The sequence below is a fragment of the Sparus aurata genome, chromosome 20, assembly GCF_900880675.1.
Source record: "Sparus aurata chromosome 20, fSpaAur1.1, whole genome shotgun sequence".
In the NCBI taxonomy this organism is placed as follows: Eukaryota; Metazoa; Chordata; class Actinopteri; order Spariformes; family Sparidae; genus Sparus; species Sparus aurata.
This window is the reverse complement of record NC_044206.1, coordinates 6,622,435-6,764,534: the sequence shown is the minus strand read 5'-3', so window position 1 is coordinate 6,764,534 and position 142,100 is coordinate 6,622,435. Positions and strand designations below refer to the sequence as shown.

The 142,100-nt window shown below is 41.4% G+C and overlaps 10 protein-coding genes across 24 annotated transcripts; 6 read left to right on the top strand and 4 right to left on the bottom strand.

Annotated features, from left to right (window-relative positions):
• The first annotated feature begins 41,422 nt into the window (after positions 1 to 41,422).
• Positions 41,423 to 42,692, top strand: LOC115570827 (urotensin-2 receptor). Its single transcript, XM_030399586.1, has one exon. The coding sequence runs from the start codon at positions 41,563 to 41,565 to the stop codon at positions 42,646 to 42,648; it is 1,086 nt and encodes a 361-aa protein (XP_030255446.1). The 5' UTR covers positions 41,423 to 41,562; the 3' UTR covers positions 42,649 to 42,692.
• Positions 42,693 to 52,577: 9,885 nt separating this feature from the next.
• Positions 52,578 to 78,184, bottom strand: ogfod3 (2-oxoglutarate and iron dependent oxygenase domain containing 3). Of its 2 annotated transcripts, XM_030399714.1 has the most exons (10): positions 78,092 to 78,184; positions 77,758 to 77,982; positions 75,401 to 75,627; positions 72,050 to 72,125; positions 71,871 to 71,913; positions 69,539 to 69,603; positions 68,827 to 68,883; positions 68,241 to 68,394; positions 63,063 to 63,186; positions 52,578 to 53,491 (listed from the first exon to the last, which is right to left on the bottom strand). In XM_030399714.1, exons 2-10 carry the CDS (start codon positions 77,823 to 77,825, stop codon positions 53,355 to 53,357), a joined length of 951 nt encoding a protein of 316 aa, XP_030255574.1. In that variant the 5' UTR covers positions 77,826 to 77,982; positions 78,092 to 78,184; the 3' UTR covers positions 52,578 to 53,354. The 2 variants fall into 2 exon arrangements, with proteins under 2 accessions (XP_030255574.1, XP_030255575.1); XM_030399715.1 differs by having other exon boundaries at positions 77,930 to 78,115.
• Positions 78,185 to 78,215: 31 nt separating this feature from the next.
• hexd (hexosaminidase d) lies at positions 78,216 to 82,848 on the top strand. Its single transcript, XM_030399712.1, has 12 exons — positions 78,216 to 78,354; positions 78,447 to 78,548; positions 78,658 to 78,773; positions 78,992 to 79,079; positions 79,229 to 79,393; positions 79,482 to 79,665; positions 80,305 to 80,376; positions 80,497 to 80,695; positions 80,993 to 81,154; positions 81,259 to 81,366; positions 82,190 to 82,279; positions 82,389 to 82,848. The coding sequence occupies exons 1-12, from the start codon at positions 78,352 to 78,354 to the stop codon at positions 82,558 to 82,560; spliced, it is 1,461 nt and encodes a 486-aa protein (XP_030255572.1). The 5' UTR covers positions 78,216 to 78,351; the 3' UTR covers positions 82,561 to 82,848.
• Positions 82,849 to 82,961: 113 nt separating this feature from the next.
• cybc1 (cytochrome b-245 chaperone 1) lies at positions 82,962 to 87,197 on the bottom strand. Of its 2 annotated transcripts, none has more exons than XM_030399717.1 (6): positions 86,937 to 87,197; positions 85,328 to 85,415; positions 85,116 to 85,157; positions 84,832 to 84,954; positions 84,586 to 84,730; positions 82,962 to 83,809 (listed from the first exon to the last, which is right to left on the bottom strand). In XM_030399717.1, the coding sequence occupies exons 2-6, from the start codon at positions 85,413 to 85,415 to the stop codon at positions 83,647 to 83,649; spliced, it is 561 nt and encodes a 186-aa protein (XP_030255577.1). In that variant the 5' UTR covers positions 86,937 to 87,197; the 3' UTR covers positions 82,962 to 83,646. The 2 variants fall into 2 exon arrangements, with proteins under 2 accessions (XP_030255577.1, XP_030255576.1); XM_030399716.1 differs by having other exon boundaries at positions 84,832 to 85,002; positions 86,937 to 87,177.
• Positions 87,198 to 87,431: 234 nt separating this feature from the next.
• On the top strand, positions 87,432 to 97,517 carry narf (nuclear prelamin A recognition factor). Its single transcript, XM_030399713.1, has 12 exons — positions 87,432 to 87,811; positions 88,487 to 88,559; positions 88,667 to 88,732; positions 91,142 to 91,270; positions 91,360 to 91,492; positions 92,474 to 92,608; positions 93,893 to 94,011; positions 94,225 to 94,354; positions 94,499 to 94,571; positions 95,051 to 95,188; positions 95,433 to 95,590; positions 95,710 to 97,517. Exons 2-12 carry the CDS (start codon positions 88,503 to 88,505, stop codon positions 95,949 to 95,951), a joined length of 1,380 nt encoding a protein of 459 aa, XP_030255573.1. The 5' UTR covers positions 87,432 to 87,811; positions 88,487 to 88,502; the 3' UTR covers positions 95,952 to 97,517.
• A 922-nt stretch (positions 97,518 to 98,439) lies between these two features.
• LOC115571387 (uncharacterized) lies at positions 98,440 to 100,962 on the top strand. Its single transcript, XM_030400776.1, has 4 exons — positions 98,440 to 98,493; positions 99,808 to 99,909; positions 100,017 to 100,328; positions 100,459 to 100,962. Exons 2-4 carry the CDS (start codon positions 99,834 to 99,836, stop codon positions 100,689 to 100,691), a joined length of 621 nt encoding a protein of 206 aa, XP_030256636.1. The 5' UTR covers positions 98,440 to 98,493; positions 99,808 to 99,833; the 3' UTR covers positions 100,692 to 100,962.
• A 470-nt stretch (positions 100,963 to 101,432) lies between these two features.
• Positions 101,433 to 103,365, top strand: LOC115570769 (uncharacterized). The gene is made up of 4 exons (XM_030399472.1): positions 101,433 to 101,629; positions 102,101 to 102,466; positions 102,574 to 102,698; positions 102,795 to 103,365. Exons 1-4 carry the CDS (start codon positions 101,554 to 101,556, stop codon positions 102,936 to 102,938), a joined length of 711 nt encoding a protein of 236 aa, XP_030255332.1. The 5' UTR covers positions 101,433 to 101,553; the 3' UTR covers positions 102,939 to 103,365.
• A 1,310-nt stretch (positions 103,366 to 104,675) lies between these two features.
• On the top strand, positions 104,676 to 119,887 carry fdxr (ferredoxin reductase). 3 transcript variants are annotated; one of them, XM_030401206.1, is made up of 12 exons: positions 104,680 to 105,172; positions 105,508 to 105,611; positions 108,056 to 108,151; positions 109,754 to 109,876; positions 109,971 to 110,084; positions 110,204 to 110,305; positions 112,582 to 112,689; positions 113,715 to 113,799; positions 117,793 to 117,992; positions 118,094 to 118,265; positions 118,360 to 118,533; positions 119,124 to 119,887. In XM_030401206.1, the coding sequence occupies exons 5-12, from the start codon at positions 109,998 to 110,000 to the stop codon at positions 119,252 to 119,254; spliced, it is 1,059 nt and encodes a 352-aa protein (XP_030257066.1). In that variant the 5' UTR covers positions 104,680 to 105,172; positions 105,508 to 105,611; positions 108,056 to 108,151; positions 109,754 to 109,876; positions 109,971 to 109,997; the 3' UTR covers positions 119,255 to 119,887. The 3 variants fall into 3 exon arrangements, with proteins under 3 accessions (XP_030257065.1, XP_030257064.1, XP_030257066.1); XM_030401204.1 differs by lacking the exon at positions 105,508 to 105,611 and having other exon boundaries at positions 104,678 to 105,172; XM_030401205.1 differs by lacking the exons at positions 105,508 to 105,611; positions 110,204 to 110,305 and having other exon boundaries at positions 104,676 to 105,172.
• A 210-nt stretch (positions 119,888 to 120,097) lies between these two features.
• On the bottom strand, positions 120,098 to 124,695 carry LOC115571519 (39S ribosomal protein L38, mitochondrial-like; the record flags this gene model as incomplete). Its single annotated transcript, XM_030400965.1, has 5 exons — positions 120,098 to 120,432; positions 121,506 to 121,642; positions 121,929 to 122,087; positions 122,733 to 122,778; positions 124,614 to 124,695. Coding segments are annotated over 5 exons (636 nt in total), but the record flags the coding sequence as incomplete, so codon positions are not given.
• A 3,368-nt stretch (positions 124,696 to 128,063) lies between these two features.
• LOC115570797 (glycine-rich cell wall structural protein 1-like) lies at positions 128,064 to 132,974 on the bottom strand. Of its 11 annotated transcripts, none has more exons than XM_030399534.1 (4): positions 132,839 to 132,974; positions 132,562 to 132,627; positions 132,403 to 132,489; positions 128,064 to 129,774 (listed from the first exon to the last, which is right to left on the bottom strand). In XM_030399534.1, exons 1-4 carry the CDS (start codon positions 132,891 to 132,893, stop codon positions 129,068 to 129,070), a joined length of 915 nt encoding a protein of 304 aa, XP_030255394.1. In that variant the 5' UTR covers positions 132,894 to 132,974; the 3' UTR covers positions 128,064 to 129,067. The 11 variants fall into 11 exon arrangements, with proteins under 11 accessions (XP_030255394.1, XP_030255400.1, XP_030255395.1 ...); XM_030399540.1 differs by having other exon boundaries at positions 132,566 to 132,627; XM_030399535.1 differs by having other exon boundaries at positions 132,769 to 132,910.
• Between the last annotated feature and the right edge of the window lie 9,126 nt (positions 132,975 to 142,100).

Here is a 142,100-nt window from a genome sequence, read left to right as displayed (position 1 = left end):
TGGGCATAGGCAGTATAGGCAAATGCTAGGGGCGCCGTCATCCGCGGGGGGCGCTGAAAACAGGGGGAGAAAAAAAATTACAATAATACAATTTTAAAAAATATATATTTTTTATCAGTGCCATTACTACTATTATTTTGAAATATTATATAAGCCCACAGCAATATAACGTCATGGCAAGGATTATTAAATGAGAGGAGAGGCCTTTTTTCTGGGTTCTGGTCTGGCTTGGTGCACTGTACCTGTCCTCTGTAAGGGGAGGGGGGGCCTCGAGAGGCGAGCTGCCTGAATCTGACCGCATCGAGACCCCAAGACCAAGAGAGAGATTAATGATACTGTAGCGGAACCACAAGGTCCAAAAGACTGAAAGTATCCGGCGCCCAGTAAAAGAAACGAAGGAAAGAAGAGGAAGAAAAACATGAAGAAGATACAGGTACAGTAATGTCAATGTGATGAAGTGAATTAAATCAATAGTTTAATGATCGTTGTTGGAGCAGAGTGTTAGCTTGCTAGCCTACTTAGGATTGCAGCATCGTTTATTAATCAATAAGCTGAGTCGACGTGTGTTAATGTTACTCCATTTTAAATTAATCAGGGATGTTTGGAAAGTTAACGTTAGGCCTGTTCAGGTGTTATTTTACAGGTGCCTTTCCTGCTTGTATGTCAGTTAAAATGCTAGTAGTTTTCCATCCCCTTTGTAATAGTGTAGATGTAAGCCTTTGGTTTATTGTGTCACAGTTTATGTTTGTTAAAGTTTACATCAGTGTTAAAGTTCAGTTAAAGTGTATTACTGTTAATACTCCACACCACAGCTTTCCCATATCATTCATAGGTGAAATATATACACTGCACTTGTACTCTGGTTGGACTATATTGCTTTTCAATGACAATAAAGTTGAATGAATCTCATCACATTTTCATTATCAGTCTATGTATAACACACCCATATGTTTTTATTTATTTTTTTATTAAAATGTAACATGCAGTGGTCACATATACTTCTCTTCAGATGCACTTTTAACATATTTCACCACCAGCCCAGTGACACAGCATTAGGTGCTCCTGTCCCTTGACCTCAGCCCAGCAGAGTGACACAGCATCAGGACTAAAGGCTGCACCAACAGACCTGCTGACTGGACATCTCTTCTAACTGACTACGTAAGATGAGAGTTAGTTCACAGAGGACCATTTCAAATAAAAAGCAGTTACACATTTCCCAAAAACAAAGATGGGAGAGTGTCAACATGACTTATTAAAACAGAGTCTTAGTCAATACTGAAAAAATCAAAAGAAGCTGGCTGATGTACTCAAACAGAAATGATAGCTTGCACTGCTTCTGCTGCTAAATGTTTTCTCCAAAAGAATACAGACTTAATAAGGAAGGACTAAAGGACTGGAACAATGCAAGCCACTTGCTGAAGGTTCATGAGGATAGCCGGGAGCACAATACCCACATGGCAACATGGAAGGAGTTGAAGGTCGTTTTGCAAAGTGGCTGACAATAGATAAGAGAGAGATGGCACTCTGAGGCTGAGAGATAATATGTTTGCACAATGCCTTATTTATATTATATTTTTATCACTTGTTTCTTTCCACAGTTTTTATTTGGTGTGATATTTTTGACTTAAAATAAATAAAATCTTGAATATATACATGCAGTTTCTGTGTGAGTGTATGAAAATTGATTGTGAAATTGACTACGATACAAGGGGGTGCCGCCTAAGATTTTGCCTAGGGCACCAAATTACTTAGGGCCGGCATCTTTCAACAAACCAACAGGTAAGTATTGCATTTTACATGGATTGTTTCTATTCTCACTTGACATGTCAATAAGGCCATACAGTAATGCATATGTTGATTTTTTTTGTTCCTCTAAAGAATGCAACGTCTTCCTCCCTCTGGGGGAAGAGGAAAGCTCCTCAATAATGATCAAGAGCTTGCCATTGTAGAAATGGTTGTTGCAAATAATGCAATAAAACTGCATGAAATTCAAACTAGAATTGTGGAGGACCATGAGATATTTGACAATATCGATAGCATCAGCCTCACAACCATTACGCGGACATTGTCCAAACACAGAGTGCGGATGAAGCAGCTCTACACTGTTCCCTTTGAGAGGAACAGTGAGAGCGTCAAGGAGCTACGACGACAATATATCCGGGTATAGTACTGTATATTCAATTCAATGTCCAGTTCTATAAGCTTTGCACTTTGCAAGTAGGTAACCTACACAGTAACAGGTTACAGTACAGTATGGTATACAGTAATGAGATTTACATAAACTTTGTTTCAGAGAGTTATGAAATTGGAGGCCAACCAGGCCCCTCATGAATTCATATACATAGATGAGGCAGGATTCAATCTGGCCAAAAGGCGTCGACGTGGACGAAATGTAATTGGAAAAAGGGCCACAGTTGATGTGCCAGGACAGAGAGGGGCAAACATTACCATGTGTGCAGCAATTGCAAATGCAGGATTACTCCTTCACAGATGTCAGGTTGGACCCTACAATACCGAGCGCCTCCTTGCCTTTCTCAATGATCTCCACCAGCGCCTGGTTCCAGAGCAGGATCAGGAGGGTGGAAACATGAGGACCTTTGTAATCACCTGGGACAATGTGGCTTTCCATCATTAGGAAGCAATAATAACATGGTCTGAAGTCCACCCAAGACTGGTACGTCTCTTCCTTCCACCCTATTCACCTTTCCTCAACCCCATAGAGGAGTTCTTTTCTGCATGGAGGTGGAAGGTTTATGACCATCAGTCACATGACCAGATGTCCCTCCTTGAAGCCATGGATGCTGGCTGCAGGGACATCACAGTTGATGATTGCCAAGGGTGGATCCGACATACCAAGCGGTTTTATCCCAGGTGCATCGCCTTGGATAATATCAGATGCGATGTTGATGAAAACATGTGGCCTAACCCTTTTTTTAGTTCCCCCCCTTTTTATCTGGGCTTTTTGCTGTTGTTTTTTTGTTCAGAATGCTCTTGTGTGTTTCATGGATATTTTGTTCACTGTAAGCAATACTGTAAAACTTTTTCTGTTCTATCATATTGTTCTACTTTACCTCCTGTAGTAAAAAGGAAAAAAAAACTGATATGCTTTTTATTGGAATGCTTTTGAATGTGAACATTACATGTGGACATACAGTTACAGTAGAAATTTAGTGAAAAAACGGTGGATTGCATGTTTTGCATGCAAATACCTGTAAAACTGAAACATAAAAGTCTATGCAGTTTTTGTAATGTCAACAATAGCCAATATTTTGAAACCTGGTGTACTTTGATTGACTGCATGTACCTTGTGAAGTGAAAACAAGTGTTATTCTTGACAGAATAATTTCATTTTGAGTCAGATTTCCAGTGTTTTGGTAAAGTTAGTGTTTGCAGAGAAAGATGTGTTCTATTTTGAAATGAAGAGTTAGTATATATTTAACAAAATGTGTCTTTGAGAAGAAATTATCCATTTGGCCAATTGTGTTTTGTAGGTGTGAGTCTGTGTTAAGAGTTTAGAAAAAGTATCTGAAGTATGGGTAAGCACTTGTTAGCGATTGAAAAAAACTGTAATACGAAAAATTTGCTCTTCAGATGCAATGGCCACAGACATCAATCCAGCGGTCAGAGATTTCTAACAAAGGAGACTCGATCCCAGGTGCGTGAGTGTGTGTGTGCGTGTGTGTGTGTGACTGTGTGTGTCCCTGTGTGACCGTATGTGTCTCTGTGTGACTGTATGTGTCTCTGTGTGACTGTGTGTGTGTGTGACTGTGTGTGTGTGTCTCTGTGTGACTGTGTGTCAGTGCGTTTACATGACACTCAAGAAAACTGAATTACTGTGTTAGTCCGACTATGATCAGATTTTTAAGATGCATGTATACACCTTAGTCTGACTAAAATGGGACCGGATCGGATTTCTCATAGTCGAATTAAAACACCTAGATTATTCAATTGATAGTCGCACGAGTCTTCTTTCCCAGGGCCGTGAGCCGGAAGTAGTAGTCTGATTGTGTAGTATAGTCGAACTATGGCTGTAATCCAACTAAGCTGTGCATGTAAACGTACTGTGTGTCTCTGTGAGTGTGGGTGTCGACCGTGTGTGTGTGTGTGTGTGTGTGTGTGTGTGTGTGTGTGTGAGAGAGCGTGACTGTGGGTGTGTGACTGTGTGTGGGTGTGTGTGTGTGTGTGTGTGTGTGTGTGTGAGAGAGCATGACTGTGTGACTGTGTGGCTGTGTATGTGTGGCTGTGTGTGTGTGTGTGTGTGTGTGAGCGTGACTGTGTGACTGTGTGTCTCTGAGGCTGTGTGCGTGTGTGTGTGTGTGTGTGTGTAAAACTCATTTTTTCTCCCGCATTACCACTGCTGCAAGTGCCAAAGAGATGCTGACACTTGAGCTGCTGAGGTTGCCTGGAGAAGAGGATAAGCAGGAGGATCATGACCTGCATGAACCTCCTGCAAGAACACCACGCAGTGACCAGGCAAATAGTAGTCTAGACAGTATATTTGAGGAAATCGCAGATGAGCAAGCATCAACATCACTGGGCAGAGCTGCAGTAGGTTGTACTGCACAATTAGAGACATATCTTGGAGAGACCACAATTTCTCACAAAGACTTCAATACTGGGTGGTTAACAAAGCACGGTTCCCTACTCTGGCTCAAATGGCAAGAAGATACATTTCAGCACCATGCAGTAGTGTTGACAGTGAAAGGCTGTTCAGCTCAGTGTCACGTATTGTGAATGAAAGCAGAACCAGGCTCACAGCTGTGACGGCCATGCCTCTGGTGCTGTTGGGCTGTTTGTTGATATTCTTTATGTTGCAGATGCCCAGCAGGAGGGGTTCGGGCGTCGTTAGGTGCTGGGAACACCTGGGCCCGGTGTTCCCAGTACTATAAGAACACACCGCACTAGGCTCTGCGAGAGAGAGGGAGGACAAGGGAGAAATCCTGCTCTCTGCTCTCCATGCTCTGTATTGTTTTGTTTTCACATTGATAAATGGGTTTTTTGAGTTAGTTTCAATAAATTATGATTTACTTGCTTTAACTTCTAGTGTTGTCTCCTATGATTTGTCATGGTTTTGAGCCGGCCGTGACAAATTGGGGGCTCGTCGAAGTTTTGGTTAGGTGTTTTCTTTGTGAACATTTAATCACCTGTTCTCTTTTGTGTTGAAGGCCTTGATTGCTGGGGTTTCTCAGGCAGTGTTGCAGGGCTTGAGAGTTAACACCTGGGTGAGTGATTGGCCTTTGTCTCTTTGAACATGCAGAAGAGCATGATGTGAGTTGGATTTGGAGACCCGTTTGTCCAAAGGAGGGTGAGTACTGACATGCTGGTGTGTAATTTTGTTGGAGCTAAAGCTGATTTCCCCTGGTAGGCATAGCAGCATTGTTCCTTTGAGCTTTGCTGAATTTGTTGTTTTTTTTGTAGTGTTGGGGTGAACGCGGTTAGAGACTTTGTCTCGGGAGCATGTCCATGGCTGTGGGGGGGTTGCCAGATTCTGGTCGCTTCTTCTGGTCAGTGGTCTTAAGTGCATAAATACCCGCTGCAATTAACCACATGAAGACTAGGGATGAGTTACTTTAGTTTTGGTTAGGCAGATAGAGGGGACACTCCTGTTTGCTTTTTGTTACAACCAGTGTGTTGCTTGTTCTCCTTTGGGGCTAAAATGGCTCTAGTTGAAGGTTTTTTTGAGACTCCATCAGAGGGTTTTTTGGATGGCTGCACAAAAGAGCAATTATTAAAAATTGCAGACCATTACAAGGTTGAAATCAGTGACAAAAGACTCAAGGATACAGTTAAGTCAATTTTAAAGGCTAACTTGTATGAAATGGAGATTTTGCCTGATAAAATAGGAGATGTTGCTGAGACTGCTGGTTCGTCTTCAGAGATGGCTCAGAGTACTGCTTTGTCCTTTGAACAGCAGAAGGAGCTGCTGCTGTTACAAATGGAGCATGAGAGGTTAAAGCATAAAGTGGAAGTTGAGAAGTCAGAGAAAAGGAGGTCTGAGGTTGACCAAGAATTGGCTTTGGAGAAATTGAGGTGTGATGCTGCCACAGAGCAAGCCAGGATCAAGTTGGAACATGAGAAGTTAAGTTTGTTCAGAGAGGGTAAGTTGAACATGGAAGCTGGTCAAGGGCTAGCTGAAGATGTTTCTTCAGGTGTTCGCTCCTCTTATCCACATTTTGATCTGGTTGGTAACCTGCGTCTTGTTCCAAAGTTCAATGAAAGGGATCCTGAGACATTTTTTTCTTTGTTTGAAAGAGTGGCTGATGCTAGGGGCTGGCCTGATGTTGATCGCACAACCATGTTGCAGTGTGTGTTGACTGGGAAGGCACAGGAGGCATACTCGGCTTTGTCTGTGACTAACAGTTTGTGCTATGATTCAGTAAAAGCTGCTGTTCTTAAAGCCTATGAGATGGTTCCTGAGGCTTATCGCCAGCGATTTAGGAAGGGTAAAAAGGAGGATAAACAGTCCTACCTGGAGTTTTCACGTGATATAGTGAATGCTTTTAATCGCTGGAAAACGGCCTCTGGAGTTAAAACATTTGAAGATTTGTGTGATCTTTTGCTTTTGGAACAATTCAAAAATGCTGTTCCTAACCGAATTGCCACATATGTAACAGAACAACAGGTGAAAACAGTTGGTGAGGCAGCTGCATTAGCAGATCAATATGATTTGACACACAACAGTGGTTGGGGAAGTGCGCGTGGTGCTGGTGGCTTTAGGGATAGTGCTACTGGTCAGGTTTTGTTTTCTGCAGGAGCAGCCAAGCCTGAGGTAGGGGCAAGGATGTCTGGTTGGAATGACATGGAAAAGGTATGTCACTTCTGTCATAAAAAAGGGCATGTGAAAGCAGACTGCTATGCTCTACAGAAAAGAAACAAGCAAATGAGTGTGAAGCCCGCTGCATTTGCTGCTTCAGCGATGTGTGTTTCAGACATGCCTGACGTACATAAGGAGGTTCCTGTTGATGTCGCTTATTTGCCTTTTGTATCAAGCGGATATGTTTCCCTGTCTGGATCCAGTGAGAAGGTCCCTGTTACAATTCTAAGAGACACTGGTGCATTGGATTCATTCATCCTGGCGTCTGTTCTCCCTTTTTCAGGGGAGACTGATACTGGAGATTCAGTGTTAGTTCTGGGAATGGGATTGGTTGTTTTGTCTGCTCCACTTCACAGACTCAATCTTTTTTCAGACTTAGTGCAGGGGGAGGTGACCATTGGGGTGCGCCCGGCTTTGCCAGTGAAGGGAGTCCAATTTGTCACGGCCGGCTCAAAACCATGACAAATCAGGGCACCAGGGAGTCAGGAAGACATATGACCGCATTTTACGGTACTTCTTTTGGCCTCGGCTAAAGAAAGATGTGTCGGAGTACATCAAATCTTGCCACACATGTCAAATAACTGGCAAACCAAACCAGGTTATCAAGCCTGCCCCACTGCACCCAATACCTGCCATTGGTGAGCCTTTTGAGCACATTATTATTGACTGTGTTGGTCCTCTACCTCCTTCTAGGTCTGGAGCTAAATATCTGCTTACTGTCATGTGTCAAGCCACCAGATATCCAGCTGCATATCCCCTACGATCAATCACGACCAGGTCGGTGGTTAAAGCACTTTCGCAATTTATTTCCATCTTTGGCATCCCCAGGGTTGTCCAAAGTGATCAAGGGTCAAACTTTTCTTCCCATCTGTTTGCTCAAGTGTTAAAACAACTTCGAGTGCAGCACTCTCAGTCATCAGCGTATCACGCACAAAGCCAGGGGGCGCTGGAGCGTTTCCATCAGACGCTGAAGTCACTGCTGCGTGCCTTTTGCACTGAGTTGGGCAAGGATTGGGAGGAAGGCTTGCCGTGGTTGATGTTGGCAGCCAGGGAGGTAACCCAGGAGAGTACCGGGTTTAGTCCCAATGACTTGGTGTTTGCACACTCTGTTCGTGGTCCTTTGGCAGTGTTGAGAGACAATTTCAAGAATAGTGATCCTCCACAAAACATGATTAACTATGTGAACGGGTTTAGGCATAGGTTGTATGTTTCATGGGAACTGGCAAGAGAGAAACTGGCTAAAGCTCAAGGGAAGATGAAGCATATTTATGATCAACGGGCTGAGCGGCGCCAATTCAGTCCTGGCGATCAAGTGCTGGCACTTCTGCCGATTGTTGGTTCACCATTTCAGGCCAGGTTCACAGGTCCTCACACAGTGCTGAAGCAGATCTCAGAGGAGAACTATCTGATCTCTACTCCAAAGCGCAGGAAGAAGTCACAGCTTTGTCATGTTAATTTGCTGAAGCCCTACTACTCGCGTGTCATTGAGTCAGGATTGGTAAATGTGAGTAGTTGTGAGCATGTTCAGTCAGCAGCTTTTGCAAACACAATGGTGTACTCCTCGTCTCCGTCCGTGGCAGGGACAGAGATGGAAGAGACTCAGAGTTTTGGTCAGGGGTTATTGTGTGGTCGACTAAGGAACACTGAGACGCTTAGCAACTTGGACAATTTGTTAGGCCATTTGCATGAGTCAAAGCGTGTAGAGTTGACTGAACTAATTGGCAGGTTTCCAAGTTTGTTTGGTGATACACCTTCGCAGACTCATCTTTTAGAGCATGACATAGAGGTGGGGGAGGCAAAACCAATCAAGCAGCGTTTTTATCGTGTATCTGCGGATAAACGCAAGTATTTAGATGCAGAGATTAAGAACATGCTTGAAAACAATATTGCTGAACCATCATCTTCTAGCTGGGCTTCCCCATGTCTGCTTGTTCCAAAGTCTGATAACACCCTCAGGTTTTGCTCTGATTTTCGGAAGGTCAACAATGTCACCAAGCCGGACGCGTTTCCACTTCCAAGGATGGATGATTGCATCGATGAGGTTGGGTCTGCAAAGTTTGTGAGTAGATTCGACCTTCTGAAAGGCTATTGGCAGGTGCCGTTGTCTAAAAGAGCGCAGGAAATTTCTGCATTTGTTACTGCATCTGGCCTGTATTCGTATAAGGTGATGCCTTTTGGCCTTCGGAATGCTCCAGCTACGTTCCAGCGTTTAATGAACATGGTGGTTGGTGATTTGGACAACTGTGCGGTCTATCTAGACGATGTGGTTGTTTACAGTGACAGCTGGAGCAGTCATGTCCTGCACATTCGCCAGTTATTTGAACGTTTGGCTGCGGCCCGCCTGACAGTTAATCTAGCAAAATGCGAATTTGCTCATGCAACCGTAACATACCTCGGCCATGTTGTGGGACAGGGCCAGGTTAGACCAGTGCAGGCAAAGGTGTTGGCTGTGGAGCAATTTCCCACACCAACAACAAAAAAGGAGCTAATGCGGTTCTTAGGAATGGTAGGGTATTACCGCAGGTTTTGTAAGAATTTTTCTTCTGTGGTTGCCCCCCTCACTGATTTGTTAAAGACCAGTGTCAAATATGTGTGGTCTCCTATCTGTCAGCAGGCTTTCCAGAACGTAAAGGCCCTTCTGTGTAGTGCTCCGGTGCTAGCCGCCCCCAGAGTTGACAAGCCATTCAAGCTGCAGGTGGATGCCAGTCATGTTGGGGCAGGTGCAGTACTTATGCAGTCTGATGGCCAGGGGATGGATAGGCCTGTAAGTTTCTTTTCTAAGAAATTTAACAAGCACCAATTGAACTACTCGGTCATCGAAAAGGAGACGTTGGCTTTAGTCTGGGCCTTGAGTCACTTTGGAGTGTATGTTGGCTCAGGAATGCCAGTTGTTGTCTTTACTGACCATAATCCATTGATTTTTTTGAACTCTCTGAAGTGTCCAAATCAGAGGTTAATCAGATGGTCTCTTATGTTGCAGTCATATTGTTTGGACATACATCACATTAAGGGGTCGGAGAATCTGGTGGCGGACGCGCTGTCACGTGCCCCTGTGATGTAAAGCAGCCTGTGTTGTGTTAACTTCTCATCCCTTATGCAGCGTACTAACAGGATCCTGATGCTGAGGTTGATGAGGAGTGCTGTGTGCAGGTTGTATTCTTGTATTTATTTATTTGAGTGGATTGTCGTGGTTCCAAAAGGCACCCCGTTTTTAAGAGGGGGGGTGTGACGGCCATGCCTCTGGTGCTGTTGGGCTGTTTGTTGATATTCTTTATGTTGCAGATGCCCAGCAGGAGGGGTTCGGGCGTCGTTAGGTGCTGGGAACACCTGGGCCCGGTGTTCCCAGTACTATAAGAACACACCGCACTAGGCTCTGCGAGAGAGAGGGAGGACAAGGGAGAAATCCTGCTCTCTGCTCTCCATGCTCTGTATTGTTTTGTTTTCACATTGATAAATGGGTTTTTTGAGTTAGTTTCAATAAATTATGATTTACTTGCTTTAACTTCTAGTGTTGTCTCCTATGATTTGTCATGGTTTTGAGCCGGCCGTGACACAGCTGATTATGAATATCTGGTCAAGTTTCTTTTTGTCAAATGTGAAGACGGTGCCAGTGCGGAGGCTTTCTATTGAGGCAGAGGCCGTAAAAAACACAGATTAAAATTAGGTATTAAAAGGACAATCTAATAGAAAGCCCAGACAGTGCTGCCTAGGGTTAATTCAGAGCGTAAGGACACTTAACAGCTCTTGGGTTCTTTAAAATGAGGGGAGCAGGGTTAAAAATCAAACAAGAGATGAAAACTCATATTAAAATGGGGTTTATTACAGTGTAAATATTAATAAAGGATATTACCACCTAAATTAACATTGTTAAATGCCAGAATCTCACTAATTAAAACACAGCATCAGATGTAAAATCACAATAAAAGTCTAAGTCCCGCTCCATTAAATTCTTTCCTATGTACAGGCCTCTGTAATCAATCAATGACACTTCCACTTTGGCTGCTCGAGCGCTCAGCCCCTGTTGGGGTAAAAAAGAAGAGAATCAAGGGTGAGTAGTGTTTTTCCACTGCTAAGTCAGCTTCACTTGCTTCAGCTACGACCCTCCCAGACTGCCTCTATGTGCCACCACCAAATCAACGTTCCCCACTGCTGTCCAGGGAAGCAGATGACTAGCTGCCAACCAAGCCAGTACTAGGGGAGGGTGGGAACTTGCACACCAAAGTGCAAGCCAAAATCTTGCCCTTTGCCCTTTCACTCAAAAAAAAACCTACGATGTGTATCTTGCACACATACAAAAACAGGCACACCTGTACAAAAAAAAAAACAGGCACACCTGTTTTTGAATGTGTGCAAGATACACATCTTACGTTTATTTTGAGTTCCCGGGAGGGTTTTTAAAGAATTTATATAGATATTTTATAGATTTTGCCCCCGTATTAGGAAGTGAATGTGTATAAGAAAGGACATATGTAAAATGTGTTAACTGCTTGCTGTATATTTGTATATTTATAATCTAAGGTTGTAACAAATTCCCAATTGACGCCTGGACTTGCCTTACGGTGCACCATTGTGCCACACCGCAACATTTGGGAAACACTGCTATAGAGACATCACCAGAACTTGGTGCTAGAGAATGCCAAATCTACATATATCCTTACCTGGGAGATCTGGTAGTTGAACATCTTCCTCTTCCATCTTGTGGAGGGTTCTGTCCTGTGTAGGGTCTGGCATTTGATCCTCAGCACCAGGAGGGACCTCTGCAAGGAGATGAAGGGTCTGGGAATACAAGGCTTTCCCAAATACATACATAGCCGGAGTCTCTCCGTCGCTGCTTTTCCCATAAGCCCCGACATCAATCACACAAAAGTGGTTTTGTCCGATGTACCCAAGGGGATTTTTAATTGGTTACGCCTGAAACGACGCATCTCTGAGTAATCGGCCCCTAATCATTACTGCTGTAGGTGTGTGCTTTGTGCTAACTGGGTTAGCTTGGCTTAGGGGCTGTCTGTTTTGTGCTAACATTAGCTGCTGAATGAGTCTGTTGCTGCCGCAGCGGGGCTGTTCTTCGGCTCTGGGTCTGTTTGCACTGTGCAACTTTATTTTACAGAGTTATATAGTATCTGACCATGCCAAGATGTCAGTGTTGGGTTATTTTAGCTGTACATTCTCTTCCATTGTGGCACACTAATAGCTTCAGCCATGTATCTGCCCAGCCTTATGCAGTCATGTGTAACGAGTGCATGGGCAGAATGCATGCAGGCAGGTAGACAGACAGGTAGCCTCTCAAATCTTTTCAGACAGGCCAAATGAAATGAGGCCTCTATCATAATCTACGGTCCCAAATAAAGCTTTAAGGAACATTAAGGTAAAAGACAACTTTCTAAATAAAACTAGTAAAGCCATCATTTTAGAAGCTTGATGAAGCCAACAATGTGACCATTTATGAACGTCTGAATAGGGCTTGATTTGCTCCAAATATTGCATTTAATTGCGACAAACATTTTGTTCCAGCCAGTCACTGTATAACATATCTCTCACAGTGTTTAGTTTTAAGTTGAAGTACAGGTTAAACAAAGAAGGCCCAGTATAATGAGGTAATTAGTGAGCTTTAGAGGTTGCTTTTGGTATCTGTGAATGGAGCCAGGCTAGCTGTTTCACCCTGTGTCATGTCTTTGTTAAGCTAACTGGCTCCTGGCTGTACCTTCACATTAAGCATACAGACAGAAGGGGGGTATCTTCTCTCTCATTCATCCCTCTGTAAGCAAGTGGATATGTATATAATCTTAAACTTGAAATTATACATGGACCTGTTGTTTTTAGCAAAACATTTTTAGTAAAAATGGGATTATTGCCCACATTTAAACAGCCAGCAAGCCTTTGTGTATGCAGTGTACAGTCATCAGACATGATTTTCTGTGTAAGGAAAGAGACACCATGGGGTTTAAAATTTGGAAATGTGCCGCAACAAAATTGGTGTGCCAGAGAAAAGAAAGATCCATACAGGCTGCAAATGAATGGAGGAAATGAAATCAAAGCAAAAATAGATCAAGGGTATGTATTTTCCAACCAAAACAAGACATCATAAGTTTATTCAAAAGTCTTATTTTCCAATTATGGTGAAGCAGCGATTTCTGATCAAAGCCAGTAGTGGGTTGTCGTCGTTCTGACAGTACAGGCTGTGCCTAAAATTGCCGTCAGACTGAGGTGCAAAATAAGAATAACATGAGCCAACAGAGCATCGGTGTCAGTCGAGCTTCTGAGGACAGCAGCTGATGACTGACATTTTGTAATGTATAGCTAAGTATTGTAAATGAAAGGATCCTAAGTGAGAACAGTGATGAGGCATTCATTTTCACATTTATTAAGATGAGCAAACAAATAAAGTAAACAGTAATCCAGTCAAGAGCCCTATGCGTGTCACTGACCCTCACGTTATTCAGTATCAGCCAGCTAATAAAGTATCTACAATGTGGAAACCTATTTGGATTGATTGTACTGTGTATTTATTTGTAGATCATTATAGCAATACAGTGTAAAAATCAGTGTCAGAAATCAGATTCACTTTGTCTTATTTAGGTTTGGTTAAACTTTTTGCAGGCACTTGGTTGGGCATTGTCAATTGAATAACCACTTCAAACAATAAATTAATCAAAAATCTATTGATTTCACTGCAATTGCCGTAAACTGTTGCTCACAGGGAAAACATGTGCATGCAAATTTGACTGAGAGTAAATGTAAGCTCTTGCAGAAAGAGATTCCGCAATGGCGACTCAACAAAGGTTTGCCCATACACCATTTGTTTGTTCACACTGAACCAAGCAGCGCTGGCATGAAGCCGCTACAGTGTACTGTCATTTCATACAGCTTGCCGGTGATGCAGAGCCAAAAAAGCAACAAAGATACATTATTTGCTCCTAATTAAATAACTGCCATCAGTAAATAGTGGACCCCCGGAGAGTGATGCTGTTCTTCAGGGGGGAGGTTCAGTGGGAAGGGCTGACCAGGTCAAGATGGCTTTTCCTCAATAAATCACCTCCAGTCAACAACACGAGCTGCACTGCCAGGGATAGACGTTATTCAGATGTTATTCAGGCAAAACTGTGGCGAAGAGTCGGTAAGCCAGACAGCGTGAAAGCAGCTTTTCCACCTTTAAATTCTGAGACACTCCCTGCTCCCACATGTTGTTTGGTCTTTTAACTCTGCTTCGGTGGGTTGAAGTCTTGGACACTTCTCTCTTAGCCAATGAAGGATCTGTTTAGTCGTCATACCCCTGTCCCGCGCTGCTGGATTACCCTTACACGCAGATGCTGATTTGCTACGTTATTTCCTGACCAGTGAAGTGGAATATTCCCGCCTTGAAAAGCCAGTGTGAAGGGGCTATAGTCCTGATGGGGAGCCGGAGAGTCCAGAGCAGAGGAACCTATCAATAGCTGTGTCACACCAACACATTTTTGAGTTAAAATTGCAAATATGTCTCAATATTCTATGTTTGTGAAATGTAAAAGCAAAGTACAGCCAACACAACATGCTTATAATAAGGCATTAATGTTAACACTATCTGAGTTTAAAGAATGATGCAGATAAGCCTGGAAATTAGTTCACATTTCTGCACTTCGGGTTCCCTTATCTTGAAGGTCAATGGGTTGTTTGAATTGATTTATGGTTAAATGTCTGAAATAAGCCTGTGGTTACCACAAGTTGGACCGATTTTTCACACTTTATTCTATGACATAAAATATCTCAGCAAATTGCCCACTCGTGATTTAACTCGTAGTAAACAAGTGGCTTAAGTGTCCACATAGTGTTTTCTTTGGAAAAGGATTGGCAGGGCACTGACTGAAGCGTTTGTGCGCTGAGAGAAGAAATGCTGCAATTCTGTCTTGTCTCCATGACAACAATATCTTGACAGCCGCCGCTGTGGCCATTTATCAACAGCCCAAACATAGAAAGTCACCTAGTCACTCATCTGCACTTACAGCCTAGTTGTGTTCATCTGTTGCAACTATTCCATGTCAAACTCTCCTGTCAGTTTATCAATTTATAGTGTCTTCCATTTGATTTTTTTTTTTCCAGATTATGGTGTTCAAAATCCTAGTGTTTTCCACTTTTTTTGTCTTCATTAATTAGCTAGCTATCTTACTTTCACTGGACTGAAATGTATTTTTTAGCCGGGCCTCAGGAGGATTGGCTAGAATGCTTGTTTTATTGTTTTCTGACCAATGGTGCCCAGTGGAGAGACAGAGGAGGCCTGTGCTTCAAGTTCAAGTTACGGTGTTTTCCATGTCAGCACCACACTGGCTTTATATAGTCACAGGGAAACTTTCACGATGCATGCAAGGCTTACTTTTATGCTCACAGCCACATGAAGCAGCTAGATTGCACAAGATAATCAAGACTCCATTGAAGCAAGCAGAAGGTTTTTACTAGAGCAACAATTCATTGGACTGACAGCTGTTGTGACAGAATTTCAGATTTTAGACATATATTTTGGATTTTTACAGTCAATCAATTAATGGGTAAAAGAAGGAGATTAAAATAGTATAAACTTTTTACTGCGTGGTAAGTTCTTTGACTAAAGATAAGGATCTGAATAATTTCTCCATCACTGTAGTTAAATATATTGAAACATGCAACAATGAGGAAATATATCCATTTTAATCTTGTATTAGTTTTATTTTAGTTATCTTCATAACCGTAGGATAGCCTATACAGTACTGTACATTCTAAAATTGTGGGAGTTTTATAATTGTAAATGATTTTGCGTGCACCCTGAACTTCCATAAAACTGATATTGCCTATCCTCAACTTTTCCGTCAAGTGAGATCACAGGCGGCCCAGTTCCCACGTGTAGCTGTCATTTCAACTTCAGGGGAAAAAAAGTATTTTTAGCTACAAATCACGTCACCATTGGACATAAAAGGTGAGATCATTCCTAGTGCCTGAGTGAGGAAAACACTATTGGGAATGAAACTGGGCTAGCCATGGATGGAGAGGAGGATGAGCTGCACTTCCTCAAACCCATATCAACAGTTTTCCCTAATAATCATGTTTTGAAATGATACAACAGCTGTGTTCTGAATGAAGCAATAGACTCTAGCATGAGGATGAACGGAGTTATTGTGGGGGTGCGGTATTGTGCCACAGCTGAGTGTTCTTCGGGCTGGATTGCCAGATAATCACATTGATGTGGGTGAATATATTGCTCGTTTTGACGGCTGATTACATACCGTGCTGGTTGGAGCCCCAAAAAGTTTCATGGCCCTCATGAAACTCCATCATGACTATACACACCTGCACCTGACAGCACTCTTCCACTGCAGTATAAGCAATAAAATCGAGTATTTAAGACCAGCTTACCCTCTTCATTTCTGCACCTCCAAAGCTGCAGAATTATATTTGATTGCGCTGACATCAAAATGTGCAATCCCAAATAAATGAATACACAGAAAGAGACCTACTACTGTATGCATACTGTGGGATGCCTTCAAAGTAGTCTCTGGGTTGGCACAGAATGCTGTGTTGACATAGTGCAGCAAACTTTACCCCAGGATTAAGTGCTGGGGAAATGGTGCTGGCTTCTGGACCGTTTCAAGCCTGGAGACCTTATTTTGGTTGACAAAGGACTCCTGATCTAGAATACTGTGCATGAAGCAGTCACGGTAAACATTCCCCCATTCCTATATTATTTGCCAGCTGACACACAGAACAGGATTAATTTTGATCGGGGCAAAATTATTTAGAATTCCTAAATTCGTCTCATCTCCTCTGTGGCACGCTTCAGATTAACTGTCTCCTTGTCATTGACCAGCTTATGTCAGGTATTTTCTGTGGAAGTACGACCCGATCACCCAAACGTGTCGAAAAGCGGAGGAGGCACATCAAGCATTCGGACAGCCTCTCTCTGCAGATTCAGACCAAAGCGACAACTAAAGCTGTGGGAGTGTTAATGTTGCTGCAGACATGCGACAACACTCAGTCTAAAGAATACAGGACTCAAGCATGAGGTCATTTTGCTTGAGTTCCACCGCAATGTGCCTTCACATGTGCATGCTAGTTGGTCCTGTATTCACGAGCAAAAGCCGCAGCTGTTCAAAAACCGGGCCTGAATCGTAGCCAACCGCGAAGCCTGTGTACCACTACAACCATGTTATTAATCAAAACCATACTAATCAATTAAGTATATTAAAAAATGGCAATAACGTAACACACCAGTACTGACTGTGTTGTCTAGCCGTACCTCCCTCCCTCTGACCCCATCTGTTTGCAGTTTACAGCCACCCCCTGCTACCTGTGACAAAAATATGTGCATTAAAAACTATTCGCACAACAGGTTCACCGCAGCGCCAACTTTTGAAGCATGTCGGCTTCCAGAGCAAACAGACCTGACTGCCAGTTTTCATCTCAGGCTATGGGGATAAGTCATTCTCTTGTGCAATCCAGACCGCAGGGTAGCTGGTCAGTGAGCGAGGTGAAGCTGCTCCTGCGCTTGGTGCCGGTAAGGAGAGGCTTTAACTACCCTCCTACCTTACGAACAGAGAAACCTTGATTTGCAATGGTTCACTTATTGTTATCTCCCTGGCACCATAGGGTCACTTCACCTCCAGCACTACAGAAGACCCCACCAGACCATCTGGAGCTGCGACACTGCATTTGTGTTTTCCCGCATGGACATCCATATGCTGTGGAGACCTCTACGTGTCTGTGCAGCTGAGATGAAGTAGAAAAAGAAGAAAACGCAAAAGAATAAGATGAAAGTAACACACTGTGACGACCATACACTACGGTGAGTTCAAATGAGACACCGGAGCTGGAGGACACTTATTCTTTCAAATCAGCACCAGCAGGTTGAAAATGCTAAAGCATAGTAATTGCCATTTACAGCACATTCACAGTGTCTTTTTCTTTTCAATCCTGCGTGAAAATATGACCTATGACGCAGTTTCAGCTTGCAGATAAATGAGCAAAACAAAATAACAAAATAGGCTCACAAATTGGCATCAAATAAATGACTCCTACTTTCTCCTTAGGCAACAGAAAAACACAACCATACACCGTCACATCTGTACAACATTTCCTGGAAGTCTAACCTATACTTATTCACATATTTCAGTCTGTACATCAGTCTGTATAATTCAGTCTTTATTGGAAAAAAAAAAACATTTCTCCCTTCTGCTTTATATATCTCAATATATACAGTAGTATGGATAAATTAAGCCACCTATTAAGACATGGTGACTAGGTCTGGAACAAGACTCACATGTACTCAGCGCTAGTCAAAAATGATTTTTGCTGATTCACAAATGATCACAGGGTCAGTCGGAGGAAGATTTCCAAGGAATTCAAGGACAGGCATTTGTGAAAGTGATTTTACAATGCAGTCTGAGTGTTCCATCCATACAACTATTGACTGACCTCAGGCGAGTCTGCATCGTTCAGACAGGATGCCACCCTCGATCAAACCAAATTTCAGATTCTTTTCAAAAGAAATCCATTGTATTTCATAATGTCTACCATTTCTGGCTGTTTATGACAGAAAGCCTGAATAGGTGATGGTGCTCTTTGCTTCAATTTGAAAAGTTCTCACTCCAAATATTCAGTTTCTTTGTTAGTTTGAGTAGCTTAGCTCAGTCAGCCACAGAGTGTTGGCTCCAGCTGGATGCTCTGTCGGGCCATGGAAATGCTTAACTTTTTATCACTAACACAGAAGTTAGAAGAAAAAGAGAAAACAAGCAGTTCTTTCAACTCAACATGGAGTTCGGAAAAAACGCTCTTATATTTGTCAATGCAGACAAAGAGGTATAATTTCACATATTGTCTTTGCTTTATGGCCATGAGATCTAAAAATCTGTCCCACAGAAAGGACGAACTGCTTGGCTGTGCTACATACATTGCAACAGCTGACCGAATGAGAGAGGTTGTATAGATTTCTCAAGGGGTCCAAAAGAACAACAAGGTATGGTATATGAGCACAACATCAGTGTGGGGTTGAGCAATTTTTGATGAATCAATAGTTCTGACAAACATTTAGAATTGTTTTTCTCAAAACACGGCCCTGTATTGGGTTGTTTTTTTTTTGAGGGCCAGGCATGCAGTCACTCCCCAGTTTTATCGAACACAGTTTTTACCTCTTCCGTTTCAGTAAGCAGCAGTAATTCTTTTGAGAAGAGCAGCCAGTGACACGAGCCAGCTAACAGATAAAGCGTAAAGAGGACTCCTTCAGGAGTAGAGGAACAACAAGGTCTCTGCTGGCTGTCAGTCTGATCCACAGGCTGGAAGTGACTGCAACACAGAGAGTAAAACTTTGGAGGACGGGGTTTATCTCCTCCAGTCGCCCGTTGTTCAGACCACCACAGAGTTTTGCATGTTCACATCACAGATAGTCCCACGATGACAGATGCAAGAAAAGGGTCTGTGAATCCGTTGAGCCTGCTCAGATAAAGAACCTGAGGGAATTATGTTGTGTGGAGCATAACACACTATACCAAGTCCAAACTTGTTTACCTGGGAGAATTTAACAAAGTGAATGGGATGAAGCAGAATGAAGAGTGCGAAACCTTTTGCGTGACAAATTAATCTCAACTCAAAAGACTCAAAAACCTAAATGTTATCTTCAGCCACATCTCTTGGACAAGCAACAAACTGATCTCCACTGGGAGACCAATGATTTTCTTGCAGAGATATTTTATGTTGCACTACATTACATCAGTGCTAAAGTTAAAGTACGAAAGGGCTTGTCGAGATTATCGTGTTCTCCCCAGAACAACCCAGAATGCACTGTACAGATGATGAACCATAGTAAGATGTTATTAGAATATAGAATGTGTTTAATCTGCCTATTTGCCATTTTTACGTCAAATTTTTTAATTTGCTGGCTGTAATTTGCTCCGCTTTCAGGTCGGCAGTGGCTGCAGACTCCCTGTCTATAGAGACGCAGCAACAGCGTCCACTGCTTCTGTTTTTCCTCTGTACCTTTTATAACATGCTCTCGGGGGGGATTAACATTAACATTGAATAGAGTCATGTTAATCTTATATCTCAAGGGTTACACGAACATGACAGTTCTCACATTTTTATTGTGTTACAGTTTTTATTGACTGCTTTGACCTGTTTAAACAAACTGGAATCCACTCGGTTTTCATCATCACTGTCTCAGCAGAGCCCAAGACACCTCATGCAGATGTGTTAACCCTTTCTCATTGAATTGACACATTTTCCTCACCCTTTTGCAGAACAGTTAACACGGATGTCATTCAAGCAGTCCAAACTCCATTGTTTTAGCTATGGTAACCAAACAGAAACCATCTGTTCCTAACTATTAGAAACTACCTACATCAGTATGAAATCACTAAAGCACCTGTTTGACACTCCTAAACACAAATCTTCAATGAGCAATCAGTCTACAGGCCTTAAAAAGTGCAGCGGCTGTGTTGTTCTTTGCCAACATGGATTGAAGAGGTCTAAGGCAGATGAGAGTGAGAAATAGGTGCAGAGGAATGTCAAGGTTGGATGGCATGCAAGAAGATTTTTCCCTTGGTTCATTGCAAGAGAGGATAATGAATGTGATGTGGATCAGGCCATGTGGCCCCATCGTCAAGACAGAAGAGACTGAGTATCAATAGTGGCTGTTTCTTATACACTACAGTAATAGATTGTTATACTTTACTGTAATATTTTATATCTTTAACTTCTTTTCTATGTTTTAAAACAGGTCAGTGTCAGAAATGCTTGCTGTGAAGCTGCAGAAATGTTTTGTGGACTATGAGACTACCAGCTTTCTCATTTTCTTATACTCTAATAGATTCTATTTTGGTTCCATGTATTTGTGTAATATTTACAGTATTTCAGTTTTCAGCCACAGTTCGAAAAAAAGAATCATTGGAATCAAAAAATGCATCAAAGCATTTCTGATTCTGGATTCAATTCTTTGCAAGAAGGCAAATTTGACAACATCTTAAATGTTTTGGCACAGTTAGAGCCTTTTGCAAACAAAATGAGTCATTTTGACCATGAGTGCCACTGTTTCGGCCTGTGTGTTAACTGTTTTGAAAATGTGGAGTTTGAGTTGACTGCTGCATCAAAGCAATCAATAAAAACTGTAATACTTTATAACTGTGGTAAGAGTAGTTCTTTAACTATTTATGCATTCAGTTTAACTTGATAATTTAAAAGTATTCTCCATGTACACAGAGGTCCGTTATGTTTGTGGTGCGCAGCCAGTGAGTTAAAGGGTGGGACACCGTTGACGGTCGCGTCATGTTTGTGCCATTTCTGATCTGATTTTGAAGGGAATCTCATATGTGTTCTGCGAAATATTGAACCATCTTGTGTTTAGCTTTCCCGACCTGATGTTGAAGCTGCTGCATTAATTGCTATACCGTAACCAAGTGCCCGTGCAGGACTCATGAATGGCATACGCGAAAACTTGCAGTGAGTGTGCTAACAAGCCCGACTGCTGCCTTTCCTGAGAATGAGACCAACCACATAACACCGGCATGTATGCAGAAGTCTTAGAGTACGTATCGAAATGAAGACGAGAGCGATAGAAGGACTGCTCGGTGAGTTGCTTGTGAAATCCATTAGGTGTGACAGAAGCAGTCGTGGATCAGTGGATCAGTGGAGAAGGGGTCCTTTTGAAAATCTACGTTTCTCATGTGATGACTTGCTTGATTTCAAAATCAAAATTCTTTCGCCACGATATTTAGCAGCACACAGTGTTCACAAGGACACACTGCTCTGAATTTTGACTAGTGATTTCAAAACCTTATCCAGCATCTTGAATGTCACTCAAATCCTCTCTGGAAAATTGCAGGTCCTCTTCGACGTTGTTCTTTCTTTGATAATAGTAACTGTGCATCCACACTGCCATGTGTCGGCTTTCTGCAGTGTTGTCTATGAGGCTGACTGGTCGAATTTCGCTCTCAGCAGCTTAGTGTCACTCTTAAATGTAAATGATGTCTTAGGCTGGAAAAGGATTATGTTTAGGGCAGCTGGCTTGGTTTACTAAAGGTTATTTTATCTTTCGCTTTAAGTTAGGTTAGGATGGGTTTGTTTAGGTATGGTTGGCTATCAGATGGGTGTCCCCTGGTGTGTAGGTGGTTGCAGTGTTTAATCATTTCTCAACTTTTGCATGCCATTTGTGCCAAATCGATTTTTTTGCCAACTTGTATCGGATAGTAATGTGGAACCTAGGAAACTTTGATTTCTTGGGAGTGCTGTGGTTTACTCTGTGTCAGAAACCTCTGTCTCTCCCTGCTCCATAATCATCTCATTTTGGTGTGTGAGAAAAAAACAGATCCTCAGCAGGATTAGTTCAACGCCTAACTGAGATCATTCTGTTCTTTGGAGGGCATCTGAGGTAGACAAAATAACACGGACACCTTACAATATGACACAATGCAATACATGTACATTTTGTACAGATTGTAAAACCCACTGAGGCAATGTGATTTTGGGATAAATAAATAAAATGTGTTTGATTTTATTTCATTTAATACAGCCTTAGCATTAAAAGCTTCACTAAAGCAGTACTAGTTCCTGAAAGATTCCCTGGAGTCACGTGTTAAAGGAGAACTTCGGTCGATTTAAACATGCAGCTTCATTGCTCAAGCTACCCTTGACTCGCCAGTACCAAAGACGCGAAAACATTTGGTCCAGCCATTACAGAGCTCCGTGAACGGAGACTTAGCATTGAACGCTAACAGCATGGGGTCAGAACTTTACACTGGGTTTTAAGCGTCTTAACATGCTCCACATCTCACACCAAAAGTTACGCAACATCAGCAGACACCTTAGCACACAGCACTGTAGCGTGTATGACTCAAACGGAATAAAAAAGTAGTTAAAACAGTGTGTTTGTGCAAGCAGCTACTTACCTGTTTGTTGACATCCGCGTCTTCCGGTAGCTAGACCAAACTAGTATATCCACCGAGTGTGCACTTAACAGGCTTAACAGGCTATTGTAAGGCTCATGGCTCATGACAGGCTGTAACATGGACATGTACATTATGAACAGAAACACGAAAATGCTGGAATACGTTTCCGTCTCCGCCAGTGAGGGAGTAAGTGCACGCTCGACGGATTGACTAGTTTGGTCTAGCTACCGGAAGACGCGGATGTCAACAAACAGGTATGTAGCTGCTTGCACAAACACACTGTTTTAACTACTTTTTTATTCATTTTGAGTCATACACGCTACAGTGCTGTGTGCTAAGGTGTCTGCTGATGTTGCATAACTTTTGGTGTGAGATGTGGAGCATGTTAAGACGCTTAAAACACAGTTTAAAGTTCTGACCCCATGCTGTTAGCGTTCAATGCTAAATCTGCGTTCACGGAGCTCTGTAATGGTTTGACCAAATGTGTTCGCGTCTTCAGTACTGGCAAGTCAAGGGTAGCTTGAGCAATGAAGCTGCATGTTTAAATCGAACGAAGTTCTCCTTTAAGACATGTAGAAATAGTTGGCTTGGAAAAATAATGTGTGTCTGATGATTTTTTTTCCAAAAAAGAAAAAAAGGTTTATTTACAAGTTAAAATGTTTTCACTCAGGTTAAATGATGATTCTTAATTTACTGTGAAGTCCTTTCTCAGACAGTGTGCATTGAAGACTTTAGGTTTCCACACCACACTTGCATGTGCTGAATATTGGACCAATGCTCGAAAATCAGATTTCCAATGATCACTGTACACTTATTTATGTGAAAAAACAGCCGTCTTGTGTCAAATACGTCAGTCTGCACAGTTCAAACATTCAGCTGTAGGAACAAGAAGTAAAAAAAACATATTTTTGACTGGAGGCGGATTTATATTATTAGATTTCTCCTGAGCCCACCTGGGGGCACACGGTAGAAAAAAATGGATGTGGAAATCCCTGGGAATGGAATTAGAAACCGTGCTCTCGGATTCACAATCCGTGCGCATAGATTCTGCCCTCTCCTCATTGATCCGCTGGAGGCATCACGGACGCGATCTACCCATCACTGCTACTGACAGTCGTATCTTTCTACATGGAGTTTGCCTTTGAAAGTGATCGATAATTCATTTTTGATGAGGAACATGAAAAAATGTATTCAAAAGTCTACAAGTTTGCCACCTACACCACTCTCTGAAGCAACTTCTCTGATACACTGCTGCATTATTATTACTTGTATTGTTGTTGTTGTTGTTGTTGTTGTTGTTTTTATTATTGAATGTTACAGTTAAAACATGTTACTAACTGAATGCAGGTCTTGTGCAGTCAAATTAGATCAAGCTTATTTGTGCAGTGCCGGCTTGATATGAACATGTTTATATTTATTATAGAATGACACAACAGACTTAATGCAGTGGTGTAACAGTATGGATGTACTGTATGTTTGAATACAGCTGCAGGTCAGGCAACGAGCAGCAGCAGCACCACCACATCCAATACGCCACCTACCTACAGCGAAACTCAGCCAAATCCTCATCTCACCTGGGGAGACACCCAAAATGGCTAAAATCGGCTCTGAGTGAAAGTGTATAATCAGAAATATATATGCACTTTATGAGTCTTACTAGTGTGAGGATAAATGTATGTACAGATTAGCATTTCTTTATTCCTTCACTGAGAACAATGTTTCAACTCTCATTGGGGATTTTAATGCTGATCTGTCAGCGATTCAATATTTGCATAACACTTGTTGCACTTCTGCAATGACAGCAATCTTATCATATCCAGCAAAATGCTTCTGCCGAATAACTGTTGAACTTATATTAGTGATGCCTAGCACACAACTTCTTGGCTCGCTCACTGTATATGTAAAGCTGAATCAGAATCAGAATTTCCTTTATTTGTCTCACAAATCAGAACATTTCCATGACTCTCTGAATGATAGAGGGATTAAATGTTGGATGGCCCCCTCTGATTATATATAATCGATAGATGTTATTCTCATTAGAAGTCGCTGATCGATTATGTTAACCAGCTCCCTCCTGGGGTAGGGTCACAGTGGTCTGTTTAGTACAGGTCAGCTTTGAGTACTTACCTCACTATAGCTCACCGTCTTCTTCATTTGGGATTTTCATTCATTGTGAGAAATGGAGTGGGAAGGAAGACATTTACTGTCCTGTCTTTGGATTGCGTGTTGACAGCTTTGCGGCGGTAAACCTAAACAGGGGTCATTATTGGAACATAAATAAAAACTAACACCAATGCACAATTCAAATATGCTGTTCCTTTTATTTCAAGAAAAGACAACACACTGAGAGCAGAGTCACTTGCGAGGAAACTGCTTTATGATTGCTGGAAGAAGGTCAGTCTTATCTGAGGTGAGAGCGTTATTGTAAATGATCAAATGTGATAAAAGTAATGTAATTTTATCTGGTGATGCTGCCATGATGATGTTTATGATGCCATGTTGATGTTGCCATGTTGATGCTGGAAATAACGAGGCTTGTTGCATGGATCAAATTTCTGCCGAACACCTGAAGAATGCTTGTTATAGGCTCTGTCCTCCGCTTTCATTGTGTTTCACTGGTCTCATCATTCACGGTGTCCACACGGATTATATCCGCTGTGTGCTGTTAGTGCCTGTCATTATGCATAAGGCTGCTAAATTAAATAGTATGGGTAGAAACAGACCCATTGCCCTTGCCAGTATTCTATCAGAGATGCTGGAAAGAATCCGGTTAACAAGGTTGGAAATGTTTGCTGTCACTACTGATAATCAGTTTGGCTTTAAAAGAAAACATGGCACTGTATTTATGCTCTAAAGGAGATGACTGATGAATACAGAAGCCATAATTCAATTGTATTTATGCATTTTGTTGATGCATCCGAGGCCTCTGACAGAATTATTTATGAGAGAATTTTTCTCAAACGGTTTGCTAGAGGTGTTCCGATGTATATAACTATGTGTCTTTTGGTATGCCCATCATAAAATGCAGATAAAATAGGGCAACGTTCCACCCTGTTTCATGCTGTTCGCTGAGGCGAAATTCGGTCTCTTATATATTTCTTAATGTTTCTGGCAGCATGCTGACGACCTGGTTATAGTAGGGCCCTATTTTTTGAACTGTAGTTAAAACTTTACAAAGGCGCTTTTTCATATGTGCTGAGTGTAGCTCCAACCCTGGTAACAGTAGTAGTAAAAGCTGTGGTAGTAGTGGCATTAGTAAAAGATAAAGAAAGAAAGAGCTGTAGCAGTAGTAGCAGTAGTAGGAATAATAGTCATAATAGAGGCAGAAATGTTCATTTGAATTCCATCCATCATTATTATTATCTCTCTATAAAAGCAAGGAATCTCTGTCTGTCTGTCTGTCTGTCTGTGTTTGCCTCAAATATCTCTGCGGATCAGGATCAGACTGACCTGAGTGTTTCCACATGGCTGCTGCGTGGTTCAAGGGTGTGCAACGTCGCATTTGTTTGGACTGCAATGATACCGTGAATAAATTATTTCATGCTTTACGAATTCTGCTAGCATTGCTAACCGTAGCCACCATAGTCATGTGCGCACCAGAGCCAATCACTGCATACCGTAGCCACGTGTGCACCAGAGCCAATCACTGCAGAGCCCACCGCCACCCCCCACCTTAAAGTCCGTGTAAAGCGGCAAAAAAATTGTGTTATGAGTTTGTCACACCAAAGAAACATGTATCATTGACCACTGAGCCAAATTTGAAAGATTAAAAAAATTGTTAAGTATATAAAATTAGGTCTCTAAATCATGGAAAAACAAGCACTTCTTTCTGCTGTGAAACGCTGGGGGCGTGTCAGTTAGAGGCGCTGGAACCACGCCCATGCGGCGGGGGCTACACGTCATGTTAATGACGTCGGTGTCTCCCCAGGTGTTCCCCAGGTGTTCCCCTTGTCTATCTAAACCCGCGGACAGTTTATAATCATATAGATGCTGTTATAACGTGTATTGATTGAGATCCTGACCCACTAAACATCCTGGAAAGTGACGGAGTGAAGTTTTTCGCGCTAAATTACATAATTATACATAATCACCATCAGTAAACAGGACGCTGTCTGACTCTGTCACTCGCGGGGACGGAGGCTGTTTTCTGGGGGACAGTTTCCTTAAGTCTCGGTCAGGAGGGCTGGCGGTCGCGGTGATTTATTTTCGTCAAACACTCGGTGAGTTAAACACTCTTGTGACAAGCGTGACAGACGCTGTTTTGTGAGCAGAAATGTGAGGAAGAGTCGGGAGGACAGGGAGGGGACGGACAGGAGGACAGACGCTTCTCCACATACAGCTGTGGGATTTGTTTTCCTCATATAAGTTGCTAAAGACAGTTATAGTTACTACGTTACTTTTGTTCGGTCATGTAACGCTGCTTTGTGGGACATTTCTCTGTATTTAGTTGAGTGAAGGACCTGTGCAGTTAGACTGTCAGACCGACACGCCCTCGCTCCGCGCCTCCGGATTATCCGTTCACACTGGGACGGCTCACCAATAATGCGGCCCTGATACTACCTCCACATACCGCCGGTGGGACCCGCTGTCAGCGGGACGGAGAGGGTCGGCTGCGGCGCGGCCACATCATGCCGGTGGGACCGGCATGATGTGGCATCTCCTCGTTGGCGGAGGAGAGGATGCAAGCCGGGGACGGAGTTGACCAGCGTCAATGGACTCCCCGTTTCCTTACGTTTCATCCGAAGGAAACTTAAATAAGCTAACAGCGCAGTCACCCTGCACACTGTGGCATCCAGGAAAGATGCAGAGCGATGTGGAGGAGACATGGCTGGTTAGCTGACTGGTTAGCTAGCTGCAAACTATTGTAGGCAATGCAATCCGAAACTGGAGAGTGAGTGGGAGAACCGCTGAAGCCGATGCGCTGAACGTATTTATACCACTTCCGCAGCAGGGCGGGGTTTATGCAAATCATATGGCCGCGTTACCTAACGCAGCCATGATTTGCATGATTTCTGACCCGCCCATTAGATCCTGAACACAGAAATGTTGAAAAACAGTTTGTGAGCCTAGCTCCAAAATTAAATTCTACATGGCCGAATGGCTTTTACATGTTTTAAGTAAACACATTTATGACCCGTTTAATGTGTTTAGAAGAAAATGGCTGATTTTGGTTTACACGGACTTTAAGAAACAAGCGGATTTATACCTGCAGCCGCGCCAGCTGGACCGGGATTTTGCCGGCGGTTCGGTCCCATTCTGTTCTGTGCATCTAAACTGACTGTTGTGGATTAATGAGACTAAACGAGTCTGGACCGAGTCTGTTCGGAGATCTGGAGAAGCGCGGACAACAAAGTGGACCCACACGGCCCACCTCCCGAGGTGACGGACCAGACGCACCGGCACGTCCAAAACCGGACTTAGGGTAAATAATGTCCACCACGCTTTTTCGCGAACATTGCCATCACGTCTGCTTTGTGTCTGGTGCAGGAAGAAACGGTAAAGACGGGCTTTTGTCACGAAAGTGTCCAAGCAGCAAGTTTGGTTGTTGAGGAACAGGAAGTTGTGGGAGGGACGGAGGCAGATAAATGACAGGCAACGACGGTTGGTGTGTAGACAGCAATATTGAGAGTTGAGAGATTTGTGATATTTAGCGTGTTTGGAGTGTATAGTTAGTGTGTTATGTAGTGTTTGGTGTAGTGTGTTTAATGTGTAGTGGAGTCGTTTTTTTGTTTAATGAGTCAAAACAATGAGGAGAAGCTGAATGAGCATTGCCTGCATTTAAATGTAAATAGTTAAATATAACTTTGTACATTTTTAAAATGTATGCACATATTTAGCAAACAACACTTTATATTTGCATTATAAGTAATAAAAACTGGTTTGTTAAACATATTTGTGGTTTTCACAGTAAAAAAAATCTAACTTTTTCTACTCGGGTTTTATGTTTTTTTTGTGATTTTAGGTCCATTGTGTTAATAGAGTATGTCAAAATGAAACAATAACTGTACAGTCACACATGTGAGGTTGTGCTGAAAATAATGACACCAAGTAAATAGCTTTTAAGGTGAAATATAATGGCAAAATCAAAAATAGTCAAAAACAGCCAATTATACCCTGGAATATCGGATTTCACAACAAACCTAAATATCCCTGACGTCTCACCTTTAAACACAGCCTCATTTGGCCATGAAAAAGCTACTTAATCTCCCACTTTTTTATAGGAATACATTTTTCTTACGGGCACTGCACTAGTACTCTGGAATATCGGATTTCACAACAAACCTAAATATCCCTGACGTCCCAACTTCAAACACAGCCTCATTTGGCCATCCATGAAAAAGCTACTTAACCTCCCACTATTCTATAGGAATACATTTTTCTTACGGGCACTGAACTAGTTTATTTAATTTTAGATATGTGTCTCTGTGCTGAGAGAAGACCATGGACAGGTAAAATAACATCGTTAGGCCTTAGCCAACTGTAAAGACATTATCTAGTGGTTAACAGTTTGTTACCGCTGTTTATGTTGTGTTATTTAACATTATGTAACACTTTTTTAAAGAATTATCTACATTGTATGCAACTTTGTACTGCTGTGCTACAACTCAGAGGGAAATATTTTATAATATTATCTGAAAGTGTTCTCAAAGGACATCCTCGTTGTCACTGTCCTGTGCATCGTCCCAAGAGCCACTGAGGACGTGGTGGCCATCCGCCACAGCGGTCACCCACCTCCAGAAGAACTGGAAGCAGTCTCCCATGGGTTTTGCAGGGCTGGCAAGATGCATAGATGTTATGAAAGCAGCTGGAGCAATTAACAGCTGCCATGTCAAACTTCCAGGTGAGCCTATGCGCCATCACTGCATAATTCCTGTAAGTCTGCTGTCATCTAGCTGCAAAGGATGCTCCTACTTATTCCATGTCAAAGTGGGAGACTCGCTGCAGTCGCTGGCTCCTGTTTGAGCCATGTGTGACTTAAAATTAGGTCGAGGAGCAGAATTACCAATTTCCTGGTGCTTGCAAGCGACCAGTATTGATTTCTGCGTAATTGCAATCAGCTAAGCGAGAGAGTCATCGCCACTGTGAAGTAACCTGCCAAACTCAGCTGCCACCACCCACAACACAGACACAGACACACACACACACACACACACACCTCTCTACTGCTCTCCTGTCAGTCTCTGACAGGCCTTATCTCATCCTTTCAAATTTCAGCTTAGGCTTTTGTTTTTGGGAGCTAAGCTGTTTGCAAGCATCCCAATGTACACAATACGACAAACTGAATATCACTTTGGAAACTAAGCGTGCAGAATCGACATGAACCAAGATTAAACAGGAAAATATGCAATATATCTGGCATAATGTAAATCTGAGGTTATGTAATGTAAGCATTCCAATTATATAATACACTGTGAGACTGTATATATATATATATATATATATATATATATATATATATATATATATATTCTCTTTTAGACGCAAAATGAGACGCTGACAATTTTGATCCTCAATGATTCTATACATTCACATGTAAACCAAACATAAGACCTCTTCACTTTCACTCAGACATCAGGAGATCACTTGAAAATACCCCCCCCCCCCCCCCACACACACACACACACACACACACCCCACAGGTATACCCCTGTGTTAATCAAAAACCTTATAACTAATGCAATCTCTATCAAGCACCTCATCTCATTCCCATCATTTGCATCTGTCTTCTAAACACGGACTGTGTCTTTCAAGATCAAACAGCAGATGTTGCCTCCACTCCTCAATTCAGGAGAAGCAGCAGACATGATGTCATTCACTGTTTTCCAACTGTTTAAACACCATCTGGCAGTCAGCTGATGATGCTATGTGATGAGAATGCCTGAAGAGAACCCAAATTCTCTCATTGTGCAGTGAAACGACTTTTACATAATCACACAACTATAAATTATACCCCCGCCCGCCTTTGCTTCTGAGTATAACTTGCTGAATGTAACACCTCTTGCATAAGACTTCTCCAGCTTATAGTAACTGAAATAGAGCCTGACCTTTACTGCACAAAGCTGTCTCTGCGTAGAGACAGATACATCCTGTACACACAGAAATCCTCGTCCTCTCACACTTCTCATTCGTGCATACAAAAATGTCTTTTTTCCTCTTCTCCAGACAAATGTCTTTCTACTTGGCCAATGCTTTTTCTTCTCCCCTGTTCCTTCTCTTTCGTCTTTTGGCCCCTCACCCTGATTCACATCATTTCTGTGCCTCATTCCATTCAAATCCTCCTTAATGTACATTCAGACCCCCTAATAAGTCCATACATGGAAACATAAATTCTCTTTGTTCCTCTGCTTAAGCTACAGTGATATATGTGCAACATAACTATAGTACTTGTCCCATATTTGTGAGGCCGTGAGATCTACAGTATTTTAATTTCTGCCTACTTCCTGCACTGCAGGGTCTGTGGCTTGCTTTTATCATGAAACAATCTCATCAGCATTACACCGCAGCCTTCAGCTGTTTAAGAGGCTCAACATTGGGAAAATGGGGTTTGATTATGTCACCCTCACCAGAAAAGCAACTAAGTTAAAGTGGAAAACAGATAACTTTTTTCCCCCTAGTGTTTGCAAGTGGTAGTAATGTTGGCACCACTCTCAGTGACAGGGGGATCGTTTCCATTTTTCACACAGTAGCAACTCCCAACAAAACCAGACAAAATGTGGGTTGATTCGTTGACTTAGGCTACGTTCACACTGCAGTTACAAGTGACCTGAATCCGATTTTTTCGCTCATATGTGACCCATATCTGATTTGCTTTTGACAGTGTGAACAGCACAAGTCGCATTGAATCTGACATTTTCTAATCAGATTCAGGCCACATTTAAATGTGGTACTGAATCGGATACATATCGGATTTTTTTTAATGCGACCGCAATCTGAACAGCCAGGTCGCATTTAATGCGACTTTGACGTCATTCTGACCCGCGCTGCACTGTTTTGTAAATGAATGACAAATAAAGTTGATTGAAAAAAAAGAGTGCCACAGGCGGGAGCGAGCGGGAGCCACGAACATAATCAAAACAAACATGGAGGACAGCAGTGATCCTGCCCGGTGTAACCAGCCACATCCCGATCCCTCCACTCCTGGCTCCGACGCCGCCTCCAAATACTCCTCTGTACGGATGTTGCTGCTATTGCTCCGCATAGAGCCATCATTGAAATATGAATTTTCTTTCTCCTCTTCCTCCTTCGTGATATCACCCGCTCACAAATTTGCCGGCTGCCGCCACACACTGTTTTTAGCATTAAGCCATACAGTCCCACGTTACCGGTTGCCGTTGCCATGTTCGCTCCCGTAAACACCGCTGTGGCGTGATGTCATCAATGATCAACTGCGCATGCGGGTCACTTCAGGAGCGTGAGCTGTTCACACAGCAATCCGTAGACAGGCCACATTTAAAGAGGTAATGTGAACAGCCAAACAAAAAATCGGATTTGAGCAATAAATCGGAATTGTGCGTTAAGACCTGCAGTGTGAACGTAGCCTTAGTCTTTGATGGAGACATGAAAGCAGGCAGGCTGCCAGGTGGACCACCAGTCCAACTTCATTTTTCCCGGGAGATTTCATGACTGGTGGAAAAAAAATGTATATAGAGTTTATAGAGAACCTTTTTAAACGCGGATGGCGTCAGTATTCGATTGTACAAACAACATTTACTTTGTTAATGATACCTTACAGCAAAAAAAAAAAATTGCGTACAATGCCGGTTTAAGTGTAAAAGAGACATATTATGCTCATTTTCGGGTTCAACAATTTATTATGGGTGACTAAATGAATACATTTACATGCTTAAATGCAAAAAAAATGCATCAGTCTTGTCTCTTTGAACAAACTGAACAAAAATTTAATTATTTTGAGTTAAAAACAAGATAGCGCAGTAATCCATATTCAAAGAACATCAAAAACAACTTACACTAACACAAGTATTATCATCAAGGGAGCCAAAAAGTAGGATGGGGCCATCCTACAGCCTGACAAGCTTTGTTGTGCTCTCAGAGGTGCACTGAGAGGCTGGATGGGTTCCACCACACCGGAGTTGCAGACAGACACGTACACCTGCAGCAGGTTAGCAATCAGCGCCAAAGTCCTGGTCTTCACATTACCTGCTGCCAGATGATTTTGTCAAATCTACGTGGTATATGGCTTCTCTTGGAGATGTAATTGTCTTTTGTTCTACCTCCAGCGTTCACCTGCACCCTCGCCCCGAGCTCACCTGAGCTTCCACATGCCGTCACTGCCACAGTGAGCAACTTCTTTTCCAACACGGACAGACTCTCCAGCCAGAGTTTTGCTACTCCTTGCCCCTGCATATTTCATGTGAAGCACCAATAAATCTTCCTGCACTCTACTCCTGCTTCATTGTCTGCTTTTGGATCCTGCCCCTCACCACACAGTGTAACAGAATCAGAATCTGGCCGGTATGTATCCAGCGGATCCGGATCAGTTTACCAGGCACTAAACACTCAAGGGATCCCCGTTGGAGGACATGACTAAATGCTCCAGGGGATGATGGGCTCACTCCAGGCTATCAGCTCCAGCGTCTTGCAGCTTAGCCACCAGATCAACATGCTCACATCCCAGCATCCTGCACCCCCCTCAGCTACACCCTGCACTGCGAGGGATCCTACTGCTATGAACTCTGCACGACCACATTACCCCCAGCGAGGCAACCTTTTGTTTCACCCACCGAACATTATTCCGGTGACTTAGGTTCTTGTGGTAGTTTTTTATTACAGTGTTCCCACATATTTAATTTGCAGCCCTCCAGTTATCTCAGTTATCTTACACCAGGGATCTCAGTCAGCAGCAGAGTATTCCATAGATTTCCGAATCTTGGCAGCTGAGAGTGGGTGGAACCTAGCCCCATCCCCAGCCAGATACCCTACTCTCTGCCAGCACCCTAAAGCTTCCCACATTCACCCAGACTCCAGAGAGCTCTTCCCCCCCCCCCCCCCCCCGTGCTGTGTTTCCAGTCAGCTGTGCCTCTACTGTGGTCAGCCCAGACACTACCTCGCTTTCTGCCCGGCTTTGCCGAAAGGACAGGATCGCCACTGGAAGAGGGCACTTTGGTGAGCCAGACTTCCTCAAATTCCAGCCCCCTTTTTCGCCTCAACCTACCTGGGTCCCTCCTGTGGTGACTTAAGTCAATCCTCATTCATTATTTTTGTGGACTATGGTGCTGACAACAACTTTATTGATTCCACCTTGGTTGAACAGAAACAATTCCCACTGAGACCCTCAACACCCCCAAGACAGTAAACGCCCTCGTTGGGTGACAACGAGCCACTGTAGCCCATCAACGCCACACCCATCTCATTGACAATATCTGAAAATTATCGAGAGTATGTACAGCTGTTCCTATTCCCTTCACCCTCTTCCCCGGTCGTACTGGGCCTGACCTGGCTCAGGCTTCACAACCCCCACATAGACTGGTTCGCAGCCTCCATTTCCAGCTGGAGCGTTTTTTGCCACCCTCAATGTCTTTGTAACGAAGTGCATTTCGTTACTTGTACATTTTGCACATGTGGGTAATTATGTTCTTTTGCACAATAACTTGGAAGGTACAGTAATGACGGCACTTTGCACTTTAGTCACGATACCACTTTATTTGCCAAAGTTTGCACAGTACATTTTGCACATTGCGTATTTGCACAGTTCATACAGATATTTACAGTACTCTTTTTCAGAGATGGACAGAGTACTCGACCCCAGTACTTGAGTAAGAGTACAAATACTACTCGTCAAAATTTACTCCGTTACAAGTAAAAGTAGCTCAGTCAACATGTTACTCGAGTAAGAGTAAAAAAGTACTTGCTTTTAAATTTACTTTAAGTAAAAGTAAGAGTAAGAGTAAATTTCTTATTTTTTACATCAATGAATTACTATAATTTTTTCTAAATGAATTTAAGGACCTTTTAACTCTTGTTTCTGAGAATTAACTCTTTGAAGCCACCTGCACTGATGTGCTTGCTTTTAGGACCACAATGTTATATAAAGCCTGCAGAAACACCTATAAAAACAAATACAATGAATGGATCACAGGAGGACAGCAGATGTTGCAGATGTTTATTAACAATCATTAAAACTGTAACCAAATGAACCTGCACCGTCCAACTAACTCTCTATCATTTAGCTAAGTTGGGAACTGGAACCCCCTCAGAGACCAATGTTGTCCCCAGACCACTGGTTGAGAATCACTGCTTTACAAAAAACTACATGATGCAGCCATTGTCGCGGTTTTGTGTTGACAAACACAGTCGAGAGCGTGGCTACTTTGGTGGTATCCTTATGGGGAGGGATGACGTATTTCCGCTTTTACATTGATCCCAGTGGAGAGCGTGCACTGTGATAGGTTTCCTTCTTTGACAAACACAGCTTGTGTCTAATAGTATTTTAGAAAAAAAAAAAAAAAGAGCAGACCTGAAAGTAACGAGTACTTTTCAGCCTTCCTAGAAATTAACTCGAGTAAAAGTAAAAATATTTGTCTTGGAAATGTATTCAAGTAAGAGTAATAAGTACCAAAGAAATCTAATACTCAAGTAAAGTACAAATCCTCTGGATATGTACTTAAGTACAGTACTCAAGTAAATTTACTCCGTTACTGTCCACCACTGTTCTTTTTATTGAATAGTTGAGTTATTTATTAGACCTTGTGACCGCAGGTGATTGCATGTCTTCGGGCAGGTGCGGCACTCGGCACTTGGCTCCGCCTGCAAGAGAGTAGAGCGAAGTTGAGCTCCGACGGAAAGACTGTGTGTAATTGAGAGGATAACAGTGTGAAGCATGTGCAGAGTTTATTGGTAAATATGTGTGGTGCAATAGCGGGTGGTATAAGTGTGAATGCTGTACGAGTACGAAGTTGTTTGTGTTAACACTTACCTGTCCGGTCCTGTGTCTGCTCCAGGGTGCGCGGCCAAAAGATTCCCCTGGGGGGCTCCAGGGTGCGCGGCCAAAAGATTCCCCTGGGGGCACGGGCACCGTGATAAACGTTCCGGGAGAGACCAAGTGGCCGGAAAGGGGGGGGGGGGGGGGGGGGAATGGGGGATTTCAAATGTTTGGTGGTTCTGTTATTTATTGTTAATGTATTTTATAGATTTATTGGCAGGGGCACATCAGGAACAGAAGAGTGGTGAAGCGTTTGTGCTAAAGGTAAAAGGGGAAAGTGTCACTTGGTTGAATAGCCATTTGGTCATATGTAAATTTACCTCAGTAGTGGAAGAGTCCAGTCATGGTTAATTGGTAGCACAGTATATAAGGCGCCATTTTACCATCTGTGTGTGTTGCTGGTTAAACCTATGACGCTCACCATACTTTCATCTGTTGCCTGGTATCTGAGTGAAGTAAATAAAAGAAATGTAAAATTGGGAAACCTGACCATCTCCTCGACTTTTCTTCGGCATCATCCCGCCGCTCACCGGTCGCCCTTTCACAGTCTTCACTCTGCCACTACAGCCGTAAAGGTATCTGCACTTATTTCTCCTTGATTTCCAAACTCATCGCAAGTGCCGCCAACATACCATGACCTGACAAAAGAGTTCAGCAAGGAGCTAGTCCTGTCTCTGCCGCCTCACCGCTCGTATGACTATGCCATTGATCTGCTACCTGGAGCGCCACTCCCCCTTGTATACCTATCACGCCCGGAAAGAGAGTCTAAGGAGGATTATATCAATAACTCTCTGGCTACGGGCTTAATCAGGTCCTCCTCATCTCCTCTCGAAGCGGGGTTTTTCTTTGTGGTCAAAAAGGCTGGAACCCTCTGTGCCCTCTCTCCAGATCATTGGTGCCACTACCTGGGACCAGAACCTGACCTCGGTACAGGTCTATCAAATCAGCTGTTCGTTCTGGAGGAGGTCCAGTCCCAGGTATTGCAGTGGGGGCACTCGTCGAGGCTCACCTGTCACCCCAGAGCTCAAAAGACTCTTCAGTTCCTTCGCCAGCACTTCTGGTGGCCAAGCTAGTCAAGGGACGTGAATGAGTTTGTTGCAGCCTGTGTTGTGTGTGCCCAGAGCAAAGCTTCTCATCACCCTCCTGCTGGTCTTCTCAGATCCCTGCCTATGCCCAGTGGTCCCTGGTCTCACATTGCTTTGGACTTGTCACTGGTCTTCTGCTGTCTGATGCTGATACACAGGGGAGCTATGAGAGAAAATAAAAACCATTACTGTTGAAATACTCTGTAGAGTTTTCCTGCCCTTTTTCTGTGTACACCTGGGTTTCATTTGTTCAGTAGCCTTTGTGTGAAAAACACAAACTTACATACATAAAGGTTAGTGAACATAGTGAGGTATCTGGACTGCAGCACATTCTGGCCCTTAATTCAACTCAGTTTAAATTTAACCTGTTCCTCCTTGTGTAAGTTAAGGAATGTAGACAATACGGGGCTCACAGCTCCATGGGACCTTGGAGGCAGCATTCAGCTGTGTGTGGGTCAAAGGTTAGCAGGAGACAAGGCCACTATAGAGACTAAAAACAGAGCCTGACTCCTATGTCAGATGGAGGAAGATATCTAAACGTATACATCTCCAGAAAAGGATAGAGAGATCATTTAGGTAATTTTGGAGTACAAGACCCAAGGAGGGACAGTAACAGATTAGCCATTTATGGGAGATGAGCAGGGAGATAGACCACCTCCTTTTCATGTCGATTGGTTAGATGGACCCTCAACCCACCACAGTGACCAATTAGAGTAGGCAGGTACAGCCCAAGGGACTTTAAGAAGGCTACGAGTAGAGACGGGAGGGTGGCACTTGGAAAACCTCCTAAGAGCAAAGGCTGAGGTTTGATGGGGCAGAGAGCAAAGCATTTTGGCATTGTTTTGTCCACAGATTTGATAATATCAGAACGCGGCTGCTTCTGATCCGGACTCAAAGCTCTAGGTTCTGTTTTAATAAAGATTGCTCTATTATTCCACCCAGCCTTGCCTCCGCAGAATCATTTTGTCATCAAACTACACGCCGACACCTTTGAGGAGGGACGCCCAGAAACTACAATAGGTATACAAGGAAGTCTGTGTTTTTCACACAAGAACTACTGAACAAATGAAAAGGGTGGAAAACAAGCAAAGGCAGGAAGTAGAAAGTAAAACATGACACATGAGGATAAACTTTCAACATAAAACAGGAAATCCACTGAGTGAAAACCTAGCACCATGACAGTATGTATATATGTATATCTGTAGATACTGTACCTGTTGTATACCAAGGTATATAACTGATTAGACTCAATTCAATTTGTTTAAAACCTTGTTTTAAACATGACTTTGCAAATGTTTTATGAGAAATTAAATGCATTCAACACACTTATATGTCTTTTAACAGAAACATGCAAGACATTTGTTCACAGTAAAGTGTAATTGTAATTTTAAACAACTTGTCTTTGGAATGGCAATGGCAGCTCATGAAGATGCTGTTTTCTGCATGTATTGCCTATGGCAGAAATACTGTAATCAGCATTGGAAAATGAAGTGTGTTTTTTTTTTTTTTTTCTATTAAGACCATCATTGCCTGTTGTGTTTTTCAACCATCCAACCTGACTAGACAGACAGCTGCAGGGAGAAAGAGAGTCGGGACAACAGCCACGCACATCTAGCTTGGTTTTAAGGCTGCTCCTGGCTAGAAGGAAGAGGAAATGGACAAATAGCATTCAGGCTGGCCAAACAAAACAAAATCAGAGTTTTGCCCATATTCTTGTCAGAAATCTCTACCACATCTAAGATTGAGCTGGACGAGTGGACTGTATTCCAGGCTGACAAAGCACAGGACTACAGTGGGACGATGTGAATGAGAGCAGGACTCTGTTTATATTGTTGATTCTTGGTGCTCACACAGTCAAAGTGGATTGGAAAGTGTTTCCTGGATGCTGATTTTTTGATTGTGAACTTCCATTTCAATTATGCGACTATGTGTTGTATAATGACAAATAAATAAACTTGAACCTTGAATTATATGCGGTGTTTGTCACAGTGCCCGTGCTGATCTGCAGCTTGCATCCTTCATGTCATCAGCGGCGATGGAAGGACAGGTAGACAGCAGAGTAATGCAACACGTCAGGCAGTATGAGCCTGACCTTCAGCCCGACTTTCACAATATGCTTTTGTTATGATTTGAATGCATCGGATTCTTATTGTCTGTAAGAATCAGCTCTACTAATGCACACAAGAGCAAAAGAAGTGGGATGAACCTGCAGTACAACCACTGTTGGGGGGCATTGGCATCTGATTCAATTATTCATCTGGCAAGAGGGGTTGTGAGTGAGAGTATGTGTGTGTGATATATGTGGGGGAGAGGATGGAGATAAACATTACAAAGACTGACTGCAGCGGGTGTCAGTGTTAACTGCCACTTCTCTTATCCCCATTCTCGCCTTTATGCTGCACATTCAGTCCCACAAACTAATGACTGTTATATTTTTGGCTCTGGCTCTGCTCTGAGGTGAAGTTAAACTGCGACTGATGCACACACCCTCTCAGCCTTTTTTGGTTTTGAGGATTGATGGTACCGTATCATAGTCGGCCTCTTGGCTCAATCACCTGTGCACGGATGAGTCTGAGGACACCTACACTGTCAGATTATTGGCTCATGATTGCTGTGGGGGAATTTTTTTTTTCTTTTTTTATGATTCTCCCTGGTCATTTTGTCTCCAGACAATAGCAGGTCATACCTAGCTTGCACAGAGGTTAGAGTCTGGATAAGGATAGTGACGATTGCTCTACGACCAATCTTCGGTCTCTGCAACCTAGATACTCAAAGCTACTGTAGATTGCTGCCCCAGAAAGGACTCATCAATTCAGGCATAGGAATTGAGCGCTTAGAGAGCAGAGTCCACCACTGAGAGAAAAAGATACCATCTTAGGACAACTTTAATAGGGGGGACATGCTGTAGGTGTTGTCAGGTGTCAGAAATACTTAAGGAACATGTGTCTGCTTCCTTGCAGGCCTTATTTCTTTATCTATCCAAAAGGAGAAACCTTTGACTTCAACCTGAGCTACAGCTGCAGGAATAAAGTGAAACTCTCGCCAAAAAGCAACCAAAGCTTTATTTGTCATTGAATATGAGTCAAACCTTTGTGTAAATGCATAATTACGAAAAAGAGGGACTTTTAAGATTTACCGTAGTTTCGTTTTTCTGGCAAGCTCATTTTCAACAGAGTGCAGGGGCACTCCTCAAAATCATTATTTTTCTCCTGCCTGTTAGGTTGCACTTGGGGATCGACACTTTTTGTCTGTCATGGCAGCGACACTTTTTAGCAAACTCTGTGTACACAAACAATGTTCTCACTTCTCGAGTTCATGTGTAGAGACCCTGGTGATACTACGAGCAAAGTTCCATGTTGTGTCGAGCCTTCTTAGTGTTTTAAAAATAGCGATTTTGATGCCAGCGTACGGGTGCCCCTGTACCCCATTGAAAATTAGCTTGCCCAGAAATGAAACGCCTCTTTCGTCATAATCATGCATTTACACGAAGGTTTGACTCAAATTCAATCACAAATAAAGCCTCGGTTGCTTTTTGGCGAGAGTTACACTTTAACAAACATTTCTGCATCTGTAAAATACATTGTCAAATTCTGTTGTCAGCATGGTTTAAAAATAGAACGGCACTCAGTCGAGCGCATACCTCTGTGAAGGTCCAAAAGTGCTCTTTAGTTCAGTCAAGCCTAATTCAATATCAGACTCAGAAGCCCTGTATCACCATACATTTTAAACCACAAATAACTGCTAAATCATAATCTTATCTTTCCCGATCTACGATCAAAATGAACTCAGTCATATAGATACCGGCCAACTAAATATGCCAGATTGTTTCATCGAGATCTGTGCATTATTCCCTGAGAAAATAACAAAAATGTGGGGAAAACATCCATTAAAAATCTTAAAGAAAGTCAGAAACAAATTCCTGGATCTGTCGATTCATCCACAACACAGCAAAAGTTAATGGGGGCCACGAATCATGGGCCAAAACCCATCCTCCATCCAAGTTCCATGGAAATCCGTTTTGTGGTTGTGTAATCCTGCTGACAAACCAACCAACCAACAGACAAACAAATTGACAAAGTAAAAAGTAAAAACTATCCTCCTTGGTGCAGATAAAAATAAATACATATATGAAACGGCTCTGTACATTTTGTTTTTGCAGTGACGCTTGAGAAACGTTTTATGGATTATGGAAGATAGATAGATAATGACTGAATTTTCATTTTTGGGTGAGCTGTTCCTTTAATGTCTGATGTCCCTGATATACTATGTCTGATATGCGCATATGGCCAGTGCAAGAGAGCAAAGATTAATTATCTTAGCGTGTTCAACTCATCCTTGTCACGGTCATTTGCAGCGAGAGAACGGCCCATTGGAGATGTGTTGGGAAATAAAAGCGACATGTCTGTGCGCAAAAATGACTCTTGATTAATACTCATATCAATACTGAGTTCATTTTCACAGATTTGCTTCTATTGTGGCATCAGGTGCTTACCAAACTTTTGATAAAATATTTTCTTTTTTTTTGCACAATCACATCTCTCAGTGTCTAAGCATCCTTTACTCCCCAACAACCACATTTCTCCCACTCGGACGGCGCTGAAAAGTGCTTGCTGTTGCAGCCCGTGAGACGACTGAACATCTCGCACACTCATGATATAAAATCTTCAGTGTGCGTTACGGTGGTGACGTCAGGAGCATAGAGCAGCAGGCAGTGAGCAGAGAGAGGGGGGAGAGGGGGATAAGCAAGACGCAACCTGTGCCGGTGCGCATCCAACTTCTCCCGCGCTGTCCAAGAGCGCGCAGCAAAACAAACGCACCAGGAGAGGAGAGGAGATCAGAACAGGGCGAGCGATGAATAATAACTCTACGAATTTAAACACGAGTCCGCCGCGGGTCGGAGGCGGCTCGGGGACTGTGGATCATGAACTCGTTATCACCTCCACTTTCGGGACGCTTCTCTCAGTTGTCTACATCATCGGAGTGTCGGGGAACGTGTACACCCTGGTGGTGATGTGCCACTCGATCCGCTTCGCCACTTCGATGTACATCTCCATCATCAACCTGGCTGTGGCGGATCTGCTCTACCTCTCCACCATCCCGTTCGTGGTGTCCACCTACTTCTTAAAGGACTGGTACTTCGGGGATGTGGGATGCCGCATCCTGCTCAGCCTGGACCTCCTCACCATGCACGCCAGCATCTTCACCCTCACTGTGATGTGCACGGAGCGCTACCTGGCCGTCACCAAGCCGCTGGACACGGTGAAGCGCTCCAAGAGTTACCGCAAAGCTCTGGCGTGGGGTGTCTGGCTGCTGTCCCTCGTCCTAACTCTGCCCATGATGATCATGGTCGCTCAGACCACTAAGAAAACGCCGGATGGGGACGTGAAGAGGATGTGCGCACCCACCTGGGCGCCCCTGGCTTATAAAGTGTACGTGACTGTCCTGTTTGGCACCAGCATCATGGCACCGGGGCTCGTTATTGGTTACCTGTACGTCAAGTTAGCGCGCACTTACTTGGAGTCCCAGCGCAGCTCGGTGATCAGTAAAGGTGGGAAGCGCTCACCGAAGCAGAAAGTGCTGATCATGATCTTCACCATCGTGATGGTGTTCTGGGCGTGCTTCCTGCCCTTCTGGATCTGGCAGCTGCTGCCGCTGTACCACACCAAGCCCCTGAGCTTGGCCTCGCAGACACACACTTGCATCAACTACCTGGTGGCGAGTCTCACATACAGCAACAGCTGCATCAACCCGTTCCTCTACACGCTCCTCACCAAGAACTACAGGGAGTACCTGAAGAACCGGCACAGGAGCTTCTACAGGTACACGTCCTCCTTTAAGCAGCGGCCGCCCAGCCTCTACTCGTGGGGGAAGTCCGCGTCATCCAGCAACCAGTTTGAGTTAAACTCCGAGACGCTCGTCATGGGGACTCTGAAGTGATGTGCGACCCACGTGGAAGAGAAGAAAAAGCTTTTTGGAACAGCAGTAGGTAGGTGATGAGCCCTCCATTACGCACAGGCCTGTGCGCACTGTTTATGTGTGGATTACTTAAGCTTATAGTCATTATAAATATGATCCAGTCAGAGGAAAGCTATTTGTTTCATCCTGCGCCCCTAAGCGACACTGAGCCCCATTAGCACTCTGACACTTATCTCTGCCATGCTGCTTCATCTCCAACACTCAGAGGACGAAGTGATTCTCCTGTGCTCAGGCACAATGGAGGCTACAGGTTAGCTGTATTTCAAATATTATACCAATACAGCCCAATACAGGTAACTTTAGATAGAAGCAGTACAGTCTTTTCAAAGGAAAAACACAAGAGTTTGCAGAAGGTAATTTTAGCTCTGTTAAAGGGACAGTTCACCCCAAAATCAATATCACATGCCTCCTGCTAGTGTTTATCCACCCAGACTATTTCGTTGATGAGTTTTGGAGTATCAGCAAGAGATTGCCTTCTCTCAAGTGTATATGTATATATATATATATATACATATATATATATATATATATATATATATATATACATATATACATATATATATATATATATATATGTATATATGTATATATATATACATATATATATATATACATATATATATATACATAAACTTATTTCTACTAAACTATACCCGCCAACTGCATCACAGCACAGGGTGTAAACATTCAGGGCTCGTCTGTGGCTGATCTATAAGGTCAGCTAGCTTAGTTAGCTTACATGTTGTCCATAAGTAAATGCACGCTTTCTCCTGCGTGTTGATACAAAAATGAAATGATATCTGGAAAGAGACATCACTCTTGAGCACCACGAGCCAAGTGCCATCTATGTCTGTTTTATGTCAAATATATCTATGGCAGAAATCTCAAAACCTTGTCAACTCACCCCAAAACAATCTAAATGGAGAAACAGATGAGAGTAATTTTTTGCTTCCTTTTTTATTTTGGGGTGAAATGTCCCATTAACAAGAGCAAGGTCAGATAAATGTGGAGCATAAAAATGGGGACCAGTCCTAATGACGCTTTAATACCTTCAGCTAACTGTCTCAGGGATTAGGGTCTTGTGTAGCTCCAGAAGAAGCTGCACATATTCTGATGAATCACCTGCAGTGATGTCAACCAGTGGCTTAATTGCATTGTGGGCAATGTAGGCGCCAGGTTTTGAAAACAAAGTAGAATGCGTATAACAAAACTAAAGATGATGTCTCTGGTTCTGCTTTAGCAATTTTGATCTTTTTTTTTTTTTTTTTTTTAACTCTCCATAATGAGCGCAACAGTGTTATAGCAGTGCAGTAATAGAGGACTGCTTTTTTAAAAAAATGGCTCCTACGTTACCCAGTATGCAACTTAGGCACTGAGTGACTTCACCCGAGGCAATTTATCAGATTCTATTCTCCCTTGACCTTCCATTCCCAAAGGCACCCTGCCCTCAATGTCTTATGGTTCCCTGCCCACACACGCCTGATTCATATGATCAGCTCGTCATCAAGCTCTGCTGAAGCCTGATAACGAGCCAGTCATTGGAATCAGGTGTGCTGCAGCAGGGGAACGTCTGATGGTACTCTGGCACGGTACAAGACAAAAAAATTAAAATAACACAGACAATGCAGGGCAAGGCACCCTATAGGAACAGAACACACTGCCCTGAACGCCCTTCATACAATGTGTATATACCCTGCTGCCGAGTTCCTTTTAAACCTGGTGCATACTATCAGCCACCATCATTTGATGGTCATTTGATTCAACATAACTGGATTGGGAATTATGGCTTAATGGGGGTCACACATACTGCAATGTCCCCAGTTTGAATTCAGCTGGGGACCTTTGCTGCATGTCATTCCCCAGGGTCATCATCTCCCCTTGGCTCAATTTCTGTTATCGCTGTTCAGTGAATTGTCTAATCAAGGCATTCAACTGCTCCCGAAACAAAATCATTAAAGCATCATTAAAGCACAATATAAACTGAATCAATTAAGCTCTTTGACACAGGACTCCTCTTTGTGATGATGTACAAATGTGTGACAAATTTGTAAATAATCTAATAATCAAAACGAATTCAGGGCCTGCTGGGCCAACATGTCCTCCGTGACTTTGACCTTCAAACAATGATGCACTACATACCACCGCAGCATCAGTTTTGCATGTGAAGCGCTCTGTGGTCAAGTCACGTAAGCTTACCACGCATAGGGCGATAAAAGCACAACTCTCCCCATCAACATTCAGTGTACGGACAATCTCCTCCCACAACACTTTTATGAGACTTTCTGTCTAAATAATCTCAGGACAGACAGACACAGCCCGAGCTCCACTTTATTGGTTGCCAGGGTGACAGGTGATGAGTCCCGGCCAGTCTAATATATCACTGGTTGCCTGAAAATAAGCGGTGGTGGCGCCATAAGCACAACAGCTGAGAGATTTTGAACTTGAAACACGGTGCGAAAAAAAGGCAGAGCGCCCTGAAAAAAAGAGGGCACGGAGCAGTGCCTTTTCTCTAGGCGGCCTCATGCTGCTGCAGGCGCTCGGTTCTCATTAGAAATAATTGAAGAACGATGCTTTGTGGAAATGGCTTTCAAAATAAAGCTTGCAGAGAAAGAGTTCACATGTTATGACATATAACTGTCGGACAGTTATTAAAACTGTTATAGCTCGGTAACTTAAGTCTCTTGCGGCAAGGTCCTGCGTATGACCCACCCAACCATACCCCATCTTGGGCTAAACTTACTCTTTATATTACTGCACTTGAGGGGGAGCTTTCAGAATATACACTAAAGGGGCAACTACTGCTCTTAACTAAGAAGCGTAGAGCAACTGACCAGGATGCTGTGTGTGTCACTTCGTCACTTTAGGAGGCTGGCACTTCCCTGTCCAGTCAGTGATCCATGCCTAAATATGGGTTATCCTGTTAGTAGAAATACATTTTACATTTACCATCAGGTTACTGATTAAAGCTCAAAATAATGTATTTTCATGCCAGTCACACGGAGAGCAATAGCCAAACCCAAACTAATTAAAAGTCAAATCATTATCAGATGGTAAGCAATTCTACCTCTTTTGCTTTTGACACTGACGTTTTCTTGCAAGCCCGCTCATCTACTTCATACCACAAATGGGAAACCAGAACACTTCTTATACCAAAATCATGTCCCTTGTCTATAAATTCTGCATTCATTCACAGGTACTCTGTGTATAGACATCAAATGGAGAGTAAAGCCAGATGGGTGTTTTGTTTTGTGACAGATTTAGCTCAGAGGAACTGATGTGAGCCCACATCTGAACCTCTAAGACATTCTCTGACAAGAGATTTAAAAACAAATTGCGTGTCCAATCACTTTCACTTAATTCTCAAGCATCCTCCCACACACACACACACACACACACACACACACACACACACGCACACACACGCACACACACACATACTTTCACTACTGTGGTGAACCCGGAGCCAAAAGCATCCATGCTGGGACTGTACACTCAGTTAACGAGTCTGAACTGTGGCCTGTTTACCTGAATGAGCGTGAGGACACTCCTGTATAGCTGGAACTCGGTCCTAACTTTGCGTTTATGTGGTTTTCACACTTTCACACTTGTTTTTAATTCAATAACGGATCCCCTGATTTGATCAACGTCCAACAGTCTTAAGATGTACAGAGAGAAGAAGGCGACGGTCCCTTCTGTTCAGGACGTTTCGTTTTGCTGGTATCTTAATGAGTGATGCATAAACGCAGCTCATGTTTCATGGAGCGTTCATAACTCTTTCATTAACACGAAACCAAGTGGTAAGAGGAAGCTGTTTTAATCAGACATATTAAAGTCCTCTCAGCTCGCACAACCACCTGCTGTAAAGCTACTCTGTACTCTTTAGATTCAACAGGCCGGTTCTATTAAACACACACTCTGACAGAAAAACATCCTCGGTGTCAGATTTCTTACATTCAAGAAGACTATCTGAATGATACTCAGACTTCTGACGTTTTCCAGCTGCTGTCCCAGGGACTGCACACTTTGGCACACTTGGACTTCTGTGCGTTTGCATGTCAAGTGTCAAAAAATCTCCTGCATTTATTCATTGCAGCCAGTCCCTTGGTGCTTTTACAAACATTGTCACAGCATAGATGTGGAAAAAATGACCTCTCCTTCCTTCTCTTCTTTCTCTTCCCCACAATGTCTGACGACTCTTGGCAGCATTTCCCCCATGCAGATTCTGGATACGACCGCGTCTTTGTGGGACTTATCAGTTCATGGCTGCATCCATTCAAGATTCATGAGAAATCAAAAGGGATTTGTGGATTTCTCGCCTGAGCCTGCAAAATCTATGTATCGCTAAGCTGCAGAGAACCACTTTAAGTTGTGCTGCAGTGCCATACTGTATTCCCCAAGGGGAGGAATTATGCAGATGTAATAGTCCTTATAAACAATATAAAGAAATAGCCACATAGTTAATCTAGTTTTTGCACCAAGTGGTGAGGATCAGTATCCCCTATAAAGACAGAAGTACTCTTTTAAACCATGAGAAATTAGTTTAAATCTCCGCAAGTTTGCTTAACTAGACTTGTGTCGCCATTAGTTTTAACCTTTTAAAGTTCATTAATAGATGTTTGGGGCCACCTGGGGGCACCGCAACAAGCAGTAAACATGGCATTGACATATTATCACCTCGTAAAGTTGACATGGTAAGAGTGTTAGCAAACGGTTGTGTATTTACACACGCAACAGAAACAGAGCAACATTAGCTCTGATTTGGATTCGTGTTTCTGTTCGCCAGGAGAATGTGAGTGCAGTATTTACAACATTTTCGGTCTCCACTTAGTCTCTAGGGAAATATCTGGCGCTCTGGCTGCAAAAAATGCTTCACTATGTTCACCAGCTAGTTGCTAATTTTTCCTGTTGGCGCTGGGCAGGCACTGCTTTGTCTGCAAATGAACTAAAATACTGAGCTTAAAGAGCCATAGTCGTATTTCTGATGTTGGACAAGGAGGCGGAGTGGCCAAGATAGAGACACCGTTTACAGGTGAGGTGAATAACATTGTTTATCTTGTTAGAATGGCACCAGTCAGTGGGTGGGATACATTAGGCAGCAAGTGAACATTTTTTCCTCGAAGTCGATGTGTTGGAAGCAGGTAAAATGTGCGTAAGCCTCTGAGCGACTTTGACAAGGGCCAAATAAGAACTACTGTAGCATAAATTGCTGAAAAAGTTAGTGCTAGTTCTGATAGAAAAGTGCCAGAAGACACAGTGCATATGGGGCTAAATGGACCAGTCAGGGTGCCCGAATGCCAAAAGCGACTACAGTGGGCACGTTAGAATCACGACTGGACCACAGAGCAATGGATGAAGATGGACTGGTCTCATAAGTCACGTTTTCTTTTACATCACATGGATCGTCCCATGTCCTACGAGAATACACTTTTTATAAATCTTTTGAAAAAATAAACATAACATATTCACCTTAAGAGGTAATTGGAAGCGTTCATATTATAATCAGCTAGAAGATGGGGCTTTTAAATGACAGAACATGCTGCCAGTCAGGCGTCATTAAAGTCAAGCCCTGGATCTGTCATATCTGTCAGTCGTCATAACTTTTCATCTTCACAGCCAAGAGCACTTTGGGTATTTGAGATCGTAGTCTGAACAATTAATCAATCAAGCCATGATCCTGCGCCTGAAATCCATCTTAAGCTGTGTAGGTGTTTGAGCTTGAGACTTGATAGAAAGTCAGTTGTAATATTTAAAACCTTTCCAACAAAGTATCACAAATGACTCAGGTGCCGTCAAAGCCAAACACAATCACTTTGAACAGTGTATTCTATATTATATTGCACAATAGATTATACAGTTGTAATGTGCACGTTGAGTCTTCTATTATTTTTCTCAAGAATGACTCTTTGGAAGTAAGATATTAAATTCACTTCCCAAGCCGTCTGTGGTTTTATAGCTGTTTATGAACTGCAGACTTATGCTGGCAGACACTTTCATTAGATGGGGCTTAGTCAAGTCAGTGGTGTCTGACTCCTTAATGATAATCACACTGGTAATCAGACACAAAGCTCAATTAATTAAGAAGCCTGTAGAGGTGTAGTGAGACATTGTGTCATGAGTGCAGTATTTGCTCAGATTGCCATAATGTTGTATCATGCATTTGGCTCCCAAAGGTCAGTAATTAATACTGTAAGCAGGTTTGAAAAGTTCAAAACAAGCATGGTGTAGTCAGTTAAGCAGAGTTTTGTCCCGACATATACTTTTTTTCATGGATGTGGAGCTATGGACAGTGGGAGGCGCCACCTTGCATGGCAGCCATCAGTGTATGAATGTATGAATGATTGTAAGTCGCTTTGGACAAATTTAGCTAAATGTAAATGCGCTGTTTTATTTGAGACAAAACCAAGGCAAAGCAATGAATGTCCAATTGTCTGTTTGCTAGCCAGTCCGACATCCAGTGATTGTCTAGTATAGACATAGTTTGCATGGAGGCAGGAGCGACGTTTCCCCCCCAGCAGCTGAAAAATGCCACTCCATTCAACATGGGTCCAACCAAATTATTTCTTTTATAAATAAAAATATTTAAAAATGATCTTATGAAATATAAATTATACATTTAAGATATATATCTGATTTATTGTATGAGTGATTTTGTAATAAATTCGTTATTGAGCAGTCGTGACAAGGCTTGGTGTGACCAACTGCGACGGTAGTGGTGAGTTCCCGCTGTATTGCAGTTTTCAATTTCATCAGGTGATTACTAAATCATTTATAGGGACTTAAAGAAAAATGAATGCATACAGGATAATGTAGCCCCACACAAATTGATAATTCAACTTTAAAAAAACGTAACTTTATGGCTGCGAATGTGCTTTCATTGCATGCGTTGAAGTGTGAAAGATAATATTCTCTTTTGTTGGAGTACATGGCAAGCTTGGTACTATTGTCTTCTGTTACTGTAAATGTAAACATATGCAGTAGGCTGTTAACGTAGGTTACAAATTGTATGGAATGTGTTATTCAGTGTTTATAACTGCGCTAGTGTGAGCTGCAAACCTTAGCATGTCCAGATAACTAATAGAACGTCACAGGACTGAGTCCTAAAACTTGTAAATCAGTTTTTGCACCTCCAGTTCTCTTGTCTCTGTCAATGGTTTTGGGTGGGTTTTCAGTTGAATGCCTGAAATAAGATCTGTGGTTCATACAGTTCTCAGATAGTTTTATGCTTTATTCTACAACATAAAATTAACCTGTAAACACCCCAAGTTTGAATTACAAAATGTTTTTGTGTCTTCTAACTCTAACTTAAAAACTTAGATTCATCAATTTATGGTTAAGTGTGTATAGTTTAGTGTGTAGTAGGAGCTTTCTGGTGGTGACGTTGAAGTGATGGTAACGAGACGTAGTTTGTTTATAGCCTAACGTTAGCTTTTTACTTCTGGCGATCACATTTACATATCAAAAATGATGAAAGTGGTGCATATCAGATAACATTATCTTGTTTACTATTTGCCCTCTACCCAACTAAACCCAGGAACCATAACCATGAACAGAATGAAGAGTGAATCTACCGTATTGATGGAATGAGAGGCAGTGCTCGTGACAGCGCGGGATGAAAACATCAGAATCGAGCTGTAACATTAGTTAGCTTAGTTAGCTAGCCTCCATCCATGAGAAGGACCAAGCTTCAAGCTGTGCAGTGACCCAGAAAGAAAATGAAAGAAATAGACAGTGAACTGCCCCTTTGAAAAAACGTAGAGTCTTTCTGAGATTAAAGTCATTAGCTGAGCTTTCTGAGATCGACACATTTTTCTAGATTGCGCGACAAGTTCAATCTTTTGTAAAAGATATCATTAATTAATCTTGACAGCATCAAAGGGATAGTAACAGAGGGTAAACGATGTCCTTGAGGTTTAAACCTTTAAAGTATCCTACAACCTGGTGGATCAATATGTCACACAAGCCATTCAACATGATTATGTGTTTGACAACAATGACCAGAGCAGTTACTTTGAAGACAGAAGGAGATCAATGAGTCCTTTGATGGGTATACTAACTTCATGTTTCTGCTCATTATCGACAAATGAGCAACTTTGAACAAGGTGCTAGGTACCCATGGAAATGACCTTGTCAAGTACAAGCCTACACATTCTGTGTGTTGCTGTTTTACCACAACACATCTAGAACCTTGTAGGGGGGAATCTAGTGTTCCTCCCACGCAGAGATCCTCAACATGCATGTCTACCGCCATGCTTCTCTCGACACTAATGAATGTTAAAATAGATCCCTCAGGAGCTGAGGAGAGCAATATTCTGCCGCAGACACAGTAGCTGTCCGTTTATTCACAGAGGATGTGAATTCGCGAGTCGAAGCAAATGTTACAAGCACAGCAGGAAGCTGTCCACCAGAGTGTTTGTAAGTGTTGGCTCCTTAACTCCACATCAACTGTGTACTTTACATTTATTCTGGCCATTTTTTTTTATCAGGTAGTTGCTTAGCCTGTGTATTCTATTTCACTGATTCTCAAGTCTTTATTTAATTGTGTCAGGGTTACACTTAAACTAAGTTTTTGAGCTGCAGTAATCCATATTTTAATATATAACAATGTGTTAAAATGACTTTACACGTACGACCTCCTGCTCTTAACAAACCCACTGTCTGCTACCTGCCCCGCACCAAACAGCTACAGTCGTGGTCAAAAGTTTACATACACCTGTAAAGAACATGTATGTCATGGCAGTCTGGAGTTCCAATTGTTTCTACAACTCTTTTATTTCTTTGATGGAATGAGTGGAACACATACTACTTATATATCCATATCCAGGAAAGATTGCTGCTGATCACGTGGACAAAGATAAAAGATGAAACAACAGATGAAACAAAGATTTAGTCATTTGGCCACAATGAACAGCAATTTTCTTTGGATGTGAGATGGCGGGGCCTTTAATACTGTCAAGCATGGCGGTTGTAGTATTATGCTGCGGGGCTGTTTTGCTGATAGTAGATCTGGTGGTCTAAAGAAAGCAAATGGAACAGTGAAGGACGATCATCTCCAAATTCTTCGGGGAAACCTCATCAGCGTGCCAAGTACATGCACGGAAAGTTACAAATTCAGTTGAACTTCACAGATTCTGTCAAGTGGAGTGGTTATACATTTATCCAGAGGACAACCAGAAGCTCGTGGATGGCAATCAAAAGCACCTAATTGAGGTGAACTTGGCCGAGGGACTTTTAACCAAATATTAGATGCATAATTTGGGGATGTCACATTTTCAGAAGATCCAAAATAAATGAATTGTTGAACCAAACTTTTTTTTTTTTTTGTGACAAAGTAGTGTGTGTGTTTCAGTCATTCCATCACAGAAAAACTGAGTGTTGTAGAAATCATTGGAATTCAAGACTGCCATGATGTACATGTTCTTCACAAGTGTGTGTAAACTTTTACCACAACTGTTGCTGGTGAAGATAGTGAAAGATTCAGAAATGCTTATGTAGGTCTGTGTCTACTGAATGTGTAAATAAGCAACTATTTGCCAACAGATTATCAATTATTTAAGATGAGAACTTTTCCATTTCATTTTTATGGTATCTTACAAATGTTTCATTGAGCGTATCCGAGTCTGCAAATTTCCGTAGGTGGTTCATGTAGGATCCCACATGCTGCAATGAGAAACTTCACTCGAAATCAGATGATCGTAAGAAAAGGAAGCTGCCATTAATCAAAAGCCAAAGAATGAAAAAAACATTTAAGCTTGTCAAAAGCTAAAGGTTGAAACTGCTACACCAAACAATGGATTCAAGTTTCGAACTCGAGAAACTATAAAGCAGAAATGATGATGGAGATGGTGTATTGTTCAGGGCAGTAGAACAATCAAAAGAGGCAGACACAAGAATGATACTGGTTACTTTAATGAAAACGGAATATTAATCTGACTGCTCAAGTGTGCTGAGCTCTTAATGATCATATTGCAGTGAAAACAGATCAAAGAAAGCTAATCGTGAAGCAAAGGGACATGGACTTCTGATTCTGCCAGTATTTTATTTTAAACCGTCCTCACCAACCCCTGACGTACATGGTAACATACTGGAAAGAGTGTTCAACAAGGAGAGGGTTCTTCTCAGAAGAAAACACCTCCTGGGTGTTATGAGCAGGGATGTTGTGAAGTAAGGTCTATTCACCAGATGTATGTCCCCTTCAAATCAAAAACACACAGACACATCTGGAAAACACACAATCCTACTTTTGCCTCTTTGACACCATTTCAGACAAAAGGCAATCCCTGCTTAAGCCATCCACCCCAACGGTCAAGAGAAACAGATTGTGGAACACTTCTACTACTAGCAATTACAGTATAATGGTGCAAAAAAAACCCAAAAAAAACTGCAGTAGAAAAACTGGATAAAAATACAAAGGTCTGTCACAAATAGGAAAACACCTCTCCAGACGAGAAGGTAAAAGCATGTGCCTTTTTTCTGTAGCACAATCAGCGGGTCATTATCTGTGAATGACAAAAAATTACAGATATTGACCGTGCAGCTACAGTGTTCCGATGTTACAAGCAAAACCTCCATATAAAAATCTCCCTTCTTCCTTGTCTCTCCCCTTTGCTCCCTCTCTTTGTTGCAGGGCTTTTCCAAGCCAGTGAACACTGCTGTCACCAGCGGGTGCCTCAGGGAAGGGCGGGGTCAGAGATGCCGTGTGCAGGGTCACAGGTGAAAGACACGGTGATGGCGTAGCGCGTCCCCCACGTCACCCTCTCCACACGATGGAGGTTCTCCGAGCCGGAAGAGAAGAAAGAGACTCTTCCTGGGCAAAGAAAGAATGAGAGGGACTGTTTAGGATAAAGGACAGAAAAATGGTCAAAGGAGCAGTTCAACATTTTGGTATATATGCTCATTCTGTAGGGATGGGCTCAAGTTATTAATTTAGGGCTTAAATTGATCCGAGTTGATCAGAAGTTGCTATAATTTTGATTTAACAGCCTCTGAATGTTTTCTGACAAACATTCGAGTAAGAGAACTATTTACAGAGCAAGTTTTCTATAAACTTGAATGAATAAAAACTTCAGACAGTTACCAAATGAATATAGAGGATATTGACACATTTTACTCTTATGATACTCATACTTTTAAAAAGTTTGATTCTTGAGCTTGGTAGGCATCATTTTAAAGTACTTAATTAGACCCAAAGTATTCCTCTTGTCCCTACATCGCTACTATAGCTAAACTGCTGCTAATCAAGAAGCAGCTCTATGAATAACTCAGGCCAATGCCTGCCTGCCCCCCATTGCTATTCCACACTCAAGAAAGGCTCGAAATAAATGTTATTTATTCATCTTTAGATGTGTTGGTAGCTAGAAAAATGTGTCTTTAACTTGACAGAGTTAAGCTAGCTGTTCACCTCTGCCTCCAGTCTTTAGGCTAAGCTAGGCTAAACACAGCTAAAAGATTTAGATGAATCCTCATCTCAGTCTTAGAAAGACAGTAATAAGCTTATTCCCCCAAATGTTGGAACTGTTGATCGTTCATGTTGAACTGTTTATTCAAGAAGTATGCAGGCTATCTGAAACACAAAAAGGCAAAGACAGAAGCCTGAATCCTGAAGACAGAAAGTGGCCACGAGGACACGCTCATCTTACTCCGGGATTGTAATTTAGTAAATGCTAAAATGCATTATTTTGACTGTCTGACCTAAACATTTTTAAAACATAGTTTTTTTTTTTACTGACTCATAGTGTGAGCTTTGGGAGGTTACCTTGGGCTAAAGTCTCTCTTATATATCAGAGGCTTTGCTGGGCCAGCTAATGAGCTATTATGATTTACCAGTCAGTCTGGTTCTTTCTAAACACAGTCTGCTCCATCTTAGATCGACATTTGCATAAATGTTTACATATATCTAGTCTGCGGTTGTACTCATAATTAAGAGATTTATACTTGAAAAGTTTGCAGACTCTTGTTTTGTTACAAAACTTCCAGATTCTTTGCATTTTAAAAGGGTTACCTCACGAATGTGAATATGAATAAAAAGATGGAATTATTGTACACCAATTTGTTTGCTCTACTTTCTGTCCAAGGAATGCAAACAACCTGTGTGTGTGTGTGTGTGTGTGCGTGTGTGTGCGGGAGCAGGAGGATGATAAATCCCCTCGGCAGGGTATTAGCCGACAACGTCAAAGGATATCAGTGCTCAGTTCAACAATGGAGTTCACATTGAGAACCCAAAGAACGGGAAATAAGAAGAAAGAAAATTAATGAACAAAAAAACAGAAAATGGGCAGCAAGACAATAAGCGGTGGTCTGCTTGTTTTATGTAATTGACGAGGACGGCATTTTCGACTGCTCAAATTAGCCACACGGATTTAGCACAAGGAAATAATCTTTGAAAATAATCCCTTGCATTTATCAATATAACATTCCTAGTGTTTACTGTGAAGGGCCTGGCAGATTCAGTACAGTCAGCAGAGAAGATTAGTAGAGACACAATGGAGGGAAATGCAATGCAGAGTATTCAACAGGGTTCACTACTCCAGAAATCACTTTCCAGGGCATTTATAGTACATTATTCAGAAACCAAGAGATGCTCGACTCAGTGAAGGAATTTTTTTTCCCCTTAATATTACCATGGAGCTATCGTATTTCAGATTTGTGTTCATATTAATGTTAAAATGTTTAACAATGGTGATTACTAAATAGCAAGGAATGCTTTGTTAGAAAAAACAATGAAACAAATGCTTAACAAGGGATTGCATTTATTTACAATAACTAAATAAATGTTTGTTTTTTCATTTTTGAAATCGAACTCAAAATTACCATCAAATATTTACTTACATAATCAGTTATCCAGATCTGATAAAAGTAAGCAAGCTAACTCAGGTGTTAGTGTTATACATTTTTTAGGAAATATTTTACTTTAGTGTTGATCAGAGATTCAAAATTGTGGATGTGCCCTAGAAAATATAAATTGAGCCACATCATTCTTAAGTTTGGAAATGGCCGTACAAAGGTAACAAACTCTAGACTCAAGTGTGAAAATGTTAGATATCATATTTAGTCAGGTAGCCCCTGTTAACTACAACCCCAACTCCGAAAACGGTTGCTTATCCTTTGACACAAACTCAATTGAAAACAGTACAAAGACAATATATTTACATATGTTACTATGTAAATGTTGTATTGCTAAATATCATTATGAAATTAAGATAATTATTAATTTTGGAATCAGATTTATGTTACCTCCAAACTGCCACGGTCAGAAAATTCCAAAAAATCGTCCTAATTTCTGAGTGCTGATAAACAGCAACATCATTCTCTCTAAGAAGTAGTCCCACTTCTTGCTAGAATTTGGTGTGAAAAGTGAGGTCTTATTCTGAGGTACAAGTGTTAACTCTGCTGAGTCCCTAGGAGTGAGTCTGACAACCTAACAAGCCACGAAGGCATCCAATTGTGGACGTTTTGCCAAATTATACCAGAGTCACTCCAGGAGATATTGGAGGGGCCCAGGTTTATTTAGAGACTAAACAACCTTAATTAGGGCATATTTGAAACTGTTTACTTGAGCCAACTTGGAAAAGCATTCTTTTGTTCACTTGAGTCAGAGCAATATCCTTTGTTCCAGGCATCAATCCATTTCAATAAACTCTGCCTGGTATGAAAAGGCAGAGGGGAGCAGTCCCGACGCAGGACATGAATGGATTAGCAAAGTCTATGAGGCCCTGATTCCCAGTGTGTACAAGGGTATGGAGTTTTCCTTAAAAAAAAAAAATTCAGGTTCTGTTTGAGTGAAGGAGCTAAAGTAACTATCATCAAGAGACTGAATCCTAAAACACTCCAGTATAGTTTAAATATTTTCTCTACTAGGCCCTGTAGCATTTGGACTTCAATTTACAATGAAGTCACAAAGAGTGAAATCACAAAGGACTATATCATGCTGTCTGTCTGGTTCTGAGATACACTTCTCCCCAGTTGTCTCTGTAAAAACACGGGCCGAGACCAGTCACCTTAATGTTGAGTCTCCTTTAACCGTTGAGCTGAAAAGTAGAGCAGCTGTACAGAACATTGGCGTAGTTATGTGTGGGTGTGTGGGTTTGGTCTCAAGGACGAACACACACAACTTCCCCGATCAATTAGTCTCTGAGCAGCAGCCACTAGACTCCCCTGTCTTCACTCAGCGCCCTCTGCCTTCCTCACTCCCACATGTGCTTGCTCCCTGTGTCCGGCGTGTGCATGCTAACTGTGACAACTGTGTACAACAGCAGTGTTTTCCACACATTCATTTATTTGTGGTGGTCACAATATCAACATTAGCCCCCACATATTGATTTTCGATATTTGGAACTGTGCGCCCCGTTCTCGCTCACTCAAGACAGCACCCGTAAGTGAATAGCATGATGTTATATTCTCCGATACAGTGGATAGTGGAGTTGTTTTTAGTCCACCGGTAAAACCTATGAAAAAGAGGAGGGAGGACAATCAAAAGGCAGTTGGCTTGACCGTAACTTCCTATGCAAAGAAGACATCTGTCCTCATCTTTCTAGATCAAGCCCCCGCAAAGAACGCCAGGCCCTGAAGTCAGTTTTTGTCATGGCCAAGCCGTGTAATTACATCGTCATGTGATGCACTGGGGAATTTTTCCCAAAGCTAACATTGTGAAAGACGCACCTGTAAAACGTCAATAAAAGCCTCACAACCTCGCGAAATGACTCGTACTGTCAGAATTAAGCAATTCACTCCAATACAATTAGGAGAGTCTAGAAGAGCTGCACAGTTACACTTTATCCCCATCCAAGTTAGCTTGCTAAACCAGAAGTTAGCCAACTCAGTCGGTGGAAGTCTCAAGTGTGCATGCTCTATGGCAGCCGAGCTGGACAGCCACCACCACAATTGAAGTCTGATTCTGTGGAAAACACTGAACAGCAAAACAATACAGCAGTCAGTAGCAATCTCTCACTCTCTCTGGGTGGTACAGCTGGACTACCAGGGCACCCAGGGGGGTGTGACATGGGAAGACAGCTGAGAACAGGCACTTGGCCCTGGGTCCCACCGATCTCCCTCCCTTTTATTGTCAAGCGGACTACAACAGTCGCAAAAATCTTTTTCAGCATAACTGTTATGTTATTATTTCCTAACTGTATGTTAAGTGATTTTCTGTACGTGGAGCTGATGCAGCAGATTGTGAGCCGTAGTTTTCCCACGTGAGCTTGTTAGGCGAAGCAGACACGCCAGGGGGTGTAGGAGCGGTAGCTTCTTGCCGCAAGCGTGCCTAGAGTCACGCTTGTGGAAAAAAGCTGGCTCCGGAGAATGAGCGAACAGGTCAATGTGTCTGTGTGAGGTCACCACAACCGACCAGTGGCAGGACAACAAGCCCGTCTTCCTGAGCAGTATGATTACCCCCTCTGCAGTTCAAACAGAACGATGCAATGACAAGGTGGATAACAGAATGCATTCAAACTGATTTCCCTTGTTAGATCCATGAACTTTATGAGCAAAAAAGCCACGACAGTCGCATGACGGTATGGCGTCATTTTTACAATAGCAACATTCGCTATATCGTTACATCCCTAGAAAGAAGAATTAAAGGGGAGCTCCACTAATCTGAAGTACACGAGTGATATCACCAGAATCCCAAGTAACAAGATACCCAGACTATGGGTGCATTGTGATCAATCAAAGCATCCACAATCAACCCTTCAGGTATATTGTAAAGCCTGTATTAAACATCCTCTTGCTTCTTATTTCATGTAACCTTACTGACTAGGAGATTAGTACAGCTCTACATGTATAACTGAATGGGACTGAATGGGAGCAGGTTTCCTGCTCGAAAGGAAAGCCCATACAACACCACTAGCACAGTCACAAGGCGCACAACTCATCGACACACGGTCCAGTCAACATATCGATTGTTCCCATTTCACCTCAAAGTTAATTTATGGAGGATCGCACAGGCTGTAGGGTGTCTCTTGGGAGGCCGGGATGATGATAAATGACTTGGGCTGACAGTCAATTGAAAATGAAAATTCTGGATAGATTTCAGATGGAAAAAACATTCCCAAATGCAACAACTTGTTTTACATTGTGTCTCAGACCAGGGCTCCAACTTCAAACCCAAAAGAGGAAGGAAAGAAATATAAACATTTGTTCCCTTCGCTCCATGCATTAGCCTATCGAGCAGCACTGAGCAAAGTAGAGACTTCCTCAGCTCTTAGACATAACTTCACTTGTTTGCAATATAAGTATGCAATTTTTGGGTTTCCAAACCACCTTCTAACACCACCTCCTAACATCATAAAAACAAACAGTTTTACAAAATATAATATCTAACTTCAATAAAACTATATCACTATCACTGAAAATATTAATCATTGAATCAGTTAGAGAATTTACAGAGAACTACTCAACAACAGTAGTGATAATTGAGAATCAATTGTTTTAGGTCTGTTCCGGTTTCTAAAATGTGAGGAATTGACGCTTTTCTATGTTTTATCCCATTGCAAATTCAATAACTGGGTTTTGGACTGGTAGTCAGACTAATCATGGAGTGGACAGTATCCCAGTTTTGTCAATGGTGTCACGTTCTGCCACAACATGAATTTTGCAACACTGTCAGGAATGTTTTAGCACATTGATAAAAAAGGTTAAAGGGCTAACCACACGTAGAACTAAAGTTACATCCAGCAACTACCGTTTTCCTCGATAATGCCCACTTCGTTAACACAAACATGTGAAAGGTAAACAAAGCAGCCCGATTTCTTAACTGTCATCTGTAAGAACCATAACAAATAGCACAGCCTCCCAGCTCCCACTGGAAATTTCCTTGTAACAAGTGGAAAACTTTTATATGTGTGCGCCAATAATTTTACTTAAAGCAACATAAAAAACATAATAATACATGGACAGGTAGCAATGTGAATCAGCCCTGTTATGTGCCAAGAATCACACCAGACATTTTATTGTATGTGGTGTCTGTATGTGTGCAGAAGCAAAGCCATCAAGGTCAAGCAGGGGTTTCAGGCGGCGGCCCAGCTGAGGTTATCTAATTCCCCTGTGGTTGTCCAAGCTGGCAGGTTAGCCCCCACTGGTCCTTCAAATGCTCCGTTTTTATCAGCCATTGCCAGCCAAAGCCCTTATCTCTCTATCACATATCTACTCTTGATCCATCTCCCAGCCGTTTTCTGTCCAACTTCCATACCATCTCATAGTACCAATGGGGATGCTTTCACATTTTGCAAATCCATCAGTCATCTCTCTTCTTCTTTTCTACCTTACTTCCTTCAGCAACACTTGCACCTACGTCCCCCTGATTCTCACTGTCACTTCATTTTTGACTTATGCTCTCTCTGACAGCCAAGTCCTGATTGTTTCCTGGTGTTATAATTACCCCTTATTTGTAGCTGTCACCTCAATAAGCCATGATTATCTGAGCGAACTAATCATCCGTCCAGATATGATGATCAGACTCTCCCCAACTCAAAACTTGACAGTCTGCTGCCCAGCATGTAACATGAACAGTTTCCCCAATTACGTAATGGGATGTTTTTAGCAGGGACAAATGAATGATCTGGGCTATTGATGCATTATGCATTGTGTTTTTCTGTGTCTCCTACCTGATGCACCTCTCAGAATAAAAATCATAGTGACAGACTTCAGCTTTGACAGGTCCATCTTATGTTGATTCTTGAGAAGCGCCAACGCCTCTGAGTATTAGAAATCTATTGAGGAGAACCTCGGAGAGAGAACAGCCGACCAACTTCCCTTATGTCGCATCCCTCCTCTTCTTCCCCTTCTTCACCCAGCAGGTTTGAGATCACTCTGTCACTATTCTCTCTGTTGTCTGAAGGTTATTCTCACTTCATTGATGTAAGATGGCTATGCTGTTCACAAAAACAAGTCACAGGAGACAAGGCGGCAGGAAAGATGCAGTCACCACTTATTACCATAAGTCCTTCAGTCAGCGTCCCTCACCGCATCCTCATGGGACGTGTCAACGGCCCAGGGTGCCTCACTGTTGCTCATTGACTGGGTAAGAGGCTGGGGCTTATGGGGAGAGATGGCAGAGTCGGGATGGATGACATGGAGGAGCAGGAAGCGGGAGGAAAAGTGAAAAATAATAGGTGAGGGGAGAGGAGGAGGACTGACATTTTGAATTGCCCGTTGATTAAAAGTGACAGAGGAGTTGGATTGGAGGGCAGGTGATGATGGACAATGGGTGAGATAAAGGGAAAGTAGAAACTGTGGTGGCGGAAAAAGGGAAGGAAGGGACAAGGTGAACAGAGACAGCAGGGGATGGTTTGCTGTCAGATATGATAGAGTGGAAGTAATGCTGTCAGGAAGCGATAACAGTCTCAGGAGATGTTTTTCATATTGAACAGATTCACTAATCCTCCGCTCATTGAGAAGCAATGCCGTTTACAGATGTCACATATGAGAGCAAAGCAGGGAACTTCTGAGATGCTGACTTTATTGCAAATTACACTTTTTGCCTGAAGCTCTTCAAGGGCTTGGTGACACCACCAGCAAACAGCAACATTTTGGGGTTAAATCAGTTTATTTCAATGGAATTGCTGCAATCAGCAGATCAACTAAATCTGCAGACATCTTATGTATAAAAACAAACTTTTACACATAAATACGTGCCATTAACAAATAAATAACAGCTTGCAGTTCAGGATAGTGTTCTGACAGTGCCTAGTTTCTACTGTCACACAAACCTCTATTGCCAGAGTAGAAACTGATCAACAAAAAGAGGCACATCTTCCAATCAGTGAGGTAAGACTATACACAATAAATCGGCTGCATTTCAATGAGAAGTAACAGTGCCTACATGTACTGTCCCTGTCAAATAAATAAATAGACCTATTGAATAAACTGTTACCTACTGGCTGGCTAGTGACTGAGCCAAGTTGCCGAATGCCTGTGTCACTACCTGCTGGTTAGCAAGATAGAAATCTCTAAAAGTTAGCCGGTAGTCTAACTGGCAAATGCAAGCATGTTCTCAACTGGCAATCGTGTCACCAGTTAGCTCTTCGGGTAACGTAGTTTGCCACCTATACTGGCAAGAAGTCACTATAGCCGCTGTCACATCTACACTGCAACCCCAAAATTGTGTGTTTTACCTGGTGAAGCTAATGTCCACTGTGTAATGTTCCACTGAGTCCATGTGTGAACAGAGCCGAGTCAGAGTTCAAACATTTCACAACGTCACAGTGGGTGTGTTCATGAGGTTGTACGGAGTGTAGCTGTTTCCTATATTTTCTGCTTGCCTGTATATTACAACTGCTATATTGCCAAGTTGATATTGCAGACACGTCCTCTTGCATGCTCTACCAAGGTTTCACTGTTGCCCTAACCCTGTATTTCCAGTAAGCAAGAACATGTTGGACATAGTATTGTGTGCAACATGTGTGAAAAGGCAGCTCAACAATGTCCGATCCAAAGGACATTGTCCAGAGTTCACATGTTAAAATGTATGATGTCACCAAGCTTCTTGCGCAACCTCTTTTCTAGTGTGACAGGCCTGAAATTATTTAACTGAATATTTAATCAGTATTGCATTTACTACTACTGCTACTACTGTCTTCTCCATATCTCCTTTATTCTTGTTCTCTCGAGTTTTTTTCTCCTTTTTTGAGAGTGCTGGACTGTAGAGTCTTATAACAAATTTATGATCTTGACCTGCAGTATATCAATAGCACTGGCTTGACTAACACAAAACATTTCCAATTTGGCCCTCATGTAAGAATCCACAACTTTCTTTGAGGTTCCATAACTAAACCAGACTGCTTCCATTGTATCACCTATGAGGGCAAGATGTTGTTTTGTCAAACCCTCCAGGTACTATAAGTAATAAAGCCTAATCCCCTGCACCTTCACTGCACAGCAGTGTGTGCTGCTGATTACCCACTTACAGAGGATTATGCCCACTTCGCTACACATTTCAAAAAGACTGCCAGATTCCCTAATGCGGCCAAGTACAGTAATTATAATGGTAAGCGTAGCTGCGATAATGAAATCCTTTATCTAGCTTTCATCACTTACTTTAAGTGTGGATTAATAGGCTTAAATACACAAAGCCAGGGGTTACCAGGTGTTCACTGATAGTCTGGATTTACACTATCCTGCCTTACAGCAGATCACAGCCTTTTAAGCTGAAGCAGGAAAAAGCACTAACTTGACACTATAGCCCCATTCACACGGTCTTTTCACAGTGATTTATTCTGCCACACTGTCTGTATAAAAGTTACAGAGGCAGAACGGGGGACAGTTCCGTTCCACCTCTGATGCCCCAGAGGAGGTCACCCTGTCTGTTCTACTGTTCCGTCACTACAGCAGAAATTTCTGAAAAGGGCTTACGGCAAATTTAGTCTTCACTAGTTGGTAGTTACCTGTCCGTGGTTCCACTGTCCGGTTGCCGTTTTGGTCCATGAAGACAAATCTTCCCCCAGTGAAGTCGGAGCCGTAGTCAGACAGGTACAGTAGTGAGGTGTAGTCAAAAGAGCCATAAGTCACCTGGCAAATTGTGAGAGAGGGAGAGATGTGGAGAGCACCTACATTAAAAACATGATTGTTCACAATACACTGACATTGATACAAACTCTACAGACATGCTTGTGGCTCTGTGGGGCTATACTTAAGCACAGCGGTGCTTGGGAGCTCACTTCCTCGCATCCAGGACATTGAAAAAAAACGCTGCCTGACCAGGGCTCATAACATCAGGAGAGACACCTCCCACACCCGCTGCTGGACTCTGGGAAGATGCTCCATAGCCTTCGTAGCAGAACAGCCAGGTTCCATAACAGCTTCTTCCCACAAGCCATAAGACTGTTAAATACAAAATAACAATTCCTCCATCCTCCCTCACACACCCACATAGATAGAATACACCCTGTAATCACCTTACAGTGCAGTCGGATCGAAATGCTGACACGGAACTTTCATTTTTGGTGAGTCTGGCAGCCCATCTGGACAAAATCAGTATAAGTATCACCACATCTAATAAAGATCTTGATCCCAATTTGGCAAGTGCTGGCCTTGCCATCGTCTGGCAATACAGAAATATTCAGTGCATTACCACCAAACCCCAGAGCAGCTTCTTTCCTCACTTAAATTCATCTGCAGCACTCAGCCAGTACAAAAATGAAAAAAATAAAAGAAAATGTACAGTGCATTCAGACAGTATTCTGACCCCTTCACTTCTTCGCATTTTGTAATTTGCAATTATTAGATGGAAGAAGTCTGGAACAACCAGGACTCCTCTTAGAGCAGCCTGCTCAGTGTAACTGAACAAGGAGGGAGAAGGGCCTTGGTAAGAGAGGTGAGCAAGAGCCCAATGGTCACTCTGGCTGAGCTCCAGAGATCCTCTGTGGAAATGGGAAAAACTTCCAGAACAACCATCACTGCAACACTCCACCGATCTGGGCTTTATGGCAGAGTGGCAAAACTGAAACCTCTCCTCAGTGAAAGTTTAGGAAAGCACCTAAAGGAAACTCGGATTGTGAGGAACAAGATTCTCCGGTCTGATAAAACCAAGACTGAACTGTTTGGCCTCAATTCCAAGCTTCATGTCTGGAGGAAACCAGGCACCGTTCATTACCTGCCCAGTACCATCCCAAAGGTGACGCACGGTGGTGGCATCATCATGCTTTGGAGTGTTTTTCAGCGGCAGAGACTGGGCAACTGTTCGGGGTTGAAGGAAAGTTTAATCGAACAAAGTACAGAGATATCCTTCATGACAATCTGGTTGAGAGCACCAAGGACTTTAGACTGGGCCGAAGGTTCACCTTCTAACAGAACAACAACCATAAGCAAAGACAACACAGGAGTGGCTTAGGGACAACTCTGTGAATGTCCATGAGTGGCCCAGCCAGAGCCCTGACTTGAACCCAAACAAAAATCTCTGGAGACCTGAAAATGGTGTGTAAACTGCTCAAAAAGATTAAGGGAACCCTTAATTGTCACATTATAACACCAAGTCAGTTCAGGGGTATCAATCTGTCCGTTAAGGACTTCACTTTTTGCACATTTTGTAATGTTGCAGCCTTATGATTAAATAATTTAGAGTCATTTTTTTCCTCATCAATCTACTCTCAACATACTATAATAATAAAGCCGAAACAGAATAGTGGAAATTCTAAAAACGGGTAACTCCTGAATTGATGGAAAAAAAAAAATGTTATTAGTACACATTAACTTTGCTTATGATACTTCTTGGAAAAAAGCCTTTTGGCTCTTACCTCCATATTAATATTTGTTACCTCATCGTCTCCCACTGCCCCTTGACAGCTGGAAATATGTGATCTGAAAGGACCCAATTCTTTACCCCATCTGTCTCTCCCGCCATTTTGGGACTTACTGACTAACCCAACCCTCATTTAAATGTAAATGGCCCCTGACGTCTTGGTGGTGAATTTCCTTCCCATCGATCATGCTGCTGATAGGGTGTCATAGCGGCAGTTGTAAAAGGGCAGCACAGAAAGTGTTTTATCTCATTCATGGCAGGGATAAACGGCCCTCATAATTAAACTAAATTATATATGCAGACTTTACTGTCAAATGTTGTATTTTCATTTGTGACCTTGGCCTGTCTTGCAGTTCAAAGAAATAAGTGCACCACGCTGTTAATGCAGTTATCATCCCTGTAAAATTGCCTCCAGACTTGGTTGAGGCAATCCAAAAAAAACTTCACTAGTTTTTTGGATTGTCGAAAACATAACCTGCTCTGCCCAGGTAATTATTTACTGGACAAAGAGATGGTACATACTCAAAACTCCTATAACGTCAGATCTTTTACATCCAAACTTTCACCGCGAATGTAACAAATTCCGTAATATTAACGTATAGAACATGATAAGGTAAATGGAAAACACCTGAAGGCAGCAAGTAAGCCACGCTTGTGTGTTGGGTGTTGTTAATGAGGTAGCCTACCGAAACCAGTGTGATACCAAATGACACCGGCCTCAGCCCCGTGCACTAACAAGCTTTTACACAACAACATTAGTACATTCAGTGCATGTGTCCTGCTTTTTCTCGAATGTCATTAAAGGGGTTGAAATCGCTAAAAGAAGCTTCCTGTCTCTCAGTCACTGCTGAGCAAGCACACCTTGCCACAATTTTGCTGTAAAGAGCATAACTTGTCGCACTACGAAATTAATGATAGAGAACAATATAAAATCACAGCTGATGTTTTACTATCTTCAAGTGATATGCAGGATATTATCATACCACATACACCTTCTCCTGTCACTAGTAAATATGGACAAAAATCTTTTTATGTTTTCAACCAACTTTATGAGGTTGTAATAATCAATATATTTTAGCATCTTCTAGCACAGTGTTTTCATTTCTCAAACTCTTCCTCATCAGCTGAATGCTACCTGCCCATCACCAAACAGCAGCTAGACAAAGCTGGCAGCGGAAAAAAAATACAGTGGAGCATTTAGCAGCCATAGTGACATATTTTTCACAGTTGGATTTGGTGGAAACAAAATCAGAGCTCTTCCAACTGTGCCAGGGGCAAGGAAGTGTACTGTGCTGGAGCACAGTACGGAGCGCTCACGCTAGCCAAACAAACTGGACTTTAAAGGGCTTGGCCACGGTACAGATCACCTAGTGGGAGTGCACCATTAGTCATGTTTTCTGTATTGTTCTCCATCCATGGTGCTGCTACCGCGCAGCTAAATGTGCAAGAGGTAATGTTGCTCAGGTGCAAGAGCAATGCAAGTTCAGGACAGCAGGGGACTGGGAAGGGGTGACAATCGTGCTTTGGCACAGTACAGTGCAAATGGGCCAATTGTGAGTGCACCCTAAGAAGCTGGCTCAAATTCAAATTTTAATTAACTACTTAAGAATAACTAGAATCTTGGCAGAGCCAGATTGAAAAACTTGCAGCAGCTCCTGATGGTTGAAGTGATTTGGTTAGCACAGATAAACTGACTATATATCCTTGATTTTTATAGATAATTATTCAGACAAAAACTAGAAATAACTTTAATTTAGAAAATTATCTCCAACTACTCTCTGCGGCTTATTTGGATTTCAGGTCCAGTTGGACACAGACTCACAGCCCTGTATTTTGTTTATGTCAGATAGGCATTCACCCAATGCAGAGCACTAGTGCTGTATCAACGACAGTTTCCCTGGTGATATGCTTTTCCTCTTACCATCAGGACTCCAGACTGTTCAAAACTGGCGTTACATCTACAAACCCCAATTCCAATGAAGTTGGGACGTTGTGTAAAACGCAAATAAAAACAGAATGCTATGATTTGCAAATCATTTTCAACTTAAATTCAATAGAATACACTACAAAGACAACATATTTAATGCTCAAACTGAGAAACTTTGATGCCTGCAACATGTTCCAAAATAGCTGGGACAGCGGCAACAAAAGACTGGGAAAGTTGAGGAATTCTTAAAAAACACCTGTTTGGAACATTCCACAGGTGAACGGGTTAATTGGATACAGCTGAGTGCCATGATTGGGTATAAAAGGAGCATCCTCGAAAGGCTCAGTTGTTCATAAGCAAGGATGGGGCGAGGTTCACCACTTTGTGAACAACTGCGCAAGCAAATAGTCTTAAAGTCTAAGAACAACATATCTCAACATGCAATTGCAAGAAATTTAGGGATTTGGTCATCTACAGTCCATAATATATTCAAAAGATTCAGCGAATCTGGAGAAATCTCTGCACGCAAGCAGCAAGGCCAAAAAACAACATTTAATGCCTGTGACCTTTGATCCCTCAGGCGGCACTATATTAAAATCCAACATCATTCTGTCGAGGATATCACCACATGGGCTCAGGAACACTTCGGAAAACCTCTGTCAGTTAACACAGTTCGTCACTACATCTACAAGTGCAAGTTAAAGCTCTACCATGAAAAGCAAAAGCCCTATATCAACAACACCCAGAAATGTCGCCGGCTTCTCTAGGCTGGAGCTCATATGGGATGGACTGACGCAAAGTGGAAAAGTGTGCTGTGGTCTGACGAGTCCACATTTCAAATAGTTTTTGGAAATCATGGACGTCGGACGACTGAATTGAATATAAGTTAAAAAGGATTTGCAAATCATTGTAATCTGTTTTTATTTACATTTAACACAACGTCCCAACTTCATTGGAGTTGGGGTTTGTACTAAATAGCCTCCAATATTAACTGCCTCATCAACAGTTATCCATTTGGTGCTCAGTCTCCTGATGCACCTTTTGTAGGGTGGATAAACGTGTTTCAATCAGGTCAAACCAATCTTCCTTAAGTTTCTTCATCTCTAGTATCAGATCTGTGCTTAGAAGCTTAGTTCCCTGGGTACAGCCAGTCCATTGAAGAGATCAAGATGATTTAATTCAGCCCATTTCATGTGAGCAAATAATTGCTCAGCCATGTCATTAGAAATGCAATAAATGTTCTTTTGCCCTCATTTCTAAAACTTAAACCCTGGATCACATCGAGCTCATACATGCAATGACCCCCAACCCCCCCCCCCCCCCATACTTACCAGAAGGGTGCCTCTCACACAACATATCTATGGTAGCAGGTGCTACAGCTCTGTTTATGTGTGTTACCTTATCTATGTGTGGGTGCCAGTACTCGTCGTGTTGGGTCTTGGCTCCTGTGCTGTTGATTCTGGAGAAGAAGGTGGGCTTGGTGAGGTACATTAGAGTCGGGTCCAAACCAAACGTCTCAGCAATAACTGCCTGGATTCGCCCGCGCACATCTCTGATGGTGAAAACCAGAGACAATATTTCAGATTGAAATATCTAACTTAATTGCTTGAGGAAGTATGACTAATTTACACAATACAGTGAGTAACTTCGGGCAACTCTCGTCAAGAGCAAATGTCAACTGCAGTTCAGCATCTGAGGTCATGTGGAGAGCAAATACTTTGACAATATCCAATATCTTTATATCCAAGTGCTCATGATGTTCCTCACTTTACTGATCATTGATCAGCTTTCGATCATTCAATACCTTTTCAAATAAAAAGAGAACGCTATTGCGGCATTATAACTATTTTTGCCATTGTTGTGGACAATATACCATCATTTGAGAGTGTGTATCGAAAAAATGTCGGATATCACATTTTGTAGCAGAACTCTAAAAATATGCAATAAATGCATGGCTGATTTTTAATTAAGTTTCCTTAGTCACCTGTAAAGCTCGAAATCCTCTTGTGTAAACACATCGCCGATCTGATCCCCAAAATACCTGTAGCCACATCAAGCCACACAATCACAGACAAAAGTCCCAGACACAGACAAAGCCAATCAGAGACACATGAACAGACAGTAACACACGAACAGACACAGCAGAGAGAGAAAGAGCAGAGGAGATGTGTTAGCATAAATTAAACTTTCTCGCACGGCACAGTGCACCATTACCCAGACGGGTGTGCAACCCAGCTGTGCTAAGAACAGCGGATAGTTAAACGTCTGGCTGCTACACATGAGGAAGTCCCCAGTGGAGGGTGAAGGGTGGGAGCTCTATCGTCATCACTTCGTGATTAAAATCAGCCACCTAGTCCCCGAGGACATGATGTCAGCCACCTGCCCGGTGGGACAAGAGAGAGATGGGAGGAAACTGAGGGTGAAATGAATGAAGAGAGGAGGTGTAGGAGAGGGAGAGAGAGGAAGATGATCCAAATAAAAATGGGTTCGCTGGCAGAGATGAATGAGGGCCGTATGGGTCACTGGATCTGTAGAAGACAGCTCACACGGACATGCATCAGTAAGATTGATGACTATATTCTTATTTTGGTGGATACATTTCTGTAAATTTTTACATATCATGCAAGATATCATTTGTACAGGACCCAAAAAGTGACACAGAGAAGAACAAATACAGACAAAGTGATCTTTCCAACCTGTAGATGTTGACAAACTGCTTTCCCATCGACAACGCTCCAGAGTGCAGGTCCAGTATGGAAGCCTGCAGGTCCCAGGAAAAAAATTACAAATCAGTCGCACAAACAAAAGTTGGTTGTAGACAGTGGCGGTTCTAGACCAGTTTTAACAGGGGGCTGGTTGGGGCTGGCTTTTTTGTTAGGGGGCACATACAACCCAGGAAAAAACAGACAAATCCCTCATTCAGACAAGGGATAAATGGGACTTAAAACAGTGTTTATAATTTCAACATTTTTGATCGGGTAGTAAACTGCTGAGACACTTTATTTCCGCCTTTCCCTTCAGTACAAAATCATTGCAAGAAATCTGTCATTGTATTAGTGATGCAGACTCCCAGTCAGGGGGGCCACAGGGGAGTCCGGGCTCAGAGTTACGGGGGCACTGGCCCCTGTTGCGCCCCCCCCCCCCGAACCGCCCCTGGCTGTAGACAAACTGTACATGCATGGCACAGTTTTTGTTTATATATTTAGCGTCGTTCCCTCTGTGGCCTTTTGTGGCGTTCTCACTCTGCCCTTTACTTGTTATTGCTTGTCGTCTCCTTTGGGACACGCTTCTGTTTTTCTCCAGCCAGAAAATAAGTCATTTTTCTCAGAAGTCTTCCATTTGCTTGCCCTCCCTTCACTAAAGGGCTTTAACACTCCTAACACTCCATAAACAGTTCCTTTATTGGCAGTGTACCAGGCCTGCTGAGGACAGAGAGCAGGGGGTAGGGCATACCAGGGACATTGTGACATCTCAGGACAAGAAGATGAATCCATGTTGTATGTGCCAGAGCAGCTCGTCAAGCTGGAGCTCTGTTTATTGAGCCAGGCTGCCTTCTAGTGTCAAGGGAGCTCCATTACAACAGGGTGTCTGTGTGAAGTCAGGGCATACTGCGTGCATCCGGACAAATATAAAGGTCGTGCTTATTTCTTTGTGGGGAATAGACATCTGTTCTTGAGAATACCGTCATGGCAAAAGTCTTGAAGTAATATTTAATTAACAAACACTTTGGGGTTGGGGGGGGGGGGGGGGTGTCACAGTTTGGTGTCAGCAGCTGCAGACTCACTACACAGTTGACGGTTAACGGGGAACTAAAGTGCGAGTTCTGCATGGATACTTTTAGCCCTACACGGTTAGAAATATCTGCTCGGCTTAGCACAACAAGCTGATTGGCATGCGGGTCAGTCCCCCTTTGGCAAGAGTAAATGAAACGTCGGAGCTGGACTATCCACCTGCATCTTTTAAATCAGTTAAGTGGGATCGCTTGGGCTTCCCGGTCAGCTGAAACTTCTTAACCATACTGAGCTGTGTATGAGCCAAAACAAGCTGTGTATAACCTGCGTACGGTTATACTCCTGCTTGGGTCAGTTAACTAAATTCTGTATACATGTACATGAATTTAATATGTTTGACTCTGCTGTTAAAGGATAAGGCTTGTGGCATTCTATCTTCTTGTTACCATCAACAAATCCAATTTAGTAATCTCGTACTCCTCCCTGCTTCTCCAAACTACTGTAGTAGATGATAAAACCCCTCTTTCAAAAAATCTCAATCAACAATTTTACACAATCACTGTTTCTAGTTAGGCAATTATGGAGTCACATGTAATTGGCAAAATGAAATATTTTTGGTCGGTGCCAGACCAACCATAGCTTGCAGTCTTTCACAGGATGTCGGATGTGACTGGGTATAAGATGCTACGGACTGAATTCCAGAATGTAATCAGTGTGTCAAAAGCCTGTGCAAGATATGTTGGTTTGTGTAAAATTAAAATAAAGCGGACGTGTTGGTTTTGGCCCTTTAAAGGGGCTTGATGACAAAAATAAAAAAAAATTTAAAAAAAAACAGAATCATCATTTTAAAATTAGCTACACATGGAAATCTGCCCCATTTAATTATTTAAAGCAAAGTTACGTCACCTTCTGATCTTCCTTCAGAAAAGAATGTTCAAATATAGATGATCCCTTTTATTCTGGTTTGTTATCTTGACTTCATTTCCCAACAACAAAACTATTCAGTGAATGGATTTTTTTTTTTAAAAGACAACCATCACTTCTTGTGATGTTGGGATGTTCTTGAATGTACCACAACAAAGACTACAATACGATAACGAAGGATTAACTGTTTTTCGCTTTTTGCTTTGGAGAGTGGTCAGGAAAAAAAGGTTTAATGGGTACAGAACCACATTTTCCCTCTTAAAAAATGATGTTAGAAGAGGCAATAGACTCATAATAGACAAACAGGCATATGTATTTTATCTCTGCCTTTCTGTTAATTCATTCCAACAATTTAATTTGAAGTTATACTCACTCCTCCCTCTGACCCAGCCAACGCCAGCCCTCTCTCAGCCAGCCTGTGTGTCAGAGACAGGCAGCATTTAAAAACAATTCAGCTGCGCCACAGAGATAGAAGACAGCGAATGGGGAAAACAAGTGATGAGGGAAGGAGAGTGAGATGCAACACACGGCACTTCGTATAACAGTGTTTACCTCCTGAGAGCCTGAGCTTCCTCCCTCGTCACCACTCTGTCCGTGACGGCACGGCCACACTTCTGAGGGGTGCATCCTGGGAGAGAGACATGTGAGAGAGGATTCAGATAATAGCGGGGTATCTTGGTTCGTGCAAACTACTCTGAAGTGAGAGCAGAGAGAGAAAGTGCAATGTAAGGAATGTATTAGAGTTCTGCTCATTAATGCAACAGAATTCTTCCGGCCAACCTCTAAAAATGTCTTTTTTTTATATATATATATATATAGCTCAAAGCTTCGTCTTTTCTTTAGACACTGGAGAGGAGTTTGAACTCAAAGAAGCCTGCATGTTTAATATGACAAAATTCCAATTTGTAGTCGTCTTTCCGTCAAGAAAAGTCGGAAAACTGTTTTCAGATTTCACAGGAGATCAGGCAGATAGCTATATCCCGTCTGAATTGAAATAAATTGCGTTGGGCATTTTGGGGAATATAAAATACTTTGATTTCAATACAATAAATATTTGAGAAGAATGTGTCCTTTTTATCATTCCCTTTTACCGTTTATATCAAGAACATTGTAATGAGCTGTGCAAAACTGACAGTTTTAAGTGGAATTCTGTCTCTGTCATCCATCAGCCACTAGACTGTGTTGTGATCACGAGTTGAAACAGTCGCTCAAAAGGAAATCAACTATGTTACAATTATTTTGATAATTGATCCGTTGGTCGAGTCATTTTCCAAGCAAAAATGCGGTACATCTTCTGATTCTACATTCTCAGTATTTCCTGCTATTTGTCTTAACAATAGGTCAGACACCACAACTTTCAAAGCCGTGAACTCTCTGTCTATTGTTCACACTATGAAACTTGTTGGCTAGTTTCATGAGTCTTATAGTCGTGGTTAGCACACTATATGACTGATCAGGGTGTCACACATTACAAAATAAAGCATGTGAAACCTGATATGAAAAGGCATTTTGTTAATGTGTTGGTTTGCAGCAAAAACACAGAGAAGAAAAAGAACCATCTTGGAAGGGTCCGCATATATCGATTGTTGCTCACAGGAGGGAGGGCCGATTTGCCTATGATCCGGGGATTTGCGCTGGCAAGTGGAAAATAAATAAGGGCTAAAATCCTGTAGTGTGGCCATAGCTTTATGTGAAAGTAAACAGAATATCTTTGGGTTTTTGGACTGTTGCCTAGAAAAAACAATAATTCAAAAAAGACTTCAGGCCCTATTTTACTCTCGGTGCAAAGTGGCGCATAGTACATCTCAAGTGGCATTGCTTGCTTCAGACCCACGTTGAGTAAAAAGCAAAAGTCCTGGGTGTGTTGGTCTTAAAATCAGGTGTGGTCAGCTGCGCGGTGATGGCGGATTGCTAGCTTCAGGCAGCAGAAAGCAACAGCGCCATAGACAAAAAGCTGGTCCAAGGTCAAAGGACCAAAAGCCATTTAAAGAGCGCATTTTTTAGATGCGCCTACACAGGTGGGTTCACACCATGCATCCACTCTGATTTGAGAGGCTGCTTTCTGTTAATTTAAAAATTAATACGTACACATTATTGTCACTGTAACAAATATTGTGGCACATTTAAGCAGGGAAACTAAAGGGCTCTCTATTTTAACTTTTGAGATGCATATGTTAAACAGGACCTCTGAATTGATGGTCAATGGACTTACATTTCTATAGCGCTTTTCCAGTCAACTCATCGCTCAAAGCGCTTTACAACACTTGTCACATTCACACAAACATTCATACACTGATGGTAAAGGCTGCCGGGCAAGTTGCCAGCTGCTCATCAGAAGCAATTTGGGGTTCAGTATGTTGCTCAAGGACACTTTGACATGCAGCCGAAGGATCCGGGGATTTGAACCAGCGACCTTCCGATTCTATGTACCTCCTACCCACTCCACCTCCTATGTATCAGGACAGCTTCTTTACGGCAAACTATTTTACATGAATTAATCTGGATGGCATGAATGACCTTTTGAGGTGTAGAAGAACACAGAACATTACCATTAAATACTAACAAATCCTGTCGGTGAGTCAGGAGCTTTAAACAAAGGAGGTAATCAGCTGTTCCTCATGCGTAAATGTGCATGTTAATATAGAGATACCCATATTGTTTCTGCTGCTGGAGGATCAATGCAGGTAATGTCATTAATATTGTCATCAAACAAACTGCATGTTAATCAATGATAAAACTAAGTGTTAGTTGCACTCCTAATCCTCAAAACAGAAGTTGTACCAGGTCTGACCTGTGATGTTTCCTTCCAACATATGCAAGGTTAAGCTGAATACTATTGAATTAACATGAAGACTAAAGCAGCACAGAGTTAAACACACAAAGAGAATCTTAAGTTTACTCCTAATCTTTGACATAGTATCATATCATATGCAGAAAATACAATCAAACTATTAAACTATGAGACAGTGAGAGCAGAACAATTTTTTGTTAGACATTTTTCTTTCCCCTTATAGTGTCAAAAAGTAATTATAATCAGACCTGCTGTCTCTATGATGCTATTTTCAACTTTTTTCATGCCAACTGATTAATTAATAAATATCCACTTTATACATACATATGGCAGATGAGCAAATAGGGATCAAATAGAGCCCTATTTTTTTCCCTCTACACTTCAGCACAATTCATCATCAATATAAGGTGAAACTGACGATGAAGATTTATGTTAAAAAAAAAGACAAGTGTCTGAATGACAAAAAGCCATAATTTAAACAGCTAAATGTGTGACCAGTGTTATGTAGGCCACATCTTAAGAGGGCGTCTGAGTTGCTGTTACCACAGTAACTTTAAATGGAACATCTATGTAGAAAGCCGAGTGCATGAGATTTCGTAGTTTAAGTGTACAAAAATGACTGAGTACTGGCTGCCAAACAATGCTCTTTTGGTTGCAACCATTATTTCAGTTTATCCACTGATGAAATGTGTAAATAGTAATATTATGGACGAGTAAGCTTGTGCTATATTGCCATCTAGTGGATTTTCCAAAGGCGGTTCCTTGATAAGAATAAGGATAAAATGATTTGGATTTAGTTTTCACAATGTTCACAGAAAGAATACGTAATAAGTGAATCATACTTTCAATTTTACTTTATAGTGTTTGCTCTGACGAGAACAGGAATTCAGAGAAATTTAATATGATTGTCATTAGGAAAACGGTGTGTTTCAACTCTTAGATCATGTAAAACTGCTGAAAGCCAGAGCAGAATCCAACACCAGGAACATGCCACTGGATTACATGGTATTTATCTAGTAGGCTTGGCTATATTCGGTCCTAAACATGTTTACACAGTGGACAGGTGTGAGCTGATATCCTGACACAGTATAGTGCAGAGAGCGGAGTCTCACCTGGATAACGTTTGTAGTTCTCATAGTCTTCAGAGCACTGGACGGTGTAGACTCTGGGCTGGACCGAAACGAGCTCGCTTTGGCTAACCAGTGTTTCTGTGATGTCACTGTCCAGAGAGGCCATGTACAGCCACAGGGTTACCCCGCACACAGTCAGAGCGACCACCAGCATGGCCACAGGCCCTCGGTACCCCCTCCATGCAGATCCCTGCCGTAATGCATTACCTCTGCACAAGACAGGAAAAAGACCACGTGATCAACTGAATTTGACAGATTGCTTTAAGTGCTCAAACCACAGGCACTTGTACACCAAAGGGGACTTTTATAGTTGCCAAGTGGGACTTGGGAAGAACAGAAATTATGATTTGATGATGATAAAAAAATATATCTATCTACATATTTGTGAATAAGAGAAAAATAAAAAATCCAAATAGCATAACAAATTGGTGGGATTCTCATATCAAAAAACAACAAGTCCGTTTTAAGAATTCTCCTGCTCTCATTGGACCCTGCATTACTTTATTGTTTGTAGATGGCATATGATATATCTGGTGTAGTAACTGGACCTTGGCATGGCTTGTGTCCTGTCTGTCACGTTGCTGATTCCACTGTTCATACGCTCACTTTTGACCTGTTTCCAGGGACCTACGCAGTCAAGGCCAAAGTGTGCCATGCTTGAGCTGGCACAGAGCGCTCACACTATTCAAACAAACTGGATTTTGGGGGTCAAACGTACTTGGGCACAGTACAGATTGCCTCGTGGGAGCATGCCTCACGAGAAATGTATATTAGGGCTGTCGGTCGATTCAAATCTTTAATCATAATAAATGCATTTCAGCCCTGAGTCCTACTGAGGGTGTGGCTTATCCCTGTTTACACACACGGCAAAGGAGAAAATCTGGTTTGACTGACAGTAACCTGAGCTGAAAACGTACACTCAGGTCAACACTAAAGCACTGACGAAGTTCAACACACCAGCGAGTGCAGAAAGACAGGCTTTGGTCCTTCTTGGCTGTCAGAGAGGAAATACGCCTCCTGGTTCTACAAGACAGATATAGGTAAGATTTTTGTCATATTGTATAGTTACATGTACAGCGAAATAAAAATAAAAAACCTTACTTCAAAAGCTGCCTTTGTTTTGTTGTTGACGTTGAGTAATGGAATATAATTCATTTAGTTGAATCTATAAACAAACAAGGGGCTGTGCCCAACAAATTCATCTTAAGTCTCTGCAGATGTTAAAGTCGTCAGACAGCTGCTCCAGCCGCAGCAGTCATGAGAAACAAGCATCACTTTACGTGACACGTCAGAGGAAAGGACACTTATTTCTCTTCAAACATAAGGTGCCTTCCACTTTGCAGACCATTTCTTTTTACATTCAGTACGTCCAGCAGCTGCCCCTACAGAGTACATACTGGTGCATGCATTATGCATACAGTTGGAACACACTACTTCATAGCAGCCTTCCTAATGTGTTTTCGGAACCAAATCTGCTTTGTTTGTTTTGCCTTTGTTGTTTATTTCCCTTTTTCTTTAATTCTTCTCATTCCCCTTGTCCATTACAGACACTGGATTTGATATCGATGTGTTTCTGTATGCAGGAGGTGTGATTTTGATTTTGCTATCTGCACAAGCAGTTCAATGTGTCTAATGTGAGTTTGTCATTGTTCATTTGATAGAATGAAGTGACCGCTAAATGCCCTGCTACACAGTACCCTTAAAGGTTTCTGTTGGTGGGGAGGAGAAACTTTAACACGCTCCCATCTGTCATTACAACTTATCTTATGCTACACGGGTGATTGTGGGTCAGAACAGCCAGAGAAGCATGATGGCTTGCATACAAAGACGCTTGCATACTGCAAAATGCGACCGGATGTAGCAGGACATCCAGGACCCCTTTGGCATACTGCATTTCAGATACTGCATCTTCATCTGGCATACTAAATAATATGGTAGAATTGGTAGTGAAACGCAGGGATATTTCCTCGTCTACTATATCCTTCCATAGTTTCCTCTCCACGAATCCTCGGTGGGAGGACGCAAGTAACAGATGCAAGTGAGGGGGACTTGGACGCAATTAGGTGAAATGGGATGGACCCCCGGTGTGTGAACACTGGGTATGGTACACATAAACACAAGTTAAGCATTACGGTGTCTCTATCAACCTCTCTCTGAGGGCTACATAAACATATACACATAGTATCCGTTTGACAGTGCTATCGTGATATTAGCTAGGTCCTCGGCAAGGGATCTAACGTGACTGGCTGCATGGTGACAGTACCTGCCTGGCACACCCTCCCCTTTCACCTTGTTCAGCCCCACACAGGCAGAACGGTAGCTTAATGTTATCAACTCACCTTTTAATTTTCTTCTCTATCTCAGTGGCATTCGCGCCCTGCGCTTGTCTCTGTCGCAGCAACGCCATTTCGACTCAAACTGTCTACTACGTAGCATTTACAAAGTCCTGTCATACACGGCGCCTTGACTAACTATACCGTAAACTCATGCGTACACCCCGCCAATCGTCACCTGGAGCGATATCCACTTCCTGGTGCACGAGTATCGGCCACCCCATTGGCTCTCTGGAAGAGAAAGCGGTGTTATCATTGGACCGCAACCAAATCCCAGTTTGGCTACAACGACCAGCTGCATAAACAGATAATGTGGGCTACTATAGAGCTATGTGCGAACCCCGACGTTGATATTCTTCTCCAAACGTCCCAAGCGTTTAACTCGTATCCTGTAGCGTGTACTCTTCTATCAATTGCTCTTCCTGCTGAGACTAAACTAATCAATTATCTACACTGCGCTCCTGTATGAAGCGACCGGAAGCAGATGAGAGGCGGTTCCATCCAGAGCAATCGATCGGCCTCACCACAACAACATCCCTCACGCAGCATCAGCTCTCTGTTTAAAATCCTATCTCTGCTTCTCGTTCGGTCTCTGCTGTCATGGTGAGTCAAAAAAAACGGATCTAACGTACATTCACGTACATAAACACACACATATGACAACTGTTAACATGAAGCTTTATTTGTGCCTGCAGTCTGTACCAGACAGAATGTCGTGTCCACCCTGGCCTAAAGGAAAGAAACTGGTTCACTTGGATTTGAAAGGCGCACCCCCAAGGGTGGAATACCTCCATAAGGTAAGACTAAGTAGCTTCCTCTGTGATCGGCTGCAGCACAATTCTGTCCCTGTTTGAATATGGTTCTTCATTTTTGCTGTCCACTGATGTGTGTTTCCCTGCCCCCCAGCTAATCGATCTGTTCTCCAAACTGGGAGTAGATGGCCTGCTTGTGGAGTATGAGGACATGTTTCCATATGAGGGGGAGCTGAAGCTGCTGCAGGCCACGACACAGCATGCTTACAGGTGCAGTTTGGGACATAAACCTTGGACTTTATTATCATTATAAAATTCCTGATTTATGTCTGGTGTTTTCATCAGCCTTATGCTGGGAGACCCTGATATAAAATCAGAGCGCTTGCTGTGTAGCATTGAGGTAAAACTTTATGTGCAAGCTGGGTGGATCACAAAAAGCTATGGTGCAGTAAGTTATGTCTGTTTATGTCTGTATGCTACGCTTGCAGCCGAGAGGAGTTACTGTCTATTCAGGAGTTTGCCAAATCTAAGGGCATGGAGGTCATCCCACTTGTGCAGACATTTGGTCACATGGAGGTGAGGCAAATATCCTGCTCCCCTGTTTATAACTGTTTGTAATTGCTAAAAAAAAAAAAAAAAAAAGCCCAGGTTTCAGATGGTGTTCAGAATCAGTGTTTGTTCTTTAGTAACTTGATTTTCTTTTTACTGTCCCTTTTCTGTCTTAGTTTGTGCTAAAACATCGGCCCATGTGGAACCTCAGAGAGGTGCCATATTGTGTGGGTACCCTGAATCCCCACAAAGACGAGGGGGTGAGGCTGGTGATGGAGATGCTAAGGCAGGTGGTGAAGCTGCACCCGGGCTTGAACACACTGCACATTGGAGCAGATGAGGTAACTACTAGTCATCGGTTAAACAGCGAATTAGTTATTGTAGAAAGTATCATCAGTTCTCTCATTCCTTTGTCTCCATCTCATCAAGGTGTACGTCCTCGGTGAGGGGGAAGAATCCAAAAAGTGGTTGGCCTCGCCTGGACGTACAGTGGAGCAGCTTTTCCTGAGTCATGTGACCAAGGTGGCCAAGGCCATCAAGAAGGCGTGGCCTCACATGACCATTGTAATGTGGGATGATATGATGAGAGACATGAGCCAGGACGTACTGAAAGGTGAGGGAGAAATAGTGTTGGTTAGCTTGAGGACAGAGGCATGTTCAAAGGTCCCATTTTGTGCTCATTTACAGGTTCATACTTTTATTTTGGGTGTGTACTAGAATATTTTTACATGCTCCAATGTATAAAAAATTAACAATCTCTGATTGGTCAGCTCTCACAAGCCTGAGCAGGCACTGCCTAGTCATGTGTTAGTTAGTGGTAGAGAGCGGTGACTATATAATTGTGACATCAAAGCCTTACAGAAGTCCTGATGGCTTGTTTAAAGGCAAAGTTTTTGAATACAGGCTGTGGGCATTTCTCCATGGTTGTAGTTTGTTATTACTTTCACAGTTAGCACAGTATTATCAAACAAAATAGGAGATATTACTTTCTACAATATGGGCCCACAAACACAAGCTAGCAAAGTCAATTCCATACAAGCTGTTCTGTTATTGAGATCTCATGTAACCAGGTATAAATGTGGTTAACCAAGAAAGTGCGTGTAAGCTAGATAAATTAACTATTCATGGTACTTGTAGTTCACTTTTACTTTATCCTTAAATAACTAGATTTCAGGGGGTAAATACTAGAAGATACTTGATTAAACAGTTTTCCTTATGAGTTTTTTTTTCCCTCTGCTTATCCGTGTGGCAGCTAGCGGCCTTGTGGGACTCATCCAGCCTATGTTGTGGGAATACACCCCTAATTTGGATGTGGATAAAACAGGTGGGCACTATATACTATGGGAATCAGTATTCAAACATTCTAAACGATCGAATAGTCTCAAACACGTGTAGGGCTGTGTTTGTAATGAAGTGCTTTATGTTCTCTCGTTGCGTTGTCTAGTGTCTCTGCTGGAGAAGTACTGCAGCGCGGGTATGTCGGACCTGTGGGTGGCCAGCTCCTTTAAAGGCTCCACCAGTGTTTACACCTGCGTGCCCTGCACACAGAGACATGTGGATAATCATTTGCAGTGGCTGAAGGTGGCTGCTTCTTTATCTTCTGCTATAAATTTGCAGGGCATCGCCATCACAGGCTGGCAAAGGTCAGTATTGGAAGGATTCGTCTTTTCTATTTTGTTGGTGCTAGTTTGGAAGTGGTGGAACCCTTGAGGGTAGATGGCGGGATGATTACTTGTGTAAATGGTTGGTAGAAATGAATGTGTAATGCTCTCTGTTTAGCATGAAACATGGCAATCTGGGGGGGGGGAACAAGTGGCAGATTCTTTTTGTGCATGTGTGTGCTGAATGAAGGTGAAGCAGGGGGATGATGATAAAGACCACGTGTACAGATGCGATTAACAAACAGCTTTTAAATTGCTCCATCATTTTCTTACTCTTAGGTACGACCACCTGTCCGTGCTGTGTGAGCTCATGCCCGTGGCTCTTCCATCACTAGCAGCCTGTGTCGAGACACTCAACCATGGTCAGTTCAGTTCTGAGGCTCAAAGCAAAGTAAATGAGAAACTGGGTATTTCCTCAGTGGAGGTAGAGGCCATGGGGAGGTGAGGTCCGACACTGTTCTATGACCTGCACCACACTGTCACTGTATAGTATTTATGTGCAGCGCTTCCAAGTTAACCGGATTTTCGTTTCATGTGTCCTTCAGTACTTCTTCAGGCGACTCGCTGTTCCCAGGAAGGAGGCTGGCTGAGTCAATTGTGGAGCTCAATTCCCTGCTGAACTCAGACGACATACGATTGTTTGAAAACGACATGTGAGTATTGGGCTGTGATCAGAGATTCCAATATCATAGACAGGAAGACATCCTGCCTTTTTTTTTTTTTTTTTATTATTATAAAGCAGGTTTAGGTGCAATGCAAATAGTGTGAAAGTATCAAAACGCCCAGTACGTGGAGAAATGCACGCAGTCTGTTCAGAAACTGTGGCCTCAATTTAGCTGTTAGGATTTCGGTGAGATTGTGATGTCGCAACATTACAGTCACCATCCTCAGCCACGGCCTCAGGATGGGGGCAGAGCTGATGTGGAAACGTGGTGGGCGGTGCCTGCTCAGTCAAATCTGACCAATCAGAGCAGACTGGGCTTTTTTGTAGGAGAGTCAGATGAGAAGATTGATACCACTTGTGTCTAAAGATGAAGCCAGCAGCTAGTTAGCTTAGCATAAAGACTGGTGTAAACGGGTGCCCTTATTATACAACCTAAAGTAACCACATTCAGGGCTTTAACTGTTTTTTTGGAGCAAAACAGCCAGGAACAATGAATAAACTGTAAAATACTTAGTTGTCATTTTGATATCTTGATTTTGGAATGGATTAAACAATCCAGGTATAAAGTGTTAATTTGTGAGCCATAGAGGTGCTTTTAGGCAGATTATGTTATCTTTGTGCAAAGCCAGTCTAGCTGTCCTCCCCTTCTTACACTTTCGCTTGTGCTTAAGCTAAGCTAACCAGCTGCTGGCTGTAGCTTCTTCTTGTAGTCTTTCCAAAGCTTTTTCTTTAACTTTTGCAGAAATAGACCCAATTTACTTATTTCTGTGTGTAAATAACGGCTGAGTAACTGTATGTCTGCCCTACTGTAGGTTTGTAAGAGGATGGTTCAGCCCGTACCACCGACGGAGGAAGATGGTGACCCCTCTCATCACCATGCAGATTCACAGCCAAGCATCAGCGTGAGAATTGTTTTATATAACAGAGACCCTCTCCACACGCTGCCTCGCCTTTCTTCAGTTTGTTAAGTTCATGTCTTGACGGAAAATCTACCTCATCTTGCCCCCTCAGGTTTTTAACTACCGTCCAACAGAAGGTGGAGGCCGTGAGAGAGGAGATGGTGCGTTTTTACCCAGACTCAACAGCCCAGGAGTGGATAGAGGAACATGTCAGCCCCGTGGTGTCTCCTTTACAGAGGATAACAGAGGACATCAGAGCCTGTGTGAAGGAGATGGTGCCTTAGAATGTTTTGCCAACGCAGAATCAAACTGCTTTTCCGATGAATTCTGACACTGTCTTTTGATTATTGGTTGTTTTTGGTTTTGTTTTTTTTGCAAATCAACAGGGGTGATTTTACGTGTTATTTTGCACGTACCCAAGAGCAAACTGGTGTATGTAAACTGCACAAATTGTAGCATAGAAAGTAAATTATATATGATAAAGACTTTTCAGTTTATATATAAATCAACTTTATATAATTGCTGCAAATGTCTCACTGTAAACAAAAACAATAAAATCAACATAACAAAAACATGTCATTTTCCTTTCAAACAGAACAGAACACTGACGTTCAGAGGCCCGATTCCATACACAGAAAACAATGTGTTGACCAAAAGCAGTAAAGTATTTGCCTGAGATCCAGTCTTTGGTTCACTAAAAAGGATATTAATGTTAAAAGACAGACCAAAACATTTCGCACACAATTCGCTCTTAACTGAGCCATGAAGATCCTTCATGCGTGATTACAGCTTGCAAATGCATTCATCTGGATTGCACACTGAGGATGAATAAACATGCAAAAGGTGATTATCAACCGGGTGGTTCAGAAGACTGTGGGAAAAGTACTTTCCATTGACTGGCACACATAAACACTTATTAGAGTTCAGTAGGAAGGCACAGGAAGTCATCTGGTGTGTATTCTCACATAGCGATTAACTCAAAAAGGCATGATACTCATTTACAGAGAGCTGCATTTACAGTACAAAAAAAAGAAAAAGTCTCATTTGATATTTCCTGGGACTGTTTAAGAAAACTTTGACTTAACGAGGAAACATTTTTTTTTATCTGAACATTCTCCCACCCCAGTTCACAGAGAATTCAGTTTAAAAAATGTTTTGCCAGTATCACTGGGCCTCCATAACACCACCTGACATATTGACAAAAAACAAGGAAGTCTTTAAATGGAGACACGTAAAGAGGATATATCCTTGTTGTTACATGCACATGCTAATAGGTCAACATGTAACCAGAACTGCACAAACTGGTAATGCCTCAAAAATTCCATGATGCCCTTAATTCCATCCACCCAAAGTTACAGCTAGGCTGCGAGTTACAGTTCATCTTCTTCTTCGTCATCTGAATCACTGCTGTTGTCCAAAGAATCTTCCTCCTCCCCCTCTCCATACTCTGCCTCTTCTTCCTGCTGCCTGCGTTGCTGCAGCTCCTCCAGCCCCAGGAAGCGCTTCAGCAGAGCAGCCACCGCCTCCACATCACTGACAGGTAGCACAGGGAGAACAGGCATAAATAAAGGTTTTATCTGATATTTCTATGATTATTTGTGGAGCTGTTAAGGGCAAAATATTGATAGGCTTGTTAAACAACAGGACTTTCTTTTTTCTAAAAAAAAACATATTTTATTTGGTTGGGGCCATAAAAAAACCTATTGTTCCTCAAAGGTATAGGGAAATTTTCAGGGGAAATTTTGTCCAATGGACACATTCAGTGCCAACTTAAAGGTAAATAACAACAACTTTATGGATATATGGCGGCCTCTGACAGACCACTTGGCAAATGCTCAAGGTTGATTTTCTTGTCCAAAGCAGTTACTGACTGATGGTCAACATAAATGTGTAAAGAAATGCGAATGAATACACCAATCAGCCAAAATTATATGGCTGATTGTCTTTACAAGGGGAACCTGCAGAATGTTAAGCTAGTGGATTTAATAATGTCGCAGATCACTGCACCGTGCCCATATTAAGTACACAATCGCGTTGGCTGTTTACCCTTTCATTACTTTTATAAATTGAATGAACGTCAATATACAAAACAAAAAATGTACAAAAGAAAACTCCTAGTAATGTTATCAATTAAAAATATATCATGTATACCCCGTTAGTGGTAATGATATGCAGCAAAAGAGCATAGGTTGTAATCGAACTACGGCCGCTGCTGAGGACTCAGCTTCCCTGAATGAGGGGGTCCTTGCTCTGCCAGGTACCTCGGGGCCCAAAGTTATAACATCTGCATGTCAGCAGCAGATACATACCTGCGTCCCCCCAGTGTGGCACTCTGGGTCAGGGGGTAGGAGAAGCCTGCAGCCAGACGCAGCATCAGCAGGTAGCCCTTCCCTAAATAACGTACTTTCTCTTCCTGGACACAGACGTCACACAGCTGTGTAAGATCCAACACGACTGAGAGAGAGAGAGAGACAAGAAACTTAAGATATAATATTCTGCACTAAACACAAGTAGAGACTACTGTACTGAATAACCCACTCTCCAGTATTACCAACCTCTCTCTTGGCCCTTCCTCCATAATGTCAGCACCAAAGCGTACAAGCTGAAGCTCTTGAGCTCAATCCGGTTCTTGGTTTTGTCAAACACAGCCTCCTCCCATTCCTCCATGTTCTGCATGGCTACAAAGAGACAGCCAGTCACGTAGAAAAGTTTCCACAGGATGCTGTCTGTGTAATCATCCAAAGAAGCGGTGAGAGTTGCAGAGAGGAAACATGTGAAAAGTTATGCAAATCCAAAATTGCAAATTGAGTACCAGATTTTTTAAATTCAGTTTGTGTACCTGAGCTGTAGTACGCAGCTGCCAAACCAACAGATGCTACACCTGAAATTAAAAGGAGATGCTTATTATTTTGGAGGCAGTACAGGGCGAGAGAGGAAGAGATGTTTCAATAATAGAGTTTGGACGCATAAAAGGGATAGTAAGGGGATCGGTTAGTTTGGGATATTCATTTCATATTTGAATGATGAGCGAACATCTGCACACACACTTACCAACAAGAAGAGACCAGGAACGAACGCCTGGGGATCTCTTCAGGTGGAGAAGAGTGACGCTGTGCTCCTCCACTGTCATGTATCCCATCTGAGCAGAGGCAAGAATATGAATCTTTGTGCTTACCATATACTAAAAGCCTATTTTTCATATAACCATAATTCCTGGCCAATTCACCCGAATACATATGTTATTATTACTTGTCCCTAGCAGTATAGCCATGCAGACAGTTTTGCCCTTATGCACCCTGGTTCTTAGTCCATCTCTGAGATTTCAACTGCCCTGGAGCCCAAGAACTTCAAGCTCCGGACTTAATGTTTATTAACATGTTTGCGCCAATTGGTCCTTTTCAAATCAGGCTGTTCAGACTGGCTGTAGTCCAGAAGTTCAAGACAGTGGATCGGATGGGTTCCTTTTAACACTGTCTTCAAAAAGTTTTGTTCAAATGCATTATAAAAAGAAGTATGAAGATAATTGGCTGCGTAGTCTGTTTAGGCTTTTGTATTTTACAACAGAGGAATTGATTTGCCATCAACTAATGAATTATTCTTCATGTTTTATGGTGATTTTTTATTTTTAGAATAATCGTAATTTTGTTTATGTTTTTTTGTTTGGGCTTTTGGGCTGGAAGTCCAATTGTCCAGAGATCCAGGCCTGCCTAAGTGAATATTGTTTCCCTATGAACATTTTGAATTTATTTGGCTTCTTTCTTTGTTTGAGCAATTGCATCTCTATAACCCGACAGCTACAGTTGAAGCCAGAAGTTTACATACACTGTATAAAAAGACACATAGCCTTTTTTTCCCCCCAATCCTATAGGAAATGTGTGGGCAGAGCTGAAAAGGCGTGTGCAAGCAAGGCGGCCCAAAAACTGACTCAGTTAAACCAGTTCTGTCAGGAGGAATGGGCCAAAATTCTAGCAAACTGTTGTGAGAAGCTTGTGGAAGGATACCCAAAACGTTTGACCCAAGTAATACAGTTTAAAGGCAATGCGACCAAATTGTGGCATTATTCTGGCATTTAGCAAGAAGAAATAATTTTGGTAATCCTAACTGACCTAAAACAGAAATGGTTAAGTCTGATTTAATGTCAGACAGTGAGAATAAAAAGGTGTCTTTTTCTACTGTGTATGTAAACTTCTGGTTTCATGTGTATATGGGGCCCGGGCAGAAATATCTGTATGCAAATGACTGAGAGTGGGAGTAACAGGGGGTCAACAGGGCCCCATCCCACAGTTTCAGGCGCTAGCAGGTTAATCCAGTCTGATCTGTCCAGGTATAATGTCCAGATTACTCAGATTATGTGAAATCAGAAATGTTGTGAGGATTTTCTTGAGTCGCCAGGACTTTTGTTATTAGGGGTGGATATTCCAATACCTCAGAGCATAAAACCAAAACTATCTGCATGTTTTCACATCAAAAGAAGTAAAAGTGAAACATATATAGATTTGTTTTTACAGTCATTTATAAGTCAATTTGAAAACCCTAAGAAACTAGAAAGATGCTCCTGCTGATGATGACTGTATGCTTGATGGGTAACAGCTGCCAACACATCACTGTCTCACAAGAACTGTATAAGGTTACCAACTATGAGACCATTTGGATCACTTACCTTAAAATCTTCACTCTGTATATCGCCTCTCAGATTTAGCAAAAGAGCATTTGTACGAGGAAACACATGCACTGAACTATAAGGAAGTTATTCTCATGTTGGTTATTGCAACAACAGTCCTGAATGGGTGACACACTTCCTTCCTGGTTCCGTCTGTTCCGATTGGACGGGTTCACTTCCCCGCCGCCTTCAAAATAAAAGCTTCAAACGCATACAGTGACGAGAAAGGAAGCATTTGTTCCTTTACTACGCAAGCCTTTTCCATTTTCTGTAACATCAGAGCAGAACACAATTTAATAACATCACAATAACACAACGTGTTGCGTTTTGCACTGGACTCGGCTTAACCTCTCCATTATTTTGACAGGAGTCACTTATTCTGTCTTGCTAAAATCAAAACCCAGCCACTAAGAAAAGTTAAGGCGCCTCTCGTTGACCTTCCACGCAGCTTTATGGTTTTAAGCCGTATATTTAGAATATTTTTTTTTTTTGTGCCGCGACAAAAGTCGAGAACACTGTTTTATATCGGAAGTCGTAGAAGACCTCTACTCTGTTTGCGCATGCGTCTTAATTTCACCGGCGTACACAATGGAGTCGGACGTGTATCGACATAAAGAAGCGACGACGTCTTTGAAAGCTCTCGTTTGTATCTCGTGACATATGTGGAGGTTCGTGCAACAATGGCCCCCTCGTCCACAAACAACCTGACTGAAAACCGAAAGAGTGCTGAGTAACTGCTTCAGTTTAACCCGCTGTGCTGTACATATCAGTGCTGGCTTCTCCTTCCACCACCCCTGGCTGCCGCACTCCTGACTGTCCTCTGCATATTCTTCAATGTCTTTGTCTGAAAGCGCAGTGAAATAAGAGACCGTCCGGTGAGTTACCTTAAAATTCGACCTTGTAGTGTTACCGTGCGGCCTGTCACGGAGTTAAACCAACACACAGTTACACAGACACATTGACTAAATCACCTGGTCATCAGAAACATGGCCCACAGCGCAATATCATGATATAGAAATCGCGTCGTCAACGTTAGCTGAAATAATATTCTACGTAGCGAATTCACGTAAACGTTACACATTGTGGACGTTTAAGCTAGCTGCGGCTGAAATGCTCCCGAGCTGTGATCAAATAATCACCACTCATTCGGCATTTTACTTCACAACTTGGGGCAGCGACATACTGCATTCATAGTATTTGAGGGTTTTTACAGGAACATCGCTTCCAGCCTTCGCTTGTCTTCTTCCCCTTATGCGAACATAATAGCCTGTAATTGCTTTTGTGGCTGTTTTTGTTGGCACTGTGTATATAATTAACGTAATCCGTTTAAATTTTAATGACATGATTCTAGTTTGTGGTCATTGCCAGTTTCCCACCATTATGGGGCTGTTGTGTTTATGATAAGCGGGCGTCTTGTAATAGGACAGACTGGGAGTTGGGTGGAGTTGACAAAACGGCACAGAGGAGCAGGCTGCAGGCACACTCGTCATTCATCTGAAGAGGGAATATGCAGTGAGCTAACGGGGCTGCTATCTATGTGTCACTCTCAGATAACCTCCAAGGAAAATGTCAGATGTCAACATAGCAAAGCGCAAGGAGAAGTGTGAGAACTGCACCAAACAGGTGATTATCTGGATTTGTATCACGGTGTTGTCTTGCGTGTCAGTTAACTCTTTTATACATGCAGATTTGGAAGACTTTGCCATTGATCTTTGATTTTCCACATACAGTGCAACAAGAAGCAGAGTGACGATGGTGCCAACACACACCAGGAGAGAGAAGAAGTCAATGGACAGGTGTCTGTTTATGCATTTATTAACGTCTGGTTGTTTATTAAAGGGGCACTCCGCTTAGTTTATACATCAGAATGGGTGTACTCCTAGGGTTGTGTCAGATAACTTTGAAATTTATTCTGTTGCTGAATACAAATGGCATGCCAGTGTTGGTCATTGGGAACCTAATGCTTTGAAAGAAAATTAATCTAATCTGAAAAGGGTTAAGATTACTTCAAAATGAATCTCACAAAATATTGCACCTTATGCAAAAAAAAGAAAAAGGCAGCAGCCACATAAATTAGAGTTCTCTGTTCTTTTAAACATCTCTAAACATTTTCGATGTACGTAAAATTCCCTGTGCATATTTAGGATAAAACTGTAAACTGAAATTACCATTACAAAAAACAGAACTGCCACAAACCACAGTTGTACTGTGTGTAATCTACAACATGTGGGAAGCTGTTTTGTAATTGAAACTGTAAATCCTCTCAACTGAGAAGCTAAAAAGCTAAGAAGTTGAGGCATGTTTGGTGGTTTTGTTTAATAAATTACTTCACAGTCAATCATTTGATGAATTGTTGACAATTAATTTAGTTTAGATTGACTACTCAAACAACACACAAGTCGTATAATCTCTAAATGATGGCCTGTTGATGGTGATTTTCAGCCCAACTGTAGTTGAAACCAGGCAGTTTATCCTCCTTCAATATTAGCAAATCAGGATAGAATGATATATTTGTTATGGCTTTGAAATATTATGGAAACATTATGATTTTACACCAGGGATAGTTCTATCAGAATTTTATAAATGTATCTGAATGTATTGCTGCTGTTTTTTAATCAAAGGCCACATGACGGACTTTGCTTTTTTAACACCAGAGAAGCGCTCACTCAAAATTTTAATCTTTGCTTTTAAATGTAAATAAAAAGGAATACTAACTCCATTATACCTTAATCATCAAGTGTCTTTCATGTGTAGGGTTAGAAAAAAAAAATTGGTTATCATGAAAAAGTTTTATTTTTTTTAAAGTCATGCCATATTTCAAGACCTAAGAAAAAGAGTAATCAAGTAATTTAAATAATTTCCAGTCTGGGATCTTTAAAGTAATTCTATCTATCGATCTAATTCTTGACAATGTAACAAAAATGAATTACAAATGTTTCAAATGTTATCTTGGCTCATTATAATTTTGTAATTCACTACTACCTTACCCCTTTTACTTGTACTAATAAGACTGTGAAACCCCTTGTATTCCATTTCCTGCTCTAAAGTGCTTTTAGACTATGAATATTAGGGGTGTGCCAAAATATCGATACTACGATATATCGCGATATTTCGTCTTGAGGTACGTTATCGATACACTGGTGCCAAATATCGATATTTAAAAATGTAAAAAAAAAAAAAAAAAAAAGGTTTTTTTTGGCCCACCACCACCACCCATCTTCGGAGGACAGCTTTATCTTTATTCAAACATCGGGATACAACCAAATAAAATTTATGAAATGGTTTAAGCAGCTCTGAAACCCACACATATAGATATTTAATGATAGTTGTAGTCAGTGTGTGTCAGGGGCGATTCTAGGGGGGGGCCAACAGGGGCCAGTGCCCCCGTAACTCTGAGTCTGGACCCCCCTGGGGCCCCCCTGTGAGGGAGTCTGCATTAATAATACAATGACAGATTTCTTGCAATGATTTTGTTCTGAAGGGAAAGGCAGAAATAAAGTGTCTCAGCAGTTTACTACCCAAACAAAACTGCTAAAATTGTAAACACTGCTTTGTCTGAATGAGGGATTTATCCTTTTTTCCGGGTTGTATGTGCCCCCTAACAAAAAACCGGCCCCAACCTGGCCCCCCTATTAAAACTGGTCTAGAACCGCCACTGGTGTGTGTGTGTTAAGAAGAGACACTGTGCAATATACTCTTTGTTTACTTGGCTGTCATTCATGTGAAATTGATTGACAATGTTTTGTAATTCCTGTGAAATGGATTCAGTGCAGTCAATAAATTCTGAATTTCTTAAGTGACACATATATCGTGATGTATCGTGGATGAAATTTCTTGCATTATATCGATTATCCCAGAATCACTGTATCGTGATATTATTGTTATCGTGGGCAAAATATCGTGATAGTATCGTATCGCGAGGTACCTGGTGATACCCAGCCCTAATGAATATATGCAAATTGGATGTGAGTTGTTCAAAACATCAGGATATTTACCAGGCAGGTCTAAAAACGTTTTGTGGGAAGTATAGGATCCAGTGACTCAAAGTCAAGATATCTCGGCCTCTAATGCTACAATTATGACTTGTTTGTAAAAAAATTAATAAATATGGAAATCTACAAATAAATTGCTGGTATAAACTTTTGATATATAAAATTAGTCTCTTTTAAACCCTCCTTCTAACACCCCTGTTTTGTCCCCCAAAGGTGCATGAAGGATCCCAGTTGTTGCTGAGTGCCTGTCTGTCCTGTGACGGCTGTCTATCAGAGGAGGAGAGCCTGAAGATCTCTCAGCAGAGCCTTGAGGAAGTGGAGCGCGTTCTTGCACTCAACAAGGTACAGAAACCATCTCTGAAACCTATGAGTGAGTTTCCTCATTGCAGCCTGAGCCATACCTAACACTGTCTCCATTGTTTCTCTGTTAGAAGTGTGATGTGTCAAAACACAAGGTGCTGGTGGCGTCCATATGTCCACAGTCTCTGCCATTCTTTGCTGTCAAGTTTGGTCTAGACATCACTGAGGCTGCCCATAAGCTCTGTGGCTTCCTCAAGACTTTAGGTGAGCAAGTGGGATTCATATATCGCTGGTTAGTTGTCACAATACGAAACATATTATACATCCTTTGCACAGTATTAAACAACTTTTTAATGGAGTTATTTAAGGTCTTATTTTATGGTTTTCCCTGGTTAGTGACACATTAATTTATGTGCATGTCCACAATACAATTCACCTAGATTTGATCAAGGATGTCTACTAACAATTCAATCTATATCATCATTTTGTCAGATTCATTCAATAAAAAATAAGTTTATCTTCCCAAATTGTTTGTTTGTTTGGGGTTTTTTCAGTTATATTTGGTGCTTTGCATCTAAAAAAGTATGAAAGGATGTATTTCAGAATTGAATATGTATTCAACATGAGAATTTAAAACATTTAGAATTGAACTGAAATTATCAACAGAATCACAACAGTGTTGACTGCACAGATGTCTACTGACATTAGCATGCTAACCCTCTAGCCTAGCCATTCATGTCTCATAATACCACTTTATACCTCAAGAGGTCAGGACCAGTGCGATAGCAGCCTTGCATAGTTTCAGCTGGATGATGTATACATGTGGCAAGTTTGCCATGTTTCATAATCCCTCTTGGCTTTTTTAGTCTAATACTTAAACAAAATAACCCCCACCCCAGTGATCTGCAGCTGCGATCCCTGCAGATTCGCAGTCAGATTCTATGGCGACTAGCTTCAAAGCTAAGTGAGCTTATGGCAGCTAGTAGCTATGGCAAATGTATAGTGAGCAGCAGTCAGCGGTTACCCTGGTGATATGCCAGCCCCTGTTTGACAGGTGTGACCTTTGTCAGGTGGCCAGTTCTTTCATGTTTCACCTTAAATAGTCATAAAGATAACTTCCTGAAACTCAGACATTTCCCTTTTACTGGTGTGTAGAAAACGTCACCTACTCACCAGCATCACAGACATTTGGTATTCTCCCCATTCCCCCTTCTTTGTTCTTATCTGTCTGAGTTTTTCTTGCAGGGGTGCAGTTTGTGTTTGACACCACTCTGGCAGCAGGCTTCAGCATCTTGGAGAGTCAGAGGGAGTTTATTCAGAGGTATCGCAGGAGGCACCACGACTCCCACGCCCTGCCTATGTTCACCTCCTCCTGCCCAGGTAAACCCTTGCCTCATCTCCCATTATATTGTATATTCTCTTCACGTTTTTATTCTCCCTCTGCCAGTCTGCTTTTATTTCCAGCTGAACTACCCTCAACCCTAATGTTTGCCTCAATTTCTTTTTTGTTTAGTTTTTTTTGCTTTCTTCTGCTTCCTCTGCTCATGCTGCTGTACACACAGTAAATTTGCATGCCCTGCTTTGAATGGGGGGGGGAATGAGTTTGTTTTAGAAGTCGAGATAGCAGTGGTGTGCTGGTGGGGAATGATAGGAGGCTCTTCTGTCACCACTCCCTTAATCAGAGATAGGAAGAGCAAGAGTTAAAGACTTCTTTGCTTCTCCTTTTTTTTTTCTTGTGAGAACAAAAGCATGGACTTCCATTCATTCAGGCTGTAGGAGTGCGACTGGTCATATGTGCGGCATTGCTCTACTCCAGAAAACGAAATCGCTGTTGACGTGCATCCTGCCAAAGTGTTGCTAAAGTTATTGTAGGGACGAAACTAACAGTTATTTTTATTATCAATTAAACTGTTGATGATTTATTAAAATTATTATTTAATCAATACTTAATCTTTACAATGCCAAAATACTGTTGATTACATTTTTCCAGATCATAAAACAACATCTTAGAATGTTTTGCCTGACTAAAAATCCCAAACCCAATTGTTTATTTTAATGATATATTGCTGAGAAAACAGGACATTTTCACAAATTAGAAGCGGTAAGATTAATTAGTAATTTGGGCAATTTAGAGGGTATTGCTTAATTAAGTAATCAGCTATCAAAATTGTTGGCTGTTAATTTGCTTTAATTAATTAATCAATTGTTTCAGCTCTCAATGATAGCTTGTTGTTGGTTGAATTTCAACCCAACTGTAGTGAAATCTAGGGTTGCAGTGGTATACCAGTTTCAAAGTGTATTGTGGTTTAGATATTGACATTTATCACACTTTTTACAGTAGTTTATCTACAGTACCGAATTCTACCATGTTAGCGTTATTAGAAATGCACATTTTTTCAGTTTATATAAAGTTATGTAAAGCATTTGTTTAACCAAAACAGCACTCTGTTTTCACTCCTTTAAGCATCAATGTAACTTATTATAATATTTTTTAATACTGTATAACATGAAGCTATTATATAACTGTGCATTTTACACAAGGGCCAGCTTGGCATTTAAAATATGTGTGCGTAGACAACATACAGCATCCAGTTTGTTATACTGTGTATCTTAGACATTAATATTTTTATATAATGTGTAGTTGTGTTTGTGTGTGTTTTATAGGGTGGATCCGTTATTCAGAGCGTGTCCTGGGCAGCCTGGTCACTCCTCATATCTGCACAGCCAGGTCTCCTCAGCAGGTCATGGGCTGTCTGGTCAAAAAATACTTTTCAAAACAGCAGGTGAGCATTTGCTATCAGAGCAGTCAAATTCATTAGGTCTGTTGGTGGTACCACTACACATTATTGTCACCATCTATCTATCTATCTATCTATCTATCTATCTAATTATTGTCATATAATAGATGTTGTCTTTAGAAAATGTAGTGTAAAATGCTTCTGTTTCTGTGCAAGAAAGCATCTGCATTATTATGTTGTTGTTTTTTCTCCAAGCAGAAGCTGAGTCCAGAGAAAGTGTACCATGTGTTGGTTGCTCCCTGTTTTGATAAGAAGCTGGAGGCTGTGAGAGAGGAGTTTTACAACAGCCTACTGGAGACCAGAGATGTGGACTGTGTCCTCACCTCAGGTTCGGTCCGCTGCACCATTTACACTGATGCTCAAGACTAAAAGAGTTTGCAAATGTTAAAACATTTAAAAACTAAAAAACATTTTTCTTTTCTTTTTAAGATTAATTACTGATATTTATTGACTTATTTTTTCATGTTTTCAGGGGAAATCTATTGCCTGATGGAGCAAAGGAAGGTTTCAGTGGAGGAGCTGGACTCAGTTCCACTGGACCATGTGTGAGTAGTTTGACTCTTTGTCATCCTATCAGTGATAAAATGATTTATCACATATTTAATCCTACTAAATACAAAAAGAGACAAAGGATACAGAAGTATCTACTGCCATACCACCAGACAGCTTCTTTCCCCAGGCCTTGAGACTCCTCAATTCATTATGAAGACTCCATTGTCTAAAAAATGTTTTTTAGTTTTTAAAGCTTTGTATAAAAATGACATTGAATTTACCTTGTACCTTATATTTGGTGCGTGGAATATATGAACAGCACAGTTTAGACTTAAGTTTGACTATGAAATGATACTGTGTACACACCTTGCCTTCCTGCACATGACAATGATTCTTTCTTTCCCTTCCTACATTTGTTTATATTGTCCATACAACGTACATTGACTTTAAATTTGCATCCAGCTTACAATTTAATCTTTGTACTGAGTTGCTGTGAAAGTCGTTGTCATAGTTATCTGTACTGACCCATCAGGCTTGGAGAGGCTGGAGATGTGGCGCTGGTGAGGCACGAGGGCCGAGGCTCTGAAGGCTTTTTAGAACACGTCTTTAAACATGCTGCCAAAGAACTTTTTGGTCTGGACGTCCATGAGATCACATATAAGCACCTCAGGTGAGACACAAGGCGGACCCTGACACTTATTCTGTGGAATATACTGTAGTTCCCTCTGACTTCTAGTTTTACTCCCAAGTTCTGTCTATCCTGATGAATAGATTATCACTGTGTGTCCAACGTCCTGATATCCTATAGTCTGAATACTTTAGAGCAACCTCATGAGTGTCATATCATTTTATCTTTTATTTTGGACTTTAAATATATTATTTGTCTGAAAACTCTTCCTGTGTACTGTTTTTAGGAACCGGGACTTCCAGGAAGTGACTCTGGAGCGGGATGGGGAAACTCTGCTGCAGTTTGCTGCTGTTTATGGTTTTAGGAACATCCAGACCCTGGTTCACCGAATGAGAAAGGGACGTGTGCCTTACCAGCTGGTGGAGGTGCTGTCCTGCCCAGGAGGTAACACCACACCTACCAACATGATCTGTAAACAAATTAATTGCTTAGTGTTTAGTTACTTTTATTACTACCCTTCAGTTTGGATCTGCTGGTGTGAAGCTCTTCTTGTGTCCATGCAGGGTGCTTAAGTGGCCGCGGACAGGCGGAGAGCGAGGCGGGAGGCAAGGTAGATAAAGTCCTGATCCAGCAGATGGAAGAGGCCTACAGCAGTCTGCCAATCCGTCTCCCAGAGGTGAACCCTGCCCTTCACACCCTCTATCAAGAGTGGCTGCAGGGCCAGGACTCCCAGCAGGCCAGCACACTCTTACACACCCAGTACAGAAATCAGAGCCACACACAACCTCCACACATGCAGTGGTGAGGAGAAAGGAGGTGTTGAACTTTGAAGACTTGATCAGAGCTGAATGGTCACTGCCTCTGGTTGATTCGTCATTCATGCCGGCATCATGAAGGATGAGCTAAGGACCATGTTGTACTACGGACCAGTGCAGCAGTTCTTTCATTCAGCCACAGGGGGGTGATGTCTGCATTTGAAATCAGTGGACTGGCCGTTCCAAACCTGAGCCTGAGAACAAATCAATATCCAGAGTCTAGAAAAACACAAACTTGTGTGCAGACTAAAGCAGTGATGTCAGTAAGCTGCAGAAATTGTGAGTTATTTATGTACATTTACGGAGCAATAAGCCGCTGACAAAACAACTGGAGTTCATGATCTGAACCTGTGGATGCTGAATGTACATTTAAGGAGGTCAAATACTCCACATCTAAACTGTCCATTATGAAACCTGCTGTTTTCGTTTGTGTTTAGGTTGTTTCTCCAATGTTCCTTGCTGATAAATGATGTGCTTGTCAAACAGGTTAATAACTATGCAACAGTGCAATCGTCTTATCTCAGCAGTCAGTGTAAAGTAAAGCTGAAGAAAGGTTGAAAGTTCTTTTAGTAACACTCAGTCACCTGTGACAGTGTTTGCTTTAGAGTAACTTCCAGCCCAGTGTTTGGTTTATCCGTCCCAGTGAAGAATCAAGAGTCGTCATTTTTTTAATGGTACATGATGATTTCAGTTGTTTTATTACTTTGTTCCCATTCCACAAGCTAGTCATTTTAAGTTATATGTTGTTTTTGTCCTCTGTTTTACGAGATCAAACATGTTAACATGTTAAGCAGTAAAATACTCTGCCAAATAAACTGTTGTCTCATTTGAATGGAGAGAGAGTGGTTGAACACACTGTCATCAGTTCCTTATGTTAAAGATCTAATGAATATTTCTCAAATCGATGTCTGTAGATTATCAAGCACTTGTTCCAATTTGGTGAGCTCCACAAATAAAATCCCTCTCTATTTTGTTGAACTGAAATCTCAGGATCATAGCAAATTACAATATCAGAGGTTCTTGCTTTTGACCTGTGAACTACCAATAAGTGTCAGGTTTTGCCAGAGCCGGAAACAGGAGTTGATAAGCTTTGCTTAAAATCTAGAGTTGGCGAAAATCTATCCTAGCCCTATTCAGCTATGGTGAAATCAGTCTTCCCGAATTGCAGGGGCAAAAAACCAGAACAGAAAGCACCCTGTCTGCATTTGCATCTTTACCACTGGAATGGCACCAAGAGAAAGCACTTTATCATGTTTCCTTTCCTTGGCATTTAATCTAATCTATCAATAAGCAGTATCCAGTGTAGCAACATAGGGAAAGGTGAAAGGTGAAATAGAAATGTGCCATTTTATGTGCCGTTATTGTTGCCAAACAGCAGTGGAGCACAGTGATTCCATGGAGGTTATCAGCACCTTGAGATTGGCCGGAAGCCAACAGAGACTCTGTGAACACTGTATTTGAATTATACAGTGCTCATTTTGGATGTTAGCCATGATAGTTGCGCATGCTCCCAACACACATTGGTATGGAAAAAAATAAAAAGACCAACACAATGAGGTAACCTGTTCTTCTTGTTTTTACTCAACTGACAAACTGTCTATGTTTCCAATGGAAAATATTAACTACAATGCCAACTCTCACTGGGTTGAAAAAACAAAAGAAACAAGTGGTGCTTCTTTAGGAATGCAGACACAATCATGCCATTATTCATTTCAAAAGTGAAAGTGTTTACATATTGTACTGTTTCTTCCCAATTGTCCCTGGAACAACTTGTGATTCATATTCATGGGAATCAAGCGTTTATTAGGGGTTGTGTACTCGTATTTGACATTGGACCCCATTTGGGACATTTCTCACCTTCATCTGTGAGAAAATTACATAGTCTTCCTTTTGTCATCAAATGTGCTGTAAGGACAGGAGGAGGGAGAGAGACTGTCACATTGCTTGAGGTATCACAAGGTGGCACATACCCCACATGGGAATTTACACAAGCTTAGATAAGATGACATTTGCTGTCCCATCTGTTACATCAAAGGGTCACTGTCCTGGGAAGACAGGATACACCCAAAATATCAAAGAGTCATTATTCTGTAAAGAAGATGTATTGTGACTGTTGTAAATGAAGGTAACCTCCTCTCTGTTCCGTACTTAATGGGTAACAATTCAGAGTTCCAGAGAGAACGCTTTGCCTTCTTCTCAACGCTGAGTGTTTCATCAAATGAGATCTGATTCATACGCTGAAGTCTGAAGTTCTTCTGAGACTTAGCAACTCTCTACACACTGACACTGACAAAGGAGAATTTCCACTACACATCCTATCCTCCATTTCACTCTCTCACCTTCCCCTCTTCCCTGTTCACCAGTTTTCAATCTCATCAGTTATGTGTTAACGTTACACCACCAGCAGGTTTGTTTTTTTTTCTACCCCTAGGCGTGGTGTGTGAGTTGAAAGCTGGATCAGATTCTGTCACCTGTGATGGTTTTTCCTCAATCATTCACTGGAGCTCACATCAGAAAGAAGCACGCTCTTAGGTAAGTTCCTGTCCTCCTGTGTATAGGTTTATATAAAAGTGTATACAAGTGTGTGTTGTTATTTTTTAAAAACAGTTATCACTTGAGTCACTTAGGGGCACAATAATGGTTTTATCAGAGTATTGGATGCTTTTGGTTATTACGTAGAGTTTGCTAAGTAAAAGTGTATTGAGAAATAAGAATACAAAAACAACATTTTGAGGTAAAAGTCATAAGCAGATGATAAATATTGGAACACTATTATACATGTGTTAACATGTACGCAGCATAACAGTAAGTATACAGACAGTCTAGTGATTCTCAGCTAACTTTCAAGTGGATATTGTTGCAATAATTTTTTACACAATTGAATTGTCAATGTTCAGATCAGTTTCTTCAGTTTTGCATTTACACTGCTACCAGTTGGAGCACCTGAAGATGGACCTTTCAGCTATTTATGATGATAATGATTTTTTGTGCAGGCTCAGTCACAACAGCTGGCTTTAAGTTGTCACAGCTGCCTGAGGTTGATTGGTGTAAGTGTAAATTTAAGAATGAATTTTTGAACCAAACACAAATACGTGATTTTATATCTGTCTAATTGTATCTATTCATGTTGATGGTATAGTGTCTTGTAATGGGGGAATGGTGTCTCTGCCATCTGTATTGAGTAACCTCAGTGAGAGTGTTGCATATCTGTTTACTTCAACGTGCAAGTTTTCAACACAACATTTTATGCTGTGATGAGTTAGCCCCTACATTACGTCTGACAAATTGTAACAGACCTGGGATTTGTATTTAAGACAGTGGTGTTCCTCTCAGGAACTGTGTGCAAGGTGTTATTTTCCCATTGTTGAACTATTTTTAGATTGTTTTAAATGCAGTTAATCAGTTAATGCAGATAGAAGAGTTGTTTTCCACAATTTTGGTGTGAAGTTAACTGGTGGCTGGCTGTAACTTCATATTCAGCTAACACACACGAGAACAGTATTCTAATTAGCCCCTTGGCATATGTACCAAAAATGTGGAAATATTGCTTCAAACATTTTGATCAGAAGGATGCAAGGAGGCAGAGAGACATATGTGTAAAATGTCATAAAACCTGTTTGAACTAGATCAATAAGAACTTGATTGTTAATTATTTAAAACCTGCAGATTTGGGGTTATTTAAACAAATAATACGAGAAAAACAACAGACTTAAATGCCTCCCTTAAATGTTATCTATCTAATCCTTTAGACAGTATGACATTAGGTGAGCCTTGTTGAGATCTACCTAGGTTGGGCAGGACAGTAAGGGGAATTCTGTTGTTAATATCCGTTTCTCTTTCTTCCAGTTTCTGACAACTGTGAGACCTACAGCATGTCCTGCCTGTGGACAGGTTTGAGTCTGCTCTTTGTAGCAAATGTTCTTCAAATGAGTGCATCATTCACCAAAGGTACTTTATTATATTCCATTTACCGCAAATAAATATGTACTCTACCATGCATTTTGAAGTAGATAACCAAAAAGGCATGTCATTTTTTGCCCTTTTTTCTCATCCAGTAGTGTCAGTGAAGTGCAACCAGACAGTGGATATTGTAGCCGGAGAAGCTGTGACACTGAACTGCACTATAATGATGAAAGAGAACTGTAGAGGTGAATCGTACGACTGGAATAACACACATGGCAAAATACCGTGTGACAACAGTGACTTGATGGAATACGGCTGTGATTGGGATAATCAGAGTTATGTGTCACTGACCATACGGAATGTCATGAAGGACAACAATTACACCATTTTAATACGGACAGACTGTGGTCTAGATAACTCACATATCAAACTACAAGTTAAACAGAACTCCAACAGCACCCATGGTGAGTAGCTCCCACACAAGTTTTGTTAAAGAGTCTGTGTCTATTACTACCGTCCGTTTCTATAAAATGAATGTCCAGATCAAGATGAATTTAATCCACATGTTAATATAAGTATATTGTATCTTGCCAGGTAAAATTAGGTCGGCATCGGACACTGAGCAGACCACTGAGCAGACCACCAACCATCAAGTGACAGTATTCATATTGACTATTTTCATCGCCCTTTTTGGCATTTTGTATTTCCTGTTTGGAACTAGCAGAGGCAGAGAAATAACTGGATGTTTCAAAAGGACAGAAGAAGGAGAGGAGAACCCAGTGATCGAGGACAACACTTGTCTGAAAAAGTGTGAAATCTGTGTTTAGATATTTGTGTGTGAGGATGTCCTGAGGTTTCTTCCATTTTTTACCATTGGAACAGGGGATTATTCTTTTTTTTTTTCATAAGAGTTTTCCATTAATCAAATCTCCATTTTTACCTCTTATTCCTCTCCAGAGCTGGTTGTGTGGCTTCCTGCCTCTGAAATGTCAATACTGTCTTGTTACATTTTCCACTGTTCTTTGTTGTTTTTGTACAGAATGATCCATGTGTGATGGTTTAAACTGATTAAAGATGGCTGCTCGGTTTGTAAAAACAGTGTTGTAACGTCTTCATCTATTTCTATCTATCATGGAGCCATGAAAGCACATAAAAATGGATCACCAGTTAGCCATCATTTCCCCAGGTGGTGCCCAGTTGCAGACATAATTGCAGAGTGAAAGATTATGGTAGTCGAATATGGTGCATGCCGTAGATGTCCAGTCAAAACCACGTATCTCCAAACGTGGTGTTTTTGATGAAACTTTAGGAAGTGACACAATTCTCCTATTTTCAAACCATTTATAAGTCATTGAATCATGAAAAATGCATTGACACAAACGTGAAAACATGGCTGATTTTCTCTTTGCGATGTACATGAAACAGTTATTGGTAATCTAAGACTGTGTTTTGCCAGTAACGCCTCTAATCAGCTCTACATCTTTTATCTGATGCAGCACCAAGCGCGCGCACGCACACACACACCCACACACACAGCTGAATAAACAACTGTTTCATTTCCTTTTCACGACACACTTCGCCCTTTAAGAACTGATGAGACAGTCACCCTGTCAGTCAGTCAGACAGACAGTCAGACCGTTGTATCTCGGGCTGAGTCTGTGGTAGCCTGCCTGCAAGGCAGCTTGCAGGATGAAAGGCCACTGGTGGAGCTGTTTGTTGGGACTACTCTGCATGCCTGCTGGGGTCATACTCAGCACCTGGACAGGTGAGTGTGTGTGTGTGAGAATATAAAATGTGAATTATAAAGTGAAAGATGGATGAGTATTTGGCTTCAGATCCAAAAAAGACGTCTTCAATGGTGAGTCTGAGTCATCTTTCCTGTTTGTTTGAAGCTTCATCCTGTTATTGTGTCTAAAAGCAGTGGTGGAAATATGCCTATATTGACTCTTCACTTCAGTAAAAGTTCCAATAAAACAATGAATCATAAGTGAAAGTCATGCATTCAGAATCCCACATAATGAAAAGTAATCTTATCTGCAAAAGGTCCTTTAAGTAGCAAAAGAAACAGGACTCGATTTGTAGAAAAAATGCCTTTGTGATTGATACAATAGCATTTTACTGTTGCACCTACCTGGGACAAGGAAAAAAAAAGTATCTTGACAACTTTTTTTTTTTTTTTAAAGGTTGAGCTGATATATGACCTGCCAATCACTTACAATACATCTCTCTCTGACAGTTTCCCAAGAGCCTATGTCCATCTCTCAAGTGAGACTCAACACATCTATGAGGATCACATGCTCCACATCATTGTCTGAAACCATGGGGGTCTACCTGCACAGGAGTTTCCATGGCAAAAACGACGTTGTGTTCCTTGCCCTGGATAAAGGACAGGTCACCAAGGATACCATAGCTGAAAACTTTGCAGGCCGAATTCGCATAGTTAATGAGCAGCAGACCGCTGAGGGCTACAGATTCACCTGGGAGCTCTCTCTGCTGGGGTTGGATGACACAGACTTGTATTACTGCAGCTGGGTTTACTTCAACTCAGAGAAAGGGAACCAGGAGACCCGATCCAGCAATGGCACCATCATCCTTGTCAGAGGTTGTTAAGCTCAAACAGGAACTGTCCATTCATAAATATAAAAATAAAACACTTGACTAACTGATTTTGTTATTGGTTTAACTTCTCTCCTCTTTTTTCCCTCACAGAGAGCGACCCCCGGGAACAATGCAGGCACAACATCGACGGTCTCGTCTTTATTGCCCTGAGTGTGACAGCATTCACTGCCATACTGTCCCTCATCATCGGAGCAGTGGTTGTGAGATTCAAACGAGTAAGTACCTCCGTAAGCAGATGGGCCTGCTGTCATAACCGTGCAAAGAAAACACCATGGCATTCCAATTACTATGTTTTCTTTGTGTTTCTACAGTTTAAAAAGAAATTCAGGCCTGCCAGAGATGTGAGACGACCCAGACCCAACAGGCCTCAACATGTATGTCCTCATCAGACAGTTCAACATTATCCATACTTAATCACCTCTGAAAATCCTTTGGACTTCAGGGGAATTCTGTAATGCTAAGGATCGATGTAATGATGATGATGATGATGACGATGTTGGTGCATTAGTGTTGACAATGTGAAAGACTCGTGGCACAGTGTTTTTGTAACAGATTGAGTCAGCAGCTCAACAAGGGAAAAAGCGTCTCACTTTTCACTTTTCACTCTTCTCTTCATTTCCTTTGTTGTTCAAATATGTGTTTTGTTTGCACAAATGTGTCTGAGCTACCACATCCTGGCTGATTGTGTATGTAGACTGTAAATGCATTTCAACAGCGTGAGTGAAGAAAAACTGCGGAGCATACATTTTTGTCACATGTGTTTTACATCATTCTACATATTTCCTTTTTGGCTCACAGGAAGACTTTGAACTTTCTTTGAAGAAATGCGCACCATTGTTTTCTGCCTTATTTGATCTGTGCATTAAATCTAAGCTTCTTCCAGTTTTGCTGTTGCTTGAAGTCCTTTTAAAAACACACATACAGATAACACACAGCACTGCCCTCCTTAACATGGTGGAAGTGAAAATTCACCTCAAAATAGCACTCGCATTACATTTCTTAGTATGGCGATATTCATGCATGTTGCCGATTTCCAGCTTAAGTAGACAATTTTACAGTACAAAGCACTTCCCATTTACTTTCACGGTATCTCTGTAACTAGGTCTCAGATCCACTGTTATCACACCAGATCTGTTGATCTTCTATTGTCAGCTTTACGGAACTAGCCTTTTTCAGCTGACTTAGTGATAGATCATGTAAGAGATTTTCAGTTTCCTTTTATTATTTAAAAAAAAAAAAGAAAAGAGCATTAACAACTTTTCTTTAGGGAGTGCAGTATGTAATGTAGGCTAAATTTAGTCCATGACAGCAGTGGAAATGTGATAGTGTATCCTTGAACTCCCTTTACTTCTTTTTCTTTTCTTTCTAGTATTTCTTCTTTGGAAAATGTATTCTCTTCTGCCTTGTACAGATCTAAAAATATGTCAGTTTGGTCAGCTGTCTTGAAAATCAGTGTCAGGTGGGTTCCTTTAACAAGTCCTTAAGTGTGTGTTTTATCAGCCCACTTGCACACTTTTTATGTTGGTCAAATGTATATTTCTTATTCTTTTTTCTTTTTTTTTTACTCTAGGCCTTCGCACAAAAATAAATTACAAAGTATTTCCAAGAGCACAATGCCTTTTGCTGCTAAATAGGATGGATTATTCCATGACAAATGTAAAGAAACCTAGAGAAAATACTTTCCTGTCAGTCAGCTGTAGTTTCTGTAGAAGAGCTCGTTCATTTTTAAGTATATCGATACGATATGATATGATACAGTAAGACATGCTTTATTGTCTCAAATGCTGTGCACATAAATGCCTCCAAGTTAAAGTAAAATAAACTACGTAAATAAAAACAGCACCAGCCATGTCAGTCACAGCAATAAACTGGACATAAGAAATAAGGCACCCACCCCGTGGTAAAACAGCACACGACATATATTGCACACACCACATCACAACTGAAAAAACACAATTAGACAATTGCACAATCCCTTCAGCCTCAAGCAGCATTGTTTAAAAGTTTGATGGAGGTAGGCAAGATGATTTTTTCGGTTTTCTTAAACGATTGAGTTTAAACTGTAGGTCTCTGTTTTGTCTGCTCCTGCACAACAGCTCACATTCTGTGTAGAGGATGTGCGGTGGGTTGGCTGGTATCCTCTGAGCTTGCCTGAGAACAAACTGTTCTTATTTGGACTAAAGGTGTACATGCTGCTGCGGAACCTAAGTTCTGGTGCGCCTGTGTTCCACGGACCGCAGTGAATGTGACACAAGGTGTAGCTTTGAAACCCGGTCTGTTTACTTGTGGTAATACTGTAGCTGACTGTGATAAAGGGAAAATCCGATTTATAATTTAAACGGGGAAATGTAGCCAGGTCTTAGCACAGGCTCGCTTACTTTAGTCGACCACACGTAGCCCGGGGAAACTTCCAGAGACAGGGACGTTTATCACCTTGACTTTTCGGCTCGGTTCTCGGTCGAACTGACTGACTAATTGACTGTCCAAAGCTCAAAACAGAGGTGGTGAGGCAGAGCTGGTCACAGAATAGCAGGAAAACGATACAGTGGACTTAGCCTAACTATTTCTTGGTTCGAGCCAGACAGCCTGTCTGTAGCCGGGGAAGAAGGATGAAGGGGCCGCAGACTGCTGTTGCCCTGGTTGAGCTTGAGGACTGGGAGAAGTAGATGGACAAGTCAACTTCATGATGGTGAGGCTCCCAGAAACTAATATATATGTAGCTATAGTGCTTTAAGTCTTAGTTTTCCTTTGTGGAGGCAACGTGTGCCAAACTCTGTACAACAATGAGGTCTATCAACAAAGCTACGCACTCTTTGACTTCAGTCAGTTATACATTTATTACTGTCCAGCATTATGCCCAACTCTGTCTTTCAATGAGAAAACCCACAGTTGGCAGTAATAACAGCGTTGTGATCAGTGCCGTGGTTGATTTCCACTGTTAATGAACTTGCCTGGGTGTGAATTCTATTGCAAATGAGGAGTTTTTGGTCCAGTTACAATTCTGACTCTCTGCTCATGCTGTAGGTATAAATGCGTGTGGAAGGGCAGCCTTCTCCATTTGCAGCCCAAAGGTGTGTATTGTTGGCAGCGGTCCAGCAGGGTTCTACACAGCACAGCATCTGATCAAGGTACTTCCTGTTAGGCAGTGTTGGTGGGTATAGACATTAAGTTTGGGTCATATGGATAGAGGTTTCTTTAATAGTATACATCGTTCCATATTGTCACATGGTGACTTTTTTTCTAGAAAAAAAATCAGAGACTGATTATGGATACAATAACAAGATTAACAAACCTAACAGGGTTTCAATCTCATATTTCCATGAAGCAGTCCTGCTCACTGATTTGAAACATTGCCTACAACGGCCTAACACACCCAAAGATGTTAAAGAGATCACTATTATGGCATATAGGAGTGACAAAATCTCAGTTGACTAATAAATTGATACGATTTCAATGTATAGTTCATCAAATTGTCTACTTCAAACAGGCGTCATGGTTTTATATTTTTCACAGCTGGATTGCACTATTATCCCTGTTAACTGTATCACATCTGCTTCGATGTTATAAAGGATTTCTTTATGTCTTCACTTTATTAAATAGAGTTTTGTTGTAGAAAAACATATTAACTAATAGTATGTTGGTGTCTTACTCTTATTTGAGCCCAAAAAAAAAACCCAAAAAACAAACAATTATTGTACTTATTTGGGTTCATGAATGAAGATGGAAAACACTCCCAGTCTGTAACAGTGGGAATACGTTCTTTCTTTACTGCATGTTTCAAATGTTATTAAAGATTGGTTGAATCTTGTTTGAGAGGAAGTAGAAGCTACAGCAATGAATGGTAAGGAACTGTAATTTCTGTTTATTCTGGACGACTGTGTGGCAAAGGTTAAGGATGGTGAAGCAAAGTATACTTTGTTTTAGTCCTGTATCACCAGACTGCAGCATTCACTCAGCACTCCACCATAAAAAATGTTTACATTTTATGATTTCTTCAACCTGGATAATTCGGAATCTGACCTGTTATTAGGAATAACTACTCTTGCTTGCTTATATACTGTGGATCATGTAGAGGGATCAGTATTACATTGAGACTGTTTCGAAGTGTTTTCAGTTGACCAAACGAGAATGTTTTTGTATGTGCAGTCTCACCGTTTTAGCCTACACTCCCACCTAGATAAATAACGAGTCAAACCAGATGAATAGATGTTTACATTGCTACTTAATCCCCCACACCCTGTCTCATTGAACCGTGTTTATTTTAGCAGAGTTGAGGTGCAAACATTCAACCTCACAGACCTGCTGTAAATTGGACAGGAGATAACAGGCAGATCACATTGTGTGGACCAAACTGGTAATCCTGAGTCATCTGGCTATTTTACTTTCACACCCTCCTACAGAATGAACATAATGTAACACACGGCAAACTGTTTTCAGTAGAAAATGAATTTGAATCACCATCCCTTTCCTGGATCCAATTTTTATTTGATATGTTTTTAATATTATTTCTATTTTTAATTGTGTTAACCCGTTCAACGTGTACTTAGTTTAGACCAACTGACCACCGTCTACAGCTTTGATTGTGGCTCCAAGCCGCTTTATCATTTGACATAGCTTCTTAAGCTACTTAGCATACTTGCAAGTTCTTGTGGAGTGGTGGAAGAGGTTCTTGGATGACCAGCCATATGTTTGGGTAGATGACTTAAATGCTCCTTGACCAGTTGGAGCTGCCTGTGGTTATGGTTCACTGATTGTGGTGGTTCCACAGCTATACTCGATGTGCTGTTGTCTTAGGTGCTCTAGCCATAGTTTTCATGAAATCTGGCTTGAACGACTGTAGAGAGGGTAGGCTGATTTCCTGAAAATGCGTCATCAACATTCCCTGATAGATAGATAGATAGATAGATAGATAGATAGATAGATAGATAGATAGATAGATAGATAGATAGATAGATAGATAGATAGATAGATAGAATTACTTTAATGATCCCAGACAGGGAAATTATTTTGTTACAGCAGCAGTGGGTCCGCAAATAAAACACTTTGTACATAACATACATAGTGTATGCATACAATGCACAGTGTGCTATAAACAATAAACAATAACAATATATACAACAAGACAAAATATGCAAAATATATTATAAACAATAATAATATATACAAACAGTAGAGAGACCAGAGTTCTCTGTGAGGCAGAGGTGAGAGAGTTGTTGTATAAAGTGATGGATTGTGGCAGGAAAGATTTCCTGTATCTGTTGCTACGACAGCGAAGCTGAAGCAGCCTAATAATAAGCCTAATAATGTTATGTTTTCATTATAATAAGTGAGTGGCCAGATATTGCTGAGGGGCAAGTAGTAGGAAGTAGGAACAACTCATCCTGTTGGGTCCATGCTTTTCCATACAAAATGTCTTGTTGGGCAGACAAACACTACACTCAGAGCCAACTAGCCAGTTGCTAGCACAACTATAGGTCCACGGTCATTCTGATCACTGTATATTTCCAAATACTCTAATCAAAAGCATTCAGTTTTGCATGTTGTGTTTTTTTTTTCTTCTTCATCCTCATAGGCCCGCCAAGATGTTGAGGTGGACATTTATGAGCGGTTGCCTGTCCCCTTCGGTCTGGTCAGGTTCGGGGTGGCCCCTGATCATCCTGAAGTCAAGGTATCTAGTCCTCAATAGACATGTATAGGCATGCTAGAGAATTGTTCTGTTCGGTGTGTGTTTACATTCACTCAAGTCCCCAAAACTACTTTCTGCAAAAGCTGGCTATGAGAAACCTGTTTCATGTAATCCAGGGAAGTCGAAAAACCTGATATCCTGTGCAATATTTCTCCTGGAGATTAGTGTGTTGTGTTACATAGTTTCATGTGCAAGACAAAGTCTTGAAAAAGCTTTACAGCAGAGTGGTGAAATGGACAGAGAGATCGCAACATATAATGATACATCGTCGTGTAATGATTTTATTTAATTTAAAGTCATAGAAAAAATGTGACTGCCACTTATGTAGACGCTTTAAAATTCAGATACGGTTTGAGTGTCATTTAGTTTCGTATTTGGTCTGTTTTGCTCATGTCAGTGTAGGGCCGGGCAATATGGCTGAAAAACATATCACGATCTAAGTGTTTCATATCAGTCGATATCGATAATTATTGATTTTTTTTTTACCCATTTGAAATAAGAAAAAGATGAAAAATTACCCTTTAAATGGTGACCACAGGTGAGATTTTTGAAAAAGAAAATCCATTTTAAGATTTCAGAATCAGAATCTAAGACATGAGACAAAATAGTGTAGAAGCTGACATTGCTGCTTGACAATATGTTAATATTATAGTTCTTTTTTTTTTTTAAGTGGGGTCATATAAAGTACATATCTATAGTCGGTCTGTTGGCACTTTTGGCACTACATTTTCTCAACCATAGAACCTCCATATCCCTACGCATTAGCGCAACTGGGCCATTGCGCTAATTCGTAGGGATATGGGGGTTCTGCGGTCTGTGTCAGTGTCAGTGTCAGAAATTGTTAAGTTTCGTTTTGATCGAAATTAAACAGAGTTGTGTGCATAAACCTCTCGTCCAGCAACTGGGCCTCGCACTGTATTTCACCGCTCGCAGATCACCTGTTTCTTTTTGTCATTTAACTTTTTATCAAATTTCTTATATGTCAAAACATCATACCAAAGACTTCAGCACAAACAGATCAACCCTATTAAACCAAAATACACAGAGTAAAAACAAAAAATGCATATACATATAAATGTACATACACACATAATTCCAGATCACCTGTTTCTAATGGAGTTCAGCGAAATTATCGAACGTTCTATCGAATATATTTTCTATTGATATTGATCACGTGTCTATCGCGATAGATATCGTTATTGTTTTATCGCCCAGCCCTATGTCAGTGTAAGATTTCCAAAAATTGTTTGCACAAGACAAATTGTACACCTTATTCATACAATGAATAAAGACTATCTTTATTCATTTTATTTCAGAACTTGCATAAGAATCATCACACTGATATTTTGTTCAGTATTTTAAGTGTTACAGTGATAGTTGTTTGAACTTCTGTGGGTACATTGCAAACCGGGACTGCTAATAGCTAATTCAGCCTAATAATAATGGTTCCAATTGTTGCAGACTTCATCAAAATAGTCTCTCAATATTGGTCCCATAACAAACTGGTGCATGTATGTTTAATCGGAGCTAAAGTAACTCTTAAGTGTTTTCGTTTGAATAATTCTGATATTTTCTTTTTGTCAGAACGTCATCAACACATTCACCCTAACAGCAAGAAATTCACGCTGCAGCTTCTATGGGAATGTGAATGTGGGGAAGGATGTGAGCATTGAGGAGCTGCAGCAAGCCTATCATGCAGTGGTACTGGTAAGGACACGAAAACCCACTGCTCTGTTGTCCTTATGATGTTGATGTGCATAACCGTCCTTACTCGTCGTTTTTTTTGTATATTTTATGTAAGAGTTACGGAGCAGAGGGAAACAGGAGAATGGGAGTGCCAGGAGAAGACTTGGCAGGTGTTTACTCTGCCAAAGACTTTGTTGGCTGGTACAACGGGCTGCCAAGCTGTCAAGAGGTATGCTTTAAACTATGTAAAGTCATTATCAGATAAGTCCCGTTGTTTGTTTTCTTTTTACTTTCGTCCATGTCTTTATCTTCAAATCTCAGTTTCTGTCTATTATCATTTCAATCAAGCTGAGTCCGGACCTGAATTGTGAAACAGCAGTCATTCTGGGGCAAGGCAACGTGGCCTTGGATGTAGCAAGAATCCTGCTGGCTCCCACTGACATTTTAAAGGTGGGAAACACACAGCCTTGGTTTTTTAAAACATACTACACTGAACTTTTAACTGGTTATAAAACAGTTTAATACTGTTGCCTCTATATGACCTAGATAGATAAGATAGTGTATTTATTAAGGCCACATAGGAAGGACCTAAACAAGCAAATAGAACATTAGCCAGATGATTGTCAATTTTTATATAGTTTTTCCTAATGATTGTCACTGGGTTGGATTCTTACCTATCTGGGTTGGATTATTCATAAAGTAACATTTTTTTTGTGCTGGGGATGAATTGAGGAGCTGCTCCGTAGTCTGGTGCCATGGCACTAAAACAAGGTTTACTTTGTTTCTCCACCATCATATTACAGTTATTGATCTTACATAGACACTATGCATCCTGCAAATGGATGTGTTTATAAAAAGAAAAAATGGTATGTTGCCTCTTTCTATCACTCGCTTTCAAAACAAATGCTCAAGTAAGCCAGTTTAGGATCTTTGTGACATTGTTCTCATACTTCTTTTGTCCACAGGGGCCTCCAGAATCAACACAAAAAGAAAGACCATTGTACATGATTGATCAATCAATTTGGTGAAAATTAAGGCTCTTTAAAAATTATGAGTCTGATATGCTGTTTTCCAAGGTATTCAATTGTATAGCTTGTTTTCAATATGTACATTTGTTCAAATAGCTAAAGTTTGCCTTAATTTAATTATTGCGTGGCCATGAGTTCTAACAAGACATTTCCCCTGTTAACTCCTCTAATAGTTTACTTTAAATAGATATCTGAGGCTCCTTCAGGTTAAACTCAGACATATTAAAGAATAGACTAAAGTTAAAAATTAGACTAAAGTTCTGGAAAATAATGCTAATTTGTGTAGCAGACCTTTTTCTTATTTTCTACCCCATTGTTGATCGCAGCACCCCTCAGATTTATCTTGTGAACCTTTGGTTGGGAACCACTGGATGAAATTACAGCTACAACAGAATTGATACAATATTGATAATCAAATGATAAATTACCTAATAATATATCAGTCGCAAGACCAATTTTCTACAGAACAAGTTTTACTTTTAATACTATTAGCTGATAATACTGTACTTAAGTGGGATTTTGAATGCAGGACTTTTTACCTATTGTAGAGTACTTTGACATTGCTTTATTGCTAATTTGATTTGAGTAAAAAGATTTTGATATTTCTTCCACCACTGGGGTTTTTGTGAGAGGAGTTCGTACATGGCATGACCCTCCTGAAGCTCACCAAAGTTTATTATATTTAATTTTTAGTTTTGTCACTTGTTTTTTTTAAGGTAATAAAAAGTATTAAATTTAAATCAGGATTCCTACATATACCCTGTTGTAGCGACAACATAATAATATAGTAATAAATGTATAGCAAAGGAGCAAAGCAACGACACAGCATGATTTTTAATGTATGAAGTCAATGAGGTGTGAAATAAGTAACAGAAGAGAGGTATTTAATATATAACTATTTTGCCCTTTGCTTTGCCCTCAAAAGATTGCAAAGATGCTGTGGTTTACAGGGTGGTGAGGTCATTTCATCTTCCGCTAAAATGATCTGACAGTTGCTGTTGCGTCAAAGCGCGTGTTTGGGAGAGTTGTAATTCCATCCCACTAAAAAAATAACCATCCAACCATCTCACATGGCACTACAAGACAATCTGATATTGTGCGATAACAGATCCATGTTTGGGTTAATCTGCTTCTGGAGAAAGATGGTTGACTGTTGAGTCACATTCCTAGATGCATTGATGACCTACCGACTCAAAGCATTGTTTTTTGATGACCTGAGAATGAGACACAACAGTCAGCAATCTTTCTCGCTCACTGCACAGTTGATTGTGTGTTCACAGTCCACTGAGATTACATGCAGATACCTTTTAATCACCAAATTTACCGAAAGTAGATGCAAATCGTTTCCAGTTTTCTGGAATTCTGTGTGGACTCATGACTCATAGACAACAGGAAAGCGTCAAATGTAAAAACGTGTAAAAGAACTGAAAGTTATGACAGCACTGCATTTTGCAGCATTTTGTTATGCATGAGAAAATAAAGAACTTCTTTGTGAGTTTGAGCCACATGCATGTTTAGAGAAGTAAAGAGAGTCGCCTTCCTTACATCAACAGTAATGTCAACAGGGAGTTACAGTAAATGGAAAGAAAACATTTTTGGACTGTAACTTTAAATAAATATCAACTTAAAAACCCTCAGAACTCCAGTTTTCAGGTGACTGTAATGGAAAACTTCTCCTTTTTTTAATTTTTTTTGCAGAAGACCGACATCACCCAGCCAGCCTTGGAGGCTCTGGTCCAGAGCCAGGTCCGCAGGGTGCTGATTGTTGGTAGGAGAGGACCCATGCAGGTCGCTTGCACGATCAAGGTGGGTGTCGGAAGAGAAAGTTTGTTCAAGAAAGGAATAACAACTGTAAGTGATGTTTATCTTAAAAAAGAAAGTACTGTAGTCTCTCAGCTGTAACTATCTTCATGTTTTGTCAACATGACTCCAACCCCACTCTAATCCATGTGATTTGATTTGAGTGTCATTAAACCACACCAACTATTTGTTGATATTTTTTTGACCAAACACAATTAATTGATTTTCAAATTAATTTAGCTACTGCACACTGTCTTTCCATGTAACAACTGTAGCCCTTTTTAGATAGAAAAGGCGGCACGTTTGCTGCAAGGTAAAGGTGACAATCTGCCGCCCTGTCTTTCTAAAACGGAGGTGTAATATTCCTTTTTTTCCAAAAGCCGCTACTTGGAGTAGGCGTAAACACGTGACGTGAAGCACGAACTTCAGCTGTTAACAGTGACAACGAATTTGTCTTCAAAATAAGAGCTTTACATTGCACCCCACTGGAGTTTAGAACTGGGTTCTTAGCGGGGGGGCTTTTAATTTTGAAAGTAGCGACCGTTCGTAGCTTGCTGCTACAACAACAAGCTAACACAACCAAACAGCTACAGAGTTCCAGGAGACGCTAGCATCTCCTGGATCTCAGCAGCTGTCCAGTTGCTCATCTTGATGTCTGCAGATGAAGTGACGGACTGACTGCTGTGATCAGCTGTTTCCTGGTTTTGAAACTCCCCAGCTGTGGGTCGCACAACAGTGCAGGCCATCTTCACCTTCATCCATCTCACGCAAAAGGGACGGCCAAATTGGCGGCTTGCTGCCCTTTATAAAAACAGCTCGTAACAACACAATTACCACAAAGGGGACCATGTGTGTTACCACTGAATATAGATAGAAATAATGTCCAGAACTATACTATGAAAATAAGATCCAAGTTGTAGTCAACTACAATTTTAAACTCACCATAGTTAGTCACTTAGTCACTTCTACCAACTTTAAATGATTTTACCTGTCCAAATGAGTCATCTCTGCTGTCTTCTTTGTGTCTGCAGGAGTTTAGAGAAATGGTGAACCTGCCAGACACTAGACCTGAGATGATGGCGGATGATTTTGAAGGTGTCAAAGAGGCTCTTAAAGGTACGAAATTACTTTCATATCCTTCCCCCTTTTGTGGATGTTACTTCCCTTTTACCACCTCACCAGTCTGCTCTATTATTTGAGCCCTTCCGCACGGAAACGCTCTTTTGTGTAAACGCGCATTTTTTTGCATCGTTTTGGCCGATCGTCCACATGGATCCTGTGAACGCAGCGCCTAAAAACGCACTTTTTTGAAACTGGGTCCTGCCTTGCCTTGCGTTTTCGCGTGGACGGCGAATCCGCATACTTTCCGAAACGATGACGCCATCGCCCCACCCCACGACCTCTAGCCTTCGACCTCTGAACCCCGCGACGTCTCATAACAACAACAACAACAACACCGGACTACTGCTTGTGTTCATGTTTCTTGCAACTTACTCGCCTTGTAGTCGTGTGTGAGTCGCAGCAGCAGTTCGACCTCATTGTCGGTCCACACAAACGATTCTGGTTTCCTTGCACTAGCCATTTTTGTCTTCTTCTTGTTGTGTTTGGTTTCTCCGTCTACTGTCTGTTTGTATACAGTGCGCAAGCTTTATGTGCATGCTACATCTCTTCTTCTCCGTTTTTGGTGAATTTCAAGCGCCACCTATAGGCCTGGAATATGAACAACAGCATTTTGAGTCGTTTTCAGTGGATCTGTCTGGACGAAATATTCTTGAAAAGATGCCGAGAAAGACAGAGGAAAAAAAGATTGTTTTCGTATGTGTGGACAAGGCCTTGAACTGGGTAAATGTGAAGATTTGCACTGTAGTCTGTAGTCTTTTCAGTTGACACCAGGTCCTGAGAATGAAGTTATTTCACAGTTTGGCTTAACTCAGTACAATAGGCTACATACAGTTACATATTTACAGGGTTCGTACGGGTACTTGAAATCCTTGAAAGTGCTTGAATTTCAATGTTGTGTTTTCAAGGTCTGAAAAGTGCTTGGATTTTAGTTTAAGTGCTTGAAAGTGCTTGACATTATAACTCTGTGTCTTGGCAACATTGGGATCAGACTGGATAGTTTTCTTATTATAAGGAGAAATAAAATCAGTGTGTGTGTATCATCACACATGCAGCCCAGTAACAATAGAGAAGGATGGCTGAGGAGAAGGTGAATTTGATGCAATTTGGACTGATGACACGTTCAATATTAATAAACTTTGATGAATAAGCGAAAAGCTTATAAAAGTTTATGTCAAAAAAGAAAATTACAGGGTGCTCTCAGGTCTCTCTTTGTCCCGGTGCAAGTGTACCTGAAGAACGCCAAGTGGCTTCCCTTTTTTTTAGATAAAATTTTGTGTTCTCCATTAATTTCTAAAGTTTTTGCTATTATGAAACATCATATTAGATGTTTATAGCATTATACAATGTTCATAATTGTGATAAAAAGTGAAAAAAATAATCATGAGTATATATATATTCCTGTAGATATGTATTTTACCCCAGCTATTAGGTGCTGGAAATGTTGTAAATGACCCTAAAAAATGCTTGAAAAGTGCTTGAATTTGACCTTGAAAAATGTGTACGAACCCTGTATTTATCAAATGTAATACAGAATACAAGTTTGTTTTTCTTTTCCTAAACTGGGAGTGGAGAACATGTTACATAGTACCTGTTGTGTTGTATTAGTGTTGAAAGTATGGGTGCAACAGTAATAGGACTTTGACATTTCAGACACTCTTGAAGGAAGGAAGACATGTACGCTGTGGTTAACAGGCGGAACATGCCGTGTTGACACCTAAAGCCTATATATGGTAGGGTGAATGGAAACTCTTGAGAAGAAACTGCAGTTTTAAAAAAACTCAAAATATGCAAGACCACATGCCATCATCGTCCTAATGACCTTGGGGTCAGGTCTTATCCTTGCAACAGAGATGGCATTGGGCTAACTAATGGTGCTGAGCATGTTCCGGCTGATAGTGATAACAGTCTCCTTGCCTCAGGTCATGGCTAATTATGAGAACCTTGAGCTCATCTCTTGTAAACATGTCAAGCAGTAAGTGAAGGATATTATTGGAACTGGTGGTTTGTGTTTTCATCTTGTCAGTGCCTCTAAACTCAAACCATCAGTGATAATATTAGCATAACTGCAGTGGTGACTCGTCTGTTGTCACAGCAGCACATCAAAAAAAGATGCACTTACAGGAAATTTGTGAAGTGTTTAACATTTTCATTGCAGTGTGGAGACGTTTTCTGAAGTTGTGTGTGTGTGTGTGTGTGTGTGTGGGTGGGATTTGATAACTGAAATCTGGTAAGTTCACACATCTGAATATTTTCTACATTTTCACAAATACACCCACACACTTTTTCCATATTCACTAAAATGGCAGAAACCACGTGATCATGTGTGCATTTACCGTAAATTATGCACACAGACACAGATAAAAAATTTACACACATACACGCAAACACACTTAGATTGGGTATATGATTGGGTATGGTATATTGTTATCAAATATAATCTAGTTTTTGTCAGATTTTTATCAACAATGTTTTAAAGTTATCTGTTGCCTTTTTAAAAAACAAATATAGAATAACACACACACACACACACACTCTGTCTCTCTTTTTTTTCTCCAAAGTAAATCCTATTTTTGACAGGATAAACATACTTGAAAATTCACAAAACTTTGCAAGGTTGTCAAAAACTATGTACGTCTGATAAGAGTGTCAGGAATGTATGTGGAAAACATGCCTAGACTTAAAGAAAAATAATGGGCTGAATTCTGCCATTTTGAATTTAATATGAAAATTGACTGCATTTTTGGCCTTTTTCAGGGGCATACTTGAACTTCTCCTTGTGCGTTAATTCAATCCACTTAAAGTGGAACTCTTGCCTGAAAGCAACCAAGGCTTTATTTGTGATTGAATATGAGTCAAACCTTTGTGTAAAAGCATAATTACGAAGAAAGAGGCACTTTTAAGATTTACCGTAGTTTCGTTTTTGGGCAGCCTCGGTAGCTTTCTGGCGAGAGATTCACTTTAAACTTGGTCAGCCTAGAGACGAGACTTTAATGATGAAAAATGATCAAAAGAGTTTTTGTCCAATGGCTTCGCCGTGTCAAGGTGTCAAATTCACTGCACTTGTTTGAATCTAGCCCAAACTATAAATATGTGTTAGCAGTCCCAGTCTGAACACATCAACCACCTACTGGCAACAAGAAATATCATGTTTTATACTTTGATGTACTGTGCCTCCCAGTTTGAACAGATCCAAACTCCAAAAGACCTTGATGATGCATCACACCAAAAAGTGTGAGTTGTCCTTGAACAGCTACGGTGTGGCAGTGTGGCTACATGTGTTTGATAACAGTTGTGACCCATAAAACTGTGCCTGAAAAATAGCATGTAGATGTCCATGCTATTTTTCGGGCATAGTGTTAGTGCCACCTGCTGGCAACAGGAAATCGGAGGTCTATACTCTTACCAATAACTTAACACAGATTAGCCAGATTCACCTCATATTTGGTCAGTAAAGGCTCAAGAAGCTAAAAAAGCTTCTGTCCAAAATTTAGATTTTACATCAAACAGATTTGCTATGGCGTCAAACTATTCACCTTTGAAACAGGATTTCGGTGCTAAGAGCAATTCTTGAAAACTCACAAAACCTGGCACACATGTCAACGGTAGAAAAATGTGATATTCAGTGTGGGTGTCAGGATTCTGCTTGGAAAAATGGCCCAATAGCACCCCAAGTAGCCCTTGTGCTACATTTTACTGAGATGTACAAAATCTGGCAGACAGATCGAACACCTTCAGGCTTAAAACTACAAACTGTCTTGGCCAGTCGGCCATTTTGAACTAGTTTGAAAATTGAGTGTATTTTTGGCAATTTACAGTAGACATATTTTAACGAACTCTTTCGGGGGAGCGCTGAAAAATGGGCAGACATTCAGCAAAGACATTGATTCTCACCAGTTAAAAGGTAAAGAACACATTTGGGATCAGGAATTATCTCAGACCCAGCAGATGTTCTGCAGATTTTAAGCCTAAGTATCTGTGCTGTTTCAGATTTGCCAAGGCCCAGGAAGCGTCTGACGGAGTTGATGATGAAGACGGCCCTGGAGATTCCAAGTGAGAAGGAGCAGGAAAGGCAAAGCAAGGCTTCCCGTGTCTGGGCCTTTCGATTCTTACGGAGCCCCATTGAAATCCTGGCCAACCCTGACAACAGCAGAACAGTTGGCATCAGACTGGCAGTCAACAGGCTGGAGGTGAACAGGATTTGTATTTTAAAACTCAAGAAGTCATGTAGCAATGTGCAGCTGCCTAGAAACATAGGCCTGGTTAAAAATGGATACCTCTGTGTGTCCAGGGTTCAGGTGATGGAGCCCGGGCAGTGCCCACTGGAGAAGTGGAGGATGTGACCTGTGGTCTGCTCATTAGCAGTATCGGCTACAAGAGCCTCCCCATTGATCCCTCAGTGCCGTTTGACTCACACAAAGCCATCGTCCCAAACAACATGGGCCGTGTTCAACACACTGCAGGTAATCTGTAAATACCCTACAGAACACCACCACTCAGCAAGCTAAAACATTTAAAACATTAAAAAAAAGTTAATGTACCCATCTGTCTTTCCAGGTCTATATTGTAGTGGCTGGCTGAAAACAGGCCCTACTGGGGTGATAGCAACCACTATGAACAATAGTTTTGACACTGCACGTTCCGTGGTGGAGGACATGGAGTCTGGAACGGTGGATGTATCAGCTGCCAGGCCAGGCTCACAAAGCATCAGTGGCCTGCTAGAAGAAAGGGGTACTCTACTGTCTCTTTGGTTGTTTCTTCACATTCTGTTGAGCTCTGTTATCTGACCTGGGAGCACACTGTTGGTGATATACCGAGCAATTGACCCTCATTTTCATCCCTGCTGCTCCACAACTGTCCACCAACTGTCAACTGTCAAATGACAGTCAATTGGATCACATTTAACAAAGAGATTTAAAACAACTGCAAAGAAATGAAAAACGGCTGTAAACAAGGCAACTGTGTGTATTTGTTTTCAGGGCACAAACAGTGGAACAATTGTCTCATAATTTGTCCACGCTTTATTTTGCATTTATTCTAGATACAATTGCCAATTGGATATAAACACAACTGTTTTATGTCAAAATGTAGGATTCCACAAGCTAACCAGGAGTATGTTGGTTTGGACTAAATGTGTCTATTGGTCATATTGAACAGCTCTTTCATGGTAAATCATCATCTTTACTTAACAACTCCATCTCTAGTACCCGCGATGTCATCACAGCAGATGGCAACAACGGCGTCACCCTCTCTCTGTAATTCTGTTGTAAAAACATCTACAGCCAAATGTGATATATATTTTTTTTTTTTCTCCTCTGTAGGAGTGAAACCAGTGACTTTCTCCAACTGGGAGAAGATTGACAGTCTGGAGATGAGTAGAGGTGAAGCCAGTGGAAAACCCAGAGAAAAATTACTGACTGTGGAGGAAATGCTACAGGTGGCTCGAAAGTGACTGAACACTTACTTACAGGTGAACACTGGACCGAGTAAATGCAGTATAGAAGTATAGTAGTCGCCAAAATATTGATGGGACTGTGATGACTGACCACCATGGGCCTAGAAAGAAAATGACATGAAGCACTTAACATGGACTGAATTAATATTGTACACATTAAAAGGTAACCCTATGTTCTTTATCATGGACGCCATTATTAATAAACTATTACAATGTAAGTCTATACAAATGGTGTAATAAAGAACATGTAAAGACAAATGTTTGTTATACTCACAATTCATAAAATGAAATGTATGGCATTATCCCGTCCATTTTTGATTATATTAATACAAAATAAAATGACTTATTGCAGTCTTGGAGTAGCATTTCACTTTGCTCAATTCTAAATAGTTTCTGATGGCTACATGGTGCGTTTTGGCCTAGTCTGTATTAATTATGCTTTATTGTGGTTGAGATAGTATTGACCAGAAAAGCTGCACAATCCTCACAGGCAGCAAATGTACAAAGTACTCAGGCAGTCACGCGTGCATTGATTTAAATCTTTATGATTGAATATTTAAACAATTGCAATTGTACATGTATGGAATTAGTCTGTTTTTGTCTGATTTAATAAAAAAAATTAAAAAATTCCATTGTGAATGAAAACTGTTTCGGGGTTACCTTGGTAACACTGTCTTTAATGTTATTACTGTGGCCACAAGGATCTTAAAAATTTTGCAAGAGGGTGTAACTATAATTTGTGCAAACAAGACCAAGTTTCATTCGCTTTGCACAAAAACCCAGTAATATCTTTCAACCTATTCCAAAGCTCCTATCTGGGAAAGAAGAAAAAAGGAAACATGTCAGTTAAGAGTTTTATTTGAAGCAGAGAAAACCTGGTACAGAAATGTCTTCAGATGAACTCTTGCATGGTTCCGCAAACCTATTCACTACTTTAGCAGTGTCTCAGTGTAGTCACAGGAGTTAGTGATAGGTTCTGGGGTCCAAAGATCTAAAGCAAGGATGACTCTGCTTTTGCCCCACCTTCAGGTGCCCTCTCCCTCTGGCTTCAGGAAAGGCAGCTTTATTCAAAGGGACTGTGCTGCCCCTGCCATTGTTGCTGCTGCTATCCACACTTGCTGTGTCTTCTGCCGCCGCTGTTGTCGACAGCGCTGCGGCCGCCATAGAAACCAGCTCTGTAGAGTTAGTTCAGGTTAGAAGATCTCAAATGTATTTAAGAGAGAGGCCATTCAAGACTTAAAAGCCAGTAATTTGATTTGAAAATCAATTATACGACTATCGAGGAGCCAATGCAGAGAGGTAAGCACAGGTCATAATTTGTTCATGCCTTATAGTCCCATTAATGATTGTACCAATGCACTAAGTAGTACCGATGGGCATGAAGCCCTATAAAGGTTTTGGGACTTTCTGTAGGTTTGTGCCAAAAATAAAAAGTCGGTCTGTCTGAGGGCTCAAAGAAGCCTCAAGACATCAACTACAACCCTTCAGGACAGCTAGGTTCAGGAACCAAAACCACCTGGTTAGGTGCAGGGAGAGCAGGAGCGTTTTCTCAAAAGGATTGGCAAAAACACAAAGCACAGTGACATCTGGTGGTATACAAAACATATAGCAGTCCTTTAAGACTGGAGCTGAAGCGCTACAACACCTCCCTGACAGAGTCAGAATTATTTGTAGTCGCTACTCATTAGAAGACTTATACGTGAGTGTAAATGTGAATACTTATACTTTTTATTTACTTTACTCCTCCATGACAGTACATTGAATATCCTTCCGTTGTGGAAAAAACAAGGCATTTTTAGGATTTGCGCCTCAGGAAACACTGATCATCATTTGTCCCCACTTTCTGAGATTTCAAAGACCAAACAACTAATCAATGAACTGAGAACATAATGGAGTGAATAAAAATGCAAAACGTTGAAGCCCCCGTGTAGTCTGACAGACATGGAGAACACTGTCAGATAGAACTCATGCCTTTTACTCAACATTTCAGCAAGGATTCAGAGTTTCTTAGTATTCTTTATCTAAAATAGCCTCTTTTAGACTGAATTATTTCAATAGTGGATTATTGTTACTGATGTGTAATCAGTGTCAACTTTATTTGGATTTTTACCACATTAGTCATTAACCGACAGAATATTGGCAGAGAAACTTCTTGACTCAATTCCAACCTTTTCAAAATCTACAAAGGCTGAAAGTCAACATCTCTGTTCCTGCAGTGTTTTTGTTTGTGAGCTTTAGCATGACTCACTGAGTGTGTTGTGAAAGGTGTTGGTGACAGATTCATCCCACTGGCATTGGAAGAAGGCCAGACCCACAGGTGTCATGTTATCCTGGTGTTTTCTGTAGAAATCCAACGTCTTGAATTTACAATCTACCAGAGAATGGCTAGAGAGAGGCAACAAGAGCTTATTGTCTTACTTCATGTTTGACACAGAAAACACCACATATGCTTGCAAATATAGTTCAGCCGACAATGAACCTGGGAACCTGAACTCTTATGTCTAATAAAAGGTGATTGTAGATTAAACGACATCTTAAGAGGGATCAGCTGAACCCACTAACCACCAACACCTGCTGACACCTGGTTTTTGCGTACAGGGTCAATGTGAATGATCTGGATTTACTCCTGAGTCAATAAACCCTGCAGAAGTCACAGGTATTTATCGCTCACCACGGCAACGGCCTGACATCCTCCTGGAAGTTGATGGTTCCCTCTTGCTTGAAGAGGACATAAATGTAGCAGTGGAAGCCTGTTCCTCTGGCAGGGAAGGGAGGCAGGTAGTGACACAGCTCCTCCCCAGCATGCATTGCTCCTCCTGGTATGTTCCCTCTATGGAAACGTGGATAACAACAGGCTGTAGAGGTTAACCTTCATCAAACTGCATTTACTCCTTTTTACCACTTCATGTATGAAAAGGTTGTTGGTTAAAAGTGTAACTGCTGAACACAAGATGTCTCCTACTTAAATGAAGAGTCCATTCTGAGTATATGTGCACTGGAGATTCCAGGTTTACACACCTTACTGTAAGCTGGATATTGAATGTATTTCAGTATATGGAGTGAAACTATAGAACTCTCTGACAAGGAATCAAAATACTGCAAAATTATTGATCAACTTAAGACAATCTATAACGAAAAAATGACATGAATGTACTGAGTAACATTTATGCAAAGATAACTATTACTGATTGTATTAGAGTATGTACTGATGAACTTTCATATGATTTCTGATTAAAAGTGAACAAAAATGGATGGCCATTTTTATCTACAGAATCTCATGTTATTATTAGGAAAGGGGCAGTTAATATAATTTTGTTCTGTTTTGTTGATGTTTTGGAAATTATACACACTGAAATATAGGAAATAAACCTAGATGAAGGCATGAATAAATGAATTGTACTTTTGAACCTCCCTGTTAAAGCAACTTGGTCAACTTCTTGTTTTTAAATGTGCTCTACAAAAAAGAAGTACTCACACAAGCCAGTGGATGTATTCTGCCTCATTATCCAAAAGATGCTCATCTGAAAGAGACCATTTATGTGTTGGTTCATTCCTGAAATGCGATTACATATTGCATATTAAACTAATCATTTAGTCAATAAAATGTCACAAAATTGTGATAAATGCATGTACTTTCATAAATGATGAAGAAAAGTAACAAATCCCAACATTTAAGAAGACTAGTGCAGTGCCCGTAAGAAAAGTGTATTCTTATAAAAAAGTGGGAGGTTAAGGAGCTTTTTCATGGATGGCCAAATGAGGCTGTGTTTGAAGGTGGGGCGTCAGGGATATTTAGGTTTGTTGTGAAATCTGATATTCCAGGGTATAATTGGCTGTTTTTGACTATTTTTGATTTTGCCATTATATTTCATCTTAAAAGCTATTTACTTGGTGTCATTATTTTCAGCACAACCTCACATGTGTGACTGTTCAGTAATTTTTTTTATTTTGACATACTGTATTAACACAATGGCCCTAAAATCACAAAAAAACATAAAATCCGAGTAGAAAAGTTAGATTTTTTTAACCACAAATATGTTTAACAATCCATTTTTTTTTTTTTACTTATAATGCAAATATAAATTGTTGTTTATCTAAATGTGTGCATACATTTAAAAAATTTACAAAGTTATATGTAACTATTTACATTTAAATGCAGGCAATGCTCAGGTCTGCCTGTGCTCCTTCCAGCTGAATGAAGAGCTGCACTGCCTGCTCCACATTCAGCTTCTCCTCATTAAACAAAAAAACGACTCCACTACACACTAAACACACTACACCAAACACTACATAACACACTAACTACACACTCCAAACACGCTAAATGTCACTAATCTCTCAACTCTCAATATCGCTGTCCGACCGTCGTTGCCAGTCAATCATCCGCCTAGGTCCCTCCCACAACTTCCTGTTCCTCAACAACCAAACTTGCTGTTTGGACACTTTCGTTACAAAAGCCCGTTTTTACCGTTTCTTCCTGCACCAGAAACAAAGCAAACGTGACGGCGATGTTCGCGAAAAAGCGTGGCAGACATTATTTACCCTAGGTCCGGTTTTGGACGTGCCGATGCTTCCGGTCCGTGGCCTCGGGAGGTGGGTCGTGTAGCTAGCGGCTAGCTGCTAGCTAGCGGCTAGCTACACATGAACATCCACAGATTCTGATTCCACTTTGTTGTCCGCGCGTCTCCGGATCTCCTCAGACCCGAACAGACTCGGTCCGGACTCGTTTAATCTCATTAATCCACAACAGTCAGTTTAGATGCACAGAACAGAACGGACCGAACCGCCGGCAAAATCCCGGTCCAGCTCGCGCCGCTGCAGGTATAAATCTGCTTGTTTCTTAAGGTCGGGGGTCGGGGTGGGCTCTGCAGTGGCTCTAGTGCGCGCGTGGCCACGGTGTGCAGTGATTGGCTCTGGTGCGCACGTGACTGTGGTGGCTCCGGTGGACAATGCTCGTGGAATTTGTAAAGCATTTATGAAATAATTTATTAACGGTATCATTGCAGTCCAAACAAATGCGAAATATCACACCATTGAACCACGCAGCAGCCATGTTGAAACTCTCAGGTCAGTCTGATCCTGATCCGCAGAGATATTTGAGGAACACACACACACACACACACACACACACACAGACAGACAGACAGAGGTTACTCGTATTTATAGATAGATGGAAACAGCATATATTTGATGTTTTTGCTTCAAAAATGACTGGAACAATTAACTGGTTATCAAAAAAGGTAGCAATACAATTTTTTTGTCAACTTATTGATTAATCAAAGATTGGAGCTATAATGGAGAGCTGTAAATTATCCCAATCTAGTGATCTAGTCCTCCTGTGAAAGCTGACGCTAACCTGGACAGGTGAGCAGAAGGGTCCACAGGGAGTCCTCCTCTGCATCAAAGCTTATCTGAGGGACAGATGCTGCCTGGAGAAAAAAGCACAGCAAAAAATAAAGTTATTTACAGGTGAGAATGAAAGAAAAAGAACATTTAAATAAAATGCAATATAGATTTGGTATTCAGGGAGAGGATAAACTGTCAGAAAATGGAGGAGGGTGGTTGAAATTTATGTGGCCTTCACCCCTGAATATTGACACCAGAGCTAGATCCTGACACTGTAGACCTTCTGTCGCTTTAACATACTGCACTCCTTTTTCTCCGGTCAATCTAGATCAAGCACGGAGGAGTCCGCTCTCTACACATCAGAAGAAAGGACAACTGTTTTCTCATCCAGATGTGTTATGATTGAATGTCGTTGCAATTGTTAATTAGGTAACGACGGCTGATGTTCTATGTCTCTTTCCTTCTGACCAAATCAGGGATGCTGGGCCTCCTCCTTGTTTATCTAGTCCACCTGTCTCCCAAGGATTTACGACATGCTCTGTTCTGTGTCTGTGACATTCCAATCCAGCAGCGGTTCATGTACTCATCCAAGATTCTAAAAAGTTTCAAATAACCAATTAAATCAGAATGTCATCTTCTTAATTTTGACAAATTAAGAAACAGTAGAAGATGTTCATAAAACTGATGTTTCTCTATGTTGTTGTAGAGCTAAGATCAAGTTTTATTGTTGAATGAGTTTGGTTTGGGGTGAAACCACAGCACCCCCTTTTGGTGATCATTTTTGTTTATCTCACTAATAAATGTCTCTGACATGTTTTGGTAACAAGTATCAAGCTAGAACTAAAAGTGCCTCTTTCATCGCTTTTACACAAAGGTTTGACTCATATACATTCACAAAAAAAGCCGAGGTTGCATTTTGGCGAGAGTTTCACTGCATGTAACAACGGAAGATCCGCCAGGCCAGCGTTTCAGGCTTCAGTTATTTTAGTCAAGAATCTCAATTAGTTTACAAGTCAGAGCTTAAGAACCACCACTCAAAGCAACAAAGAATAAATCATTATTAAGACCTTCATCACTGATAAAGACGTAGCAGTAATTTGCTGCTTCAGAAGCCGTGCAAGTGGTTTCCAATGAAACAGAGACTTTTGTTCCAAGCCAAGACTGGCTGGACTTCCCATCTCCCAGACAAAGTAGGCTGAACCTCTCCATACAGCTGGATTCACACACGCGAGAATGAGTTGTTGTCTTAGTTCTGATTCTTAAGAGAAATTAGATTAGGGTCTCGTTAGTATTAAAAATTACTCCCGTGATATTTGAAAGCTAAAAAGCCGACCCGTAATTTTACCATCCGCCCATGATCACATAACCTTATTACTTTACTCATTACAGTCTCTGCATGTTCTGTTATCTGTCGTTGTTCGTCTAAATTGCCATTTCGTTTATTTACCCTGAATTATTTAGTTAATAAACTTATATAACCGCCTGTCATTGTCTGAGCAAGTTAGTGTTAATGTGAAGAACAAATGGAACTGTGTAGAATATATTGCTTCAGAATATGAGATTAAATACATTGATTTGAACTGTTCAAGCTAAACTTGTCCAGTTGGATTTGATTAATTTGCTTCGGATTATTCAAATAGATAAAACAATGGAGGTGGTGCCCCATTTACGAGTGTGTAATTAATCGCCAGTGATTAAGTACATTTATTATTAAGAAGGGTATTTCCTACAAACTTGTCAATAAAAAGTTTCAGTATACCCATTCTGATGGGTGTGTATGAGCTTACAAGTGCGCAGACAAGAAGCCCTCTCCAGCTCAACGTTCTTCTTGTTGTCTCATCACCGGCTTCCTCTCCCTCACTTCTTTGGTCCTTTTGGGGCGATAGTATGTCGGGCCAATGTCCACTTGCTCTGAGCCTGAAACAAAACAAGGTTGATTTAAACCGTGACGTTTCAAAAGGTTTCAATGATGACAAAATCATTGGCCAACAATTTTCACACCACCAGAGAATCACTGTCAACAGTAGCTTTCTAGATCCTGTAGCTCTTCAACCTGGCAGGTTTAGCTTGTCTGAGGTAACAAGTGTAACAGCAGTACTTCTCTGTTCCAAGTTTTGTGCGTCAGTCTCCTTATTAGGCATTGGTCCCAAAAGAGGTACCTGTCTGCACAGGAAAGCTGTTAGGTGGAAAACAGTAGTATAGTAGTAGATAAATAGTATTTATCTTTAAAAAAAATTGTCAGTCAACTGTCATTAAAGCACACCAACTAACCAGAGCAATAACAAATGCAGCACTGTGAAATGACCTAATTCTCAGGACCTGGTGTCAACTGAAAAATAATTTTATCAGCAAATCATTTTTATCTTGTCTTAAGAACCATCTATATTCCGGCCAGTGGCTTTTGATACATTTTAGTTATTAATAAATTAGTCAGTAAACCTTCAATCAACAAGTTTTCTTGTGGTTAAAGTCAAGTAGATTTAGGAGCAATTTAGTCTAATGTGAGCAAAAAAGTGGTTTAAATAAAAGTTTAGCTAAAACATTAAGCTGTATGCACATGTATCGAGAATGTATTCCTTTTTCTGAAAGCTATCGGTTGCCTTTTTATAAAAGTTATAAGAAGGGTCAAGAGAGTTTTGATTTGCATATTTTTCAAAACAGGATTGTGTGTTTAACTCCACTGCACTTGTTTGAATCCTCCCAAACTCCACATGTGTGATAACAGTCCCATTCTGACCACATTTGCTCCACCTACAGGCAACAGGAAATAACATGTTTTATACTTTTGGAAAGTTAAGAAGTCAAGTTAATTTATATTTAATTCATTCTTGAGTTATTTTTATTTATTTTAAATGGTAATGTTTACACAGGTAACTATTTACTTGTTCATGTTTACAGTTATTTACATATTTTCATGTTTAAGTCTTTTCAGAAGCACAGATAAGACAGCTACAATAATATGTTGAATCGGGTTACCGTACGTTTACATCAGTCCCTCTAGCTTCTGATTGGTTAGGTCATTCACATGTGAGTCAGAACAAGGACATGTGGTTGCTATTGTTGTTAAGCTGAAGTGGTAAAAAGTAATGTGCTGCCTAAGGAAATTGTCCATCTCCATCCTGCTCTTCTTTATCCTTAAGAGTGCTCAAACCAACACACATTGAACTCGCATGTTACACTTGATGTGCTGTATCTGAAAAATAGCATGTACATGTCCATGGTATTTTTCAGGCATAGTTTTATTGCCGCCTGTTGGCAACAGGAGTCTATACTCTTACCAATAACTTTAAATAGATAAGCCAGATTCACCTCATATTTAGTCAGTAAAGGCTGAGGAACCAAAAGATTGACATAAATTCCACATGGATGGAAGCAAACAGCAACTGCAAAACAAATGCAGAGAGAAAAACTACAGCCAAGAAATGCAAAACGGCTCCATACAAAGCATCTGCAGTGTGTATTTGTTTTCTAGGCACATGCCATTTTCATGTTAAACCTTCATCTTTACTTAACTCCATCTCCAATACCCGTGATATCATCACAGCAAATGGCAACAACAGCATCAGCCTCTCTCTGCAATTCTGTTGTGAAAACATCTACAGCCAAATGTGATATTTTACCAAATTCATATTGTACACATTGAAAAATAAAAATAAAAATCAAAATAGGCATACTGTCATTTAACCCTATATTCTTTATCATGGACACCATTATCAATAAACAATTACAATGCAAGTCTCTGTATCAATGGTGTAATAAAAATAATGTAGTGACAGATGTTTTATACTTACAGTTCATAAAATGAAATTTATGGCATTATCCGGTCCATTTTGAATTTTAGCAATACAAAATAAAATGACTTCTTGCTTTCATGGAGTAGCATTACCCATTGCTAAGGCATTTGTGCTTGCACAGATTTAAATCTTTAAAAACACAAAGCCATTAAAACAGAGGGAACACATTAGGATTGTACGAGAAAATATCAGTGATTTTGAAAAAGAAATCCAACTGTATAATACTGTTTTGGGGTTACCTTAGTAACACTAAGAAACTAAGTAACACTAACTGGCCATAAGGTCTCAAAATGCTTGCAAACAACACCAAGTTTCCAATCATTTTATTTAAAGCAGAAAACTTGGGACATACAGAAATGTCTTCAACTGAACTCCTGGATGATTCCACAAACCTATTCCCTACTTTAGCGGTGTGGTCACAGGAGATTGTGATCAGTTCTGGAGTCCGGTGGTAGTGGCCACGTTACTGCTGCAGTTGATGACATTTTCGGGGAAGAGGCCGGCATCACTGCCGTCGATGCTGGGGAAGATGCCGCCGCTGTTGGCTGCGCTGTGGCTGTGGCTGCCACTGCTGCGCTGTCGGACGCTGTGCTATGGATGCGGTTGCTGTAGTTGTTGCTGCCGCTGTCAGACGCGAATTTGCCGAAAGGAAATTTGTTGCCAGAGGAGATTAGCCGCCATTGCCAGCGAAGATGCCGCCCTTGCCAATGCCGTTGCCGACGTAGATGCCGCCCTTGCCGTTGCCGGCATAGATGCCGCCCTTGCCAATGCCCTTGCCGACGAAGATGCGGCCCTTGCCGACACCGTTGCCGATGCCGTTGCCAGCGAAGATTCCGCCCTTGCCGTCGAAGATGCCGCCATCGTTGCCAACAAAGATGGTGCCATCGTCGTCGACGAACATGGTGCCATCATTGCCTGCAGCACTGCTGATGCCGCTATTGTATCTGCTGCCGCCGCTGTCAGCCACAAAGTTGCTGGAGGGAAATTTGCCAGAGGAGAAGACTTTGCCGGCAAAGGTGCCACCATTGCTGGCGCCATTGCCAGCGCCATTGCCGGCGAAGATTCCGCCTTTGCGGGCCCCCTTGCCGGTGAAGATCACGCCCTTGCCAGCGAAGAGGCCACCGTCGTTGCCGGCGAAGATGCCGCCATCATTGCCGGCGAAGATGCCGCCGGCATTGCCGGCAAAGATGCCGCCGTCATTGCCAGCAAAGATGCCGCCATCATTGCCGGTGCCAATGCCTGCGAAGATGCCCCCATCATTACCGGCGCCAATTCCTGCAAAGATGCCGGCACCATCTGCCGCGATGCGCCTGCCGTTGTTCTGGGTGCTGGCGCCATCGGCAGCAGTCCTGCTGCGGATGGTGTGGAGGCCGCCTGCTGGGAAGGAGAAGTGAAAGGAATTGAGTGATGTTCTCTACATTGACAGATTGCTGCAGAAATTCACAGCTATTAAAAAAAAAAAAAAAAATAGATAAATTAAAAAGATGAAAAAAAATTGTATCAAACTTCAGATACACCAATATACTTACCGACTACCAGTCCAACAGAACTTTTGGGCCTTAGTGCATCCATGATGTCAGTTCAGTTGTATACTTGACATTGTATGGCGAAAAAGTTAGGTATTTTGTTGCAACACCAGACAAATGCATTAAGCACGGACAAGACGAAGGAGATGATAGTGGACATGAGGAAGAAGAGGAGACCTCATCGGCCACTGTACATCTGGGAGCTTGAAGTAGAGGATGAGCAGCTTCAAAAAGCTGGGCGTCCACATCAGTGAGGACATCACTTGGTCATTCAACATCAAGCAGCTGGTAAAGAGGGCCCAGCAGTGGCTGTATTTTCTGACAAGGCCGAGGAAGTTTGGCATATCCCCCGAGATCCTCAGCAACTTCTACAGCTGCATTGTTAAGAGCATCTTGGCTGGGTGTATCGCCATCTGGTGTGGGAGCACTTCTGCCTTGGACCGCAGAGAGTGGTAAAGACTGCGGAGAAGATCACCTGAACTCCACTGCAGAGCATTTACCACCGCAGAGTCCACAGGAGAGCTGCCTCCATCCTAAAAAGACCCCATTCACCCCCAGCGCTGACAGTGTTGACACTTCTACCCTCAGGCCGGATGTACAGATGTGTTAAGTTCAAGACCACCAGACTGAAGAACTCATTCTTCCCTACTGCCATCAGCAGAGCCTTCTTGCTATATGCAGACTATGCGGGAGCACCCTCAATATCTGAGGAGTGACCCGACGGAAAAGGTGTGAAAAGTACCTGTTCTAAGCGAACTGATTGGTCAGATTTGCTTTCTACCGCACTGCGTTGCTATGATGACCAGTACTACAGGCGAGTTGCGCTGAACCGCAGGTATTGGTCATTCGTGACGCTCACAGAATAAAGGTAAGGTTTTTTCCCATTTTTTTTCCATTGTGTGGGGTGGAGGAGGAGCTTTAATGCCAAATGTTTAGCCATCTTAAGGGTTTGCTTTAGGAAAGGGCTAAAATGTATGTCAAATGTGAATGCCATAAGACTGATTGAATGAAGTCACACCCGTTTTGGTGAATTATAGCAGGTCCAGCGCATTGGCTTTACATTTGGGAGGGAGGGTGTGTTGTTAGGCAGGTGTCTCATGTCTGCTGTATCCTCGTCCAGATGGAGCTGCTGTTCCGTCATAGACCTCCTCTGCTGTTCAATATTGCCACACAACATTACTTTAGGATTCTTTTTATGATTAATTTATCAATTTTATTGTGTCCTGAGTTTATAGGTCTCTGAAGTGGGCTAAACAACACATATTAGGCCTATTGTGGATTATTATGGACTATTACCACATTTAGAATATTCATATTCATTCATTCATGATATAATTTGAACAAATTTGCCTACATTCCTACAGTATAGTTATGTTTGTTATGTATTACTTATTTGTATTCAAGAGAATCATAATTACTGGTAAATTTAAAATAAAACTATACTATATATGACCATTAGTTCTGCCAACAGAATATAGGTTAAGACCATGTCATCAGTTAGGCACAAGTTGTCCAGTTTGTAATACCCTGTAAAATATGCACAAATATATTTCTTTAATATTACATAGTGCTCATCAGTCATTTAGCTTCATTTTAAAAACTAACAAGTACAATGTGTTCCAAACTGCTTAAAAGTGACAACTTTGAAATTGGGTGCATGCTTTGAAAATGGAAAACTATTGTATATTGCAATGTTTGATATAAAAACAGATTATCAATTTCTGCATTAGTGCAACATTACTAGGAATATTTGAATAGGATCTACTTTGCTTGGTAACCAAGCTTGGAGTTTTGTCTTTGCAGGGGCAATTCTCAATGATTTTGGAGCCGTGGACCAGGAAGCAGCACAGCTGCCTTCATCACCAGAGGACCAGGATGTTTAAAAAGGTTTTACAATTGAAGATAAACATTTTTCAGCAACATCAGTTCCATTTTTGACCTATTGAGGATCCCTATTGTTTACCTTGTATTATCATTTTCTATCAGTTCATCTTGTCGTCAACTTAAGATGTTCGATTTTAATTTGATTCTAGCCTGTTATCCTTCATAGTTTGACAAAATAGGGCCCCTCGATCAGCATCTTGCATGGGGCCCCCAAAAAGACAGAAACAACCATGGCCATCAGACTCAGATAGCAGATAGCAGTTTATTCTACCTCATAACTGTCCCTACTGTTTACATTTTGCACATGCATAACTGCACAGTTTTCAGATTTGCAATAATAATAATAATAATAATAATAATAATACTTTTTCTATTTATCAGCCATGTGTAAATGTGCTTTGAAAGTGCTTTATCTTGTATATTTCGGATGTATACATTTCTTTATTACACTGTTGGCATTCTGTGGACAGCAAAGGAAGAATTTCATTGCATAATTGAGAAAGTGTTTTTTTACTGTGTATGACAATAAAACCTTGAATCTTATAAAAAGGCTCCACACGCCTTCCACCAGTAAGATTTTGCTGAACCTGCTCACCTTCTTTAGCTTCCTGCACCAGCATGGGCTCCATTGCCTGGAGAAGTGCAATGGCCTTCTTTAATAAGAGCTCACTGGGAGAAAAATCTGTTGTACAAAAGGAAATTAAGTTAGTGCAAGAAAGTAGCTCACAAAGGATTTGGGCACACATGTTCTTACTTTCCATCTTCCTCCAAAGCGCATGATCATTCCTTTTATTTGTCCCACCAATTGGCAAACAAGAGCCTATGGATAGTACACTTGCTGTTATTCAAATGTTAATGTGGTTTTATGGCACGATATATACCTCAGACTAGTGACAACTAAAATTTCACACTTCAAGTTATGCCAAAGCATCTTCTAGTATGTCAAATCATGTAAACTTACTCTTACAGTTTCTATACTCCATTACCATGTTTCTTTAACAGAAGCTTGAAATAGAAAGAAATGTGAAAACCTTTGGCAAGACAAACAGTCAGGACACAAACAAAGAAGGCCCAAATAGCTCCCATTGCATCAGTCACCAACAGGAAATGTTACCTGTGCCACTAATAAATGCATGTGGCACAGCTGTTGTTGATCAGCTCCAATTAGCTTTCTTCAGCGGTGCTGCAATTCAGCTCCTCCTGTGACAAGCATGTGTTCATTTGAATATATTTATAATAATACATTTTGAATGTATTTATTTTATATTCCTTGCTTTGGTTGTATGTTTGAGAGACATTAAGATATTACCGGTAAATTCAATCTCACATTAGGTCCAAACATTGATAAAGCTCCATTAAAAAGGAAGAAATGGAAGGGTTATCCCTCCTCTTCAGACAGCTATGGAAGCCCTTAAAGGCCATAATGGGGATGATGGCAAGTACAAAAACAAAATCCACAGCCCTGATCTGGGGCCTGTTTCAGGAAGCAAGTTTAACAAACTCTGAGTCAAAACCTGAACTCTAGGTTGACCAACTCTGAGCTGTCAAACTCTGAGTCAAGGTTACCCTGAGTGAAGCTCGTGCATGAGGATATAAAAAGCCCTCATCAATGGAACACAGATAACATGATCCACCATGTCAACAGGTGAAAAAAAGCCTCGATCCTCCTACTTGTCTCCAGTGGAGTTGGAAATATTAATGACCACGTATGCAGAAAATTAGCATATTTTCAAAAGACAAAAGCAATACTGCGGCAGCAGCAAAAGAGCGAGAGCTTGTTTGGCAGAAAATTGCTGACCAAGTCAATGCATGAGTATTAAGTAATTGGGGAAAAAAAGGAAATGTTTAGTGTTGAGTGTTCCGCTCATTCAACATTTATATTCTATATGTGTGTGTTTAAGCGCACAGGTTCAACTCAACAGGCACAAAAAGGACTTGGCAGCAACTAAAGATGAAATATAAAAATATAGTCCAAACAGGTAAGGTATAATTTAATTAACAAGCAGTTGTGGTGTTGTTTAGCCTGCCCTCATTAAACAGCATTCAGAGGCTACATTCATGTAGATAGCGATATTTAAGGAATTAGGGAAATCCCCTAAACAAAGAAAAAGCCAAATCTTCAGCCATCACTGCCAGTATTTAATATTGTCAATTTGAAAGCATGTTGTACATGCATGTCTCTAAATTTGTCTTTTCTAGATATGTTCAAACAGGTGGTGGTCCGCCTCCACCGCTCACAGAGGCTGAAGAGATGGCCCTCAGTCAGAACAGTGGGTGAGCTATTGCTGAGGGCATCACTGGGGGGAGCTCATCAGAACCCACCACGCCCCAGGACACAAGGGCCTACATAAGAGGTAAGTTATTCAAATGAATGGCATTTGTACATTCATCCTTTTTCTAGTGTTAGCCCAGTAATGGCCATCCATTCATCATAGACACAACTTGGCACACTTATTTCTATTGTAGCATTAGGCTACAGTTCTCTGTAATCGGCTGCTGTTCCTTTCAGATATCAATCTATTTCAAGGTGACTCAGAGTCTGAAAAATTGTGATTGGACCTGCACACTATTATGAAAAAAGAAAAGAAATGTACTTTTCTGGGTAATCATCAACTGACTAATCTTCTTCTACCAGTTACTGATGGTGTAATCTGTTTTGTGGAGCCTTCTGCTACAACAAACCACCATGCTGTTGTAAGTAATCTATTACTCCACATATTCCACAGAGTTTTCATGATGGATAGAACATAACACAACATTTCTGTGTGAATACAGGAGGATGATGAAGACACCCTATCTGCCACCACAGAGAGGGAAGATGCAGGCCCGTTGAGGTTTCCACCTTTTTAAAGTAACTTTGGTTTCAGTTAATGATAGTGTTGTGTGTTTCTCTACTGCAGGGCTGTTATACTAGTGATAGTGATCTTAGTGCTTCAGTAATTTTATTTTCTTAATTCAATTAGTTAAGTATAGTCTTTATTAGTAAGGTAGTTAAATATTTCAACGTTTCATCATAAATCCTCTACACTTGCAGGTATCATTTAGATTGAATCCAATTGGAATTTGCCAGAAGATGTGATGCTGCTCATTAACATAAAAGTGGCATGGAGTTAAAATGAACTACTTAAATGTATTTGTCTTTTATACATGAATATCCTCTTTATTCTAGATAAGTTGTGTTCGTATCGTATTCCCTTTTTATTTAGTAACATTTAACTTGAGTATGGTATGGGGCCACCCTACTTTTTTCCAAAGAAAAAGTTTTGCATCTATCTGGGAGGATGGTGTAGGTTTAAGTTTATTAGACAAGTACATATACACCAACAAGACAGTGTACAAGCATTGTCACAAGAAAGTTTGTTTTCATTTTTGTGCATTTTTGTGATTCTTTGTACAGTATGTGCATTCTTAGCCTCATCATTCACTCATTTTTCAATGAATGGGGTTTAACTTTATACAACTGCAGCATGCATTCATTTAAATAGATGTTGCAGAATAGTAACAGTTATCACATTTGTTTCACAGGTAGATATTTGTGCTGTGTAGACTAAAATGTTTTCTGTCATTGGAAGAAGGCCAGACCCGCAGGTGTCATGTTATCCTGTTGCTTTCTGTAGAAATCCAAGGGAGGCAACAAGAGCTTATTGTCTTACTCTCTTATTGTTTGACACAGAAAACAACACATATTCTTATAAATATAGTTCAGCTGACGATGAACCTTGGTACTCTTATGCCTAATAAAAGGTGATTGTAGATTAAACGGCATCTTTAGAGGGATCAGCTGAACCCACCAACCACCAACATCTGCTGACACCTGGTTTTTGTGTACAGTGTGAATGTAAAAGATCTAGATTTACTCCTGGGTCAATAAACCCTGCAGTAGTAGGTATCTATAGCCTCTGGCTCAACTCGCCTGGCTATGATGTGAACACGCTAATGTACTCTATTATCCTCCTTCTCAGGCGTGATGGTATAATGTGTGTTGAATTTACAGCCATTGACTTTTTAATATCTTTCCATCCGTCTCTTTAAACCAGAGCTTGAATCTCATTCATCTGGCACTGAGACTGAGAGATCCGATCCCAGCGATGAAGCCTGTGGTGAAATGACAGCAGAGGTCCAGGAGCTCCTGCGCTGCACACCTGAAGATGCCGCCAGCAACGGCGGAGCAGCGACCATCTAAGATCTGGTTCTCCCCTTTGGCCTCTCACTCAGCCCAAGGGTGTTTGTAAAATGCACAGAGGCAGCATTGGGCCCCATAAGGGAGAGGGGCATAAATGATGGCATCTGTCATGTCCTGTAATATTTGTGGATTATTATGGTGCTTTGTGTGGGTTTTGTGTTTCTGTGTGTGTCTCCATGCTACTAGCTGCCAGATGGTTGTATGTACTCGATGTGGTACATGGCTCCGATTTGACTGTCGCTCACCTCGACTTCTTGTTATTTCGTCCTGTTTGCCTTAAGACTAATTTCTCTCGTGCTCTCTCCAGTGACCTGCTACCCGCCGGCTGTCTGTGTTTCCTGGTCAGCCATCCAGCCCTCCACACCTCTGCAGCCAGCAACTCTCCCCATGCTCGCCCGCTTATCGGCGCACCACGCTACCAGCTACCAGGCGCTACGGCTCCTGCACCCCCACCTCTGCGTTTCCAGACAGGGACTCCCACCTGGAGCACGCAACTCCCCCACGATCTGTTTCCTCGAGTAATCAATAAATCACTTCTTCTACCACTCCAACCTTCAGTGTCCACTTTTGGGTCCTCACTTTACCACCCAGCATGACATCGTCAGCGCTACTGCTTGTTCCACTGGGCCGTCTATATATGGGGGGATTTCAGTGTTGGGTGGCCTCACATGGCATAAATCCGCAGTGCCACTCCTACAACACTTTCTTCCTTTTCTGGAGGGCCACCATGTACTAGTTCGGCCCGACAACATTACAGTGGTGGCATACCTCAACAAAGAGGGGGGGCTCAGGTCCACCAGACTAAACACAATAGCACACAGACTGATTATATGGAGCTACACCCGATTTCAGTCTCTGGGAGTGGCCGCATTGTGTTCTGCTATATGCATTTCCTCCAATTGTGTTGATATCTATAAGAGGAGAGCCTATCACTTATCTTGATAGCCCTGCAGAGGACAAGAAAGTACTGGTTGGTGGACATAGTACTGCTCCTGTGCAGTCAGCCAGCCCCTCTACCACTCCGCAGAGATCTGCTGACACAGGTGCGTTGGGAAGTATTTCTACCGTACCCAGAGAGACTGGCTCTTTGGGTTTGGCCCCTGAGAGGGCCAATCTGACTGCTGTAGGGATTCCACAGAATACAATTAATACAATTCAGAGTGCGAGAGCCCCATCCACTAGGTTTCTATATGACCGCAAGTGGCGAATGTTTGAGGATTGGTGCAGACCTGATAATGCCATTCCATCTCAGTGCTCTGTATTAACAGTCTTGTTAACAGTCTTGAGTTTACTTGAAAGGGGCAGAGAATTTATTTGGCAGCTATTGCAGCTTGCACTGTGGGTTTTGACAGCCACACAGTGAACTGTTGTGTCAGTTTATGAATGGGGCACTGAGTAAGGTCCATGAAACCATCATGGGATCTGTCAACAGTCTCACAGGCACCCTTCTAACCCCTGAAACAGCTGGATATGAAAATGATGTCCTTAAAGACGGCATTACTGATGGCCCTGACCTCTGCTAAGAGGGTCGGGGAAATGCATGCTTTGTCAGTGAAAAATGCTTGCAGGAAATTTACAATTGATGGTTTTGAGTGTGTGATTCGATCCTAACCCAGGATTAATTCCTGAAGTGGTGGGTCCCTGCATATCTATAGAGCTGAGAGCTTTCAACCCTTCGCCATTTCCTTTGGCAGAGCAGGAACGGCTACACAACTTGTGTCCGGTCCAGGCTCTGCAGATATATGTGGACAGGACAGTACATTCAGAAGATCTGAGATGATGTTTGTGTCCTGGGCTAAATTTACTAGGGGACTGGCATCATCCTGGGAACTTTTTAGGGGAGTCTCAATTCAGGATGTTTATGCAGCATTTGCATAACCCCTGTTCTTGGGGTTATGCGAAGTAACATGAGTGAGTGTCTCACTGTAACTCGCTCTTGGCTTGACTCCCAGCCTCTGCAGCTAAATTGTTGCAGTGTATCCAGAATGCTGCAGAGCGCCTCATTTTCAATCTACCCAAATTCTCCTATGTGGCCCCCCTCCTCCGTGACCTCCACTGGCTTCCTGTGTTCGGCCGCATCCAATTCAAGACCATGGTGCTGGCCTTCAAGGCTGCACCCGTCTACCTTGAAACACTGGACAGATAACAAGCCCCAGCATGAGCACTTCGCTCTACTAAATAAGTTGTCCAGCTGGTTGCCATCGCTGAGAGCAAACAAAGCCCACTCAGCGAAGTCACGACTCTTCTCTGTTTTGGCACCTCAGCGGTGGAACGAACTCCTGAGCAATGTCAGGTCAGCGGAATCACTTGCTATGCACTTAAGGTATCCGTGATAAATAGCAGCCACAATTCTCAGACGAGGGCTTTACAATTGCTTCTATTTTTTTCTTTTTTACTCTGATGAGGGTGATAAAGGTTTCTTTGTTGTGACAAATGTACTTATTGTAAGTTGCTTTGGACAAGAGCATCTGCTAAATGCCATAAATGTAAATGTCTCACCATACACATTGCTGGTATGAAGAGAGGAAGAAGTGGGCTAAAAAATTTGAATAATAAATGACAGCATGTCGGCCTTTTATACAGGGAAATCCTTGTGGCTTTATGACATTCACATCATTAGGGCCAGCCTATGGGCCGGCGTAATGTGAGAAAGAGCTTTTGTTGAGGGCAAGCAGGGGCATTTCCTGTAGTGAGACGCTCACTCATGCTACTCAGAGAACTCAAGTGGGGAAAATAACCTAAAGTTTCCTTTTACAAGTTGATGCTTCCCTCTTGCTTGAAGAGGACATAAATGTAGCGCTGGAAGCCTTTTCCTCTGGCAGGGAAGGAAGGCAGGTAGTGACACAGCTCCTCCCCAGCATGCATTGCTCCACCTGTTATGTTCCCTCTATGGAAACGTGGGTAATAGGCAGTAGAGGTTAACCTTCATCAAACTGCATTTCGTCCGTTCTACCACTTCAAAAAGATCCATGAGTATGAAAATGTTGGTGGTTAAAAGTGTAACTGTAAGTGACAACAAGACATCTCCTACTTAACTGATGAGTCCATTCTGAGTATATGTGCACTGGAGATTCCATGTTTACACACCTTGTAAGCTGGATATTGAATCAAACCAGTTGTGAGGTCATAAAATCCTGCTGGTATGTCCACATGTTAAACTGAGACTTACGATGAGCACAGCTTCCCTGAATGTCAAAACAGCCTTCCACTTTCAAATCAAGTGATTCTGTAAAGTGAAGTTCAAACATCCAAGTAATGTAAGAATAAGCACATTTGTTATTGGAGGGGGATATTATTTTGAATTGAACTTCCTGGTTAAGGATGAGCTGGCAGGGTAATCTGAGGGGACGTGTTAATTATGTTTGTTGTTTAAATATTTGGTCATTTACATGATTTGATCAAGTCACGGGGGTTGTAGATTATTAGCTGAAAATCTGCAGAGATCATTATATTAAAATTGAATGACAAGAGTCATAGAAGGAATTTTAATTACATTTGTATGGATGTACTACATTTAAGCAGACATGTATTTCAGTATATGGAGTGGAACTATAGAACTATTCTGCAAAAATAGTGATCAACTTAAGACAACTGAAAAGAAAAAATGACACATGAATTTACTGAGTAACATTTATGTGAAGATGACTATTATTGATTGTATCAGAGTTTTTTCTGATGAACTTTCATATGATTTGAGATGAAAGGTGAACAAAAAGGGACGGACATCGTTAGTTACAGAACCTAAGAAAGGGGCCATTAATAAGATTTTGTTCTGTTTTGTTGATGTTTTGGAAATTATACACTGAAATAAACAAAATAAACCAAAAATGAATTGATTAGATCAATTGAAATTGATTCATTCATTTTTGGTGATGACTGAATGTATGAATGAATAATTGTACTTTTAAACCTCCCTGCACTCACACAAGCCAGTGGATGTATTCTGCTTAATTATCCAAAAGATGCTCATCAGAAAAACACCATAATTTATATGTTGGTTCATTCCTGGAAGGCGATTACATGTATTGCATAATTGACTAATCATTTAGTCAAACAAATGTCAATAAATTGTGATAAATGCATGTACTTTCATAAATGATGCAGAAAAGCAACATATCCTGAAATGTAAGAAGCTGGAAACAGCATATATTTGATGTTTTTGCTTCAAAAATGACTGAACTGACTGACTGAATGACTGAAATGGAGAGGCTTACACCTGTGGCTAATGGCAACTTGGAGAGGTGGAATAGAGAATATTTTGGATATACTGACAAGGTGACGAAGTACTTTAATAGTCTGATGTAGGACAGATGATGTGTACATGATACATTCACACGGGCCACATGTGCGCACATGCACACACACACATTCAAACCAAACTTTTATTTTATTTTTTTTATTTTTTTAATTATTACTTATTATTATTATTATTATTATTATTATTATTATTATTATTGTATATATATATATATTTTTTTTTTCTCTCAATCTTTTTCTTCTTTCTTTGAACAGAACAAAACTGCTCTTCTTTCTTTTCTTTATTTGCATTTATTCTAGATACAATTGCCATGAGAGAGCACAAAAGTTTTTCCAATTATCAATTAAGAATCAATGTTGCAAAAGTCCAAACTCTCAAATGATGTAATTCAGAATATAAACAACACAAATGTTTTATGTGGGATTCCACCAGCTAACTAGGAGTATGTTGGTTTGGACTAAATGTGTCTTTTGGCCATGTTGAAGAGCTATTTTCATGGTAAATCTTCATCTTTACTTAACTCCATCTCTAATACCCGCAATATCATCACAGCATATGGCAACAACAGCGTCACCCTCTCTCTGTAATTCTGTTGTCATCAGAATACCTTTATTGTGCCCTAAACGGGTAAATTTCTTTGCTACAGCAGCAAAAGGACAGTAGTACTTTTAAAAAACAATAGAGAACAAAATAATAAAAAAAAAGGTAAGGTTGTGCAAAAATTACAAAAATAAAAAATCTACATCCATAAGTGATATTTTACTGAATTTATATTTCAGTACTGTCGTATAACTATATTCTTTATCATGAATGCTATTATCAAATTACAATGCAAGTCTCTGTACAAATGGTGTAAGAAAAAGAATGTAGTGACAAATGTTTGTTATATTCATGAAAAGAAATTTATGGCATTATCCCCTCCATTTTGAATGACTTCTATACAAATTATACAACAAGTAGTTCCGACCAAGCAATCTGATTGGTCAACAAGAAATTTAGACCGTGACCATAGAACTCAGCATGACAGCACGCCTGACTCATTACTCAAAATATTACTCCGCCAAGTCTGTGGCATTGTAAGTGTCAGAGCCGGAGCAAAAAAATTAAAAGTGCGACTTGAAATTCAAACTTTCTGCCGTAAATTATGCAGAGGAAAACACGGGAGAAGCAGCAGCTAGATGTTTCGCTGTCGACCCGAAGAGAGTGAGAGATTGGCGAAAAAAATCAAACTGAGCTTCAGCGTCTGTCCGAGGAGGACAGCAACAGGGCCAGGCTGCCTGGTGGAGGGAGGAAGAAGGCTAGCGAGGAGCCTGAGATAAACATGCGGGAATGAATTATCAGTAAACGGGCACGCCACGAGAGTGTCCCGCAAATTGATCAGGTTGATGGAGAAACAAATGTACACCACCGTGAGTGACAGCAGGAATTAAATGCCTGGTCCCAAATAAACGCGGGGTCTGTTAAGCGATTGAAACAAACAAAAGCTGCTATTATTTGGTATTTTACGGTAGTTCGGGAAATTCCGAGACCGCGATAAACCATAACGTCAGCTCAGAGTTCACTCATCTGGGACTAGAACATCCTTTCTGTTGCTAGGTCGTTACTAAGGGTTGGATTATTTGCTGGAGTGGTAAACTACATTAAATTACACATATGAGTCTACTGACGTGACTGATTTTGTGTTCCATGTGTTAACATGGAAACGCAACACACTCGGAAAACCTTTAAAATTTGAGCGCAAATTGTCCATCACCATGGATATATTTTGATTATCCATTTTATGTTTGTTGGTATTAGTTGTATAATTGCAATATTACCCTCGAGGGTGTGCTTTAATGTCATGCTCAAATGC

Excerpts from the sequence above, each read along its gene's own strand:
- LOC115571387 (XM_030400776.1), top strand. The coding sequence starts at position 99,834 with ATGTCCTGCCTGTGGACAGGTTTGAGTCTGCTCTTTGTAGCAAATGTT. Across the intron at positions 99,910-100,016 it reads GAGTGCATCATTCACCAAAG|TAGTGTCAGTGAAGTGCAAC; the intron begins GTACTTTATTAT and ends TTTCTCATCCAG. Across the intron at positions 100,329-100,458 it reads GAACTCCAACAGCACCCATG|GTAAAATTAGGTCGGCATCG; the intron begins GTGAGTAGCTCC and ends GTATCTTGCCAG.
- LOC115570769 (XM_030399472.1), top strand. The coding sequence starts at position 101,554 with ATGAAAGGCCACTGGTGGAGCTGTTTGTTGGGACTACTCTGCATGCCT. Across the intron at positions 102,467-102,573 it reads CACCATCATCCTTGTCAGAG|AGAGCGACCCCCGGGAACAA; the intron begins GTTGTTAAGCTC and ends TTTCCCTCACAG. Across the intron at positions 102,699-102,794 it reads TGGTTGTGAGATTCAAACGA|TTTAAAAAGAAATTCAGGCC; the intron begins GTAAGTACCTCC and ends GTGTTTCTACAG.
- fdxr (XM_030401204.1), top strand. Across the intron at positions 110,085-110,203 it reads GGCTGCCAAGCTGTCAAGAG|CTGAGTCCGGACCTGAATTG; the intron begins GTATGCTTTAAA and ends ATTTCAATCAAG. Across the intron at positions 118,534-119,123 it reads TGGCCTGCTAGAAGAAAGGG|GAGTGAAACCAGTGACTTTC; the intron begins GTACTCTACTGT and ends TCTCCTCTGTAG.
- LOC115570827 (XM_030399586.1), top strand. The coding sequence starts at position 41,563 with ATGAATAATAACTCTACGAATTTAAACACGAGTCCGCCGCGGGTCGGA.
- ogfod3 (XM_030399714.1), bottom strand. The coding sequence starts at position 77,825 with ATGGCGTTGCTGCGACAGAGACAAGCGCAGGGCGCGAATGCCACTGAG. Across the intron at positions 75,628-77,757 it reads ATAGAGAAGAAAATTAAAAG|AGGTAATGCATTACGGCAGG; the intron begins GTGAGTTGATAA and ends TGTCTTGTGCAG. Across the intron at positions 68,884-69,538 it reads CAGTTTGTCAACATCTACAG|GTATTTTGGGGATCAGATCG; the intron begins GTTGGAAAGATC and ends ATGTGGCTACAG.
- narf (XM_030399713.1), top strand. The coding sequence starts at position 88,503 with ATGTCAGATGTCAACATAGCAAAGCGCAAGGAGAAGTGTGAGAACTGC. Across the intron at positions 94,012-94,224 it reads AATACTTTTCAAAACAGCAG|AAGCTGAGTCCAGAGAAAGT; the intron begins GTGAGCATTTGC and ends TTCTCCAAGCAG. Across the intron at positions 94,572-95,050 it reads TCAGTTCCACTGGACCATGT|GCTTGGAGAGGCTGGAGATG; the intron begins GTGAGTAGTTTG and ends CTGACCCATCAG.
- LOC115570797 (XM_030399534.1), bottom strand. The coding sequence starts at position 132,893 with ATGGGAGCTATTTGGGCCTTCTTTGTTTGTGTCCTGACTGTTTGTCTT. Across the intron at positions 132,490-132,561 it reads GCTTTGGAGGAAGATGGAAA|ATTTTTCTCCCAGTGAGCTC; the intron begins GTAAGAACATGT and ends TTTGTACAACAG. Across the intron at positions 129,775-132,402 it reads GGTGCAGGAAGCTAAAGAAG|CAGGCGGCCTCCACACCATC; the intron begins GTGAGCAGGTTC and ends TCTCCTTCCCAG.
- hexd (XM_030399712.1), top strand. Across the intron at positions 81,367-82,189 it reads CGATTGTTTGAAAACGACAT|GTTTGTAAGAGGATGGTTCA; the intron begins GTGAGTATTGGG and ends GCCCTACTGTAG. Across the intron at positions 82,280-82,388 it reads ATTCACAGCCAAGCATCAGC|GTTTTTAACTACCGTCCAAC; the intron begins GTGAGAATTGTT and ends TTGCCCCCTCAG.
- cybc1 (XM_030399716.1), bottom strand. The coding sequence starts at position 85,415 with ATGGGATACATGACAGTGGAGGAGCACAGCGTCACTCTTCTCCACCTG. Across the intron at positions 85,158-85,327 it reads TTCCTGGTCTCTTCTTGTTG|GTGTAGCATCTGTTGGTTTG; the intron begins GTAAGTGTGTGT and ends TTTTAATTTCAG. Across the intron at positions 85,003-85,115 it reads AGCTGCGTACTACAGCTCAG|ACAGCATCCTGTGGAAACTT; the intron begins GTACACAAACTG and ends ATGATTACACAG.